The sequence below is a fragment of the Jaculus jaculus genome, chromosome 8 (genome assembly GCF_020740685.1).
Source record: "Jaculus jaculus isolate mJacJac1 chromosome 8, mJacJac1.mat.Y.cur, whole genome shotgun sequence".
Classification (NCBI taxonomy): Eukaryota; Metazoa; Chordata; class Mammalia; order Rodentia; family Dipodidae; genus Jaculus; species Jaculus jaculus.
In genome coordinates this window covers 128587535-128714891 of record NC_059109.1, presented here as the reverse complement: position 1 = coordinate 128714891, position 127357 = coordinate 128587535, and the positions used below count along the sequence as shown (strand labels likewise).

The 127357-nt window shown below is 48.0% G+C and overlaps 2 protein-coding genes, 2 long non-coding RNA genes and 3 other non-coding genes across 7 annotated transcripts in view; 1 reads left to right on the top strand and 6 right to left on the bottom strand.

Annotated features, from left to right (window-relative positions):
• LOC123462824 overlaps nt 1–9569 on the bottom strand; it is an 11676-nt gene extending 2107 nt beyond the window's left edge. The window contains exon 1 of the long non-coding RNA XR_006638550.1: nt 9449–9569. This is a non-coding gene — a long non-coding RNA (uncharacterized LOC123462824). The remainder of the gene's footprint in view (nt 1–9448) is intronic.
• Nucleotides 9570–42266: 32697 nt separating this feature from the next.
• LOC123462819 lies at nt 42267–45432 on the bottom strand. The gene is made up of 5 exons (XR_006638543.1): nt 45217–45432; nt 44788–44882; nt 43219–43275; nt 42912–42979; nt 42267–42505 (listed from the first exon to the last, which is right to left on the bottom strand). It is a non-coding gene; the product is annotated as an uncharacterized LOC123462819 (long non-coding RNA).
• On the bottom strand, nt 43060–43151 carry LOC123463248. The gene has a single exon (XR_006638836.1). It is a non-coding gene; the product is annotated as a small nucleolar SNORD12/SNORD106 (small nucleolar RNA).
• On the bottom strand, nt 43353–43442 carry LOC123463250. The gene has a single exon (XR_006638838.1). It is a non-coding gene; the product is annotated as a small nucleolar SNORD12/SNORD106 (small nucleolar RNA).
• On the bottom strand, nt 44951–45042 carry LOC123463249. Its single transcript, XR_006638837.1, has one exon. It is a non-coding gene; the product is annotated as a small nucleolar SNORD12/SNORD106 (small nucleolar RNA).
• Nucleotides 45433–45759: 327 nt separating the features above from the next.
• On the top strand, nt 45760–83781 carry Znfx1 (zinc finger NFX1-type containing 1). Its single transcript, XM_004663876.2, has 14 exons — nt 45760–45874; nt 49143–49255; nt 54899–56710; nt 59236–59367; nt 61678–61829; nt 63576–63725; nt 68277–68391; nt 70152–70393; nt 70893–71032; nt 71504–71658; nt 72427–72572; nt 76151–76261; nt 79222–79317; nt 80394–83781. Exons 2-14 carry the CDS (start codon nt 49195–49197, stop codon nt 82830–82832), a joined length of 5751 nt encoding a protein of 1916 aa, XP_004663933.2. The 5' UTR covers nt 45760–45874; nt 49143–49194; the 3' UTR covers nt 82833–83781.
• Nucleotides 83782–85644: 1863 nt separating this feature from the next.
• Nucleotides 85645–109019, bottom strand: Ddx27 (DEAD-box helicase 27). The gene is made up of 21 exons (XM_045157587.1): nt 108888–109019; nt 106605–106751; nt 106104–106163; nt 105510–105669; nt 104853–104899; nt 104671–104757; nt 102696–102801; nt 101613–101786; nt 99742–99892; nt 97690–97789; nt 97430–97571; nt 95936–96089; nt 93146–93227; nt 92874–93051; nt 91622–91728; nt 91338–91440; nt 88452–88546; nt 88242–88365; nt 87749–87836; nt 85873–85947; nt 85645–85767 (listed from the first exon to the last, which is right to left on the bottom strand). Exons 1-21 carry the CDS (start codon nt 108978–108980, stop codon nt 85752–85754), a joined length of 2289 nt encoding a protein of 762 aa, XP_045013522.1. The 5' UTR covers nt 108981–109019; the 3' UTR covers nt 85645–85751.
• Between the last annotated feature and the right edge of the window lie 18338 nt (nt 109020–127357).

Here is a 127357-nt window from a genome sequence, read left to right as displayed (position 1 = left end):
GAGTTCAATAAATGGTATGGCAAAAACAAACTTGATGGCGTTTGTCTTTTTTTTTTTTTTTTTTTTTTTTTTCCTGAAAGGGAAGGGAGGCCAGGGTGCAGGATCCCAAAGGAAGGCTGAATCTGGGAGCCTGAGGACCTGGAGGGGCTTCATGGGTGCTTTCTTCTAGAAGAGCAAGCACGTGAAAATGTAACTGGTGCCGAGTGTGGTGGCGCACGCCTTTAACCCCAGCACTCGGGAGGCAGAGGAAGGAGGATCGCTGTGAGTTCGAGGCCACCCTGAGACTACACAGTGAATTCCAGGTCAGCCTGGGATAGAGTGAGACCCTACCTCAAATAAATAAATAAATAATAATAAACTGGTTTGTCACTCCAGTATACAAGCCAGTGGCAACCTAACCCATGATCAAAGCCCCACCCTGGTCATGTGGCTCTCCAGCCTCTACCTGGGTTTTGCTTTCTCACAAAACTGAGTCATCAAAAGCCAAGTGTGTACTTCTATTTGAAAGCCCAGTAGTCATCTTTGTCAGATCTACAAGTTTCCAAAGTATGAAATGTTCATTTAAAGAACATTCACACCTCGTGGAAGAGAGTTTTTCCTTGTGAAGTGGCACTTCCTTCAGCCCCTTGTTGGTTTGTTTATTTAAAATATTTTATTTGTATTTATTAGAGAGAGAGTGGGCACAACAGGGCCTCCAACTGCTGCAAATGAACTCCAGATACATATGCCACCTTGTGCATCTGACTCATGTGGATCCTGGGGAATTGAACCTGGGTCCTTTGCTTCGTAGGCAAGTGCCTTAACCACTAAGCCATCTTTCCAGCCTGTTTGTTTTTTTTTTTCCCCCAAGGTAGGGTCTTACTCTAACTCAGGCTATGATCTGAAATCCACTCTGTAGTCCCAGGCTGTCCTGGAACTCACACCAATCCTCCTACTTCTGCCTCTCGAGTGCTGGTATTAAAGGCATGCGCCACCAAAAAAAAAAAAAAGCCAAGTGTGGTGGGGTATGGCCTGGACCCCCTGAAGACAGGACTAGTGGTAGCTCCAGGGACTGGGATACACCTCCATCGGTAGAGAAACACCTAGCGTGTATGAAGCCCTGGGTTTCATCCCCAATACCCCATTAAAAAAAAAAAAACTGGGTTTGGTAGTTGATGCCTATAATTCCAGCACTCAGAGGATGGAAGCAGAGGATCAGAAGTTTGAAATTTTCTCAGCTACATAGCAAGTTCAAGGCCAATTTGGCCTAAAGGAGACACCATCTCAAAAAAGTGGGTGGGGGGTGGCTGGAGAAATGGCTTAGCAGTTACACACTTGCCTGCAAAGCCAAAGGACAAAGGTTCAATCCCCCAAACCCACATAAGCCAGATGCACAAGGTGGCACACGCATCTGGAGTTTGTTTGCAGTAGCTGAAGGTCCTGGCATGCTCATTCTCTCTCTCAAATAAATAAATAAATATAAATATTAAAAAATATAAAGGGGGAGTTGGAGAAATGCCTCAGCAGTTAAGGCACTTACTGCAAAGCCTAATGACTTGAGTTTGACTCCCCAGTACCCACATAAAGCCAGATGCACAAAGTGGAACATTGGTCTGGGGTTTGTTTACAAAGGCTCAAGGGCCTCGTGTGCTTGCTCTCAGTCTCTCCCTCTCTCTCTCTCTCTCTCTCTCTTCTCTGCTTGCAAATAAATAAATTTTTTTGTTTGCTTTTTGAGATAGGGTCTCACTCTAGCCCAGGTTGACCTGGAATTCACTATGTAGTCTCAGGGTGGCCTTGAACTCATGGTGATCCTCCTACCTCTGCCTCCCGAGTGCTGGGATTAAGTGTGCATCACCACACTTGGGATATATATATATATACATAGCTGGGCATGATGGTACATGTCTTTGATCCCAGCACTTAGGCAGCAGAAGCAGGAGGATCACCGTGAGTTCAAGGCCATCCTGAGACTACATGGTGAATTCCAGGTCAGCCAGAACTAGAGCGAGACCCTACCTCGAAGAAAATAAAGTCAGCTGAAGGGAGGAAGGGCTTATTTTGGTTTATAGTTCCAGGAGATAGTCCCTTGTGGTGGGGAAGGCCCTTGCTGAAAGCAGAGGCAGAAAAAAAAAAAAAAATGAAAACTCGGATGAGGCTGATGGGTGTGGAGCCATGCAGACAGTACAGAGCTTTGCATTTGATGTGACATGTGATGGGAAGCCTGGGAAAGGTTCTGATGACAAAGTGACACAGCCAGAGTGGCAATTTGGCAGGACCCCTCCGGCCACTTGTGCTGAAAAGGGCCTGAAAGAGATCAAGGGCAGAAAGGCCCCTGGCTGGGGGCAGAGGGGAAGAATTAGACGCACGGCAGTGGTGTCTGCAGAGGGCTGAGGAAGGGAGAGGCCAGCTCTGTGTGGAAGGCAGAGCCCAGAGGAAGCACCGGGAGGCCGTTTCCTCCAGCGGTGTTTGTGCAGGAGAAGGTCAGGAGCGACCTGCACGCTCAGCAGTAGCAGACTCCCAATTGCCAGTTGCCGTGGACGAGAGAGACCCCAGGCAGCCCCGCGGAGGGCCCAGGAGCCTTTGTGCAGTCATCTGAGATGGACGCAACGAGGATGCCACGCGAGCACAGCGGGGGTCAGCCGTGTGTGATGACATAAAGCAAAGCCAAGCAAAATCCAGGGATCTATTTATGTGCGTTTATTTGTTTACTTATTTATTTTTTTTTCTCGAGGTAAGCCCAACAGACTGGCCTTTTTTTTTTTTTTTTTTAATGAAAGAGAACAAGAGCGAGAATGAGAAAGAGAGAATTGGCACACCAGGGTCCCCGGCCACTGTAATAGAACTCCGGATGCATCACCTTGTGCATCTGGCTTATGTGGGATCTGGGGAGTCAAATATGGGTCCTTAGGCTTCACAGGCAAGTGCCTTAACCACTAAATTATCTCACCAGCCCAGCAATTACCTCTAAAGACAGAGAATCCCAAGGTAAAAGGGGTTTTTGTTTTGGGGTTCTTTTGGGTTTTTTTGAGGTAGGGTCTCGCTCTAACGGCTGTTTGAGTTCAAGACCAGCCTGAGACTACATAGTGAATTCCAGGTCCGCCTGAGCTAGAGCAAGACCCTACCTTGAAAAATAAAATAAAAGCCAGGTTTAGTGCCGCACGCCTTTAATCCTAGCACTCGGGAGGCAGAGGTAGGAGGACCACTGTGGGTTTGAGGCCACCCTGAGACTACATGGTGAATTCCAGGTCAGCCTGGGCTAGAGTGAGACCCTACCTCGGAAAAAAAAAAAAAAAAAAGGTAAGTACAGGGCTGGAGAAATGGCTTGGCTATTAAGGCACCTACCTTCAAAGCCTAATGATCCAGGTTTGATTTCCTAGTATCCACATAAGCCAGATGCACAAAGTGGCACATGTGTCTGGAGATTGTTTGCAGTGGCTAGAGGCCCTGGCACACCCATTCTCTCTGTCTCTCTTTCTGTGGCTCTCTGCTTGAAAATAAATAAAATAAAATACTTTTTAATTCTAAGTACAGATTCACAATATGTTTGTTATGTTTGCACGCATGTGTGCATGTTACATATCATGATATGAAACATATTTCCTCCTGCAACTCACGGTTAAAAATAGCTGAGAAGAGCCGGGCATGGTGGCACACGCCTTTAATCCCAGCACTTGGGAGGCAGAGGTAGGAGGATCGCCATGAGTTCAAGGCCACCCTGAGACTCAATAGTGAATTCCAGGTCAGCCTGGGCTAGAGTGAGACCTTACCTCGAAAAAAAAAAATAGCTGAGAAATGGTCACATGAGGACAAGGAGCCCAGCTCAGTCCTTGACACATCACAGACATCTGTAAACATCTTTGTCTTTCTCTGAGCTCTTGTCAGGTCCCTGTCCATCATCTCACCTGTGCTCACATATGCACTGAAGAGAAACTCATGGTCAAAAAAAGGCCATGTTGTCATGACCGCAGAGTCACCCCTGCTGGGAATAGGAGCAGGTGTGCCAATGCCCATGGCCTGAGCTCATGGCCTGTTTAGGGACCTGCAGCTCTAGCTGGCCACATGGCCTCCAGCCACTATCTGGAGAAGCTGTGTGTCCAGAGCCAACTGGTGTCTGCAGGCATCCGAAGCTGACCAGCGTCCCTGGGAGACTCTGAGGAGCCAGGCAGGCTCCACACTTTCTCACGTGCCTGAACTTCTCTGGGTGTTTCTCTGGGTGAACTTTCTCAAACTCCTTAAGAGGCAAGAGGGAGGGGCCAGGCTTCCAAGGAAATCTGCCCTCCCATCCTGCATATAAAAAGAGCTGAAACAGGCCGGGTAGCCATGGTGGCACATGCCTTTAATCCCAGCACTCGGGAGGCACAGGTAGGAGGATAGCTGAGAGATCGAGGCCACCCTAAGACTACATAGTGAATTCCAGGTCAGCCTGGACTTGGGTGAGACTCTATCTTGAAAAACCAAAAATAATAATAATAATAATAACAATAATAAAAATTCCTGAAACAAATGATATTATGTCAGATGTATGTGGGCAATGAACCCCATTAGCTAAGAGAAATCTACTTTAGGGAACAATGGGCTTCAGATCTGCCCCAGGGGGACAGTGGCTTTGTACCTTCTATAGAGAACAGTGGTCTTTGAAGGGGTTTCAGCTGCAGCTCATCTTAGAGGCTCAGAAAATTGGAGGTCTAAAGTACTTGTGTCCAGGGCTGGAGAGATGGCTTAGCAGTTAAGGTGCTTGCCTGCAAAGCCTGCGGACCCATGTTCGGCTCTCCGGATCCCACGTAAGCCAGACGCACAAAGGTGAGGCAAGAGCAAGGTTGCACGTGCCCACTAGGTGGTACAAGTGTGTGGAGTTCAGTTACGGTGGCTGAGGACCTGGTATGCCAATTCTCTCTCTCTCTCTCGCTCTGGCTATCTCTAAAATAAAATAAAATAAAATACCTGTGTCCAAATTCTCACACCCTGTACCCTTGCTGTGAGACCTAGAGCAGTCATTTTCCCTTTCTGGATCTCATTGGTTTTCCAGTCTATCAAATAAATAATAAAATAATAGGAAAGAATGGGGCACAAAGGATGCCTAGTGCTTAGCCCAAAAATGGGCATGCAGGAAGTGCCCACTGGCAGCAGCTCACCTCTTGTTGCTATCTTTTTATTTTTATTTTTTTTAAGGTCTTGCTCTAGCCCAAGCAGGCCTGGAACTCACTATATGGTGCCTCATCCAGCCTTGTTGCTGTCTTCTGATTTGTTTGTTTGTTTGTTTTGTCTTATTCGAGTTAGGGTCTCACCCTAGCCCAGTCTGACCTGGAGCTCATTCTGTAGTTCCAGGCCAGCCTCCAACTCACAGAAATCTTCTGCCGCCCAAGTGCTGAGAATAAAGGCGTGCGCCACCACACACCTGTTGTGTTTTGGGGGGTTTTGTTTTTCGAGGTAGGGTCTCACTCTAGCTCAGGCTGACTTGGAATTCACTATGGAGTCTCAGGGTGGCCTCAAATTCACAGCAATCCTCCTACCTCTACCTCCCGGGTGCTGGGATTAAAGGAATTCCCACCATGCCCACACCTGTGTGTGTGTGTGTGTGTGTGTGTGTGTGTGTGTGTGTGTGCATGCGTGTGTGCATGCGTGTGTGTGTGTGTGTGTAATCAGTTCTCACAGTGTGCTCTGGTTGGCGTTGGACTCAAAATCCTTCCCAGTGATGAGATTACAAGCACCACATCCTGTTCATTGCTACCATCATCATTATCTCCAGTGCAACCTGGGGCATCTGAGCACCTCACAGTACCAGGGTCATAGAGAACGTAAAACCGTGCCAGCCAGCATTTACTGGGCCCCTGCTGTTCTGTGCCAGGCATTGCTCTGAGCAATATTCCATGCTCCTTTGAGGATTCAGTTGTAGCCCCAGCCGTATGAAATACACCGTGGGGCTTCATCTTCATGGGTGTCCTGATGACATTACCGTCACCAACAACCCATGAAATCTCCCTCATCCTTCCTTAACAGGCGAGGAAACACACTTGTCATCTGCCCCTGCGTAGCTAATCACCCGGGGCCTTTGGCAGCTTGAAACAATAGTAAACCTTTATTTTCTGTTTCTGGGGCTCAGGGATGTGGGAGTGTCCTCACTCTTAGGAAGCTGAGGTCAAGGTGAGGCTAGGCCTGCATTCAGCGGAGACCAGAGGAAAGGGGAAGACGGAAGCCTGTCCCTCCCTGCACGGCAGGGATGCCTTCCATGCAGCGCTGTCTTGATGCTCAATTCCCCTCTAGTCCCCATAACACGGCTGTCAACATCCACCCCCTCAGAGCGAGTGATGCAAGGACAGACCCCTAGTGGCTCTCCTCCTAATTATTTTTATTATTTATTACTTTTTTGGGGGGAGGGGCTCGAGGTAGGGTCTCACTCTAGCCCAGGCTGAGCTGGAATTCACTATGGAGTCTCAGGGCGGCCTCAGACTCACAGCGATCCTCCTACCTCTGCCTCCTGAGTGCTGGGATTAAAGGCGTGCGCCACCACTCCCAGCTTATTTATTACTTTTTTTATAAAACAGTTGTACCCTTTAGACCCCCCACACACACACACACACACCCTCCCTAGCTCCAATTCTCCAGAACTTTTTTCGCTCATTCACAATATGAGCTCTGCACCCTTTGAGACCCTGACTCCCCACCTCCTCCAGGCCTGGCGACCACCTTGCACTGTCTGCCTCTATGTCCTTGACTCCTGCGGGTGCCTCATCTGAGCGGGAGCCCACAGCGTGAGTCACTCTGTGACCGCCTTGCTGTGCTCAGCACGGTGTCTTCATGGCTCATCCTTGCTGCAGTACCTGTCAGAACACACTGCTTCTCCCTCATCCAGGTCTGGAGATCAACAAATTCCAGGCCTAGCTGAGATACTGCATCTTTGGGAAGGGCTTTCCTAACCCCGCTCCCCCTACCAACAGCTGGTTCTGGTGTTTCTTCTGACCTCCTGCAGCCCAGAGAGGCCCCACCAGCCACAGCTCTCAGGACCCCAGACTCTCATCTCTTCACTTGCATGAGCTGACTTACCCAACAGAGGCAAGAGCCAGATACCCTGGGCTCAAATCCCTGGCTCCTCTGTTGTCTAGCTGGGTGACTTAGGCAAGTTTCTCACCTCTCTGCACTTCAACCAGAACCAGTCATGGCTAGTCCCAAGGGCTGAGGTTAGGAGCCAATATGTTGTTTTCTTTTGTTTTGCTTTGTACAAGATTTTATTTTATTTACTTATGAGAGAGGGGGGGAAGGAGAGAATGAGAACGCCAGGGCCTCCAGCCACTGCAAACGAACTCCAGACACATGTGCACCACCACCTTGTGCATCTGGCTAATGTGGGTCCTGGGGAATCGAACCTGGGTCCTTAGGCTTCACAGGCAAGTGCCTTAACCACTAAGCCAACCCTCCAGGCCCAGTGTGGTATTTGTTTGTTTGTTTTTACAGAACCTTCCTAGAACTTGGTGACTGCTGATGGTCATCGCTTGCTCCTCTCTGCAGTGTGAACTCCAGGCAGTGACCACAAGCACCAGCAAAGGGGAGCCTCATGGGGGGGGGGGGGAGGCCGAGAGTGTCATCCCAATCATACCATGAAGGTTTACAGTGTGCCCTCTCTGGGGCAGACCGTAAGGACACAAAGAATGCATTTTGTACTCCTGAGGGGTTTAAATTTTCACGGGGAAGACGGCCAATGACTAAATAGACCAAAAAAAAAAAAAGCAACCGAGAGAACAGGTTGCCACTCAGCACTTTGGAGAAAATGGATCAGTTGGTGTGACGCACAGTGTCAGGGGAGGTTTGCGGGCTTCCTGGAGGTGGCAGCTATGGGTCTGGATTGACAGGAAGAAACCGGCCTTAGGAGGAGCTGGAAGAGCGGCCTTCTGGACAGAGAGCAGAGGCAAGCGTCAAGGCGCTGGTGCTGGACTTCTGGGGGGGGCGGCCAGCTTGGCCGAAGAGGAATGAATGAGGGGAAGGACGGTGGGTGGGAAAAGGAGAGGCCACAGGGGCCCGTCACACAGCCTCTTGGCAAGCTAGGAGAAAAGTCTGTGGCCCGCTTTACTTTACGCAGGAACCAGTGGTGACAGGGATCAGGCTTGCTGAGGAGTCACTGAGTCCAAGAACCCGTCATTCTGGGTTCCAGCCTCCAGCAGGAGACGGCTGCTCCTCCAAGCAGCGCTCGCTGGCACCCATCGCCATCATCCATCCTCGCCTCAGCCTCCCCCACCCCACCCCGGGCCAGTGTCAAGGCCACATTAATATAAATGAGGCCCTCCGCTGACTCAACTTCCAAATGAGTCCGGAGAGTCAAGATCTCCGTTCCAGGAAATGTGAAATTTGCGTAATGAAAATTAAAAGAGAAACTTGGAAGCCGCCACTTAAGTGCCCGTTTCCCCGGTGAGGGAGCCAGGGCCGGGCGTCTGGCAGAAGATGGATGCCGTTGCTGCTGCCAAGGGCTGCTGGGAGCCGGAGGTGCCTGGGATGTGGACACCCCCACCCCATCCCTTCTTCCCTCAGAAGCGGCGTCATGAGGGGCTGGGGAGATGGCTCAATTGGTTAAATGCTCACCATGCAAGTTTAAGGACCTGGGCTTGGGGTCCCAGCACCTTCCTCAACGCTGGGAGCAGTGGCAGAGAGTTCTGGCCAGCTAGACCAAACAGATGGAATCAATGGTTCAGTAAAAGGCCCTGTCTGAAAACCTGAAGTGGGGGCTGGAGAAGATGGCTTAGCTGTTAAGGTGTTTGCCTGCAAAGCTAAAGGACCCTGGTTCGATTCCCCAGGACCCACGTAAGCCAGATGCACAAGGGGCGCACGCATCTGGAGTTCCTTTGCAGTGGCTGGAGGCCCTGGCGTGCCCGTTCTCAATCTCTCTCTCTCTCAAATATAATTTTATATTGAAAAAAAAAACTAAAGTGGAACCGGGCATGGTGGCACACACCTTTAATACCAGCACTTGGGAGGCAGAGGTAGGAGGCTCACCATGAGTTCAAGGCCAGCCTGAGACTACATAGTGAATTCCAGAACAGCCTGGGCTATAGTAAGACCCTACCTTGAAAGAAAGAAAAAATAAATAAAAAAATAAGAGGGTTGGACAGATAGCTTAGCAGTTAAAGCACTTACCTGCGAAGCCTAAGGACACATGTTCCGGCTTTCCAGGTCCCAAGTAAGCCACAAGGTGACAGAAGCATGCAAGGTCACACATGCACACAAGATGGTACATGCATCCGCAGTTTGACTGCAGTGGCTGGAGGCCTTGGCTTGCCAATTCTGTCCCCGTCCCCAGTAAAATTAAAAAAAAAAAAAAAAAAAAAGTTAAAAAACTAAAGTGGGAAGTGATTGACAAAGTCACCCATCCACCTCTCGCCTCCACATGCAAGCGCACGCACACCGTCAGCCATCCCAAGGCTGTGTTCTCCTTTCTTGTTTTACATAGGAAGGAACTCAGGGACTGAGAGATTAAGTCACTTACCCAAGATGCCAGAGCCCAGAGTGGTCAAGCTGGGATCCAAACCCAGGCACCCTGGCTCCGCACGGCCCTCAAAACACCTCAAAGAAATGAGAACCTCCTTCCCCCACGGTGGGTGTTGAGGTTCCCTCCCTTCTGCCACCAGCCCCCCCTCCCCCCGCCCCATTATCCTCACTGCATCCCAGCCAAGTACAGACCTGCGTCTCTGGTGACGCAGGAAGCTGTAGGCTGTCCGGTTGTCATGGTGATGGCCGCCAGCCCCTGTAAACAGTCTCCAGGCTGCCAGGCCAGCTCATCTTGTCACCCTCCGGAGCGCTTGCCGGGGCCTCCCCGTGACCCCTTGCTGGACGTCAGCCCTCACATCTACCGTGGGGTCCACCTGCCGGGGAGAAAGAGGCTCGGAGGCTCGGGAGCAGAAACCCCGGGTCGCTTTCTGCCCCTTCTTGACTGTGTGACCTTCCCTCCTCCAGGACTCCAGTCTCTGTCTTTCCTTCGCAGAGAAGTCATAAGGAGTGGTTAGTCACTTTTCCTCCCTGCCTTCCTTCCACAAATTACCTTGCCATGTGCTGATGACACGGGACTGACCAAAAAGACAAGAAAGTCTGGGAAGAAGGCAGTGGAGTTGAGCATGCGCAGGTCAGGCCACTCTTCTTGGCCTGGTAGGAAAGGCCTTTCTGAGCAGGTGCCATTGAAACTGGGCCAGGATGAGAAAACAGGAATGCAAGAAGGGAGAGACAGCCAGGCAGGGTGGTGCGCACCTTTAATCTCAGCACTCTGGAGGCAGACGTAGGAGGATTACTGTGAGTTCAAGGCCAGCCTGAGACTACATAGTAAATTCCAGGTCAACCAGGGCTAGAGCAAGACCCTACCTCAAAAAAAAAAAAAAAATGACGCTCATAATTCTAGATATGAACTCTGGTGCTGCAGGTAAAGGGAGAGACGACGGTCATTTGTCAAGATGGAAAGAGATGACCTACGGCAGGTCCAGCCCGCGGCTTCAAGAGCTCCGCGCCTGAGCTTCCACACAAGACAGCAAAAGTACAGGGGCGGGAGGGATGGTTTAGTAGTTAAGGCATTTGCATGCAAAGCCAAAGGACCCAGGTTCAATTCCCCAGGACCCATGTTAGCCAGATGCATAAAGGGGCGCATGTATCTGGAGATCATTTGCAGTGGCTGGAGGCTCTGACATGCCCATTCATTCTCTCTCTCTCTCTCCCCCCCCCTTCTCTGTCAAATAGATAAATAAAAAATAAAATACTTAAAATATTTTTAAAAAAGAATAGCAAGGGGCCAGAGAGATGGCATAGTGTTTAAGGCGCTTGCCTGCAAAGCTAAAGGATCCCAGTTCCATTCTCCAGGACCCACGTAAGCCAGATGCACAAGAGGGCGCATGAGTCTGGAGTTCGTTTGCAGTGGCTGGAGGCCCTGGCGAGCCCATTCTCTCTCTGTGTCTCTCTCAAATAAATAAATAAATAAATAAAATATATTTTTTAAAAAAAGAACCGTGAGAAGAATAGCATGTTCTAGACGTTCTATAATGTCAGTGAGTTTAGTGCTCGCAGTCCTAAAAGAGCTTGCTATTACCACCGTCTCTTTTCCATGGGTGGAGAAGGAAAAAGTGGGGAGGGGGAAGAAAGAAGGAGGGAAAGAGAAGTACAAAAAAATTAAAGGAAAGGAAAGAAGGAAGGAGAAAGAAAGGAAAAGGAAAGATAAGGGGCCGCTTGCCCACAGTCACATAATGCTGCCTGGGCAAGCTGAGGACATCCCTGGCTTCAAAGTCCACCATCCCAACCACTGGCTACGCTCTGCGATGACAAAGGAGATTTGTCCAGGGACAGTGGATGTGCCTTGGGTGGCATCAGCCCAGTCCACTGTGGCGCCCTGTGAACAAACACACTCACTCGTGCAAGACACTCAGGTTTGCCTAAACTAAACAAGCTGCGTCATTCTATGAACTCTGGTTTTAAGGTGTCACTCAGCTGGGCGCCATGGCTCACATCCACGATCCAGCACCCGGGAGGCTGAAGCAGGAGGATTGCCTCAAGTTCAAGGTAAGACTGGTCTACATTGTGAGTTCTGGACCAGCCTGGGTTACAGAGCAATACCATGTGTAAAAATGAGAAAAATAAAAATAAAAAAGAGCCGACGCGGTGGCACACACCTTTAATCCCAGCACTCGGGAGACAGAGGTAGAATTGCCGTGAGTCTAAGGCCACATAGTGAATTCCTAGGTCAGGCCTGGGCTAGAGCGAGACCCAAACTCAAAATGCCAAAAATAAATAAATAAAAAACAGAAAGAAAAACCACCTCTTTTGGCTTTTCTGCTCTACCCTCTTTTTACTTTGTCTCCCCTTTATCTCTCTATCATTCCTTCCCCCACCTAGTGTGTGTACCCTTTCTCTCTTCTCGCACTTTCTAAGTATATTGTATATTTTATTTGTTTATTTGAAAGAGAAAGAAACAGACAGAGAGAGAGAGCGAATGGTGGCACCAGGGATTCTAGCCACTGCAAACCAACTCCAGATGCATGCACCACTCTGTGCATCAGGCTTTATGTGGGTACTGGGGAATTGAACCCACGCCTTTAACCACTGAGCTATTCCCTGAGCCCTCCTCTCTCACTCTCTTTTTCTCTCTCTCAACTTTTCTCCCTTCCCTGCTTCCCTCTCTTCCCCCATTACAATAAAACCTTAGAACCCTACCCCCTTCCCTCCCTCCCAAAAAAAACTAACTTAAATAGTCACGAGCCAGACATGGTGGTGTCCATCTTTAAACCCAGCCCTCAGGAGGCTGAGGTAAAAGGAGAATCACCTTGGGCTCAAGACCAGCCAACCTTGGCTACAGAGTGAGTTCCAGGTCAGCCTGGGCTAAAGTAAGACCCTTCCTCCAATAAATAAATAAAAGTAAAATAAAATAAAAGTCACCACAGGCCTCACCATGGAGGTGGGCACTTGAACCTCACCCTTGCACCCTTAGATGCTATGAAGAGTCTCAGAGTCGAGAAGCTGGATGCTTTGCTGTGGAATCTGAGACTCTGTTCAGAGCATCAGCCCATGGTTGGGGGTCATGGAAATCGGGGCTGGGGGACAGAGGTCAGCTGGTTACTGCCAACACTGGAGGGTGCCAACCTGAGGTGGCAGGGGCGAGGGAGGAGCAGCTGGGGGAAGAAGAAAAGGGAGGAAGGGCGGCAAGGCTGCTTCCCGAGCCAGGCTGAGCTCAGGTGTCTGCCAAGACCGCCTGGAATCTGGGGAAGCTGCCGCACCCCAGAGAAGGGCCCATGGCATTTCTCAACCATGGTGCCAAACGCCCGGGCTTGGCTCCTCTCCGGCGGTCCAATTACTAAATGCAGCCACATTCTTGAGAAATGTCTTGTTTCTTATGTAATGCCGCAGCGACAAACGCAGAACAGATGGTGCGGTGACGGGCTCCTGAGAGTCGATGAGGAGTGGGTCTTTCACAATGCACACATGGGCATTCAGACAAGGTCCCGCCGGCCAAAGGCTCTACCAGGACTCCAGCTGGACAGGCCACTTGAGGGGCTGGCCTCGCCCACCACCTTTCCCAGCCTGGCTGTGACATGGATGACTGGGGCCTGTTCATGGCGTAGATCGGGTCAAGTTGACTGGGAGTGTGGGTCAGGACATACTTCCCAGAGCCCTTCCACGTCTCTCTGCACAAAGCTCAGAAAGCAGACCTCCATCTTTCAAACTTTCATGTCGTCTTCAAGGAAGCAGACCTCAGTCGTTGCCTCTCATGGGGAAGAAGCAGGTTAGTCACAAACTGTCAGCTGCTCCCAGCCAGCTAGTCCACCCCCACCCCCCAACACCCCAGCCTTCCTTCCTCAGTGTTCCGGAATGAGATCATACCATTTGCAGGCAATTATAGATGAAGAATGCTGGGGGGGGGTGTCCCTTCTCAGAGCCCTTCCTTCCATCACAAGCTATACCCTGCCCCTGCAGGATGGGTGGAGACAAGAGGCTGGCTGTAGATCCCAGGCCAGTAGATCCCAGGCCCGTCCCAGGGTCCAGGAAGCCCTTGCATTCCCACATCCCAGCTCTGGTGTGACACACTAGGATTCTGGGCTGTTGGCAAAAGGCAGCTTTGACTTCAGAGCTGGATGACCCCTTAGAGACCAGATCGGCCCTGTTCAGATGGGGAAACTGAGGCTCGGAGAAGTGATGAGATCTTATCAAGATCACACATCAAGCCGGGGATGGTGGCGCACACCTTTAATCCCAGCACTTGGGAGGCAGAGGTAGGAGGATCACTGTGAGTTCGAGGCCACCCTGAGACTACATAGTGAATTCCAGGTCAGCCTGAACTAGAGTGAGACCCTACCTGGGGGAGGGGGCCGGGGGGGAAGAATCACATATCAAACTGATGACAGAGGCAGTTGGGTGGTCTATGGCTCCCTCCACAGATCCATGAAGGCACTAACAGAAACTTGCCCAGCCCCCAATCCTGTTGCTTCTAATACCAGCAACCCCAGTCTTCCTTGAGTCCAAGTAGCCCTGAGAGCTCCTCGTCACCTCTAAAGATGCACATGTGACCCAGTCCTGCCCAATCAGAACGGTCCATCCCTCCACTGCGTCAGGTAGATGGTCCAGAATGCCCCAGCGGCTGGGGCTGGGGTCACTGAAAATGAGGCACCCTGCATTTTCTCAGCTGGGAAGCAAAGCCCAGAGCTGCTGGCAGCCTCCTCTGTCACAGCGGAAGCGCACGGCCAGAAGAACATGAGCAGAAGCTTCTTCAAGTGATCCTGCCATTCCCTGAAGGCAGCCCCACCCTGACATGAGTCAATGCAGGCCCCTTCTGCTGAAGCCAGTTGAATTCTGCCGCTCAGCCCCCCTCCAAAAGCCAGTTAATGCAAATAGTTGAGGACTTTACGTGTGGAGTGACACCTCTTCCATCCCAGAAGATTCAGCACACTCAAGAGGTGGCACCCACAATAAGTGTCCTGTTTCCAAGTACCTGAGAGATGGCCCCTAGCCACTCTGTCCCCACCACAGCCTCTGCCAGCCCCTGGGTGAGGCATCTGGGTCCAGCTTAAACCCAGATCCGTCCAGCATTACCATCCCATGACTTTCCTGGGTCTCATTGTTATTTATTATTCATTTGGGTTTTGGGGGTGTTTGGGTGTGTGTGCAGACGCATGTGCCCTGTCTGTGCACAGGCGGGCAGAGGCCAGAGACCCTCCTCTTTAGCTCTTCTACAGTTTGAGCTCTTCTGTGGCTGTTTCGGAGTCGCTCAGTGAACCTGGAGCTGCCGTTCTCAGTCAGACTGGAGCTCCAGGAATTCCGTCTCCACCCCTCCACACAGGAATGGGATCCTAGGCATGTGTGTCCATGCCCTGCTTGTGATGGGGATTAAACTTGGGACCTCTTGGGTCCTCTCAGCCCTCGGGCTTGTATTTCAAGTGCTCTTACCCACTGAGCCATCTCCCCAGCCTTGGTTTTTGTTAATGCATGTGTTTATTTGCACACGTGCGTGCATGCATGTAAAAGTTGGCCAGGACCTCTTGTCACTGCAAATGAATACCAGATACTTGTGCTGCATATATATATATATATATATATATATATATATATATATATATATATATATATATTTTATTTATTTATTTATTACAAGAGGGGAGAGAGAGAATGGGCACAGCAGGATCTGTAGCCACTGCAAACAAACTTCAGATGCATGCAGCACCATGTTTATCTGGTTTCTGTAGGTCCTGGGGAATCAAACCTAGGTCCATAGGCTTTGCAGGCAAGTGCCTTAACTGCTAAGTTGTCTCTCTGGCCCACATTCCTTTCTTTTTTTAATATTATTTATTTGCAAGGAGGAGAGAGACAGAGAGAGAAAGAAAGAGAGAAAATGGGTTCACCAGGGCCTCTTGACACTGCAAACGTACTCCAGATGCATGCACCACATCTGGCTTTATGTGGGTACTGGGGAATCAAACCTGGATCTGCAGGCTTTGCAAGAAAGCACCTTAACCACTGAGCCATCTCTCCAGCCCAGCGTTGCCACTGTTTGCATCTGGTTTATGTGGGTGGCTTGGGAACTGAACCCAGGCCAGCAGGCTTTAAAGCATCTTCTCTTCATTGTTCTGAGACATGTAAATATGTGTGTGTGTGTGTGTGTGTGTGTGAGAGAGAGAGAGAGAGAGAGAGAGAGAGAGAATAATTTATTTGAGAGAACAAGAAGAGGGGGAAGAAAATGGGCACTCCAGGGCCTCCAGCCACTGCGAATGAACTCCAGACACATACACCACCTTGTGCATCTGGCTTATGTGGGTACTGGGAACCCAAACCTGGGTCCTTAGGCTTCACAGGCAAGCACCTTAACTACTAAGCTATATCTCTAGCCCCTATTGGGTTTTTTATTTCCCACTTATTTATTTATTTATTTCACAGAGAGGGAGAGAAAGAATGGATGCATCAGGGCCTCCAGCTACTGCAAACTCGAGATGCATGTGCCACCTTGTGAGTCTGACTTATGTGGGTACTGGGGAATCAAACTTGGGTTCCTTGGCTTTGCAGGTAAACACCTTAACTGCTAAGCCATCTCTCCAACCCTACTTTTTTTTTAAAGACGGGGTCTCATGGAGCCCAGGCTGACCTCAAACTCCCTGTGGAGCAGAAGATGACCTTGAACTCCTGATCTTCCTTCCTCCACCTCCAGAGTGCTGGGATAACAGGCATGCACCACCACAGCCAGTTTATGCTGTGCTGGGGATGAAACCTGGGCCTACATGTGCACCAGGAAATCACTCTACCCTCTTAGCCACACCCCCAGTCCATATTTTGTTTGTTTGTTTGTGGTAGGGTTTCGCTCTAGCCCAGGCTGACCTGGAATTCCCTATGTAGTCTCAGGCTAGCCTTGAACTCATGGCGATCCTCTTACCTCTGCCTCCTGAGTGCTGGGATTAAAGGCATGCGCCACCGCGCCTGGCTCCCATATTTTGTTTTTGTTCTGTTTTGGTTTTGTTTTTTTCAACATTTATTTATTTTTTATTCATTTATTTATTTATTTATTTACTTATTTTTTTTTAATTTTTATTAGCATTTTCCATGATTATAAAAAAAATCCCATGTTAATTCCCTCCCTCCACCCCACACTCTCTCCTTTGAAATTCCATTCTCCATCATATTATCTCCCCATAACATTTATTTATTTATTTATTTACTTACTTACTTATTTATTTATTTATTTGAGAGAGAGAGACAGATAGGGAGAGAATGGGCACCCCAAGGCCTCCAATGACTGCAAATGAAATCCAGACACATGCGCCACCTCATGCATCTAGCTTATATGGATACTGGGGAATCAAACCTGGGTCCTTGAGCTTTGTAGGCAAGCACCTTAACTATTAAGCCATTACTCCGGCTCCATGTTTTGTTTTATTTTGAAAGAGGACCTCATGTAGCCCAGGCTAGCATCAAACTCAATATGTAGCCAAGAAGGTCCTTGAACTCCTGATCCTTCTGCCCGGAATTCCACCACACCCAGCTTCATTGGCATCCTCAGTGTGGGAGAGGGGGGATCATCCGCTCTGGAGGCTGCTCACGGGGATGAAAAACCCGCACCACGACTTAAGGACCACAACAGTGGCACTTACAAGGGATCCTGAGGGAACTCTGTCTGCTCCAGACGCTGACACCATCCCCAGGCGCCTGGAGTCTGCCTAAGAAAATCCGCACACATAACGCAGGTCCTGGGTAGGGACAGATGAGACAGTTCCCTGCCGCGTGCTGCTCTGTCCCTGAACAGTGCCAGCCCCTCACACTGGCACATGCACGCTCACCCAGTGACTCACAAGCCCAGAGCGGACACAGCCATGCCTTCTAGAAGCATGCGGGCAAGAAGGATCAAATAGCAGTAACGCGAGCCAGCTCTGCCCGGGGCCAAGGACAGCTGGACGTGCCCCTCGCCAGCCTCCTGAGCTGCCCGATTGAACCCCACTTCCCAGAACTCCTGGAATGGGGCTTGGTAGAGACTCAGGACAGGCTGTTCAGTAGGTGACCCCGGAGTGGGCCCAGGCGTGGGACTGAGACCCTGATAAGTTCCCAGGAAGTTTCACACACCACCGGGGGCCAGTTATACAACATGGCTAGAATCGGTAAATCCATACAAACAGAAAAGGATCGGTTATGGCTTAGGGCTACAGGGGTCAAAGGACTGAGGGGTGACTGTTCATAGGGACAGAGCTTCCTTTGGAGGAGAAAAAACACCTTTAATCCCAGCACTTGTGAGGCAGAGGTAAGAGGATCGCCGTGAGTTCGAGGCCACCCTGAGACTCCATAGTGAATTCCAGGTCAGCCTGAGCTAGAGTGAGACCCTACCTCAAAAAAACAACAAAAAAAAGGTAAAATAAAATAGGGTGGTAGTTGTAGCGTTGGTTGAATACTGAAAAGGACTGAGCAGTGTACTTTAGCGCATGAACGGTATGTTGTGTGTATCATAGCCAAGCACGGCTGTGACAAAACACAATGTCCCAGAGGTCGATGCCTTTTGGCCTCTGTGGCTTCTCCAAGTCATCTCAGAGCCTCTACTGGGCCCAGCAGGTCCTTGCTAGCCAGCCTCTACCAATAGAAGAGACTCCGTGCTCAGCATCCTGCCCAGCCAGCAGCACCTGGCTGGTTTTGTATGGTTTCCACTGGATTTTGTGCTGTTTTGTTTTTTTCCTCTTTTGAGATAGGGTCTCATGTAGCCCAGGTTGGTAGTGGACTGCTGCTGTGTAGCCAAGGACGACCTGGCACTTCCGATCATCCTGCCTCCAGCTCTTAAGGGCAAGGATTGTAGGTGCATGCCAGTACACAAGGCTTATGGGGGGCTTACCTGTTAGGCAAGCACTCTAAGTCCCAGCCCCTCCGATTACACTTCCGTGGTCGTACGCATTCACGTGTCTCCCATCCAAGCACAAACCAGACCCAACCTTGCTTAGCTTCTGAGATCAGATGAGACCGGTATTCAGGGTGCTGAGGCCATAGACGGCATGTACAACTCTATAAAAAGACCAACACCCAGCCTGATGTGGGGGCTCTCAGCTACAATTTTGGCACTCAGGAGGCTGAGGGAGGAGGATTGCTGTGAGTTCAAGGACAGCCTGAGACTACATAGTGAACTTCAAGTTAGCCTGGGCTAGAGTAAGACCCTACCTTGAAAAACCAAAAAAAAAAAAAAAAAAAAAAGTAAAGAAATAAACGCCAACACTAATGGCGGTTTCCACCCTTCCAGATTCTATGGTCTTCTGAACAAATTACACATGTATTTCAGAGTAAGTTTCTTTTTGAAATAAATTTACTGGGCTGGAGAAATGGCTTAGCGGTTAAGGCACTTGCCTGTGAAATCTAAGGACCCAAGTTCAATTCCCCAGGACCCATGTAAGCCAGATGCACAAGGTGGCACATGTTTCTGGGGTTCCTTTGCAGAGGCTAGAGGCACAGTGTACCCATTCTCTCCCTCTCTTTCTCTCTAAAAATAATTTTTTTATTTTTTATTTTTTATTTATTTGTTAGAGACAGAGAAAGGGAGGAGACAGAGAGAGATCGAGACAGAAGATGAATGCACAGGCCCTCCAGCCCCTGCAAACGAACTCCAGATGCATGTGCCACTTTGTGCATATAGTTTACATGGGACCTGGAGAATCGAATCTGGGTCCTTAGGCTTTGCAGGCAAGTGCCTTAACCATTAAGCCATCTCTCCAGCCCTAAAAATAAATTTTAAAAGTAAAAAATGTCTATAAATTTGCTGGACATGGTGGCACATGCCTTTAATCCCAGCACTTGGGAGGCAGAGGTAGGAGGATTGTCGTGAGTTCAAGGCCACCCTGAGACTACATAGTGAATTCTAGTGAATTCCAGGTCAGCCCGGACTAGAGTGAAACCCTACCTCGATAAAACAAAAAAAAAAATATATATATATATATATATGTATGTATATATGTGTGTGTGTGTATATATATAATAACATAATAAATTTATATATATACACATATATACATATATAATATATATAATATATATATAATATATATATATAATATATATATATAATATATATATATATATGAATTTATTAAGGGCAGGCAGTCACATTCAAAGGAGGAAAAAGGAGAAGAGACACATTTAGGAGACAAGACTTGGGGAAGCAGGTCAGAGAGGAGATGGCTGTGGGCAGGTGGACACAGAGCTGCCTTCGACCAGCGTAAGGACAAGTTCCCTGCTTTGGTCTCAGCACTGCGGACTTCTCCCTCCTCTCTTGGCCCACAGGGGCCCCCACTCAAGGTCTGCCCCTTCCAGGGATGCTGGACACCAGACGTAGATGAAGGCAAGGCTGTGTACCGCAGGGCAGGAGCACCGCCCATCCCCAAGGTGCACCAGCCTCTCCCAGGTCCCCCGGCACCAGAGCTGGCCAGCCACTCACCACCACAACTGCCGGCTCCTGCAGGACGTGGGGCTAGCTCAGTCACAGGGTGACATCTGAGTGACCTTTGCTTTCATGGGCTCCTCCTCCTGTGCCTCATTACTGCATGGTATAAAGATCAGCACAGGGCTGGAGAGATGACTTAGAGGTTAAGGCATTTGTCTGCAAAGCCTAAGGACCCATGTTCCACTCTCCAGATCCCACATAAGCCAGACACACAAGGTGACGCAAGCACACAAGGTCACACATGCCCACAAGGGGGCGCATGCATCTGGAGTTCAATTGCAGTGGCCAGGAGGCCCTGGAATGCCAATTCTCTCTCTCTTTCTCTCCCTCTCTCTTTCTCTCTCCCTCTCTCTCTCTCTCTCAAAAAGAAAATACCAGCCGTAATCCCAACACTGAGGCGGCAGAGGCAGGATGACAGCACTCACTGGCCAGCGAGTCTAGCCTAACTGGTGAGCTCCAGACCACTGAGAGCTCCTGCCTCAAAGAAGGTGAGCAGTGTTCCTGAGGGATGACACCCACGGTGGTCCTCTGGTCTCTAAACCTTTGTTCACACATTTGTGCCCCCCCCATACACACGTATAACACAGATGCACACCAATAAAATAAGCCAACAAAAGTAAAAAAAATATGGCTGGGACGTAACTCAGTGGTAGATGATGTTGTGTGTGATCATGTGTGAGGCTCCCAGTACCAAAAAAGTACATGTAACGGGGCTGGAGAGATGGCTTGGTGGTTAATAGGCTTGCCTGAAAAGCCCAAAGACCCAGGTTTGATTCCCCAGTACCCACAAAAGACAGATGCATAAGGTGACGCATGTGTATGGACTCTGTTTGCAGTGGCTAGAGGACCTGGTGCACCCATTCTCTCTCTTTCTCTCACTCAAATAAATAAATAAAATATTAAAAAAAAAAAACTTGGACTGAAGGGATGGCTTAGCAGTTAAGGCATTTGCCTGCAAAGCCAAAGGACCCAGGGTCTATTCCCTAGGACCCACATTAGCCAGATGCACAAGAGGATACATGAGTCTGTAGTTCATTTTCAGAGGCCCTGGAGCTCCCATTCTCTCTCTCCCTCTCTCTCTCCCTCCCTCTGTCTCTGTGTCAAATAAATAAATAAAAATAAAAATATTTTTTAAAATACTTGAAGAAGAAGGAAAAAGAAGAAGAAGGAGGAGGGGGCTGGAGAGATTACTTAGTGGTTACAACACTTGCCTGCAAAGCCAAAGGATCCAGGTTCAATTCCCCAGGACTCACGAAAGCCAGATACACAAGGTGTTGCATGCATCTGGAGTTCTTTTCCAGTGCCTGGAGGCCCTGGCACACTCGCTTGCTCCCTCTCTCTCTCCCTCTCTCTCTCTCTCTCTCTCTCTCTCTCTCTCTCTCTCTCTCTCCTCTCTCCCCTTCTTTCAACTAAATAAAAAAATAATAATAAATATTAAAAAGAAGAAGAGCCAGGCGTGGTGGCGCACGCCTTTAATCCCAGCACTTGGGAGGCAGAGGTAGGAGGATCACTGTGAGTTTGAGGCCACCCTGAGACCATATAGTGAATTCTAGATCAGCCTGAGCTAGAGTGAGACCCTACCTCGAAAAAAAACAACAAGAAGAAGGAGGAGGAGGAGGAGGAGGAAGAGCAGCAAATCCAGTGAGTGCCAGCTCTGTGTCACTGCGCCAGTCTTCCAAGCCTGGCACGTGGCGCACTGGAAGACCGTCCCATGGCAGCGTCTCAGGTTGTCGTTATTATCACTACCATCATCAGTGTATAAGATGGAATGAGGGGCTGGAGAGATGGCTTAGTGGTTAAGCGTTTGCCTGCGAAGCCTAAGGACCCCGGCTCGAGGCTCGGTTCCCCAGGTCCCACGTTAGCCAGATGCACAAGGGGGCGCACGCGTCTGGAGTTCGTTTGCAGAGGCTGGAAGCCCTGGCGCGCCCATTCTCTCTCTCTCCCTCTATCTGTCTTTCTCTCTGTGTCTGTCGCTCTCAAATAAATAAATAAATAATCTTAAAAAAAAAAAAAAAAGATGGAATGAGGTCATACATGGTGTCACACACTTCTCATCCCAGAACTCAGAAGGGTGAAACAATAGGATTTCCAGTTCAAGGCCAGCCAGGGCTACATCGCAAGACTTGTCTCAAAACCAAAGCCAGGGGGGCTGGAGAGATGGCTTAGTGGTTAAGTGCTTGCCTGTGAAGCCTAAGGACCTTTGTTCGAGGCTCGATTCCCCAGGACCCACGTTAGCCAGATGCACAAGGGGGCACACGTGTCTGGAGTTCGTTTGCAGTGACTGGAGGCCCTGGCGCGCCCATTCTCTCTCTCTCTCTCTATCTGCCTCTTTCTCTCTCTGTCGCTCTCAACTAACTAAATAAAAAAATGAAGAAAAATAAAAAACAAAGCCAGGGCTGTAAAAACGACTCAGCTGTTTAGGTGCTGCTTGTACAAACATGAGGGTCTGCGTCCACCCAGGCTTGAGTCTCCAGATCCCACATAAAGCAGCTGGGCCATGCATACCTGTAACCACAGTCCCATACCGGAGCAGAGACCTGAGAATCAACGGAGCCCCATAAACTCCAGAAACAGTAAAGAGACTCTGGTTCAAAAACAAGACTGAAGCCGGGCGTGGTGGCGCACGCCTTTAACCCCAACACTTGGGAGGCAGAGGTAGGAGGATCGCCATGAGTGTTTGAGGCCACTGTGAGACTACAGAGTGAATTCCAGGTCAGCCTAGGATAGAGAGTGAGACCCTACTTTGAAAAACCAAAAAATAAAATAAAGTTTTTAACAAAAGCAGCACTGGAGTGGGACATGCGAAGTTCCACTCTGGCCACCATAGGGGAGAGAGACACACACCCCCGCCACCACCACAGGTGAGCAGATAAGGCCTTTCCAGAGCGCATACCTGTACATACACTCCACATTACACATATGTACACACGCAAAGAAAAATAAAACAAGGAGTGAGTTCCCTTGTCTTGGAAGACCTGAATGAGGAGACGAGTAACATTCCTACTAGGCGCCAGCACACAGTAGGTAAGTGGCTCAAGCAGTCACCTTCAACCTTTCTAAAGTCCCCTTGTGACATGCTAATCCCACTCAGGGCTGTGCCCTATGCATGCCCCCACTTTACCAGCTGCCCTTAGGAAGAACTCAGCCAATCCCAATCCAGCCAATGCCTCAGTCCTCTCTGATCCTCGGCCCTTCCTGGTGAGCTTACGCCAGCAGACCTTCCGCCACCTGTTCCCCACGCCTGCCTGGCACCCACAACCCAGGTGCCTCTCTCTGGCATGGCCCTAGCCCTGATTTCTGATCCTTCCTGCCCTGGTGGAAGTGGGGATGCCTGCCACTCCCATCACAGCCTCTCCAAAGGCCAGATCCACATCCCACAGTATCACATCCAAAAAGAGAAATTTGGGATTCAATTCTTCAGAGTCTTGGAGCTAAAAAGGCTCATTATCCAAAGATGGGAGAACACACTGAGGTAGGAGGATCGCTGTGAGTTCAAGGCCACCCTGAGACTACATAGTGAATTCCAGGTCAGCCTGGGCTAGAGTGAGACCTTGCCTCAAAAAAAAATAAGCCACACTAGTTGAATCTCAGGAATAAGGCAGGTGAGTGGAAAATTGGCTGAAGGGACCCTGGCAGTGAGGATGTCCTGTGGTGTGACACTATTTTCTGACATTTGCTTTTTAGGTCCCTACTGTGTGCCAGGCTGATCATACCCATCAGGTCTCATTTTCACAAAGTAGGGATCATTATTCTACAGGTTTCCAACAATAGCAGGTGCCTCCCTGCTGATTCCTTCTAGAGCAGGTGCTGTGCAAAGGGTCTGGTTCTTCACCCACCCTGTGTGGTGGGACTCGAGGCTGGGTGGAGTACTTGTGGCCCCAATCACCAGGCTGGAAATGGCTGGAGGTAGAATCAAAACCCAGCTCCATTGATGCAGACCCAACCCTGCTGTCTCGCTCCTCGGTGCCTCCCCGCCACTCGCCTTCACTGCTGGCAGCAGGGTGGTCTGATGAAAGGAAGGAAGGGCTGGAGAGATGGCTCAGCATTTAAGGCACTTGCCTGCAAAACCTAACAACCCGAGTTCAATTCCCCAGTACCCACATAAAGCCAGATGCACAAAGTGGCGCATGCATCTGGAGTCAGTTTGCAGTGGCTGGAGGCCCATATTCTCTCTCTCTCTCTCTCTCCTTGCAAATAAATAATAAATAAATAAATAGAGCTGGATGTGGTGGCGCACACCTTTAATCCCAGCACTTGGGAGGCAGAGGCAGGATAATTGCCTTGAGTTCAGAGCCACCCTGAGACTACTGAGTGAATTCCAGATCAGCCTGGGCTAGGGCAAAGCCCTACCTTGAAAAATCTAAATAAATAAGTGGAAGGAAACCAATACCTTTAGGCAAGCTGGATATCCAAAATGAATCCCAGAGAAGCCATACCTTCCTCCAAGTCTAACTGTCCCTGGACGGGGCAAGCTCAGCCCACAGAATTGGGCTCAACTACCCTGACTCCAGGGGTCTGAGAGGCTAACGTTCAACTATCATTCCCTATTAGGCACGTAGCTCATTAGGCAGAGCGCTAGCCTAGCATGCGCAAGGCCCTGGGTTCCATCCCCACCACCAAGGTTTAGTCTCCCAACTTTGTCCGCAAAACGGTGGCAGTGAGCAGCGCCCCCTGCTGGGCAGAGCCGCTGGCCAAGGCTGCGCGGTGAGCGCGAGGGGATGCTGCCCCCTGGTGGCCGCATCCCGCGGGCAGCGCGAGCAGGGTCAGGTTGCTCCCAGGAATGGTCCCAAACCTGCCCTCTCCCTCGGGCTCTGCCCCGCTGAGCCGCCCCAGCAACTCCTCCTCGGCAACCTCTTCTCTGCCCCTTCTGAATGATTTGGGGGGACTTCCCTGTGAAGCCTCTGGGTGCCTGACTCCAGCTCCACACCTGCCACCCGAGCAGACCAATCAGATCCCCTTACCTTCCTAGCCACGGTGATTGGCTCAGGGATGCGCCGCGATGCAAGCTGGGCTAATCAAGGTCTCCCTGCAAATGAACCGCTTGAGAGGGAAGCCAGCACATAAAGGATGAGAAGGGGGTCGAGGGGGGAGGGGAGAAGAGAGAGAGGGGCAAAGGGGTGGAGAGAGAGAGAGAGAGAAGCATTCCCAACCACGTTAAGGGTATTCTTGGCTCCAGGCATTTTTTTTCTTTGTTTATTTATTGACTTATTTTGGTTTTCTGAGGTTGGGTTTCACTGTAGCCCAGGCTGACCTGGAATTCACTCTGTAGTCTCAGGGTGGCCTCGAACTCACAGGGATCCGCCTACCTCTGCCTCCCGAGTGCTGGGATGAAAGGCGTGCGCCACCACGCCCGGCTTCTTTGTTTATTTTTATTTGTGTATTTGAGAGTGACAGGGAGAGAAAGAGGGAGAGAGAAAGAGAATGGGCGCGCAAGGGCCTCCAGCCACTGCGAACGAACTCCAGATGCGTGCACCCCTTGTGCATCTGGCTAACGTGGGTCCTGGGGAATCAAGCCTCGAACTGGGGTTCTAGACTTCACAGGCAAGCACTTAACTGCTAAGCTATCTTTCCAGCCCGGCCCCAGCCATTCTTGAAGCCACAGGATTTCTAAGTGCCCTTCCATTCACATAAACAAGTAATTCTTGGGGCCACCTCAACTGAGTTACTGCCGCTTGAAATAAAAGAAGCCAGGCACGGTGGTGCACATTTGCAAACCCAGCCCTCCAAAGGCTGGGGACAGGAGGATTGCTGTGAGTTCAAGGCCAGCCTGGGCTACAGAGTGAGACCCTGTCTCAAAACAAACAGGGCTGGAGAGATGGGTTAGCAATCAAGGTTCTTACCTACAAAGCCTAAGGACCCAGTTTCAATTCCCTAGTACCTACGTAAGCCAGATACACAAGGTAGCACATGCATTTGGAATTCCTTTGTAGTGGCTAGAGGCCCTGGTGCACCTACTCTATCCCTTTTCCCTCCCCCACCTTTCCCTCTCTCTTAAATAAATAAATTAAGAATTTAAAAAAAATACACACATCTGACTATGCATGTCTCTCTGGCCACCTCCACTGCCCCTGCCTTAGCTGAGAACTTGTCTGCTGAAGTATATTAATGCAGGCCATTGGCCTGGGCTCCCCTAGCAAGTGACATTCATCTTGTCTATCCTGCTTCTTGCTGCTCTGCCTCCAGCCAGTCTTGCAGTCCACCTATCACAGGGCCCTGGAGCCAGCACCCTGGTCCAAGCCATCTTCATCTCTCTCGTGCCTGGACCCTGGCTCTTGGCTCCTCATTGCTCTGCCCAGATGCAGTAGGCAGGCTCCCACTCCAGGGCTTCTGCATGTGCCCTCTACAATCTGCTTGCCAGATGGCACCCAAAGGCACTCACAGAGCCCTGTAACTATTCAGATAAAGAAGAAGGGACATCTGACATCTTCCTCTGTCCTGCATGGACCTGCAAACTCATCTGCAGATACAAACACACACCACACACACACACACACACACATACAACACCACACATACTACATATGCACAAAGGTTGAAACTTCTTGGGCAGGAGAGATGGCTTAGCAGCTAAGGCGCTTGTCTGCGAAGTCTAAGGACACATGTTCAATTCTCCAAATCTCACATAAGCCAGATGCACAAGGTGAAAATAGCGGCTGGAGTTCAATTGCAGAGGCTAGAGGCCCTAGCATGTCAATTCTCTTCTCTCTCTCTCTCTCTCTCTCTGGAGGTCCTGGGCCGCCCATTCTCCCTCCCTGTCTATTTCTCTCCTCTCTCTCTATCTCTATCTCTCTCTCTGAAATAAATAAATTTAATTTTAAAAAAGAATTGCATGGTTGCATGTGTGTTTTTGAGTGGGGCCACATGTATGTGGGCCAGTCACTTGTGTGCTGTGGAAGCCAAGGGTGGATGTCTGGTGTCTTCCTCAGTTTCTCTCCACTTTAATTTTTTTTCATATTTTATTTATTAAAGAGAAGGCACTGGAGAGATGGCTTAGTGGTTAAGGCACTTACTTGCTAAGCCTAGGGTCCCAGGTTCAATTCCCCAGTACTCACATGAGCCAGATGGACAAGGTGGTGCATGCATCTGGAGTTTGTTTGCAGTGGCTAGAGGACCTGGCATGCCCATTCTCTCTCTTTATCTGCCTCTTTCTCCCCAGCGCCCCCCCTCACACACACACACATAAACATAAATAAATAATTTTAAAAGATAAATAAAAATAGGACTGGAGTCAGCACTCGGGAGGCAGAGATAGGAGGATCGTCATGCCAGGCCACCCTGAAACTCCATAGTGAATTCCAGGTCAGCCTGAGCTAGAGTGAGACCCTACCTTGAAAATGAAAAATAAAAATAAAAATAGGGCTGGAGAGATGGCTTAGCAGTTAAGGCATTTGCCTGCAAAGCCAAAGGAGCCAGGTTTGATTCCCCAGGACCCACATAAACCAGATGCACAGAGTGGTGCGTTCATCTGGCATTTGCAGTGGCTGGATGCCCTGGCATGCCCATTCTTTTCCTCTCCCTCTCTTTCTAATAAATAAAATTAAAATAAATAAATAAATAATGAAATAGAGAGAATCTGGATGTGGTGGTGCATGCCTTTAATCCCAGCACTTGGGAGACAGAGTTAGGAGGATTGCTGTGAGTTCAAAGCCTGCCTAAGACTACAGAATGAGTTCCAGGTCATCCTGAGCTAGAGGGAGACCCTGCCTGGAAAAAAAAAAAAAAAAAAGTAAACCCCATCTCTTGCTTTCAAACTGGTCCCCACACCCACACCGCCTCACTGAACATTTACCCAGGTCTGTTCTCAAGACCATGTCTTGGTGCAACTCAGGCAACGCAGTCAAAGAAAACAAAGAGAAGACAGCACTTAGAGGCTTTTTATTTTATTTATTTATTTATATATTTATTTGAGAGAAAGAGAGAGAGAGAAAAAAAAGGCAGATAGAAAGGGAGAATGGGCATGCCAGGGCCTCTAGCCACTGCAAAGGAACTCCAGATACATGTGCCACCTTGTGCATCTGGCTTCCGTAGGTCCTGGGGAATTGAACCAGGGTCCTTAGGCTTCTCAGGCAAGCACCATAACCACTAAGCCATTTCCCCAGCCCAGCACTTAGAGGCTTTGAATCCCAGCACCCCCAGCTCTTCATAGACCAGAGCCGCTAGGGATGCTGATAACATCGAGTGACTGCAGGCATGGGACAGACCATGAGAAAGTGCCACTGAGGCCTGGCCTGCTGGTTCCCTTCCTGGGGCCTCCACTGCCCTGCTGTGGCAAGAGAGTGCCAGTGGTGGTGGGGTTTTTTTGTTGTTTTGTTTTGTTGTTTTCATTTTCCTTTTTCAAGGTAGGATCTCGCTTTAGCCCAGGCTATCCTGGAACTCACTATGTAGTCTCGGGTTGGCCTTGAACTCACAGCAATCCTTCTACCTCTGCCTCCTGAATGCTGGGCTTCAAGGCATGCACCACCACAGCTGGATCATATTTTTAAAACATTTTTGTTACTATTTATTTATTTATTTTCAAGCACAAGAGAGAAATAGAAGGAGAGAAAGAGAATGGGCATGCCCAGACCCTCAGCTGTTGCAAATGAACTCCAGGTGCATGCACCACTTTGTGCATCTGGCTTTAAGTTGGTACTGGAGAATCGAATCTGAGTCCTCAAGCTTTGCCAGGTGCTCAGGCTTTGCAGGCAAGGGCCTTACTGCTGAGCCATCTCTCCAGCTCCCACAGTCAGTGCATTTTTTTTATATTTATTTTTATTTTTATTTTTAAATTTATTTGAGAGCGACAGACACAGAGAGAAAGACAGATAGAGGGAGAGAGAGAGAATGGGCGTGCCAGGGCTTCCAGCCTCTGCAAACGAACTCCAGACGCGTGCGCCCCCTTGTGCATCTGGATAACGTGGGACCTGGGGAACCGAGCCTCGAACCGGGGTCCTTAGGCTTCACAGGCAAGTGCTTAGCCACTAAGCCATCTCTCCAGCCCAGTCAGTGCATTTTATGAGGTTCTTCATAAAGGTAGATTAAAGAACTCCCATGACAGTCTTTCCCCTGACAATCAGCCTGGATGGAAGAATTTTTTTATAAAATATTTCCTTTTGTAGGGAGCTGGGGAGATGGTTTAGTGGTTAAAGCACATGCCTGCAAAGCCTAAGGACCCAAGTTCAACCCCCCAGAACCCACATGAGCTAGATACACATGGTATCACATGCATCTGGAGCTTGTTTGCAGTGGCTGGAGGCTCTGGTGAACCCATTCTCTAGCTCTTCCCTCTCTCTCTCTAATAAATAAATAAACATTTTTTTTTAATTTTTTGAGGTAGGGTCTCATACTCCCATAAGTTGAAAGTTAGCAATAAATTTTTCTTTTTCTTTTTTTCTCACTGTAGCCCAGGCTGACCTGGAATTCACTATGTAGTCTCAGGGTAGCCTTGAACTCTTGGTGTTCCTCCTACCTCTGCCTCACAAGTGCTAGGATTAAAGGTGTGCGCCACCATACCTGGCAATATTTTTTTATTTTTTATTTTATTTATTTTTTTACTCATTCACAAGTGTGTGCATGTGTGTATGGGTGTGCCAGAGTCTCCTGCTGCTCCAAGTGAACTCCAGGCACACACAGTACTTTTACATCTGGCTTTACACAGGCGCTGGGTCATCACACCTAGGCTGGCAGGCTTTGCAAGCAAGCACCTTGAACTTCTGAACCATCTTTCCATCTCCTGCTTAGTTTTGAGGAAGGGTTTCATAGCAGGTAGAACTGCCCTTGAACTTTCTATGTAGTCCAGGCTGGCTTTGAATTCATGGTGAGCCTCACACCTCAGCCTCCATAGTGCCCAGATTATAAACACGAGCCACTGTGCCCAGTACATGCCAGCAACATACATGTATATATTTTTATTTATTCATTTATTTTTGGTTTTTCGAGGTAGGGACTCACTCTAGCCCAGGCTGACGTGGAATTCACTATGTAGTCTCAGGATGGCTTCGAACTCATGGTGATCCTCCTACTTCTGCCTCCCGAGTGCTGGGATTAAAGGCGTGCGCCACCACGCCGGGCTGCAAGCAATATTTTTTTAAAACTTTATTTATTATTTATTTATTTGAGAGAGAGAGAAAGAGGCAGAGAAAGGGAGAAAGAGAATGGGCACACCAGGGCCTCCAGCCATAGCAAATGAACTCCAGATGCATGCGCTACCTTGTGTATGTGGCTTATGTGGGTCCTGGAGAATCCAACCAAGGTCCTTTGGCTTTGCAGGCAAATGCCTTAATCTCTCCAGCCCCTGCCAGCACTAGTTTTATAAGCATAGGAAAGGAAAAAAAGGGCAGAAAGGTACAGGAGATGCAAGATGATACTCTAAGTGGACAAAGTCCTTGTGAGTTGGAGCAAAAATCAATAGTAAATATCTAAATCAGAATAATCAACAAATGGCCACATGAGTGCTTGTTAAGTCCTCTGAAAGTAACAACCAGAAGATATGGCTGCAAAAGGTCAGAGGTGAAGCCGGGCATGGTGGCGCACACCTTTAATCCCAGCACTCAGGAGGCAGAGGCAGGATGATCACCAGGAGTTCAAGACCACCCTGAGACTACATCATGAGCTCCAGGTTAGCCTGGACTACAGCGAGACCCTACCTCGAAAAACAAAACAAAAATAAGGTCATAAATGGTTGCCATGACAATGAAGCATCAGAAGACACTCAGCCTTCCAATAAGAGACTTTGAGTGTGAAAGTACAAAGATTTTTTTTTTTTAACAATTCAATAGTGGAAACTAACAAGGTTGATTTTTCATTTGAGCAGAATTGAGTAGGATGTGAAAAGCGAGACTTTGAGCACAAAGTTGGCCAGCCTGTACATCAAGTCGAGGGCCCTGGAGGAGGGTTTGTCAGTACTGTGCAAACGCAGGTGCCTTTCCACTCAGGAATCCTTTCAGACAGAAGCACGCATGTGCAGGAGACTATGCCTGCAGGTGTCCCTCATACACCCACGTGTTCTGAATGCTAGGTCCCCAGCTGGCGGCAATTTGAGAACTGGAGGCTTGCTGGAGGAGGTGTGTTATTGGGAGTGGGCTTAGGGCTGTTGTAGCCAAGCCCACCCCTGCCAGTGTTCAGCTCACTCTCCTGCTGCAGCGTTCCACCTGCTGTGACAGAGGTGACGACGTCCAGCTTCTGCTCATGCCATCCTTTCCCCTGACATCATGGGGCTTCCCCTCCAATCCAGCCAAAATGAATCCTTTCCCCCACAAGCTGCTTTTGGTTGGGTGTTTGTGCCAGCAAGGAGGAGCATAACTGCCTCCGTGTCAGTTCCCATCACTGTGACGAAGGGAGAAAAGAACTGGAGGGAGGGAGGGTTTCAGCGGCTCCAGTCCGTTATGGTGGAAGGCGTGTGGGAGCCACAAAAAAGAAAGACACCGGAAGGAGCCTGAGCCAAGGTCTGTCTCTCCAGAGTACATCTCAGAGGCTGGCATCCGGTGTCTTCTTTAATCTCTCTCCACCTTATTTTTTGGGAACCAGGTCTCACTCTGAACCTGGAGCTCACTGAGTTGGTCACACTAGCTGGCCAGCGAGCCAGAGGGAGCCTCCTTTCTCTGCCTCCTTAACTCTGAGATTTCATGGCACATGCCATGCACCCAGGTTTCATGTGGGCACCGGGATTCAGACTCAGGTCTTCATGCTTGTGCAACAAGCACTTGACCCCGTGATTCACCCCCCCCCCTCCAAGCCCCCAGAATTCAGTCTTAAACCAGAAATGTATTATGGTCTCTCACGGCCCTGTGGTTAACAACGTCCAGCAGTGTGGTACCCGCCCACACCCGAAGTCTGTCTCTGTGGGAAAGCCAGGGCAGTTGACATGTTGCAAGGCCAGACTGGCTCCCAAATGGCCTCTTCATTTCCACATCTGTGTCTTCACTGAGACGCTTAGTCAGGGGCTGCAGGCAGAAGCACCCCCACAAAGAAGTGGGGCTCCATCAACCCCTGCCTAAATGCCACTTTCTCTCTGAAAAAGGGAACCGCTCCAGGCTGTCAGCAGATCCACACCAACACATCGAATGTTCTAGAAGGTAGTAGGAGACAGAGCTGGAGCACCGAGCCATGGGTACAAAAAGCTATGCTATCACCAGAGCCTTGGCTCGAGCTGACCTGTTCTGGCAGACAGCAGGGGCTGGGGGCCGATCTGCAAGCCAGGAGCTGGGAAGACACTTAATGGACCATCCCTTCCCCAGTCCAAAAGAGGACAACGAACTCCAGGCCTGGAGGCAGTGAGAACAAAAAAAAAGCTAACTTATGTGATATGATGAATTCTCTTCTTCTGACACCACGACCACATAAATGCATTAAAAATAGCATTCGGGGGCTGGAGAGATGGCTTAGCGGTTATGCGCTTGCCTGTGAAGCCTAAGGACCCCGGTTCGAGGCTCGGTTCCCCAGGTCCCACGTTAGCCAGATGCACAAGGGGGCGCACGCGTCTGGAGTTCGTTTGCAGCAGCTGGAGGCCCTGGCGCGCCCATTCTCTCTCTCTCTCTCTCTCTCTCTCTCTCTCTGTCACTCTCAAATAAATAAATTAAAACAAACAAAAATTTTTCTAAAAAATAGCATTTGGTATGTCTATAAAGAACTATTATGCCAGATGTGGTGGCACACACTTTTAATCTCAGCACTCGGAAGGCTGAAGTAGGAGGATGGCCATGAATTTGAGGCCAGCCTGGACTACAGAGTGAGTTCCAGGCCAGCCTGGGCTAGACTGAGACCCTGCTTTGAAAAGCGAGGTGGGGCAGGGGAGGCTGGAGAGATGGCTCAGCAGTTAAAGGCACTTGCTTGCAAAGCCTAACAGCCTGGGTTCAATTTCCCAGCATACACATAAAGCCAAATGCAGCACGTGATATATGCATCTGGAAATTGTTTAAGAAGTTCTAGTGCACCCATTCTCTCTCTCTCTAAAATAAAACATAAGTACATAAATATTTTTATATATATATATTTTTTGTTTTTTTCCGAGGTAGGGTCTCACTATATCCCAGGCTGACCTGGAATTCACTCTGTAGTCTCAGAGTGGCCTTGAACTCACAGCAATCCTCCTACCTCTGCCTCCCGAGTGCTAGGATTAAAGGCGTGTGCCACCATGCCAGGCTATTTTTATATTGTCATGTCGTTTTTTAGCTTTCAGGTTTAATTAAGCTTAGAACAAGTTATAGTAAAATTATAATTAAATCTTGTGAAAATGCTTCAACATTATATTGCAGCCATTTTCAGGAACCTTAATGACCTCAGTTGTCAGTTTTTTCTAAAACACATTCAGATAAGCAGATTAATTGGCTATAAATATGTTTACTTAAAGAGAGACAGAGAGAATGGGCACACCAGTGCCTCCAGCTGCTGCAAATGAACTCCAAATGCATGGGCCCCCTTGTGCGTCTGGCTTACGTGGGTCCTGGGGAATCAAACCTGGGTCCTTTGGCTTTGCAGGCAAGCTCCTTAACTGCTAAGCCATTCCTCCAGCCCCCATATAAATATAAATATTTATATATTTACAAAACATATATATTTTTTCTTTAAGAAGAAAAGAAAAAAGAACTGTAGCTCATTACCTCACACATGGCTTTCTGGTTAAACTGCTTGCAAGCATGTTTTACTTACAAGTACATACAGTCCTTATCCCCAGGGCTCCACGCAGCGATGTTCAGGAGCTCTGTCACATGCCCTGAATCTGACCACGTCATCCTGCCAAACAAAGACCCCTCCTCCTGGATATGAGCCAAGGGTCCCAAAGTCAGTTCTCACCTCAGACAATGACATATGTGCTCAGAACAAGGACGAATTACACCTTATGTCTGCATCCCCCGCCGACTGAGGCTGCTTGCCAGGAAAGTAATGGAATCATTGATCTCTGCCAGGGCAGGGCCCTCTCCCTGCCAGCTTCTCTCTGTGTAATGACCTGCTCCCAGCTGCAGCTGTCTCCACCGTGTCTGCCACACACCTCTGGACTGGCCCCTGGCTGCTTCAGAGAGATGGCTTTGAGGCAAGCGAGCTGAGCCCGGGCAGGACTCCTGAGTCCTTCTTTGATGAGGAAGGAGGTCTGAGGTTCAGATAAACATGGCCTTCCTGGCATGTCATGGGACTGGGGACAGATGGAGCTTTGGTTGGTGTGGTTGCCTGGGTGTGACTGTCTGTCTTTCTAACCTCTTTGAACGTTGCAGGAGGTGCCTGTCACTCAGCCAGCCCCGTGACAGCAGCAGGTGGTTTCCAGGAGGATGCCGGGAAATGGCTCAGTCAGGATGAGCATTGTGATGCAATCATGAAGACTCAATTCCCTATTAGCAGCTTCGTATAGGCACACACGACAGCAGCCCCAGTCCGGTGAGGAGCAGAGAGCAATCACTGGGGCTTCACGGCTCTGTCTGACTGGAAACAGCAACCCCAGGTTCAGGAGAGACCTCGTCTCAAAGAAATAAAGTGGAAGAGCAATGGAGGAGGACACCGATCCTGGCAGTTTGAATGTACGGACCCCATAGACTCAGGTGTTTTATTAAACTTGAGTTTGTAAAGCCGGGCATGGTGGCACACGCATTTAATCCCAGCACTTGGGAGGCAAGAGGTAGGAGGATTGCTGTGAGTTTGGGGCCACCCTGAGACTACATAGTGAATTCCAGGTCAGCTGGTCTAAAGCAAGACCCTTACCTACCTCAAAAAAAAAAAAAAAAAAAAAGAATAGGTTGATATTGTATATATGTAAGTACAATGATTGAGATGGGGAGGTAATATGATGGAGAATGGAATTTCAAAGGGGAAAGTGTCAGGGGAGGAGGGAAGGAATTACCATGGGATATATTTTTATAATCTTGGAAAATGTTAATAAAAATTTAAAAAATTTTAAATTAAAAATAAATAAATAAATAAAAGAGTTTGCAGCTCCAGCCCCTAGCAGGCCGACTCCTGCTACAGGGGGCGGGTCACTGGGGGCAGATCTGAATTCCAGCCCAAAGGTTTCAGAGAGGTCTTGAACTCTCCCTCTGCTTGCTTGTGGCGTTGGCTGTTTGGCCGTGTCACTGCTCAGATCTGTGAAAGGAAACCAGCTTCTTCTTCATTGATGGAACCTCCCCTGGGTCTGTGAGCTTGAAATAAATCCCTTCTTCCTGTAAATCTATGTCTGGTTTGGATGTTCATCCCAGCAAAGTGGAGCTGACTATAGCACTTGGGAGGCAGAGGTAGGAGGATCACCATGAGTTCAAGGCCACCCTGAGACTCCATAGTGAATTCCAGGTAAGCCTGGGCTAGAGTGAGACCCTACATCAAAAAAATAAAAAAAGAAGAAGGAGAAGAGAAAGAGGAGGAGGAGGAAGAAGCTGAAAAGATAGCTTAGTGATTAAGGCACTTGCCTGCAAAACCAAAGGACCCGAACTCAATTCCACAGGAGCCACATAAGCCAGATGCCCAAGGTGGCACATACATCTGGAGTTCATTTGCAGCAGCTGGAGGCCCTGGTACACCCATTCTCTCTATATATATCTGCCTCTTTCTCTCTCTCTCTCTTTTTTTTTTTTTTTTTTTTTTTTTTTTATTTTAAAGGTAGGGTCTTGCTCTAGCCCAGAGCTGACCTGCAATTCACTATGGAGTCTCAGGGTGGCCTTGAACTCATGGTGATCCTCCTACCTCTGCCTCCCGAGTGCTGGGATTAAAGGCGTGTGCCGCCATGCCCAGCTCTTAAAATAATTTTTAAAATATTTTACTTATTTATTTGAGAGAGAGAGAGAAAGAGAATGAGCATGCTAGGGTATACAGCCACTGCAAATGAACTCCAGATGAGTGTCCCACCTTGTGCATCTGGCTTACATGGATCCTGGGGAATTTAACCTAGGTCCTTTGGCTTTGCAGGCAAGGGCCTTAACTGCTAAGCCGTCTCTCCAGCCCTTTTTTGTTTTTTTTGAGGTAGGATCTCACTGTAGTCCAGGCTGACCTGGAATTCATTATGTAATTTCAGGGTGGCTGCGAACTCACAGCAATCCTTCCATCCCTGCCTCCCGAGTGCTGGCATTAAAGGCATGTGCCACCACGCCTGGCTTTTTAAAAAATTTATTATTGTTTATTTATTTTGGTGCTTGTTTTGTTTTGTTTTGTTTTGTTTTGTTTTCGAGGTAGGATCTCACTCTAGCTCAGGCTGACCTGGAATTCAAAATGTAGTCTCCTCAGGGTGGCCTTGAACTCATGGCGATCCTCCTACCACTGCTTCCCCAACCCCAGTGCTAGGACTAAAAGTGTGTGCCACCATGCCCAGCTTAAGGAAATCTTTAAAATTGCCACTAAAACCCAAAAAAGAATAGGGCTAGTAGAGATGGCTCAGTGGGTAAAGTGCTTACTGCAAAAGTGTGAGGACCTGAGTTCAGATCCCCACAACCCGCAGAAAGCCAGACCCAGTAGAACCTGTGATACTGACACCCCACGGTGAGACAGGAAGTAGAAAACAATCCCAGAAGCTCCTGGGACTGCTGGCCTGGCGTAGGCAGCAGTGAAGAGAGACCTTGTCTCAAACATGGCGGAAGGCAAGAACTGACAGCCCAGGCTGTTCTCTGACCTCCATATGTGCACCATGGCATACATATGCTCACATTCATACACAAGCAAACATTAAGGTGTGGTGGTGCACACCTTTAATCCCAGCACTGGGAGGCAGAGGTAGTTGGATCGCCGAGAGTTTGAGGCCACCCTGAGACTCCATAGTGAATTCCAGGTCAGCTTGGGCTAGAGTGAGACCCCATCTCAAAAAAAAAGGGGGGGGTGGCTGGAGAGATGGCTTAGCAGTTAAGGCATTTGTCATTGAGGCCTGAGGACCCAGGTTCAACTCCCCAGTACCCACATAAGCCAGATGCACAAGGGGGTACATGCATCTGGAGCTTGTTTGCAGTGGCTGAAGGCCCTGGCACGCCCATTCTCTCTTTCTCTCAAATAAATTAATTAATTAAATATATTAAAGAAAAAAGATATAATCATAAGGGGTTATATTCAGGATGGCCTCGAACTCATGGCAATCCTACCTTTGTCTCCCGAGTGCTGGGATTAAAGGTGTGTGCCACCACACCTGGCTACCCCAGAACTTTTTAATTCAGGAGGACTGGAGTGCAGCCCAATGACTTGTACTTTTTTTTGGGGGGGGGGCAGCCTGGAACTCACAGTGATCCTCCTACCTCAGCCTCCCAAGTGTGGGGATTCAAGGTGTGAGCCACCATACCTGGCATGACTTGTTCTTGTAACAACTTTCTTAGGTGACCCAGGAGTCTAGTTTTGCTTCTGGCCTTAAGGCTACTGGCTAGAGCCAAACGCAGCCATTGTATTCTGCTTGGTTGAGGCTTGAACACATGATGTTTGTCTACTTAGAAGTAAGGTTAATACACATGCACACATATGTGGATTTTCTGGGCCTTCCTATGAGCTGCATCTACCAATAAATAGTGGCATGAAATCACATTATTAACAATTATATAAGGCTGGAGAGATGAGGTTAGTGGCTAAGGCACTTGCCTGCGAAGCCTAAGGACCCAGGTTAGATTCCTCAGTACTCACATAAGCCAGATGCACAATGTGGCGCATGCATCTGGAAGTCACTTAAAGTGACTGGAGACCCTGGTGCACCCATTCTCTCACTCTCAAAATAAATAATTTTTAAAATGAAAATAAGATTATAAGACATCGCCTATGGACACTGCACACAGACACCCTCTAGCCAGTTTTCCCATGTACCTCATTGGCCAGGATAAGGTTGTATGACTTCACTTCAAGAGGGGCTGGGAAGGTTTGTGGCATCCACCTCTAACATGCATGAGGGTTGGTCTTCTGCACTAAGAACACAGGTAGGAAAAACAGCCATGGTAGGATCTAGCAGTATCTACCACAAAGGAATATTGTGTCTTTAAAATATTTTTTTTTTAAAGATTTATTTATTTATTTATTTATTTGAGAGCGACAGACACAGAGAGAAAGACAGATAGAGGAAGAGAGAGAATGGGCACGCCAGGGCTTCCAGCCACTGCAAACGAACTCCAGACACGTGTGCCCCCTTGTGCATCTGGCTAACGTGGGACCTGGGGAACTGAGCCTCAAACCGGGGTCCTTAGGCTTCACAGGCAAGCGCTTAACCGCTAAGCCATCTCTCCAGCCCTTTAAAATATTTTTATTCGTTTATTTAAGAGAGACAGAGAAAGGGATAGACAGACAGATTGACAGGTGGAGTGACTACAGGCAAGCCAGGGCCTCCTGCCACTGCAAACGAACTCCAAACGCAGGCACCACCTTGTTCATTTGTTCAGGGTTTTTTGCTTTGTCGTGTTTTGTTTTGAATCAGGGTCTCACTCCAGCCGAGGCTGACCTGGAACTCACTCTGTAAGCTCAGGCTGGCCTCACAGCAATCCCCCTGCCTCAGCCTCTCTCTCTGGTACTCCAGGTATAAGCTACTATACCAGGGTTCAGACCAGTCTTAATAGCCATGTTCGCCTGAATCTCCAAGACCTCACAGTGCCTGACACTACCTACACAAAACCATCATAATAGGAGGAAAAGAGCATGACATCAAAATGAAGGGGACTGATTGCGATGGGGAGAATGGAGTTTCAAAGGGGAAAGTGGGGGGAAGGAGGGTATTACCAGGGGATTTTTTTTTATAATCACAGGAAGTTAATTTTAAAAAAATTTTTTGAAAAGAAAAAAAAAAAGGGCTGGAGAGATGGCTTAGCGGTTAAGCACTTGACTGTGAAGCTTAAGGACCCCAGTTTGAGGTTTGATTCCCCAGGACCCATGTTAGCCAGCTGCACAAGGGGGCGCACAAGTCTGGAGTTCATTTGCAGTGGCTGGAGGCCCTGGCGCGCCCATTCTCTCTCTCTCTCTCTGTCGCTCTCAAATAAATAAATAAAAACTTTAACAAAAGAAAAAAAGGGGCCCTCCAGGAGCCCGAGCAGCCTGCGAGTTCACACCGGCCTTTTCTCTAGCCTCAGCCCGCGCGCTGCCATCGCCGTCATGCTGGGCGCCACTCTCTGTCTGCACCGCAGCAGCAGCAGCAGCGGGCCGAGGGATCCCCCAAGACTTCCTGAACCCCACTTGGGCTTCCAGCTCTGCCGCCGCCGTCCAGTCAGCTCGCTGCTATGCTCGTGGGCGACATGAGACAGACGAGGAGTTTGATGCACGCTGGGTGACGAACTTCAACAAGCCAGACATAAACGCCTGGGAATTACGTGAAAGAATGAAAACACTGGTCAGCTATGACCTGGTTCCAGAGCCCAAGATCCTTGATGCTGCTCGGCGTGCTTGGAGACCGTTAAATGATTTTGCTAGTGCAGTTCGCATTTTTAAGAGGTTGTTAAGGACAACGCAGGTCCTCATAAGGAGATCTACTCCTATGTCATCCAGACCAAGTATCTCCACTCCATAGGAACAGGGCCTTAACAAAGTGTAATCTTCCTCCATGGACTTCTCAAGGATTTACTGGTATTGCTACTTGATTATAAACAGTGACCTAGAAATGTTGCATTTGAACAAATTTTCCTTTGAGTATCAAGCCATGTAATAGTAACTTGGACTTTAATAAAAGGGAAATGAGTTTGGACTGAAAAAAAAAAAAGGAAAGGAAAAAAAAAAGAATGGCCATGTTCAAGAAAGGAGACAAGGCAGCGAGGAATGAAGTCTTTTGCCTAAAATCACATAACTAGAACAGTGTACATTTTTATAAATGGGAGTGTCTTTGTCAGTTCATACCTGAGCGGGACTTTGGACTAGATCCAGAGACAAGCAATATGCTGATCTAGCCTCCTTCCTGGTGCCTTTGAGTGTGCCCTCCTCTTAAATAACAATTCTGTTTTAAAAGACAAAGCTAACTCAGGAGACAAGAAAGCGTCAACGTCACTGTGTGGGTAGCCATTATTAAGAAGCAAGGGCCCAGGTGTGGTGGCACACGTCTTTAATCTCAGCACTCTGGAGAAAGAAATAGTAGGATCACTGTGAGTTGAGGTCATCCTGAGATTACAGGGTGAATTCCAGGTCAGCCTGGGCTAGAGTGAGACCCTACCCTGAGAAACTAAAAATAAAAAAAAATAAAAATAAACTTTTTAATGCAGCAATGGAGCCAGGTGTGGTGACACACACCTTTAATTCCAGCACTTGGGAGGCAGAGGTAGGGAGGATCACCTTGAGTTCAAGGCCACTCTGAGACTACATAGTGAATTCCAGGTCAGCCTGGGCTAGGATGAGACTCTACCTCAAATAAATAAATAAATACAAAAAAAAATAAAATAAAAAGGCACCAGCAGCAGCAATGGATGCCAGCTGTGATCAAGGGGAATTTCCCAGCTGCTCTTGGACGCCGCCCAACCCAAATGCATCCAGGAGTGCTTGGACACATATAGGCGATTCCTGCCAAATGTCTGGCTGGCTCCACCAGTCAATGGTGGAAGTTCAGGGGGAGCCTGGTGCTAACTCTCTATGTGGCTAATTTTCCAGCTCAATTCTCGTCTCTGGCAAGGAAAGAATGGAAAGTTGAATCCCCATGGAGATGAGAAGAAAATCCTCCAAGCAAAGTAACATGCTTTATATTTGTAAAGAATCATCTCTCAGAGACTAGAGAGTCGCACAGCAGTTAAAGGCACTACTTGCTAAGCCTGCCAGGCTAGGTCCACCCCTTCAGCACTTACATAAACCCAGACAGGAATTCACTTATAGTGGCAAGAGAACCTAGCATGCCCTATACACACATACACAAGTATTTATTTACTGGAGAAAGGCATATTGAGAATGGGTGTGCCAGGGCCTCCAACCACTGCAAACAAACTGGATGCATCAACACTTATGTGGGTCCTGAGGAATCAAACCTCAGTTCTTTGGCTTTGAAGGCAGGTGCTGTAACCACTAAGCCATCTCTCTAGCCCACAATAAATTTCATCTAAATGGGACATGGTGGCACATGCCTTTAATCCCAGCACCTGGGAGGCAGAAATAGGATTGCTATGAATTTGGGCCACCCTGAGACTACATAGTGAAACCCTGCCTCGGAAAAAAAATTGGCTTGAGTTTTACCTTCATACTCCACTGAGTCTAAGTCTGGTAAGGCTTTCTGAGGAAGGGAATTCAGTATGTAGTCTCCCAGGGCCTTCAGCCACTACAAATAACTCTAGATGCATGGGGAATGAAGCCTGGGTCCTTGCCTTTGCAGACCAATGGCTTAACAGCTAAACCATCTGTCCAGTCTTTTAAAAATAATTTTTTTGAGGTAGGGTCTCACTCTAGGCCACGCTAACCTGTAATTCACTCTGTAGTCTCAGGGTGGCCTCAAACTCACAGCGATCCTACCTCTACCATCGGGAACACCTGGCTGGACTTTGCCTCTGACATGACTTCCATGGCCCTATGCACTTCTTTCTGGCCACTCTGCTGGGTTCTCCTAGTATGGACTGTCAGCAAGGGATACTCCCCAAGACACAGGCTTCACCCTGCTGGGTTCCTCAGGCTATCTTTCTCCATTCAAGGCTGTAGGCTTTGTAGAGTGCTCCACCCAAGTCTTGTGGCTCAGATCACTGCTCCATGTGGTGTCTAGAGATTCAACTTCCCAATACCCACAGATGCAAAATGTGGCACAGGCATCTAGCATTAATTTGCAGTGGCCAAAGGCCCTGAGATACCTCACAAAAAACGTGCAAAAAAAAAACAACGCATGGGGCATGGTAGGAACCACCCTGACACTACAGACTAACCCTAGAAACCAAAAACAGCTAGTGATGAACTTTTCTCATCACCCCCAGAACACTGAACATTGTTTACATTGTGTTATTGCAAATAATCTGTGGAGATTTAAGACAGGCTATAGCCAAGGGGCCCTTTCCCCAATGTGGTCACACTGAACCAACTTTTTCTTGCTCTTTCTTTAATTGGTATCTTGAGAATAGCCCGAGATGAATAAACACTCAGGCTGGGCTTGGTGGTACAAACCTAGAATCCCAGCATTCAGGAGGCTGAGGCAGGAAAATCACTAATTACAGCAATTTGGGGTACATAGCAAAACCCTAGCAAAAAAAAAAAAAAAAAAGATGGCTCAGCAGGTGCTTCATTGTACAGCCTCCAAGTCCAGGTTTGAGTCCTCAGTGCCCATATAAAGCCAGATGCAAGACCTATTAAGGTGCTTGCCTGCAAAGCCAAAGGACCCAGGTTCAATTCCCCGGGACCCACATAACCCAGATGGACAAGGTTACACATGTCTGCAGTGGCTGGAGGCCCTGGTGTACCCATTCTCTCCTAGAGGGCAAATGGTGCATGGTCCTACAGTTTCTAGCTTAGAACTTTAAGGGCAAGCACTGAATGCATAGGGACACCCGACAGGATGTGACAGTTGCTCCCCACATCCCCAGGACAGCAAATGACCAATAAAAAACAGGACTCTTGATTGAATTTTACTTTATTAAGCTACGAAGATGGAAATTCATTACTGCTTTCCTTACACAACTGGAGTTTGCACCTGGGAGCTACCTCACTCCTAAGCCTAGAAAAACCAAAAAACTGACAGCATGTTCAAAACAGACAGCCTAGAACTGCACATGGTTGAAGTGTGAATACACACAATCTTGTGGAAGTGATTCAGCAAGAAAACAGGCCTTGTACTCCACAGCTGAGATACACCTAAAAGGAAAAACAGTGGATCACAACTAGTGTCCTGGTCCCATCTTACACCCTTCCAGGGAGCATCCTGTCTCATGTGCTCGAAGTACCAGGCTAAGGAGTGGCTGATAAACAGAGCACCCCAGACACCTATACTGCTTTGACCTGGAATTTGTCAAGTACGCTAGACTCTGACGGGCCCGGTGTCTCTGCCTCTCAGTGCTAGGATTACAAGCACCAAGATCCCTGTTTATACAAACATCCTGAAGGCATATTATTTGCCCAGGCAAAGGAATTTCCCTGAACGTACAAAACTTATGGTCAACGTGAGCCAGGACAAGGACTTAAAACCTCCCCTCTGGTTTAGTACAAGCTGGAATTGACGTTTCAGGTGAAATATTCCCAACAACCAGAAAACAACCCCCACCTGTGTTGCAGGTCAAAGGAAGAGAAGCCGGGCACAGAGGCGCTGGTATCCAAAGCTCTGCTACAGACCTGTAGAAAGTGAACAGATAAGGCCAAAAAATAAGTTTAAAAAACCAGCAAGCCTAAGCCAAGGATAAATTACTTCTGTGGCCAATGCATCAGACAAAACTGGCTATTAGTTTAATTAGATCAACAGGGTCGATCTGATGGGGAAAAAAGCTAAGTCATCAGATGCACTAGCTTGAGTCCTAGAACAACCTTAACACCTTGCCAAACCCTATGCTGACCAGACAAAGAGAATCACTTACCCATCTTCTCATGAGGAACCCATCCTTGCTGGAGCCTCACATCAACCAGCAGCAAACCTGAAATGAAAATACAGGAAGACAAGCTCCCATTAGCTGGATGGCCAAGGGGGATGCACAACAGAATGGCTACTGGGGTTGGCATGTCAGTTAAACTGGCTTAGAGAAAGTGAGATCAACATGGTCGATCTGTTGGGGAAAAAAGTTTAGTCATCATACATGCCAGTAGGAAGCTTGAGCTGAAACCACAAGCCAGGAAGCTGGTTAGATGCCTTGAAGGGCATTACAGCCTCCTTCCAACACCAAGGACCCTATGAGACTGCTCTGGAGCAATGTGATGACATCTTGTATTGGAAGGTCATTAGCTATCTAAATCAAGATCCAAAGTCCTAAACCTTGTGATAATGCTGCCTACCTAGCAGGAGGCTTTAGGCCTATAACCTGGAAATCACTTCTAGGCTCGCTTACCCTGTATTGTCCTTTTACTCAGAACTAAAGCCTGTCCAAATCCCACTGAAGGGGGATGGTAGCAGTATCATTAGGGCGCCAAATGGACATTTCAGAAACAAGTCTCCATCCGGACATTGGACACCTGGCAACCACTCTTGCCTTCAGAGCACACGTTCTAACTGAAGAGGCCAGCACAGAAAACATCCACTGAATAGCACCTGGTCAATCCTACTTAGGTAAGGTCTCACTCTAGCCCAGGCCTGCCTGGAACACGGTCTCAACTCTGCTGCCTCAGGCTCTTGTACTAGGATTACAAGAATGTTTATACATAGTAAGAAGCCTAAGCCAGGTGTGGTAGCACACACCTCTAATTGTAGCACTTGGGAGGCAGAGAGGTGGGATAACCGTGGGTTGAAGGCCACGCTGAGACTACATAGTTAATTCCAAGGTTAGCCCAGACTAGAGTTGAGACCCTATCTAGGAAAAAAAAGCCTAAACTTAATGCACCCAGTTGGAACAAGCCAGGTCTAACTAGGAAAAACTAGTTACACAGTTAAGAATAAGGCTTAAGACAGACGCATAGAGTGGTACATGCGTTCGGTGCGCCCAGTCTTTCTCCAATAAAGTTTTTTTTTAAGCTAACACATTACACATTCACTTGTTAACTTAAACAATAAAGAAATTCGCCAGACATGGTGGCGCACGCCTTTAATCCCAGCACTTGGGAGGCAGAGGTAGGAGGAACACGAGTTCCAGGCCACCCTTAGACTACATTGTGAATTCCAGGTCAGCCTGAGCTCGACTGTGACTACCTCAGGAAAAAAAAAAACTCATGGAATCCCAAGCTGCACCAACTACAATTACAACATTAAACAGCATTTCTAAAATAACCATCTTCTTTGACCTGGGCTTACACAAAACCCGGAGCAGTATCTCCCAGTGCCTAAGAGATGTTCAATAACCTCGTGGGTAGGAACAGCACCTGCGCCGCACGCTCGAGTCCCTGCCCAAGAAAAGAAACCGAGCCCCCACTAACGTTATTTGAGGCCCCATTTTCCTATCCAACTAAGAGGCTCTTTGAAAGCGCTGTCTCCTGCAAGAGCCCAAGAGGCAAACTCTTACCCAGAGGTTAGGAGGTCGAAGAGTACATGTCTTCTAGTTTCCTTGGAGGCCCACGGGTGACCTTCATCCGTCCTGTACTGCAGGAGCGCATCAACCTGCAAAACAGAGGGTTCAACCTTCATCTTCCCATGGTCGTAACCTAACCGGGTAAGAGCCTTCTGGGGCTGGTGTATCAGGACTAACTGGCAACAAGTGTTCTGAGATCAGCACTGTCGATCGGATGGGGAAAAAAGTACAGTCATCATTCACACCAGCCGCGTGCTTCCCAGGCCCACCCGGAAGAAACCGGATCTTTCCGCCTAAACTCGCTCTCCCCACGGTCGGCGTCGGAGGAACATCGGGGAGGGACCAGCGTCGACCGCAGACGGAGGTAAAAGCCAGGTAAAGGATGACCAACGGCGGAGAAAAGAAAATCACACAAGGCCTCACCTCGCCGCAGACGACGCGTGGTTCCAGCAGCAGGGACCCATTTCGGAAGCACGAGCCAGCCGCGCTCAGGAGCGAAAGACTGAAGGAGCGCGCCGACCTCCCTTATATAGCCCAAGGCGCCCCTGTGCGCCTGCGCACTGGGCCCCTTCCGGCCGCGGCGCCCCTTGGGAAATGTAGTCCCTTAAGCCTCCGGGCCCAACGCGCTCTTATAGTTGTCCACACCAGGTCTAGTCCGTCCCCGGGCGCACCTGGCCACTCGGGCCGCTCCGCCTCGCCGTCATGTCGCGCTTCCCACTCACCAAATCGCCCGCCGGGCGGCTGGGGCCCGACGCTGCCTTGGCTACGGTACGCCCGGCCCCCCGGGTGCTCGCGGGAAGCCCAGGCGACTCCACCCTTCCGCCCAGCGCAGGCGAGCCCGGCCCCCTCGCTGGCGCCCGAGGCACCCGCCTCTTCCTCCTCGGTTTCCTCCTCCTCCTCCTCCTCCTCCGGCTTCTCCTCCAGGCCGCCCACCCGGCTCCTCGCCCCGCCCAGGGCCTGCGGGAAAGGAAACCGAAAGTGCGCGGCACCGGGCGGGGCCGGCCACTAGCCAGGGCCACAGCCTCAGCCCAGCAGAGGCCGCGCCCCGGGCGGCGGCGACAGGACGCGCCGGAGTCGGTCGGTGAGTGGCCTCCGCCCTGTCCCGCACCTGCTCCTGCCCACCCTCCCGCGCCTGCCATCCCCGCCTTGCCAGTCCCCGGAGTCCCAGCACCTGGTCACGTCCTGAGTCCCTGGCCCCTCTCTGCGCCCCCTCCTGTAACCCTGAGTCCTTATCCCACTCCTATCAATGCCCCCATCATCCCTAGAGTCCTTGTCCTTCCCCCTCCTCAACAACCCCATCACTCCCTAATTACTTCCAACTCCCCCGTCACCGGAGTCCTTCTCCCCCTCCCCATCTGCGCCCCCATCACCTCCAGAGTCTCCATCCCCTCCTCTCAGTGTATCTGTCACCCTCAGAGTCACTGTCTCCTCTCCACAACAACCTCATCACCCCCCCATGTCTCCTTTCCACAGTGTTCTGCCTGTCACCCTTGAGTCCTTATTTTCACCCTATCAATACCTCCATCATTTCGAGTCAGTGTCCCCCCACTCCCTGTCCTCTCCCCTTGATGCCCCTTCTCACCCCGACTCACTGACCCTTACCTCCCAAGCCCCCAGCACTCCCTCCCTGTAGCAGTCAGCTTCAGTTGCTGGTTCGACTTCCAAACCAGGCACAGTTGTGGAGGAAGGGATTTATTGTTACAGATAGAGGAAGAAGCTGGCCCACTTTTTCGGGTCCACACACAGAGAGAAACACCACCACCAATACACAAGCAAGCTACACACTCAAGGAACCCCAGGCAGGGCTCAAGCACTCTGCCTGCCTTTAGACTGGAATTCTCCAAACATTTCTCAGGGCTGGACCCTAGGGCCCACCCACACTGACACCTCCTCCAGCCAGGTGGCTGGAGATCTGAGTTATAAACTCCTGGACGTATTGGGAGATATCCATTCAAATTACCACACTCCCCTCTTCTCAGCTCACCTGTTACCCCTCAGCACCGTCACTCTGCCTCAAGTGCCCATGTCACCTCAGCACCCTGTCACCTCCTCAGCCCCTGGTAGCTTCTTCAGCATTCCCACCTGTCAGCTCATGTGGCTTTCAGTTACACTCTCTCCCCAGCCGTGCCCCTGTGTGGCCCGTGTCCTCACCACCTCCATGTCTCCCACTCATGCCACCCCTGCACACGCGTCCTGCTACACCCCCCCTCACTTGCCTCTGGCCTCTTTCATCTCATTCTCCCCTCCACATTAGCAAAGCACTCTAGACTCCCCTCCTTATTCAAGTTCCCCGAACTGAACTCTGTCTCACTGTCATCCTCTTGAAGCCCCCAGACCTCTCCAGCTCTTCCCTGACCCCGTAATTGTTAGAACTCGGATTGATCAGGATGATATGAGGAACATAAGGGAGGAAGGGAGCCAACCTCAGCAGCACAGACTTTATTGGAGTATACGGAGGGGCAGCCTTCTCTGGTGGAAAATGAGAATGGCGCTACCCCCCCACCCCCCCCAACCCTGTGAGTATTGGGGAATTCAAGGAGTTAGGCTTCAGGATAGCCCAAAGTGGGGAAAATGGGGTTAGAGTTAAACAAACTTTAGGTTTTCTCTATCCACTGTTTACTTTTCTTTGGGAGTGAATAATGGAAAGACAGAGCCTCTTCTCCCCCTTCCCCCTCCCCCAAGTAGGGTCTCACTCCAGCCCTGGCTGACCTGGAATTCACTATGTAGTCTCAGAGTGACCTCAAATTCACAGCCATCCTCCTACCTCTGTCTCCCCAAATTCTGGGATTAAAGGTGTGTGACATCACGCCCTGCTCCCTCTAAAACAAACAAATAAACAAAACCCTATTTTATTTTCATTTACTTTAGAGAGAAAGAGGCAGGGAGAGAATGGGCACACCAGGGCCTCTAGCCACAGCAAATGAACTCCAGATGCATGCACCACCCTGTGCATCTGGCTTACGTGGGTCCTGGGGAATCGAACCTGGGTTCTTTAGCTTTGCAGGCAAATACCTTAACCACTAAGCCATCCCTCCAGCCCCCTCCCTTCTGTTTTTTTCTCCTTCCTATTTTTTAATGCTCCCAAATTTCTCACATTGTATTTTATTTAGTATTTTTCAAAAACATGAAAAGCCCCTCCCCCAGATAATTAAAAAATCAAAAGTAAATATTGAACCCACACCATGAGAGCAGGGTTTGGTAGAATGCGGGAGAGCACTCCACAGAACTGTTCCCGGAGGGAAGAAAAGGAACTCCTTTCTCTGGTGAGGATAAAAGCTGCCTCTTGTATAATGCCAAATCTGTTCACAGTTTCCAACTATGAATATTTTAAAACTCAGTGAGGACAGCCTCAAGAATCCCTGTGATGGGTACTGAGTCACCTGCCCCCCCCCCAGCACACATGATATGTGTGAGTTATATCAAGAAGTTCCCTTAAAGGGGCTGCCTCTTACCCAGCGCTACAAATCACCAAGATAGAAGAGAGAGGAAGGAATTCAAACACTTGCTGATATCGAGCTGGTTCCCCTGTGATTGAAACAGGGCTCCTTTGTCTTGACTCACTAGAACAGAGAGTGGGCCAACTCACTGGCTGAGTTCCAAAGAGCAGGGTAAGGAATACCTTGCTCACTCATTTTCAGAACATAGGAGACTCCAATACAAATGCAGGGTGAGCACATAGGGAGTTCTGCTTGATTTTGGTTTTTGATTTTGGGTGTTTTTTTTTTGGAACAGTCACATGTAACCCAGGCTAGTCTAGAACTTCTGATTCTTCTGCCTCTGCCTCCCAAGTGCTAGGATGTCTGGCATATGCCCCACTACTGGCTAGGACATGACTTTAGATTTTTTAAAAAAATACACTCCTTTTGCCTTGGCAATAATACTTGTCTATTTTATTAGAAAGGAAACTGAAACTTGCAGCTAAGTAAATGAAAGCATAAACCAAAGCAAGTTTTGTTTTATTTTGTTTTTTTTTGGGGGGGGGGTTTCTGCTGTAGGGTTTCACTCTAACCCAGGCTGACCTGGAATTCACTATGTAGTCTCAGGGTGACCTCAAACTGATGGTGATCCTTCTACCTCTGCCTCCCGCCTGGCTCCAAACAGTAGTTTTGGAATGATGACCCTCCTTCTGCCTGGAGTTAGAGCCCTTGGGATCACCTAAATTGTAAGCTTAATGTTTTCTATCACAACTGGTTACCACAAAAGTGGATCACTTGTGCTCATGATTCAAATCTACATTTAACTCTTAGTTAAGGAATCATTAAAGTGTGAAGGCAGAAAGCCTGGCTCCGTTGCGCCCGTATTTGCCAAAGATGCAGTGTCAGCAGTACTGACAATCTCAGCCTGTACAGTTGCAGGTCACTGAACATTACATGAACGTGGAAGAAGTCTGGTGACCCCAACATGGAGGGTTGTAGACCTCGCCCGGAGGCTTGGCCCAGGAATTCCCATGCCAACCACAGAGGTAAGCAAGCTTTCCTACTAATGAAAAGGAAATTGTAGATGATAAGAGAAGGAAATTCACCTTGTGAATGAGAAGGCTCCCTTGAGATTGCCGGCATCTTTCACATCAAGAATAACTCTGGGGCTGGAGAGATGGCTTGGCGGTTAAGCGCTTGCCTGTGAAGCCTAAGGACCCCAGTTCGATGCTTGATTCCCCAGGACCCACGTTAGCCAGATGCACAAGGGGGCGCATGTGTCTGGAGTTCGTTTGCAGCGGCTGGAGGCCCTGGTGTGCCCATTCCCTGTCACTTTTAAATAAATAAATAAAAAATAAACAAATTTTTTTACAAAAAGAATGACTCTGGAGAGATGACTTATCAGCTAGGGCAGTTGCCTGTGAAGCCAAAGGACCCAGGTTCGATTCCCCAGGGCCCACTTAGGCCAGATACACAAGGTGGCTCATGCATCCAGAGTCCGTTTGCAATGGCTGGAGACCCTGGCACGCCCATATTCATTCCCTCCCTCCCTCTCTTTCTCTCTGCGCATCTTTTTCGCTCTCTCAAAAACAAATAAAAAAAGAATGACTAATTACTTAGATACAGCATGAATAACTTGAAATACAGCTGTTTGCTTGTCCTAGGAGTATAGCTTCTAGAGACTGGAGAGATGGTTCATGCCTATAGTCCTAGCCCTGGGAGGCTGAGGTAGGAGGATGACAATGAGTTCAAAGCCAGTCTGGGCTACCAGATCTGCTTGGGCTTTTAGAGTGAGACCCTGCCTTTTTGTTTGTTTGTTTTGTTTTTTGTTTTTCGAAGTAGGGTTTCACTCTAGCTTATGCCGACCTGGAATTCACGATGTAGTCTCAGAGTGGCCTCAAACTCATGGCAGTCCTCCTAAATGCTAGGATTAAAGGCATGCTCCACCATGCCCTGCTCTTTTGTTTGTTTGTTTTAAGTAAAATTTGCTTTCTGTCTCTCAAATAAGTAAATAAAACATATTTTTAAAAAAGAAGCTGGTGGAAAGAAGTGACAGAGGAGTGCTCAGCGCTGCAGTATCTCTATCACACCTCCCAAGGCTCAGGGTCTATTGTGGAAGAGGTGTCAGAAAGAATATAAGAGCCTAAGGAAGGGTAGGACTCCTTGCAACATGCGCCCCCCCAGACACAAAATGGCCTGGATATCCATGACCTCACAGTGTCTGACACAACCTATACAAGACCATCATAATAGGAGGAAAAGATCATGTCATCAAAATAAAAGAGGGACTGATTGAGGGGGGGAGGGGATATGATGGAGAGTGGAGTTTCAAAGGGGAAAGTGGGGGGAGGGAGGGAATTACCATGGGATATTGTTTACAATCATGGAAGTTGTTAATAATAAAAAAGAAAAAAGAAAGAAGCCAGGCTTGGTGGTGCACACCTTTAATCCCTTACCTACTGAGCCACCTCCTGAGCCAGGCATTGCTGTGTTTGCTCAGAACTCGCTAGCTTAAAGCCACCCATGAATTCCTGCTCCTATCTCAAGCTTTCTGTCTCATTCAGGTTTTGGCTGTGGAGCAAATAAGAAAGAACTGTAGGATTTTGTTTCATGGGCTGTGTGAATGTTGGGAAAAGAATGAGAAAGTATCCAATTTTTGTTTCTTCCAAGAAATGTTATCTTTCAATCAGACAAAGATATCAACAGGACTTCTGGGGCTCTACCCCTCCAGTCCTCCTGGTGGTGGGAGTGCCTCCTCTTTCTTTCTCTTAATCTAATAAAGTCTCTCTAAACCTTTAAAAAGGCATGGTGACTCAAACCTGTAATCCCAGCACTTGGGAAGCCTTTATTGTGAGTTCATGGTTGGGTTGGGCTACAGAGTGAATTCTAGATCATCCTGAGCTATAGTGAGACTGCCTCCAAGAAAGAAAGAAAAAGAGAGAGGAGGGAAAAAGGAAAGAGAGAGAAAGAGGCCAGCCATGGTGGCACACGCCTTTAATCCCAGCACTTGGGTGGCAGAGGCAGGAGGATCTCTGTGAGTTTAAGGCCACCCTGAGACTATATAGTGAATTCCAGGTCAGCCTGGGCTAGAGTGAGACCCTACTTCAGGGAGAAAAAGAAAGAAAGAAAGAAAGAAAGAAAGAAAGAAAGAAAGAAAGAAAGAAAGGAAGGAAGGAAGGAAGGAAGGAAGGAAGGAAGGAAGGAAGGAAGGAAGGAAGGAAGGAAGAAAGAGGGAAGGGGGGGGAGGGGGAGGGAAAGGAAAGGAAAGGAAAGGAAAGGAAAGGAAAAAGAGAAGAGAAGAGAAGAGAAGAGAAGAGAAGAGAAGAGAAGAGAAGAGAAGAGAAGAGAAGAGAAGAGGAGCGGGAAGGAGGGGGAGGGGGAAGAGAGAAAGAGCTGGGTGTGATAGCACACACCTTCAATCCCAGCACAAGGGAGGCAGAGGTAGGAGTATCACCATGAGTTTAGATTACATAGTGGATTTCAGGTCAGCTTGGGCTAGAGCAAAGAAAAAAGTGGGGGGAGAAGGAAAGACAAATCAGGGTTTCTGATAGCGCAGGAATTTCAAAGCAAACACAAAATAACAGTTGTGCAAATGTAGATTTCAGTTACACAACACTTACATTTTATCAAATACTCATTTATGTTGTCCCCTTAACCATCTCTAGCCAGGCATAGTGGCCCACACCTGTGATCTCAGCACTTGAGATGCTGAGGTAGGTAGGTCACAAATTCAAGCCCACATAGTGAGACACTGTTTTCCCCCTTAAAAAAAATTAAAATTTCTCTGTAATGTACAAGAGTATATATATATATATATATTTTTCATTTCAAAGCTATCCTTGGTTACAAAATAAGCCTGTATCAAGAAGGAAAAAAAAAATGTGTCTAAGTATATTTAACAGCTGGTATGCTGAAATGGTCTCATCACCCCGAGTAGTGTGTGCGTGCGTAGAGTCTGTAAATTTCCACATTGCTGTTCTAAGTGGAGTCAGTTCCAACATCAGTTTTAGAAGAAAGGAAAGTGAAACGAGCTGGACTTTGGTCCTGCTGGAATGCAAGACCAGTCAAGGAAGGGCACTTTGGCTTCTTTTCAGGGTGGATGCCCAGAGTACTGTGTTCTCAACATCCCTTCCCTCGCCCCTCGCTTCCTGTGTGAGTGTTGGGAATTGAGTTCAAGGCAGGTGTTCTCAATGCTACAGAAAGGAGGAAACTTAAGTTTCGTTTTTCAGTTTCCTGAATGAATTGAGATTTTTTTTCTCAGTTTCCTACAACAAAACTTGCTATCCAGGGTTGGTGAGATGGCTCTCAGCGGTTAAGGCACTTGACTACAAAGGCTGAGGACCCAGGTTTGATTCTCAAGTACCCATTCAAGCCAGATGCACTAGGTGCCGCACGCATCTGGAGTTTGTTTGCAGTGGCTAGAGGCCCTGCCCATTCTTTGTGTCTCTCTCTCTATCTATTTATCTATCTATCTATCTATCTGTCTGTCTGTCTCAAATAAATAAAAAGTTTAAAAACTTGATATCTATGTTTCTGTTTTCTCCACTGAAAAAAAATCTTGATAAAGTAAGCTCTGCCTTCCAGTTTCCCATTCACGCTGTGTTTGCTGATGCCAGGCAGAGGTCAGGGAAGTGCTTTCCACATAGTTTTATTCTGTTTCATGGCTCTGTGGCCTGTGATAATTATTTCACAAAACCAGTATTCCCAAGGAAATAGTACTCCTGCTGCTAATGTGAACAGAGACATAGCTGTCATGGGTCATTTGATAAACATTTTTAAAAAATATTTTTATTGGATAGGTTGATATTGTATATATGTAAGTACAATGATCGAGATGGATAAATATTATATAATATTTATATAATATGATGGAGAATGGAATTTCAAAGGGGAAAGTGTGGGGGGGGGGAGGGAATTACCATGGGATATTTTTTTATAATCATGGAAAATGCTAATAAAAATTTTAAAAATATTTTTATTGGGCTGAAGAGATGGCTTAGCGTTAGCCACGTTAGCCAGATGCACCAGGGGGCACACATGTCTGGAGTTTGTTTGCAGTGGCTGGAGGCCCTGGTGCATCCATTCTCTCTCTCTCTCTCTCTGCCTCTTTCTCTCCCTTTCGCACTCAAATAAGTAAGAATAAACAACAAAAAGAATAAAATAAAAATATTTTTATTTATTTGAGAGAGAGAGATCCAGAAATAGGCAGGTAGAGAGAGAGAGAATGGGCACGCCAGGGCCTCCAGCCACTGCAAACAAACTCAGATGTGTGCCCCCTTGTACATCTGGCTTATGTGGGTCCTAGGGAGTCAAACCTGGCTCCTTTGGCTTTGCAGGCAGGTGCCTTAACCTCTAAGCCATCTCTCCAGCCCCCATGATAAACATTTTTTGTTTGTTTGTTTTGTTTTTCAAGGTAGAATCTTGCTGTAGCACAGGCTGACTTGGAAGTCACTATGTAGTCAGGCTGGCCTTGAACTCACAGCTATCCCCCTACCTTGGCCTCCCAAGTGCTGGGATTAAAGGCATGCACTACAAAGCCCAGCTGATAAACATTTTAAAAATATTTTACTTATTTATGAGAGAGAAAGGTGGGGAGAGAATGGGCATGGCAGGGCCTCTAGCCACTGCACACATGTGCCAACATGTGCATCTGGCTTATGTGGGCACTGGGGAATTGAACCTGCTTCCTTAGGCTTCTCAGGCAAATGCCTTAACCACTGAGCCCTCTCTCCAGTCTTGATAAACATTTTTGTGTTAGAATAATTTAATTTTCCTTATTTATTTGTCTCTACATTAGAAACATATATATATATATATATATACACACATATACATATACATATATATGTATGTATGTATGTATATATGTTATGACAACCACCTGGCATTTATAAGCATTTTATCTACAGCAGCCCAGATACTGAAACTTAAATTATACAAGGTTACCCACTAAGGAAGTGGCCAAACCAACATCCTCCTCAGTTCTGTTTATCCTTGAAACTCATGTTCTGACTAGTGTTTGGTACAGGCAAGAGACTAGAACTAGAAAGTGAATCTTTTCAACCTTCTGAAACCTAAGTCCTAGCTTGTGAGGTTAAGATACTGAAGGTGTTTATCCTTTCACATGACATAGCCAGTCAACAAATGTTTGTCTTCCCTGTTGCATCCTATAAGAAGCCATTATTTTCATAATACAGCAGCTACATATAATTTTTTTTTAAAGGCAGGGTCTCTCCTGGAATTCACTATGTAGTCTCAGGCTGTCCTTAAACTCGCAGTGATCCTCCTACCTCTGCCTCCCAAGTGCTGGGATTAAAGACGTGCACCACCACACCTGGCTAACAGTAATGTGTTTTTTTTTTCTTCTTTGTGGTGTTGGGGTGGAACTCAGGACCTCATGCTTTCTGGCCAGTTGTTTGACCACTGAGCTACACCTTGCCGCTCAGGCTGGCCTTGAACTCGAATCCTGCTGCCTGAGCCTCCTTAGTGCTGGGATCACAGGCATGAGTCGTCATCTCTGGCTCCCCAGCTGTCTCTTGTTTAGTATAGGCCTCTTGGCAGGAAGCCTTTCTGCCTCACAGTAAACCTGAGCTGTTTCCTTGTCTTGGGAAGGGAAGCTTACTCCCTGTTGGCTTACTGGACTTCCTCACTTGGATTCTGCACTCACCCAATATTCCCACTGTGTTTAGGAGCTGGAGATGGAGAATTACCACCAAGACCTAGAAATCCAGCCAATAATCCACCAGCCACTGCACTCCAAGGCAGAGCTGACCCTCCCAGGAGGCAGCCTAGGGCCAACAACCATCCTGGTCATCACCGGCAAAGGGAGGAGAGATTTAGGGCCATGGGCAGGAACCCACATCAGGGAAGAAGGAGCCATGAGGGACATAGTGGTGAGGAAGCTAGAAACCAAAGACCCAGTCAGGAGAATGACGGCCGATGGAGAAACGTCAACCTCCAGGAGGGAAGGAATCACAGAGCACCATGGTCTGGTGAGAACTTCCAGCAGTGGCGGGCCTCACCCCAGAAGCCTTCAGAGCAGCCACCGCAGGTGAAGAAACTGGGCTACAAGTTTCTAGAAAGTCTGCTGCAGAAAGAGCCCTCTGAGGTGGTCATCACCCTTGCCACAAGTGAGGGGCTAAAAGAGCTCCTTTCCCACTCCTCCATGAAACCCAGCTTCATTGAACTCATCTGCCAGGTTCTTCAGAAGGCATGTAGCTCCAGAATGCACCGCCAGAGCATTCAGCATGTACTGGGCGTACTGAAAAACTCCAAGTTCCTCAAAGTCTGCCTACCTGCTTATGTGGTGGGAACGATTACCCAACCCACCCGTGACATTCGAAACCAGTATCCCCAACACATAGGCAATATCATCTTCCTCCTCCAGGAGCTCGTCAGCGTCTTCCCCGCCAGCTCTGTGCAGGAAACTTCCATGCTCATCTCGCTCCTTCCAACTTCTTTGAACACTCTGAGAGCTTCTGGGGTTGACATCAAGGAGGAGATGGAGAAGAACCTGGAAGAGGTGCAGACTCTCATTGAATACCTGCAGGAAAAGAGGCGAGAGGGCACTTTGCGAGCGGACACCTGTACTCTAGTGCCTCCTGGGGCCAAAGGCCAGATCGAGAACTACCGGACCATGCCCATCTATCCTACCTACAATGAAGTGCACTTGGATCAAAGGCCCTTCCTTCGCCCCAACATCATTTCTGGAAAATACGAGAGCACTGCTGTCTACCTGGACACTCACTTTCGACTTCTGCGAGAAGACTTTGTCAGACCCCTGCGGGAGGGCATTTTGGAACTTCTCCAGAACTTTGAGGACCAGTGTCTGAGGAAGAGAAAGTTCGATGACATCCGAATCTACTTTGACACTAGGATTATCACCCCCATGTGCTCACCATCAGGCATTGTCTACAAGGTTCAGTTTGACACAAAACCACTGAAGTTCGTTCGCTGGCAGAATTCCAAGCGACTGCTGTATGGGTCGTTGGTATGCATGTCTAAGGACAACTTTGAGACATTTCTTTTCGCGACTGTTTCAAACCGGGAGCTTGAAGATCTCTGCAAAGGAATTGTCCAGCTGTCCTTCAATGAGCAGAGCCAGCAGCTGCTAGCAGAGGTCCAGCCCTCAGACTCCTTCCTCATGGTGGAGACCACGGCGTACTTTGAAGCCTACAGGCATGTCCTGGAAGGACTCCAGGAAGTTGAAGAGGGAGACATCCCCTTCCAACAGAATATCGTGGAATGCAACTCCCATGTGAAGAGGCCACATTACTTGATATTTGGTGGCAGATATGATTTCACCCCCTTAACAAAGACTCCCTCCGCTGCTGCGGATTCTCCAAAGAATGCTAAAGTCTTGCAGCGTCCTACAGTTAATGTCTTAGATTTTAGCCATTGGCCCTCAAAGGAAGCCCTGAAACTGGACGACTCCCAGATGGAAGCCTTGCAGTTTGCTCTCACAAGGGAACTGGCTATTATCCAAGGACCTCCTGGAACAGGTAAGATGGAACTTCTAGAGCCTTTGCTCTCGATGTCTAGAATGTCTCCTTTAGAAACATTTCCCTAAAATGGATGCATGTGTTGTTGACAAAGAATCCACTCATGGTGATTGCCCAGTAGGCATCTTAGTTATGCATAGATAGAAGAGATCTTAAGGGGGTTAAATTCAGGGAGATGTGTCCTCGTGGCTCTGCCATAGGATATATTTGTTTAATTTTGTACTATTGCAAATTAAGTAGTATCAGGGTTGGCGAGATGGCTAAGCAGTTAAAGGCACTTGCTTACAAAGCCTGCGGGCCTGGGTTCAGTCCCTCAGCACCCATGTAAAGACAGACTCAGTGGCTGGAGAGATGGTTTAACAGATGAGTTTCTTGCCTGCCGTGCATAAGTACCCAGGTTCAATTCCCCAGTACCCACACACAGCTAGATGCAGAGGGGCACATGCCTCTGGAGTTGGTTTGCAGTGGCAAGAGACCTTGATACACCCATTTCTCTCTCTCTTTCTGTCTCTTTGCCTCTTTCTCTCATAAACAAATAATTTAAAAATAAAAAGCAGTGACATATGCATCAGGGGTCTGGTTTGTAGAACAAGAGACCCTGATGTGTGCATGTACTTGCACACACAAATGGATGGATGGATGGAAGATAGATAATAGATAAATTTTTGTTTATTTGTTTTTTTGTTTTTTTTTAGCTTTGTTTTTCGAAATAGGGTCTGACTCTACCCCAGGCTGACCTGGAATTCACTATGTAGTCTTAGGGTGGCCTCAAACTCACAGTGATCTTCCTCTGCTTCCCAAGTGCTGGGATTAAAGGCATGTATCACCATGCCCAGCAAAATTTTCAAATACATAGTATCAGCCCAGCATGATAGCACATATCTTTTGTTTTGTTTTGTTTGTTTTTCTAGGTAGGGTCTCACTCTAGCCCAGGCTGACCTGGAATTCACTATGTAGTCTCTGGGTGGCCTTAAACTCACAGCGATCCTCCTACCTCTGCCTCCCCAGTGCTGGGATTAAAGGGGTGCGCCACCACGCCCAGTTCAACACATGCCTTTAATCCCAGAATTGGGGAGGCAGAGGTAGGAGAATCACTGTGAGTTTGAGTCTAGTCTTGGACTACAGGGTATTAGGTCAGCCTGGGCTACAGTGAGACTCTACCTTGAAAAAACATTTTTTTTAAATTTATGTGCAAGAGGCACCAAAGCCTCTTACCACTGCAGATGAACTCCAGGTGCATCTGGCTTTATTTGGATACTTGGGGAATCGAAGCTGGGTGTCATACTTTGTAAGTAAGTACCTTTAACCACTGAGGCATCTCCCCAGCCCAAGCATTTTCTCCCTCTTTCCCTCCCTCCTTCTCTCTCTCTTTCTTTCTCAGGGTGGCCTTGAACTCGTGGCGATCCTCCTACCTCTGCCTCCTGAGTGCTGGGATTAAAGGTGTGTGCCACCATGCCCAGCTCTTTCTCATTTTTAAATATTTTATTTATTTATTTATTTATTAGAGAGAGCGAGGAAGGGAGGGAGGGAGAATGTGAGTACCAGGGCCTCTAACCACTGCAAAGGAACTCCAGATGCACATACCACCATGTGCATCTGATGTATATGGTTTCTGGGAAGTCCAACCTAGGTCATTAGGCTTCACAGGCAAGCACCTTAACTGCTAAGCCACCTCTCCAGCCTTTTCCACCTGCCCCCCTGAATTAGGGTCTTACTGCACCTCAGGCTGTCCTTGAACTCACAGCAATCCTCTTCCCTCTACCTCACAAGTGCTGGGACCAAAGGTGTATGCCACATGCTCAGCAAGAATATTTTTAAATGGACAATGGGGGCTGGGGAAATGGCTTAGCCATTAAAGCGCTTGCCTGCAAAGCCAAAGAAGCTCGGTTCAATTCCCCAGGATCCATATAAGCCAGACACATAAGGTGGTGCATGCGTCTGGAGTTCGTTTGCAGTGGCTAGAGACCCTGGTGTGCCCATTCTCTCCCTCTCTCTCTCTCTCAAATAAATAAATAAAAATTAAAAAAAAATAAAATTAAATACATAAATAAATGGACAATGGAGTATCCTGTAAGTTGTTTAAAATATTGCGTCTGGGGCTGGAGAGATGGCTTAGCAGTTAAGCGCTTGCCTGTGAAGCCTAAGGATCCCGGTTCGAGGCTCGATTCCTCAGGTCCCACATTAGCCAGATGCACATGAGGGTGCAAGTGTCTGGAGTTCATTTGCAGGGGCTGGAGGCCCTGGCATGCCTATTCTCTCTCTCTTCTCTCCCTATCTGCCTCTTTCTCTGTCTGTCACTATCAAATAAATAAAAATAAAACAAAAATAAAAATAAAAAATAAAAACATTGCATCTGTTTGCCCTATCTGTAAATATACTTCAGATAAATAAATTCAGGAAGAAGCTGGGCAGGGGTTCATGTCTTTAATCCCAATACTCTGGAGGCTGATGTAAGAGGAGATTGTCTTGAATTCAAGCTGAAAAAAAATGTCTAATTTTTTAACATCTCTTTTCTTACTTTCTAGGCAAAACCTATGTGGGTCTGAAAATTGTTCAGGCCCTTCTGACCAACAAGTCTGTCTGGCAAGTTAATAACCAGAAGTTTCCCATCTTGGTTGTGTGTTACACTAATCATGCTTTGGACCAGTTTCTAGAAGGTAATGTCTTTAGGCTGGAAACACAGCTCACAGTCAAGTATTTCCCTAGCATGCACCAAGCCCTGGGTTTGATGCTCAGCATTGCCACAAAAGTATCTTCTGTATCAAGACGTTTATGGATAATGCCAGCAAGTTTAGTATTGGTTGCTCTTTGAATAAAGTCTGTGGTCCTTACCATGGCCTGCGCAGCTGCCCCTGCCCCTGCGGTCCACCTCTTCATTTTCCACACCTGCACCCAGTACAGCCAGTTTCCTCCTGGTCCTTGCATTTTCTTTTGCTGTGGCCCCTCTGTTCCCTGCCTGGAATGTGGTTTCTTTCTCAGCTCAAGGCAGCTCTAGCCTGGTTGATGCCGATTCACACCTCAGGTCTCCCTGTGAGTTTCTCAGAGGACTTGCCCTGTTGCCCCCAACATGTGTCCTTTCTCCTTTTGCTTTATTAATCATGTGTGTCTACTGTACACTTAAAACGCAAGAGCTGGTCAAGATTTCCTACTGAATTTGCAGATCCTGACAAAACATACATACTAGTCACTCAAAAAAATACTAATTAAGCCGGGCCTTTAATCCCAGCACTTGGACGCAGTGGTAGGAGGTTACATGAGTTCAAGGCCACCCTGAGACTATATACTGAATTCCAGGACAGCCTGAGCTAGAGCAAGACCCTACCTTAGAAACAGCAACAACAAAATACTAATTACACCAAGCATGGTGACGCATGCCTTTAATGCCAGCACTCAGAAGGCAGAGTGGGGAGGCTCACCATGAATTTCAGGCCAGCCTGAGACTACATAGTGAGTTCCAGGTCAGCCTAGGCTACAGTGAGACCCTCCCTCAAAAAAACAAAAAAATACAAAATGCATTAATGAGTAATAAAACACGTGATTTCCCTTTTGTTTGGATTATTGCTTTCCTTATCCTCTGTTCACCTCCATAAGTCTTGTTTATGCTTAGCACGTCAGTTTCAGTAGTGGAGCCTCAAGGATAGATCACACGCGGATTAGGTCAGATCTTCAGCTGTGCAAGTACAGCATCGAGTGCTTGCAACAGGCACTCTTTTTTTTTTTTTTTGGTTTTTCTTTTGGTTTTTCGAGGTTGGGTTTCACTTTGGTCCAGGCTGACCTGGAATTAACTATGTAGTCTCAGGGTGGCCTTGAACTCACGGTGATCCTCCACCTCTGCCTCCCGAGTGCTGGGATTAAAGGTGTGCGCCACCATCCCCGGCTGCAACAGGCACTCTTACTGCTGTCTTCTCTGCTAGGATGTGGGACAGGAAAGCAGAACCAACAACTGCATGTTGTAACTAACTGCTGTATCTTCAATACCTGGCACATGCCTACAACATCAGGAAACTTCTCCCTTGTGCACTGAGCTCACATTTTCTGAGGGCTTGCTTTGTGCAAGACCCTCGTGGGAGATTTTACTAACCATACATACTGTAGCCACCCCAGGAGTTTTGACAGTGTGCAGAGGTGTGGCTTAGTAGGTAAAATGCTTGTCTAGCACATAGGAAATCCTGGGTAACACCCTATAACTGCATATAACCAGGCCTGTTAGTACCTACCTGTTCAGGAGCAACACACATTCAAGGCCATCTTCAGCTACATAGTTAGTTCAGGTCCACAGAAAACCTTTCTCAAAAAGGAAGGAGAAAAAAAAAAAACAGTTATTACTACCCTCAAACCCTAGATGAGCCCCTAGTTCAGCATCTTGCCCATGTCATCCAGCAACAGGTGTTGGAGCTGTTTTTTTTTTTCTTTTCATTTTTTGTTCATTTTTACTTATGTATTTGAGATTGACAGAGAGAGAAAGAGGCAGAGAGAGAGAATAGGTGCACCAGGGCTTCCAGCCACTGCAAATGAACTCCAGACACGTGCACCCCCTTGTGCATTTGGCTAAGGTGGGTCCTGGAGAATCAAACCTCGAACCGGGGTCCTTAGGCTTCACAGGCAAGCACTTAACCGCTAAGCCATTGGAGTTTTCTTATTTATTTATTTAATTTTTTTTTTTTTTCCCAAGGCAGGATCTTGCTCTAGCCTAGGCTGACCTGGAATTCACTTTGTAGTCTCAAGGTAGCCTTGGACTCATGGCAGTTCTCCTACCTCTGCCTCCCAAGTGCTGGGATTAAGGGCTGGCGTCACCGCACCCTGCTCCATGTCGGAACTCTGTGCTAACCTCTCCCACACTGCAGGATAGCACTCTCACCCGTATGTTTCCCGTAAGCGCAGTTTGTTTCTGGGGCATCCCAATGACACAACTGCCACCCAAGGAACCCCAAAGGGGCTCATCCTCAGTGCTCCCTTCTGCTCCACAGGCATTTACAGGAGTCTCCATGGTGTGGGCATCGTGCGGGTTGGTGGGAGGAGCAACAGTGAAGTCCTGAGGCAGTTCACCCTGAGGGAGCTGAGGAACAACCGGGAATTCCGCCGGGACCTCTCCATGAACCTCCGAAGGGCCTACATGAATGTAAGTCCTAGCTGAGGGCCCTGTCACAAGATAGCAGTGGCTTTATGGTCAGCAACCTGGGGAGACATAGAGGCCCCTCAAAGCTCTGATGAAGCTCCCTGCTTCCTTCCAGCATTTCATTCTGCTGTTGTCTTGGTGTGACCTGTACTGTCTTAACCAAACACAGGAAGGATGAAATTGCTCTCCTAGGACCTTCAGTCTGCTCCCCTAAAACACGCACACTAAACACTGCAACTGCAGCCCCCTGATGGGGGACTTGTTGTTGTTTTGAGGTAGGGTCTCGCTCTAGCTCAGGCTAACCTGGAATTCACTATATAGTCTAGTCTCAGGCTAGCCTTGAGCTCATGGCAATCCTACCTCTGCCACCCAAATGCTGGAATTAAAAGCACACATGGGCCGGGCGTGGTGGCGCATGCCTTTAATCCCAGCACTCGGGAGGCAGAGGTAGGAGGATCGTTGAGAGTTCAAGGCTACTCTGAGATTACAGAGTAAATTCCAGGTCAGCCTGAGCTAGAGTGAGACCCTACCTTAAAAAAAAAAAAATAAAGCACACATGGTAGGCTAGAGAAATGGCTTAGCAGTTAAGGCACTTGCTTGTGAAGCCTAAGGACCCAGGTTTGTTTCTCCAGGTCCCACATAAGCCAGATGCACATGGTGGTGCATGCATCTGGAGTTCATTTGCTGTGGCTGTGGCCCTGGCGCGCCCATCCTTTCTCTCTCCCTCCCACCCCTCTGTCTCTAATAAATAGATAAAAATAAATGCTAAAAAAAAAAAAAAAAACAGATGGCTTTTAAATTTATTTATTTTTATTATTATTATTTGTGGGGGGGGTTCGAGGTAGGGTCTCACTGTAGCCCAGGCTAACCTGGAATTCACTCTGTATTCTCTGGGTGGCCTCAAACTCACAGCAATCCTCCTACCTCCACCTCCTGAGTGCTGGGACTAAAGGCATGCAACACCATGCCCAGCAGTTTTTTTTTAAGGCAGGAATGGTAGCTCATGCCTTTATTTTATTTATTTATTGGGGGGAGGGAGAGGCAGAGAGAAAGAATGAGCATGTCAGGGCCTCCAGACACTGCAAACAAACTCCAGACACGCGCGCCTCCTTGTGCATCTGGCTTATGTGGGTCCTGGGGAATCAAACCAGGGTCCTTAGGCTTCGCAGACAAATGCCTTAACCACTAAGCCATTTCCCCAGCCCCAAATGTTTTTTATTTGAGAGAGAGAAGAGGCACACCCAGGCCTCCAGCCACTGCAAGTGAACTCCAGAAGTGCTACTTTGTGCACTTGGTGTACGTGGACAGTGGCGTATTGAGCCTGGGTCCTTGGGCGTCACCGGCCAGTGCCTTAACTGCTACGCCATTTCTTCAGCCCTCCCCTCCCCTTCGCAAATAAATAAAAATATTTTAAAAAATAATAAAATGTGGGGAAATCTGAGTTCTCATTATCAAGGGAAAAAGAGCAGCTACTGTGGGGTTTGAAGTTCCAGCTACAGTGTCTGTGGCCTGCTCTTGTAGTGTTGCCATTGTTTTCTCTTACTGGTTCGTGAGGTGTCATGTGCACTTACTGGGTCTAAATTCTTTGATTTCACAAGCAAATATGGGTCTTGGGAAGTTGGTTTGCCAACTGGTGTGTTCGTTTACTCTTTCTTGCTTTTCCTTACTGCACCCTTTTCTCTTGGGCAGAGCTTGTCTTCAGGGGACAATGATATTTCTTCAGTTCCTATTTCCTTCTGTTCTTGGCAGATTGTAACAGAGATGAAGGCGTCAGGGGAAGGGCTTCGCATAGGGGCCAAGACCCTGGAATGTACCATGCAAGGTGTCCTTCGGGAACAGTTTCTGCAGAAGTACATCTCCCCTCGGCACTGGGACAGCCTGACAAATGGACCAATGCAGGTAAGGCTGGTTGGAGCGGGCTCCCAGGCCTATCAATACTAACTGTCCAGAGCTGGAGAAACAACTTAGCAGTTAAAACGCTTGCCTGTGAAGCCTAAGGACCAAGTTCCATTCCCCAGTACCCATGTAAGCCTGTGACACCTGTGTCTGGAGTTCATTTGCAATTGTTAGAGGCCTTGCTGTGCCTATTTTCATTCATTCTCTCTCTCTCTCTCTCTCTCTCTCTCTCTCTCTCTCTCTCTCTCTCTGTCTGTCTCTCTCTCTCTGCCTTTTTATTTATTTATTTATTTTGGTTTGTCAAGGTAGGGTCTCACTGTAGCCCAGGCTGACCTGGAATTCACTATGTAGTCTCAGAGTGGCCTCATACTCACGGCAATCCTCCTACCTGTGCCTCCTGAGTGCTGGGATTAAAGGTGTGCACCACCACGCCCAGCTTCTCTGCCTCTTTTAAAAAGAGAGAGAAGGAAGGAAGGAGGGAGGTAGGGAAGGAGGGAAAGAAGAAAGGAAGGAAGGAAGGAAAGAAAGAAAAAAAACATCCAGAGTCAGAGCTGTTGTGCTCTGATGCTGCCCAAGAGTGAAAACACCTTTCCTGGTAGGATGCAGTTGAGGCCTGGTCAGGAGCAAGACTGTGACCAGCCAGGAGGGCTTGCTCTCTGGCTTGGCTTATAGTTATGTGTATGTCTTCCTTACAAACTGGGCATGAAAGTTACATTAAGTTGGGGTTGGGGATATAGCTTGGTAGTAAAGCACTTACCTATAAGGCTCTAGGTTTGGGCCCCAGTACCAGAAAAGGGGAGGGTCCTGGAGAAATGGCTTAGCAGTTAAGGTGCTTGCCTGTGAAGCCTGACACCCTGGTTTCAGTTCTCCAGTAGCCACAAAAAGCCAGATGCACAAAGGGAACATGCAGTGGCCGCAAGCTCTAGAGTGCCCCTTCTCTCTTTCTCTCCCTCCTCTCTGCATGCAAATAAGTGAATAAAGAAATAAAATATTTTAAAAAGAAAGAAAGGGCTGGAGCGATGGCTTGGTGGTTAAGGCATTTGCCTACAAAACCAACGGACCCAGGTTTGATTCCCTAGGACCCACATAAGCCAGATGCTCAACATGGTACATGCGCCTGGACTTTGTTTGCAGTGGTTAGATGCCCTGGCATGCCCATTCTCCCTCTCTCTCTCTCCTCTCTGCCTTTTTCTGTTTCTCAAATAAATAAAAATATTTTAAATATTTTGTTTTTATTTATTTATTTGACAGAGAGAGCGCATGTGCACACAAGCGAGTGGGCGCAGCAGGGCCTCCAGCCACTGCCGAGAAGACCAGACGCATGCGTCCCCTTGTGCATCTGGCTAACTTGGGTCCTTTGACTTTGCAGGCAAACGCCTTAACCACTAAGCCATCCTTCCAGTCCAGTTAAAATATTTTAAAAAGAAAGAAAAAAGAGATAGAGGGAAGTGGTAACTTTAAGTTAAAAGAATGAAATTGTTACTATTTATAAATTTGTCTTGCAAAGAAAAATTGGTAGTTTTTTTGAGCATGGTGGCCCATGCCTGTAACCGTAGTCACAGTAGCACATGCCTGTAACCCTAGCCCCAAGTAAGCAAAGAGAGAATTTTCTGCAAGTTCAAGTTGACCTAGTCTACATGGCAAGTTCCAGGCCAGTTGTAACTACATAGCAAATCATTGTCTCAAAAAACATCCATGTGTGAGCCACGCCTTTAATCCCAGCACTTGGGAGGCAGAGGTAGGAGGATTGCCATGAGTTCAAGGCCACCCTGAGACTCCATAGTGAATTCCAGGTCTGCCTGGGCTAGAGTGAGACCCTACTTCGAAAAAACAAAAACAAACAAACAAAAAACAAACCAGATCCCAGCACTCGGGAGGCAGAGGTAAGAGGATCACTGTGAGTTCGAGGCCACCCTGAGACTACATAGTGAATCCCAGGTCAGCCTGGACTAGAATGAGATCTTACCTCACAAAGCCAAAACAAGGCTGGAGAGATGGCTTAGCAGTTAAGCGCTTGCCTGTGAAGCCTAAGGACCCCGGTTCGAGGCTCAATTCCCCAGGACCCACGTTAGCCAGATGCACAAGGGGGCACACGCATCTGGAGTTCGTTTGCTGTGGCTGGAGGCCCTGGCACGCCCATTCTCTCTCTTATCTGCCTCTTTCTCTGTGTCACTTTCAAATAAATAAATAAAAATAAACAAAAAATATTTTAAATAAAAAGCCAAAACAGCACAAAACAAAGTAGTGAGTGTATCTGTGATCCTAACACTCTTGCGTAATGGGAGGTTGAGCTAATAGCTCTGGTGAGGAAAACTTGTATCAAAGGATGGTGTAGGTGCTGAGAACATAGCTCAGCATATGTGAGGCTATTAAGAAGGAGGGGGCCTGGGGAGATGGCTTAGTAGTTAAGGTGCTTGCCTGCGAAGCCTGAGGACCCAGGTTCAATTCTCCAGTACCCAACATAAGCCAGATGCACAAGGTGGCACATGCGTCTGGAGTGGCTGGAGGCCCTGGTGTGCTCATTCTCCCCCCACCCCCAGTAAATAAATAAGTAAAAAAAAAATATTTATATTTAAAAAGGAAGGGGACTGGACAGACAGTTCAGCAGTTAAGGCACTTATTTGCAAACTCTTAAGGCTTGGGTTCAATTCCCTAGTATCCATGTAAAGCCAGATACAAAAAGTGGCATGTGCATCTGGAGTTCATTTGTAGCAGTAAGAGGCTGTAGAATGCCAATTCTCTGTCTCTTTTTTTTTTTTTTCAAGGTGGCGGGGGGAATAGGGGTTCACTCTAGCCCAGGCCATCCTGGAACTCACTCTGTAGTGATCCTCCTACCTCTGCCTCCCAAGTGTTGAGATCAGTCCATTCTCTCTTACTCTGCTTATAAATAAATAATTAAAAAGGAGTGTAGCACAAAAAACTCAAGGCTGTCCTCCAACATCAGATGAGTGTCAAAGTGAATTTTTAAAAAATCCAGGCCAACAATAGTTTGTTTTTGTTTTTGTATTTTGGGGTTTTTGTTTGTTTGTTTGCTTGCTTGCTTGCTTGCTTTTTCTAGGCAGGGTCTCATTCTAGTCCAGGCTGACCTGGAGCTCATTCTGTAGCCCAGGTTGGCCTTGAGCTCATGGTGATCTTCCTACCACAGCCTCCCAAGTGCTAGGATTAAAGATGTGTGCCACCAATGCTGAGTGAAATGTCTTCTTGTGTGCTCTCTGTGTTTGGGTTCAGAAGGGTTTGTTTAGGTAGCCCAGGATGGTCTTCAGTTCACTATATAGCTCAGTCTGGTCATGAACCTGAGGCAATCCTCCTGCCTCAACTTCCCAGTGCTAAGCCTGCAGGCATGTGCTACCATGCAAGTGTTACTTGTTTGTTTGGGAGACTGATGATAGTGGTTTTGTTGTTGTTGTTTATTTGTTTTTGTTTTTTTCCAAGTAGGGTCTCACTGTGTAGTCTCAAGGTGGCCTCAAACTCACAATGATCCTCCTGCCTCTCTCCCCCAAGTGTTGGGATTAAAGGCATGTGCCATCATGCCTGGCATTTCTTTCTGTTTTGGTTTTTTGAGGTCGGGTTTCACTCTAGCCCAGGCTGACCTGGAACTCACTCACTGTAGCTTCTGGTTAGCCTCAAGCTCTCAGCAATCCTCCTACCTCACCCTCCTGAGTGCCTGGATTAAAGACATGCACCACCATGCCAAGCTGGATTATAGTGATTTTGAGGCAGGATCTCAAAAGTTTGCACACAGACTAGCCCTGAATTTGCTCCTAATTCTCCTGCTTCCCAAGTGCTGGGATTCCAGACCTACATCACCACACCTGGCAGCCTATTGAAGGTTTTGGGTTTTAGTTTTCCTATGCTGAGAACAGAGTCTAGGATTTTATATATGCTGGGTATACACTCTGCTGTGGACTATCCCTCCAGCTCCCCCCCCCCACAAATTACTTTTTAAAAATATTTATTTATTTATTTGAGAGAGAGAAAGATAGAATGGGTGTGCCAGGGCTTCCAGCCACTACAAACAAACTCCAGATGCATGTACCACCTTGTGCATCTGGCTTACATGAGTACTGGGGAAATGAACTGAGGTCCTTTGGCTTTGCAAGCAAGCGCCTTAACTGCTAAGCCATCTCTCCTGCCCCCACAAATTACTTTTGGTCCTTTGAGAGCCTGCCTTCATACTGGGTTGTCATAGAATCCTCATGATGTGGGACGGGAAGATGGCTCAGTATTTAAAGTCACTTGTTTGCAAAGCCTATTGGTCCATGTTCAATTCCCCAGCCACCAACATAAGGCTAAAAATAAAATGTGTCACAAACTCTGTTCATTTGTAGTAGCACAAACACAAATAAATAAGAATTCCTAAAAATTCTTTTGATTGCTGGGTGTGGTGGTGCATGCCTGTAATCCCAGCACGTGGGAGACAGAGTTAGGAGGATGGCCATGAGTTCGGGACCACCCTGAGACTACAAAGTGAATTCCAGGTCAGCCTGGGCTAGGGTGAGACCCTTACCTTGAAAGAAAAAAAAAAAATCTCCTGATTGATGATTTTTCTCACAGGAGATGGAATGGACCACCTTCCAGTTTGGGAAGTATTCTATGATGCTCGAATGGCTGGGTCTGGGTGTCGGTTCTTTCGTTCAGAACACTGCTTCAGTAGAACCTGAGAATACAGGTAAGGAGTGTGGGTCAGCCAAGAAGCATGTCTTCAGTTGGACTTAAATGTCACGTCAGCATAAAGACAGCTTAACAGGGCATAAATGACAGACTTTGAGCAGACACATCACAGAATATGGAATACCACTTTTCAGTAGATACATGGAAAGTGCCCATTAAAAACTAGTGACGTTTACTGCCACACCACCCTGAACGCACTCAGTCTTGTCATGCACAAGCAGGAGGGCCTGATTTCATCCTGATTTTTGATTCCCCAGCACCCAAGGAAATAGCTTGGCATGGCCATGCACACCTGTAACCCAGTCCAGTGGGGAGAAGAGACCAGAGAACCCCTGGTGCTTCTTGTGACTTAAAATGGTAGCTCTGGGTTCATTGAGAGATTCTGCCTCAAAGAAACATCCAGCTGTGTGTTAGAGAACACCCAACAGTCCCCTCTGGCCTCTGCACGTGTGTACTCATCTGCACATTTATGTGCATTCAACACACACACACACACACACACACACTAAAAGGCATAAAGGCATTCATTCAGAGGCTGGGGAGATGGCTCAGTGGTTAAAGGCACCTGCTCCACAAGCCTGTTGACTAGATGTAACAGGAAGTGTCTGTAACCCTAGCATGCCTACAGAATGAGAGAATCCCAAAGCTCATGGGCTAGCCAGTCTTGCCTTCCTAGTGTCAAATGATGAGAGAGAATGTCTCCAACAAGGTGGAAGAGGAAGGAGAGGAGCAATACCCTGAGCTTGTCCTTGACCCTCGCACATGTACACACGAGCACACAAATTTGTCTGTGTGTGTTTTCTAGATAGGGTCTCACTGTAGCCCAGGCTAACCTGTAACTCTCTCTGTAGTTCCAGGCTGGCCTCAAACTCAGCAATCCTTTTATATTTGGCTTCCCATTGCTGGGATTAAAGGCATGCCCCTCTATACCTGGCACATATAATTTTTTGTTTTGTTTTGTTTTTTTTGAGGTACAGTTTCACTCTAGCTCAGGCTGACCTAGAATTCACTATGTAGGCTCAGGGTGGCCTCAAGCTCATGGTGATCCTCTGCCTCCCAAGTGTTGGGATTAAAGGTGTGTGCCACCATGCTTAGCCACATACAATTTTTCTTTTTTTTTTTGACAGAAAGAGGGTGAGAGAGAGAAAGGGTGTGCCAGGGCCTCCAGCCACTATAAACAAACCCCAGACACATGCACCACCTTGTGCATCTGGCTAACGTGGGTCCTGGGGAATCAAACCTGGGTCCTTTGGCTTTGCAGGAAAGCCTCTTAACTGCTAAGCTATCCCTCCAACCCCCACATACAATTTTTTTTTTAAGGGCATTTATGAGCCATGCTTAGTGGTAAATGCCTTTAATCCCAGGCAGAGATAGGAGGATTGCTGTGAGTTTGAGGCCAGCCTAAGACTATATAGTGAGTTCAAGATCAGCCTGAGCTAGAGTGAGAGTGTACCACAAAATAACAACAACAACAAAAAAAAAAACCAAAAAGCATTCATATAATTTTGTGTGTGTATGTGTGCTTGGATTAAAGGCATACACCACCACACCCGGTTTCCTATGATTTTTAATATGTAAAATGTGTAACAAGCAAGTACATAAGAAACTTCCAGTTTCCCTTGTTCCTCCCAGTTTCCCTTCTCAGAGGCTACTATTTAACCCCCATGAGAGTCTTCCTGGGTCTCAGTCTGGAGGTGCCCTCTTTCATCCCTTGGCTTCAAGGATATCCAGCCTGTCCCACCTGCTTTTTCCTATCAGCCCAGGCAGAGGAGTTAGAAGGGGAAGACGGGGAGGAGTCGCTCATTGATATCGCAGAGGAGGCTGACCTGATTCAAGCTGACCGGGTCATTGAGGAAGAAGAAGTGATGAGGCCCCAGCGACGGAAGAAGGACGAGAAAGGGGCAGACAAGGAGTTGGCCAAAATGCTTTTGGCCATGACGCTAGACCAGAATAGCCCTGAGCCTGCAGCTGGACAGGAGCAAGCAACTGAAAAGTGGGAGGTAAATTCACCTCCCCTGCAACCTCCCACTGGATGGAAGGCAGGAGCTCAGACGCTACTAGCAGGTGACATGGGCTTCTGCTGCTGGAAGAGCCCACGTGTCCTAGCCACTCCTGTGCCCGCTTCTGTTACTTCACTCCTTATAATTGGCTAAGGTACCCATTTTGCACCTACCCTGGTAGATAGAGTATGTGGGTGGGCATAAAAATACCGGCTATTCAGAGGGTCCCCGACAAGAACTGGCAATGTTGGTGAGCAGCAGGGAGTGGGCGTGGAGTCATTCCGTTGGGACTCATTTGAGCTGCAGGTCTGTGACTACGCTTGTAGAGGGAGAATGTCAAAGAGTAATGCAGGAGTCCCCCTTTACTCACCCGGAGTGAGGCACTCAGTGTTTATCAAAGGCGGCACCCCTTTGGCTTAGGTGCCAGGGCCCCTGCTGTGGGCTTCAGTAGGGGTGACCTCTGCTCACACACCACCTTGCCTGGTATTGATGTCCACAGATCCAGCGCAGCCGGAGAAAGAAAATGAGAAATAAAATGAAGAATGAACTTCGCAAACTGAACACAATGACTGAAGCCGAGGCCAATGAGATCCAAGATGTCTGGCAGCTGGACCTCAATTCTCGCTGGCAGCTGTATCGGTACAGTGTCCAAGGCTGGCCTGTCTCTGTCATTTTCAAGTGGAATTTCTTTTCCCAGAACGGGTCAAATGGCAGGGCCTCATATAGCTCAACTGGGGGACACACATTTTATCTGAAGAGTAACAACCACTGGGAGGTTTTCATAACAAAAATAGAATAGGCTCACGTCTGCCTTACCTACTCCCTCCTCACCACCTGCACGTCCTGTGTTCTCCCCTTCTCTCCTCACATACGAGTCCTTCCCTCTCTCCTCGTGACCCTGCCCATCTGTGTAATTCCTGCTCTCCTCGTGACTTTCGCTCCCTTCTTTCTGTCCTCATAACTCAGCATAGCTTTTGCTGAGCACCTTGGTTTCTTGGTTTCTGCCTCTGGGTCTCTCACTTTCCTCCTCAGGTGTTTAGGGTTCATCTCACACACTGGCACACTTTTCTCAGAGGACATGGCTTCCTTTCCCTATTCTTGGTTCTCCAGACTGTGGTTGCAGATGTACCAGGCAGACACGCGCCAGAGGATTCTCCAGTATGAGTGCCAGTACCGCACATCAGCTAAGAAAATGGCTGAGCTGAGACTCCAGGAAGACCTGTGTATCCTCAAAGATGCCCAGGTCATAGGAATGACAACCACAGGTAAGAAAGGGTGGGGAGCCGGGCATGGTGGTACACGCTTTTAATCCCAACACTCAGGAGGCAGAGGTAGGAGGATCACGATGAGTTTGAAGCCACCCTGAGACTACAGAGTGAATTTCAGGTCAGCCTGAGCTAGAGTGAGACCCCACCTCAAAAAAACAAAAAAAGAAAAAAGAAAAGAAGTGAGGAAATAATCTGCTACAGCCAATGCCACCTTCAGTGTACAGAGTGGACCCTACCAGGAAACGGGAGCAGCATTAGTAGATTAAAGGAAAACACCATGACAGGCTATTGAAAGCACGGGCCAGAGAGATGGCTTAGCAGTTAAGTGCTTACCCATGAAGCCTAAGGACCCTGGTTCGAGGCTCGATTCCCCAGGACCCACGTTAGCCAGATGCACAAGGGGGCGCACGTGTCTGGAGTTTGTTTGCAGTGGCTGGAGGCCCTGGGACGCCCTTTCTCTCTCTCTGTCTCCCCCTCCCTCTTTCTCTATCTGTAGCTCTCAAGTAAATTTTTTTAAAAAGCTATTGAAAGCAGCCCATATTTTGGGAACGTTTGGTAAAGTTCTCCCACTTGCTGCTGAGCTTAAATCCCACATCAGTGCGGCTCAGAACCACCCAGTGCTTAATCCTGCCACACAGTCACCCCAGCTCTGACCATGAGAACTTAGTTGTCACCAACAAATTTCAGGAAGAGCACAAAAGGGTGGCTCTATGGGTCTTATGCCTTGGCTCAGAGGAGCCCCTCTCTCTCCTTTCCCAACTCCAGGAGCTGCCAAATACCGCCAGATCCTGCAAGAGGTGAGGCCTGTGATTGTCATCGTGGAAGAGGCTGCAGAAGTTCTCGAGGCTCACACTATTGCCACCTTGAGCAAAGCCTGCCAGCACCTCATTCTGATTGGGGACCACCAGCAGGTAAAACAGGACTCCTGGGGGATGGGCTGGTTCTTGGGGAGGGACAGACAGGAAGACCATGGCCTCTGTTCAGCAGTTACAAACATGCTCATCGGTGATGCTGGTGATTGCTTTTCTTCCACCTCTTTACCTCCCGTGTTGTCTCTGCTTCCTTCTCCCTAACCCCACTGCTAAGGGTCAGACCCAGATGCGTACATGCTGGGCAAGCACTCTACCACTGAGCAACTCTTCCAGCCCTGGGTTTTTTGTTTTTTGGTTTTTTTTTTTTTTTGGTTTTACAAGGTAGGGTCTTGCTCTAGCCCAGGCTGATTTGGAATTCACTATGTAGTCTCAGGGTGGCCTTGAACTCACGGCAATCCTCCTACTTTTGCCTCCCCAGTGCTGGGATTAAAGGCGTGCACCACCACGCCAGGCTCCTCCAGCACTTTCCTATATCACATGAGAGAAGGTGTTGCTATATAATTCTATGTAATTCAGGCTGGCCTCATGATTATGATCCTTCTGTCCTGGCCTCCTAAGTGGCTGGGAATACAGACTTGAGCCATCATGCTCAGCTTCACCAGACCTTTGAAATGGACAGTTATAACAGAAGTGCCTTGGTCTTCCTGCTTCCACCCACTAGTCCATCCTCAACACAGGGACTTAAAGTGCATGGGGAGATGCCCTGTGGGTAAGACCACGCACTGAACAAGCATCAAGATCTGACTTTAGTCCCCAGCACCCAAGTAAAAAGCCATGCCTGGAGCCCCAGCGTGACTGGGCACTGGAGCTCCCTAGTCAGTAGAAGCGAGGTGGAAGAGTGATGGAGGAGGGTGCCCAGCTTCCTCCTCCTGCTTTGGCACATGTGTATACACACGTGCACACACACCCAAGAGACAAAAACAAAACAATGAACTGGCCAGGTGTGGTGGGGTACACTTACACTTCTAGCTCTAACCCTAGCCAAGGTCAGACTGAACTGCACAGTGAGACCTATCTCAAACCCAGTAAGTCAGATCACATCACTCACCAGTTTAAAGCCCGCCAATGGATTCTTACTGTACTTAAGATTTTTTAATGAATGTTTATTTGCAAGCAGAAAGAGAGAATGAGTGTTGGTATGCCAGGGCCTCTTATCGCTGTAAATGAACTCCAGATGCATGTTCCACTTGTGCATCTGACTTTACATGGGTACTGGAGAATCGAACCTGGGCCAGCAGGCTTTGCAAGCAAGGTGTCTCTCCCTAGGCGTTACATTATTATCAGTAATCAAGTTGTATTTTTTTTGTTGTTTGTTTTTTGAGGTAGGGTCTCACTCTAGCCCAGGGTAACCTGGAATCTACTATGTAGTCTTAGGGTGGCCTCGAACTCACAATGATCCTCCTACCTCTGCCTCCTGAGTACTGGGATTAAAGGCGTGCGCCACCATACCCAGCCAGTAATCAACCTTTTGACTTTGTGAGACAGGGTCTCATGTAGCCCACGCATGTTCATGAACTCATGATCCTCCTGCCCAACCACCCGTGTGCTGGGATTACAGGCCTGAGCCACCACACCTGACCTAAATCAGGCTCCCTAAAGTGGTGTGCAGCCAGAGCTTCATAGCATGACCCCGCTCTCAAAACAAAGCTAAAGTGGCCCACAAAGGCCAGTAAGACTGGGTGTTGGCTGTTTCCTCTGACCTCCTTCTTTGGCTCAGTGTCCCCACGCCAGCCCTCCTGCTCCTTGTCATGGCTTTCTTTTCAGATGGTTGATGACTGGCAGCCTCCTCCACTGCTGCTGCCACACCAGTGTCAGTGCTCAGGCCTAGCTAAAGGCTCCCTGTCACATCATCCTTGGTGTTTCCTAGTCCTTGTCACTGTTAACCCTGAACTGTCAACATCTAGATTAGTGCTTAGCACATAGTCATGCAGGAGTTTTGGATTCAGGAGGAGTCTCCCAGGATTTATGAACCCCAAGTCTTGGGTTCTATCCTACCTTTAACAAAGAATTGATAAAGACTGACTCAAGAAGAATAAATTATGAATTACTAAATTTATTTAGGGAGAAATCACAAATTGTGTGGCTTAGGAAACACACTCTCATGTGGAAATACTGCATTGTTTTTAAGGTTCATCTAAGAGAAATTGAGGTTTTGGGGGAAAAGCTGGAGTAGAGCTGTAAGCATATGGACTTAAGAGACACTGAGGCTATTAAAGAGAGATTGGGTAAAGCTGCAAGCACATGGACTTAAGACCCTGAGGCTGTTGAAGAGAGATGGGTAGAGCTGCTGGCATGTGGAAAGTAGAATCTAGGTGCTTGTGAAGGGAAACTTGGGAAGAACCTGTATGGCATCATCGGTCATGTGTTTTTAGAGAAGTTAAGAGAACAAATGGTGAGGCTCGAGGAAAAAGGAGAGCGCAGACGTCAAAGTAGAGACCAGGAGATTCAGAGGAGAAATGAGTAACGAAGAGAGTGACACTCGTGGTTATGCCAAGTATAAAGAAATTACTCGGGTAGCAAGGCTAGCATTGATGAGCGTGCCCACGAGGTAGTTCCAGAGCAAAGAAAAGCACACACATGGTAGGTTCAGAAACCAGGTAATCAGAGAAAGAAGTTACCCCAAACTATAAAGCAGAGACAAGCAGAAAAGCCATCCAAACCAAGAAACAGTTTCTTGCTCTTTTCCCCCAACCCTTCCTGGCTAAGTGAGCCAGAGCTGGACTCATGCATGTCGTTGCGGCCTGAAATGGAGAGAGGTAGGCAGGACAGGACGAGCAGAGCTGGGCTGGGCTGAGTGGAGCAGGGTGGAGGCCGCCACAGCAAGACAGCACCATTTGTAGGCAAGGGGAAGGCCCAGTTGGTTCGTAGAGGAGGATGGATACAAGAGCCAGCCCATTTGGGCCGTCTATACAAGTAGTGCTCTAGACTGGTGGAGGGTGGGTGCTGTGGATCAGTCGTGATCAAACAGGAATCCCATTTCTGTCAAGAGTTCCATTCTGGTTTTCTCTGTGGGCCTCAATCTCTAAGTTAAACTACCTTAAAAATAAAAATAAAAAACACCTTGCGTTGGCAGGCATCCCAACACTGGAGGCAGAGGTAGAAGGGTCCCTGTGAGTTCCGAGGCCACCCTGAGACTCCATAGTGAATTCCAGGTCGGCCTGGGCTGAAGTGAGACCCTACCTGGGAGAGGGGGGACAAAAACTAACTTTCTCCTATCCTCCTCCAATGGGTACCTGAAAAATACTTGTTGGCTGGATGGCTAGATAAAAAAAAAACCATGTTTTCAATCAAGAATCTTCAGCTTGGGCTGGAGAGATGGCTTAGCGGTTAAGCGCTTGCCTGTGAAGCCTAAGGACCCCGGTTCGAGGCTCGGTTCCCCAGGTCCCACGTTAGCCAGATGCACAAGGGGGCGCACGCGTCTGGAGTTCGTTTGCAGAGGCTGGAAGCCCTGGCATGCCCATTCTCTCTCTCCCTCTATTTGTCTTTCTCCCTGTGTCTGTCACTCTCAAATAAATAAATAAAAAATGAACAACAACAACAAAAAAATTTAAAAAAGCACTGAGGCTTTTTTAAAAGAAAAAAAAAAAAAGAATCTTCAGCTTTATTTCTCTTTTCAGCTACGCCCCAGTGCCAATGTGTATGATTTGGCTAAGAACTTCAACCTTGAGGTGTCCCTTTTTGAACGGCTGGTGAAAGTAAATATTCCATTTGTCCGTCTGAATTACCAGGTAAGAAGCTGGTTCTCTTATTACCAAATACCTAGGAGGTTTCTAAGGGGCCTGCCAACTACCAGCAAGAAAGGTGTCATTAAAAACCTGCCTTATGGGCTGGAGGGAAGGCTTAGCAGTTAAGGTGTTTGCCTGCAAAGCCAGAGGATCCCGATTTGACTCTCCAGGAACCAGATGCACAAGGGTGTGCATGTATCTGGTGTTCGTTTACAGTTGCTGAAGGTCCTGGGGTGCCCATTCTCCCCCTCCACCTCTTTCTCTCTCTCAAATAAATAAAAAATAAATTGGGGGGAAAAAAATCCCTGCCTTAAAAAAGCCGGGCGTGGTGGCGCACGCCTTTAATCCCAGCACTCAGGAGGCAGAGGTAGGAGGATTGCTATGAGTTCAAGGCCACCCTGAGATGACAGAGTTAATTCCAGGTCAGCCTGGACCAGAGTGAGACCCTACCTCGAAAAACCAAAAAAAAAAAAAAAAAAAAATCCCTGCCTTATGGGCTAGAGAGATGGCTTAGCGGTTAAGCGCTTGCCTGTGAAGTCTAACGACCCCGGTTCGAGGCTTGATTTCCCAGGACTCAGGTAACCAGGACCAGATGCACAAGGTGGTGCATACGCCTGGAGTTTGTTTGCACTGGCTGGAGGCCCTGGTGCACCCATTCTGTCTGTATGTCACTCTAAAATAAATAAAGGGCTGGAGAGATGGCTTATCAGTTAAGTGCTTGCCTGTGAAGCCTAAGGACCCTGGTTCAAGGCTCGGTTTCCCAGGACCCACGTTAGACAGATGCACAAGGGGGCGCATGCATCTGGAGTTCATTTGCAGTGGCTGGAAGCCCTGGTGCGCCCATTCTCAATCTCTCTTTCTGTCTCTTTTTCTCTCTCTCTCTGTCACTCTCAAATAAATTAATAAAAAATGAACAAAAAAATTTAAAAAAATAAATAAAAATAAACAAAAATAAAAGTAAAAAATAAAACCCTGCCTTATCAACCTTTAATCCCAAGCTAAGAGAGGAGGATCACTGTTAGTTCCAGGTCAATGTGGCAAGAGTGAGACCCTACCTTGAAAAAACCCTGCCTTCGATCTGGGTGTGGCAGTGCATGCCTTTAATCCCAGCATTTGGGAGGCTGAGGTAGTAGGGTTGTTGTGAGTTCAAGGATACCCTGAGACTACAGATTGAATTCTAGGCCAGTCTGGGCTAGAGAAAGACCCTACCTTGAAAAACCAGAAAGGGCTGGAGAGATGGCTTAGTGGTTAAGGTGTTTGCCTGCAAAGCCAAAGGACCTCGGTTTGATTCCCCAGGACCCATGTAAGCCAGATGCACAAGGTAGTGCACATAGTTCATTTACAGTGGCTGGAGGCCCTGGTGTGCTACTCTCTCCTCTCTCTCTCAAATAAAATAAAAATATTGGGAAAAAATATATATATATATAAGAAAAGCTGGGGGAAAAAGAAAACCTGCCTTGGGCTGAAGCGATGGCTCAGCATTTAAGGCACTTGCCTGCAAAGCCTAATGACCCTAGTTCGAGTCCCCAGTACCCACATAAAGGCAGATGCACAAAGTGGTGCATGGATCTGGAGTTTGTTTGCAACAGCTAGAGGTCCTGGCATGCCCATTCTCATTCTCTCTCTCTTTGCTTGCAAATAAATAAGTAAAAATATTCTTTTTTTTTTTAATTTTAATTTTTATTTATTTATTTATTTGAGAGCGACAGACACAGAGAGAAAGACAGATAGAGGGAGAGAGAGAGAATGGGCGCGCCAGGGCTTCCAGCCTCTGCAAACGAACTCCAGACGCGTGCGCCCCATTGTGCATCTGGCTAACGTGGGACCTGGGGAACCGAGCCTCGAACCGGGGTCCTTAGGCTTCACAGGCAAGCGCTTAACTGCTAAGCCATCTCTCCAGCCCAAAATATTCTTTTAAAAAAGAAAAAGCCAGGTGTGGTGGCACACACCTAATTTAATCTCAGCACTTGGGAGGCAGAGGTAGGAGAGTCAGCTGGAATTCCAGGTCACCCTGAGCTAGAGTGAGACCCTACCTCGGAAAAAAATAAAAAGAAGAAAGAAAAAAAGAAAAAGCTGGGCTGGAGGGATGGCTTAATGGTTAAGGCACTAGCTTACAAACCTAAGGGACTCAGGTTCGATTCCACAGGACCCATGTAAGCCAGATTCACAAGGTAGCCCATGCTTCTGGAGTTTGTTTGCAGCAGCTGAAGGCTATGACACTCCCATTCTCTGACTCTTTCTCTGTCTCTCTCAAATATAAATATAATATATTATAATATAAAAAGAAAGAAATGGGCGGGCCAGGCGTGGTAGTGCTCACTTTTGGTCCCAGCACTCGGGAGGCTAAGGTAGGAGGATCGCCATGAGTTCGAGGCCACCCTGAGACTCCACATCAGCCTAGACTAGAGCAAAACCTAAAAGAAAAAGAAAAACAACAAAAAAAGAACCTACCTTAGTACTGAAAGGGCCCTGTAGTTATTTTGCTTTGAAGTACCCAAGATGACCCTGTGTGGGCCTGTGGAAGGATGAAGGAGCTGTTTATGCATCTGTTATCGTAAATGGTACTTCTCCAGGTGTTCATCCTTTTAATCTTGCGGGTCTGTGAGCGCAGGTGTAGGTGCCGCAGCTCACGCGTGGAGGTCGGAGGACAGTCTCAGGTGCGAGTCCTGCCTTCGCCCTGTCTGAGACAGGAGCACTGCTTGCTGCTGTGTTCGCCAGGCAGGTTGGCGGCCGGCAGGCTTCCAAGGAGCCTCCCGTGCGCTTCCGTCCATCCCACCATGGGTGCAGTAGTCACAGGTGCCAACCCTGTTGCGTCCAGCTGCACGTGGGTTCTGGGGCTCCAGGTTCAGGTCCTCACACTTGCACAGCAAGCTCTACTCAGCCATCTACTCAGCCCCCGGCAACAAGGCCTTTGGAGGAATTCTCCTCTTGCCCTTTACTGCTAACAGTGCCTGTTGTTTCAGCATCGCATGCGCCCTGAAATTGCACGTCTCTTGACACCCCACATATACCAGGACCTGGAGAATCATCCCTCTGTTCTCAAGTACGAGAAGATTAAGGTGAGTCCTTCCTGCTGCCCTGTCTCTCTCTTCGCCCCTTCATAACTGAGGACCTTCAGCAGTTGAATGGTAAGGTCTTCCCTGCAGGGAGAATTGGGGCTTCTGCCCCACCCACCACAGTTCAGAGGTATGGGTGAGGAGTGGCCCAGCAGAGGCCTTGGCACTTTAGCTGAGTGGGTGAGGAGTGGTCCAGTGGAGGACTGGGCACCTTAACTGCTCCATCATCAAATCTGCTGGCCTTGAATTCAGCGATTTTCCTACCTCAGCTTCCCAAGTGCTGGGATTAAAAACATGTCACACCCAGCTGTATCTTATTTATTTATTTATATTTTATTTTTTTGATTTTTCAAGGTAGGCTCTTGCTCTGGTCCAGGCTGACCTGGAACTCCCTATGCAGTCTCAGGGTGGCCTTGATCTTGCAGCGATCCACCTACCTCTGCCTCCTGAGTGCTGGGATTAAAGGCATGTGCCACCACGCCCAGCTATTTTATTTATTTTTAAGCAGGGTCTCACTGTAGCCTACGCTGGCCTTTAACTCACAGTGATCCTACTTCAGTCTCCCAAATGCCAGGGTTAAAGGTGTATGGCACCATACCAAGCTTGAAGAAAAAAAAAAACAACTTTTTTTTTTTTTTTTTTTGGTTTTTTTGAGGTAAGGGTCTTCCTCTAGTCCAGGCTGGCCTGGAATTCACTATGTAATCTCAGGGTGGCCTCGAACTCATGGCGATCCTCCTACCTTAGCCTCCCGAGTGCTGGGACTGAAAAGGTGTCCGCCACCATGCCCTGCTTTCTGGCTAATATTTTTTAAAATAATTAGGCAAGCATTCTTTGACTATTTTATAATTTGCTATGGCCCTGAGACAAGGAACTAACTTTAGAATGAGATTGTGCAACGGAGAGCCCCAAAGCCTGCCAGCATCTCTCTGTGGAGCAGGACGAGAAAACAAGTGTCAAAGCTCAGCGGCAAACACTCGCATGGCTTGTGTGAGCTCCTGGGTTCATTCTCCAGCATTGGAAAATCAAGGACAAGGGCCACAAGGAGACTTCTAATGTGTTCCTTACTGTCTTGCTTCCAGGGGGTCTCTTCCAACCTTTTCTTTGTGGAGCATAGCTTTCCTGAGCAGGAGATCCAAGAAGGCAGAAGCCATCAGAACTGGCATGAGGCTCACTTTTTGGTGGAGCTGTGCAAGTACTTCCTGTGCCAGGAGTACCTGCCCTCCCAGATCACCATTCTCACCACCTACACTGGGCAGCTCTTCTGCCTGCGCAAACTCATGCCTGCCAAGACGTTCGCTGGCATCAAGGTCCATGTCGTGGACAAGTACCAAGGGGAAGAAAATGACATTATCCTCCTCTCGTTGGTGCGGAGCAACCAGGAGGGCAAGATGGGCTTCCTCCAAATACCCAACCGCATCTGTGTGGCCTTGTCCCGAGCCAAAAAGGGGATGTACTGCATTGGCAACATGCAGATGCTGGCCAGGGAGCCCTTGTGGAGCAAGATCATGCACACCCTGCGGGAGAACGAGCAGCTAGGCCCATCGCTGCGCCTGTGCTGCCAGAACCACCCCGACACCCACACCTCGGTGTCCACAGCTTCAGACTTCCAAAAAGTGCCCGAAGGAGGCTGCAGTCTGCCCTGTGAATTCCGACTGGGCTGTGGACACGTCTGCACCCGTGCCTGCCACCCCTATGACTCCTCACACAAGGAGTTCCAGTGCATGAAGCCATGCCAGAAGGTCATCTGCCAGGACGGGCACCGGTGCCCACTAGTTTGCTTCCAGGAGTGCCAGCCTTGTCAGGTAAAGGTGCCCAAAACTATTCTCCTGTGTGGCCACAAACAGATGGTTCCTTGTTCAAAGCCAGAGTCAGAGTTCTGCTGCCAGGAGCCTTGCCCCAAGGTGTTGAGATGTGGCCATAGATGCAGCAATCCATGTGGTGATTTCTGTGTGCGTTTGTGCTCAGAAAAGGTCACCGTGAAACTCAAATGTGGACATAGCCAGCAGGTGAAATGTTGTAATGTGGAAGACATCAAATATGGCCTGCCAGTCAAGTGTACCACCAAGTGTGATGCCATCTTGGAATGTGGTCACCCTTGCCCGGGCTCCTGCCATAGCTGCTTTGAAGGGCGCTTTCATGAGCGGTGTCAGCAGCCCTGCAAGTGCCTGCTCATCTGCGCACACAAGTGCCAGGAGCCATGCACTGGTGAGTGCCCGCCCTGCCAGCGAATGTGCCAGAACCGCTGTGTGCACAGCCAGTGCAAGAAGAAATGTGGGCAGCCGTGCAGCCCCTGTGTGGAGCCCTGTGTCTGGCGCTGCCAGCACTACCAGTGCACCAGACTCTGCTCTGAGCCCTGCAACCGACCCGCATGCTACGTGCCTTGTACTAAGCTGCTGGGCTGCGGCCACCCTTGCATTGGTCTGTGTGGGGAGCCCTGCCCCAGGAAGTGCCGTGTGTGCCATCAAGACGAGGTCACCCAGATCTTCTTTGGCTCCGAGGATGAGCCCGATGCCCGCTTCGTGCAGCTGGAGGACTGCAGCCACATCTTTGAGGTACAAGCCTTGGACCGCTACATGAACGATCAGGACGACAAAGTCGCCATCAGGCTGAAGGTCTGTCCTGTCTGTCAAGTGCCCATCCGCAAGAACCTGAGGTACGGGACCATCATCAAACGGCGGCTGGAAGAAATAGAAGTCGTCAAGAGCAGGATCCAGGGCTGTGCTGAGGAACTGGCAGCCAGCCAGGAGCAACTTAAGGCTCTGCTGGAGAGTAAGCATGTCTTCCAGGAGCAGCTAAGTGTCAACTTCCAGATGCTGAGTGAGAAGCTGGCCCAGAAAAACCTGTCAGTGAAGGACCTGGGCCTTGTTGAGAACTGCATCCACTTCTATGACCACTTGGCCAACTTGTACGAATCCCTGAAAAAGGTGCATGTCTCAGAGCAGGAAAGAGTGCGCGCTCGGCTAGAGCAGGTCTACAAGTGGCTGGCCAAGAAGCGCCTGAGCTTCTCCAGCCAGGAACGGAGTGACCTCCAGCAGGAAATCCAGAGGCTCACGTACCTGGTGAACCTTCTGACCCGTTGCAGGATGGCGGAGGGGAAGGTTAGAGGGGGTGTAGCCGAAGAGGTCTCTAGCATCCGGGATATTCTTGAGGGAACGTGTAAATTCACCCAGGAAGATGAACAACTTGTGCAGAAAAAGTTGGATGCTCTGAAAACCACCCTTCCCTGCTCTGGCCTGGGCATCTCCGAGGAAGAGCGAGTACAGATTGTCAATGCCTTGGGTCTTAGTCGTGGCCACTGGTTCAAGTGCCCCAATGGCCACATCTATGTGATTAGTGAATGTGGGGGAGCTATGGAGAGGGCCACTTGTCCCGACTGTCAGGAGGTGATCGGTGGGGAGAATCACACTCTGGAGAGCAGCAACCAGCTTGCTTCTGAGATGGACGGAGCCCAGCACCCTGCCTGGTCCGATACAGCCAACAACCTGATGAACTTTGAGGAGCTCCGGAGGATGATCTAGAAAGATGGCACACCACTGCCTTTAACCTCGGCCCACATTGCTGGGGACGTTCCTTGTGGAGGAACTGGTTTATTAGTGCCCTTTAGTCTTTGCACCTGCTCAAGGATCCACTTTTAGGGTTTGCCCACACTTGATTCTAAGTTTACCCCTGCGCTAGAGTAAGCACTTTACCTCCAAAGCTGCGATCAGATTCTAGGATCTTGCCTCCTCTCTTGTGGCAAGCTCATGGCTCGTTCCCTGGAGCGTCTGGACACTCCCCACCCCACCCCCCCCCACTACCACCTAGGGGAACCTGGATCTGGGTTTGGTCAGTTGCTTCTGCAGCGCTCCCAGGGCAGTCTGAGCTCAGGAAGCTGGCTGGTTCTTATCTCCAGGCTTCCTCTTGCCAACTAGCTTTTGTTGTAACAAACAGTGGTCCAGAAATGTTGTAGGAAGTGCTCTTCCTTCCTTCTTGCCCTTCCTCCATTCCTTCCTTCCTAGGAGCACAAAAACCCCTACCACCCTCCCCCTCAGGCCTCTGCCTCCAGGAGACGGAGGTATGTGACACACTTCAACTCACCCTAACCCAGTCACAGTCACTGGAGTAGGAAAAGCATACTGTCCACACAGGGGCTTCCGCAGCGGGCCCTGCTCAGTGACCCCTGTACCTGTTCCTGGGACTTGCACTGGGACGATGGGAAAGGCTGACACAGCACCGTGCTGCCACGTTCAGTGCAAGCAGCAAACGGTCAGCCTGCCTGGGCAGGGTCAGCATGCCAGCAGCTCCCGTGGGCCCCAGCCCCACCCTGCCACCTGCAGCCCGTGTCCAGTGTTCCTTAGAGCAGACTTAGCATCTCAGGTCCTTTCTAATGTTGGCCAGAAAAGCCCCTTTCCTATGTATGCATTTCCTGTTTTGTCTTTACTATGCACTTTTAGCCTTTAAAGCCAGTTAATAAAATCAACAAGGGAGGCCTGTGGTGGGTTCTTTATTTTTTTTAGAATCTATCTTATTTCTTTTTCTCAATTTTTATTAACATTTTTATAAAAAGTATCCCATGGCTGTGGTGGGTTCTTAATACTCCATGTTGAGGACCAGAGCCAGGGCCAAACATGCTGGGCAAGTACTTTACTTCCGAGCCTATGGCCAGCTGAGGAGGTGTCTGTACTTTCAGCAGCTGCTTGAGATAAGGACAAGTCAGGGGAGGTTCCACTGCTGCCCACAGTGAAACCATGCTTTTGTTTGTCAAGGTAAGGTCTCTGAAGTCCCTGGCTGGCCTCAAACTCCTAACAATCTGCAATCCTACCTCTGCCTACTAAATGGTGAGGATACGCCCAGCCCCCATGTAACTGTTGAGTCATTTTTATCCATGGTGAAATTTTTCAGCCTACAGGAATGGACATTTAAAATGTTTCCTTCTGTCTGCTTCATGAGTTTTCCCAGAGACAATCTGGGTTCTGCACTTAGCAATTTTAGTTTAATGACCTACTTGGGGCCCTCACTGCTAAATGGCATATACTGGTTCTGGACCATGCTCCCAACATGTCGTTGAGCCTTTGTTTTCTGAAGAGGTCCCTATGTTGGTTAGCATTTCTTTGAACATTTTAGTGCCCAAAGTACTTGTTCCTCGATAACTGTCAGAATTTACAAGTTTGGGGCTGAGGAGATGGCTCAGTGGTTAAAGGTGCTTGCTTGGAAAATCTGCCAGCAGAGTTCGACTCCCTTGTACTCACATAAGGCCACATGTACAAAATGACACATGCATCTGGAGTTTGCTTGTAGTGACAGGAGGCCCTGGTGTGCTCATCCTCTGACTTCTCTCAAATAAGAATTCACAAATTTGAGCCGGGCGTGGTGGCACACGCCTTTAATCCCAGCACTCGGGAGGCAGAGGTAGGAGGACTTCTGTAAGTTCAAGACCACCCTGAGACTACATAGTGAATTCCAGGTCAACCTGAGCTGGAGACCCTACCTTGGAAAAACAAAAAAGAATTTACAGGTTTATTACTCCCTAAAATTATGCAGGACATAAAGTTCTATTTCCCAGAGAAAGCTCCACTGCTTTCATCTAAGGCCCAAACAATGGCAACACCGTACAGAACAAGAGCTGGCTGCCACGGCAGGGCTCACCAATGGGGGTCTGGACTCCACTGCCGGCAGCACCACGGCAGTGAGATAAGAGGTCTGGGCTCAGGTACATGCTGGTGTCCAGCTGTGGAAACTTAAGTCTTTCAAATGTGTTTCTATCAACATGGGGACAACAGGAAGTGCGCAGAGGTATGCATGGATTAGCACCAAATAGCTGTCCATGCTAAATCAACTAGCACAAGTTCCTCTACACCAGACCCACCACAGACCCGAGCATGCATTCCAGGTGCTTATGACAGCACCTAGCTAGAAGACTTGGGACAGATCTGCCTTTAAAAGGGTGCGCGCCTTTAATCCCAGCACTCAGGAGGCAGAGGTAGGATCACTGTGAGTTCGAGGCCACCCTGAGACTGCATAGTGAATTCCAGATCAGCCTGAGCTAGAGTGAGACCCTACCTCAAAAAAAGGCCTGGCATGGTGACACATGCCTTTAATGCCAGGACTCAGAAGGCAAAGGTAAGAGATTACCGTGAGTTTGAGACTAGTGTGGGACTACATAGTGAATTCCTGATCAGCCTGGGATAGGAGGAGACCCTACCTCAAAAAAGCAAACCTAAAAGCTATGTGTGGTGGTCAGACCTTTAATCCCAGCACTAGGATGCTGAGGTAGGAGGATAGCAGTGAGTTGGAATAGCCTGGGCTAGAGCAAGACCCTGCCTTGAATGAAAGAAAAACATACAAATTATGTTCTTTTTCAATAATTATTTTTTTAACAAGCAGAAGACAGACCAAATAGATGACTTCCCACAGGGAAGGGATTAAGCTGCCCCGTGGGCCTCTTCAGGCCACCTCCGCTACTTCCTCTTGTACCTGTGAGGAGAAGGGCAGTGGTAAGACCAGAACGAGGGCACTGCAGCTCTTGTTTGCTCTCCAGCCCACGGGCACCACCTCTGCCCTCCAAAGATGCAACATCACCTGGACTTTGACTTAAAGTTTCCTCCTCTTCTCTGGCGGGACAGACCCAACTGTTTCCTTTCTTCAAAGGACGGGCTGTGAAAGGCAAAGGGGGCCGTGAGAGGCTGTAGGGTCACGGGTGATGTCACCCCTGCGCTGTACAGAAGAGCAGCATCAGCGGCTACGCAGGTCTCAGTGCCGGGCTCTGGGACAGACTGGTACAGGACATGCATTTTGGGAAAATCACAGCAGGCTTTTTCTTGGTTTGTGTGATGGCCAATCTTTATTTTTAGTTTTGGCTTTTAGAGGTAGGGTTTCTCTGTAGTCTCAGGGTGGCCTCACACGGCGATCCTCCTACCTCTGTCTCCTGAGTGCTGGGATTAAAGGCGTGCACCACCACGCCCCGCTGGCTATGTGATGGTCAATGTTGACTGACAGCTTGCCTGGACTGGGAGAGTCTTCACTTAGAAAAAACACCTGCGGCTGGGCATGGTGGCACAGCCCTTCAATCTCAGCACTAGGGAGTCAGGGGCAGGAGAACTACTGTGAGTTTGAGGCCAGCTTGAGACTACATAATGAACTTCACATCAGCCTGGGCTAGAGTGAGACCCTACTGAGAAAAAAAAGCCAGGCATGGTGATGCACACCTTTAGTCTCAGCACTTGGGAAGCACAGGTAGGATGATTGCTGTGTGTTTAAGACTACCATAAACTCACTCAGGTTGGCTAGACACCCTACCTCCAAACAAAAGAAAACAAAAAAGCCTATGGAACATGATGGCACCATCTCTCCAGCCCAGGCTGACCTGGAATTCACTATGGAATCTCAGGGTGGCCGCAAACTCACAGAGATCCTACTACCTCTGCCTCAGGGGTGCTGGGATTAAAGGAATGTGCCACCATACCCAGCTAAAAATGTTTGAGAGAGAGAACATTTCTGTGTATATCTGAGGGTATTTCCAGAGGACTACGGCAGGAAAACCTGCCCTGCATGTGGGCAGCCCCACTGCACAGGCTGGGGCCTGAGTGGAATAAAAGAGGAAGAAAGCCACCTAGCGCTGCATTCTCTCTCTGCTCTCTGGCAGCAGTGATGTAAGCTGCTGCTCCCCCACATCCTCCCTGCCTTGATGGACTGAAAGTGAATCTTCTACCCTCAAGTTGTTCGTGTCAGCTTTTTTTGGGGGGGGGAGGGTTCACGGTAGGGTTTTGCTCTAGCCCAGGCTGACCTGGAATTCACTGAGTAGTCCTAGGCTGGCCTTGAACTCACAGCAATCTTCCTATCTCTGCCTCCCCAGTGCTGGAATTAAAGGCATGCATTACCACGCCCTGCTCGTGCCAGCTGTTTTGTCACAGTGACACAGGGTCTAACTCAGATCATATACACAGGAAGTGCAGTCTATAGGCCCCTCGGCAGCATGAGCTGGGGAAGTGACAGACAAGACAGGATCCTGTTTGAGGATTCAGAGAACTACCTGAGAGACTAGCCTTGTCAGTCTCCTGAAAGCGGTACTTGTCTACTCAAATATGGCCCATGTCACCCAAGCAGGAGAGGGGCGCCACTAACCTCCCCCGCTGTCAACCTGGGAGCACAACAGGGTTTAGCAGGGCAGAGTTGCCCCAGTCAACACATTCCAAAGTTTGAGATGAGCAAGAACTGTGAGCAAGAAGCCAAAGTTGGCCAGGCGTGGTGGCGCATGCCTATAATCCCAGCACTTGGGAGGCAGAGGTAGGAGGATCACCGTGAGTTCAAGGCCATCCTGAGACTCCATAGTGAATTCCAGGTCAGCCTGGGCTAGAGTGAAACCCTACCTTGAAAAACCAAAAAAAAAAAAAAAAAGCAGCCAAAGTTCAGAGTCTCCTCCATAATGCCAAGGACGTTGTGACCATGCCAACCATACCCAGCTCGGTACTGCTTCAAGGCCTTCTTGCTGGTGTTGGTGAGTTCCTCGTCAAATACAGATGTCTTCCTCTGTTTCTGCTTCTTAGCTGTGCACAGGGAAAATGGATTAGGTGTGGTCTCATGTCTTTGGCCCCTAACACTCAGGAAATGACTGCGTGTTCACCAGGTGGCCTGGCAGACACTCCTCACCAGCTTCAGAGTGGCAGCCTAGCTCTTCCCAGCTACACCAGGCTAATAAAAGGACAGCTGTACATACTGGCATATACCACTGGCATTATCCTACCTTCTTCTCTTTTCTTTGGTTTTTCTAGGTGGGTCTTGCTCTAACCCAGGCTGACCTAGAATTTACTATGTACTCTCAGGTGGCCTTGAACTCATGGTGATTCTCCTACCCCTGCCTCACGAGTGCTGGGTTTAAGGCGTGCGCCACCAAACCCAGCCCAGCAAACTTTCTAACATAAACATAAACAGGTTCAGGAAGGGCTGCAAACCGGGTCCTGACGCTGGTTCCTCATCCGGCATTGCCCGGGCTCGCTTTGCTCTGCGGTTCCTCTTAGCCATGCGCTCTGCAAACATCTGTGCTTTGAGGATTTCAAATTGGGACCTCTCCTCTGCCTGGGGGAGAGAGAGGGGTGAGTATGAACAGGAAGGTGCTCTGATCCACACCTGGTGGACCAAACTCCAGAGAGAAGAGTACTCACAGTCATCTCTCCCTTTTTCTTGGCATCCTTCATAAACTTCTTCCTTTTCTTCTTTCCTCTTAAGGCCAAGTCAAACTCCTGCAAAGCCTTGGCAACTGGAATAAGAAGAAAGTGTAAGCTGGGCGTGGTGGCGCACGCCTTTAATCCCAGCACTCGGGAGGCAGAGGTAGGAGGATCACCGTGCGTTCAAGGCCACCCTGAGACTACAGAGTTAATTCCAGGTCAGCCTGGACCAGAGTGAGACCCTACCTCGAAAAAGAAAAAAAAAAAAAAAAAAAAAAGAAGAAAGTGTGATTTTCCAAGACCTTTTGTTGTTGTTGCTTGTTTTTCAAGGTGGTCTCTCACTCTAGCCCAGGCTGACCTGGAATTCACTATGTAATTTCAGGATGGCCTCGAACTCATGGAGATTCTCCTACCTCTGCCTCCCAAGTTCTGGGATTAAATGCATGCACTACCATTGCTTGGCTAACCATTTTATTTTTTTTGTTGTGTTTTCTTCGAGGTAGGATCTCACTCTAGTTCATGCTGGAACTCACTCTATAGTCTCAGGCTGGCCTTGAACTCACAGCAACCCTCCTACCTCTGCCTCATAAGTGCTTGGATTAAAGGCATATGCCACCATTGGCCTCAAATTCACATCACAGTGAGTTCAGGGCCAGTCTGGGACTACAGTGAGTTCCAGGTCAGCCTGGACTACACTGAGACCCTACCTCAAAATAAATTAATTAATTAAAAATGAAACTCCAGTACCCATGTACAACCAAGCCCATGTGACACACTCTCAATCCCAACACGCCTACGAGTAACAGGAGGTGGAGTCGGGAATCCCAGAGCTCCAGGCCAGGCACTCGAGCAGAGAGACAGACAGCAGAGCCTGTCTCAGCCAACGTGCAAGGAGGGACAACACCCCTAGTTATCCTCTTACCCCTCTTGTGCACCTAAGCACATGTGCACACATTAACACACATTTGAAATGAAAAGAACAATCACTTCTCCTTTGGGGATCACCTCACTAAACAGTGGCTCCTTTTCCATGACTTCCCTTAAAGCACTCATTATCTACGGATCCCTACATGACAGGAGGGTTTTACCTCTGCTACTGAATCCTTCCCACTAACATACCTTCTTCTAATGTTGAAATTCAAGAGTTTGCTCTATCAAATTTAGGTCATATTTCTGACTACTGGTACAATTTGTATAAAGGTAATTTTGAAATATCTTTCAAAATAAGAAACATACATATCATTCAATATACACTTCCATTTTTAAGAATTTATCTTCCGATTTATGGCTCTTAATTATAAAAGGGCACAGGTAGCGGGTGTGGTGGCACACGCTTTTAATCCCAACACTTGGAAGGCAGAAGTAGGAGGATTGTTGTAAATTCCAGGTCACTCTGAGACTACACAGTGAATTGCAGGTCAGCCTGGACTAAAGCAAAACCCTACCTTGAAAAACCAAAAAGAAAAAAGAAAAAAAAAAGGCTGGGGGTGGGGGCGGCACATGTACAAGGTCATCTACAACATCCTGTCTAAAATGTAAAAAACGTGGGCTGGGGCTGGAGAGATAGATGGCTTAGCAGTTAAGCAGCTGGCCTGTAAGGCCTAAGGACCCAGGTTCAATTCCCTGGCACCCACATAAGCCAGATGCACAGGGTGGTGCATGTGTCTGGAGTTTGTTTGCAGTGACTAGAAGCCCTAAAGTGCCCATTCTCTCTATGTGCCTCTTCCTCCCTCCCTCCCTCTGTCTCAAATAAATAAATATAAAGAACTCAGTGGAGGACAAATTAAATAAACTATAATGTACCCTTATCTAGTAAGCACAGGGCCTAGGTTAGCAACTGGGCCATCAGGCTTTGCAAGCACACACCTTTAACCACTGAGTCCTCTCTCCAGCCCTCCATTTTATTTTTGGAAACAAAATCTCAGCAATTCAGCAAGACTAGCTGCCAGCAAGTGCTAGAGATACTCTTGTCTCTGCCTCTTCAGCACTGGATTAAATGGGGGTGTCAGCACACCCAGCTTTTTCTATTGGCATGCTAGGACCCAAACTAAAGTCCTTATGTTTACCTGGCCAGTGCTTTACCCACTGGGCCATCTCTCTCTCTCTCTTTAATTTTTTTGAGAGAAGAAGAGACAGAAAGAAAAAAGTAATACAGATAGATGGAGGGGAGAGAATGGTTGTACCAGGTCCTCTAGCCACTGCAAACAAACTCCAGATGTATGTGCCACCTTGCACATCTGGCTTATATGGGTTCTAGGGAATCACAACTGGGTTCTTAGGCTTCTTTGCAGGCAAGCGCCTTAACCACTAAGCCATCTCTCCAGCCCTTTTTTTGGTTTTTGATTTTAATATCTTTAATTTTTTAATTTTTTTTAAATGTTATTTATTTGAGAAAGAGAAAATGGGTACACCAGGGCCTCTAGCCACTGCAAAGGAGCTCCAGATACATGCACCACTTTGTGTACCTGGCTTTACATGCGCACTGGTGAATTAAACTTTAGGCTTTGCAGGAAGTGCCCAACTGCTAAGAAAAATCTAGCCCGATCATGAACTTAATTTTTAATTTAATTTATTTTATTTAATTATTTGAGAGAAAGAGGCAGAGAGAGAGACAGAATGGGTGTGCCATACCCACCAGCCACTGCAAATGAACTCCAGATGCATGAGACCCCTTGTGTATCTGGCTGATGTGGGTCCTGGAGAATCAAACTGAGATCCTTTGGCTTTGCAGGCAAATGCCATCTCTCCAGCAACCCGCCCCCCACCCCCGCCATCATGAACTTTTAATCCTTCTGTTTCTCTACCTCTCAAGTACCTGTCCCGAGTACTTATGCACCATGCCCAATTATATGTTTGGCTTTTTGAGAAACATCCCTGTCTTACTTTTTTCTTTCTTCCTTTCTTCTCTGGTCTGGAACCAGCTCCTCTCAGGCTCTTGGTTTGCTGCCTCCTTTCCTTTCTCCAACAGTCGTTTTGCAGTGTTGATCTGCGGGGACAGCAAGATGTCTTCTATGAAGGCTGTGTTCCCTAATCTACACAATGACCTGCAGGCGGCCACTGCAAGTGCTGTTGCCAGGTAAACACCTCCAAGGATGGATCGCAGGACCCTGCGGCCTTCACTGCTATCATGGGGGGTGGGGGGACGACCTCCCACAGCCTGGTCTCACCTGGGCTTCCGAATGCTGCATCTCTTTCTCTTCCACCTCCAGCTGCAGCACTGCATATACATCCTTCTCCATCTTCTCAATCTTGTCTCGGAATTTAAGGATAACATCTACAGGCAAAGAACGAAAAGCATTTAAAATAAGGGAAATGATGGGAAATGGCTTAGCGGTTAAGGTGTTTGCCTGCGAAGCCTAGGGACCCTGGTTCGATTCCCCAAGACCCACATAAGCCAGATGCATTTTTACCCTGTCTCCAAACAAAAAGTCGAAGGCTTGACCAGCCCCCCAAATTTTCCTCTATCTCCACATGTGCACTATGGCACACCTACACCCTGCCTGAACACATACAAAGACTCTTAACAAAATTTTCAGCAATAAGTACATGTTATTGTTGGGCAGGGTGGCGCACACTTTTAATCCCAGCACTCAGGAGGCAGAGGTAGGGGGATAACCATAAATTCAAGGCCATCCTGAGATGACACAGCAAATTCCAGGTCAGCCTGGGCTAGAGCGAAACCCTACCTTGAAAAGCCCCCAAAAAGAATCAAAGCAACAAAAAAAGAGTGAAAGTCCTCCCTACTTTTGCCTCCCAGTAGGAAAGAGAGGCTAAGGGGAAAACTGGCCACAAGATCATCTCTAAAACTTCCCCTCACAAGATACCTATGAAGCACTCAAGAGGCAGAGGTAGGAGGATCACCATGAGTTCAAGGCCACCCTGAAACTACAGAGTGAATTCCAGGTCAGCCTGAGCTAGAGTGAGATTCTACCTCAAAAAAACCAAAAGCAGGGCTGGAGAGATGGCTTAGCAGTTAAGCGCTCGCCTGTGAAGCCTAAAGACCCCGGTTCGAGGCTTGATTCCCCAGGACTCACGTTAGCCAGATGCACAAGGGGGCACATGTGTCTGGAGTTCATTTGCAGTGGCTGGAAGCCCTGGCTTGCCCATTCTCTCCCTCTCTCTCTCTCTCATTCTCTATCACTCTCAAATACGTAAAAATAAACAAAAAATTTTTTTAAAAAGACACCTATGAGCTGGACTCTGCACTTACAATCCATTCATCATTCATCACTTTTATGGACAAAGAAGCTGCATGGACCCCTGGGAGGCAAGGTGAGGCCTGTTCCAGAACTCCACCAGGGAGGCAGGGAACCGGGACTCAAGCTGGCCTGCCACTTGATCACCGCTCTTAGGGTCATCCTCCACCCCTGCCCTGCCACTTGGATGCCCACCAGGGATGCTTCAGCTGTGCCTGCTTACCTTGGGGAAGAATCCGGGCCTTCACCGGGGCCTTGGCAGCCTTCACAATTTCCTTCAGCATTTTCCGCTCCTCTTCTCCCACCAAAGACACGGAGCGCCCAGCCCTGCCAGCACGAGCTGTTCGCCCCACCCGATGCACATAGTGTTTGATGGTGTTGGGCATGGTGAAGTTGATGACCTAGGTCAGAACTAAGCACCAGTCAAGAGCTATGGGCAGGCACAAGGAGGCAGAATGACTTCCACCAAGAGCAAGGGAGACAGGACTTGCTCACCGTTTTGACTCCCTCAATGTCAAGTCCACGGGCTGCCACATCTGTGGCCACCAGGATATCAATTTGTTCATCCTTAAAGCGCCTACAAAGTCATACACACACACACACACACAAAAAAAAAAAAAAAAAATTATTCAGGCACCCATCCCAGGCCAACACAGCTCCCCAGAAACGAGGCAGCAGAGAAGGGCAGGGTGTGAGTCACCATAAACCCTCATGGAATGAAGCACAGTATGATCAATATGGCAGGCATCTGTTCTTATTTTACTCTATGAAGAGAGGTGGTGCAAGGGGGAAGAAGCTGGGAATGGCACCCAGGGCCTTGTGCATGCATATTAGGCAGGACTTGAGCCTCAAGCTGTACCCACAACCTGTGGGGATAGATTCTGAACATCAGCGAAACATTCACAGTAATTCTCATCCAAAGGAACACTTAGGGAAATGTAGTGTGATGTATGCTGTGCTCAGCATTCAGTTCAGCCCTGCCGTACAGACACCTCCTTGTGTTGACCAAGGGCAGCAGCAGCGGGGAGTTCTACTCTGTCACTGTCCTGTGAGAGTTCTCACAGAAGTCCCAGCCCCGAGCCTGGCAAAGGAGATGCTCAAGGAAGGGTGCTGGCCTGCAGTCTCTTAGTCGCTGGACACCTCTGAAAGCAGCAGGCGCAGAATATGGTCTTTCTTGTCTACCTCAGTTTCCTGCTGTGGCTCCCCCCAGCAGTTCCCATGTGAGATGCCAGGAAAATCTTAATGCACCCAAGAAGCAACATTATAGTGCTCAGATTAAAACAACAGTTTTAGCCGGGCATGGTGGCACACACCTTTAGTCCCAGCACACAAGAGACAGAGGTAGGAGGATCGCTGTGAGTTCAAGGCCATCCTGACACTACACAGTAAATTTCAGGTCAGCCTGACTAGAGTGAAACCCTACTTCAAAAAAAATTAAATAAATAAAAATAAATCAATAAATAAAAACAAAAAAAATAAAGAGTTTCAGCTGGGCATGGTGATTTATGCATTTAATCTCAGCCTGAGACTTATTCCAGGTCAGCCTGGGCTACAGCAAGACCCTACCTTGGAAAAGCAGGGGGAGGTGGTGGTTAGCAAAATCAAGAGTTTTAGAGGCTGAGGAGGTGGTTCATTGGTTAAAGGCACTTGCTTACATAGTTTGCTGGGTTGTGTTCAATTCCCTAGGACCCACACAAAGCAAGACACACAAAGTGACACATACATCTGGAATTTACTTGCAATAACAAGAGGCCTTGGTGCACCCATAGCCCTCTCTCTCAAATAAAATATGTGTACATTATGTGCTGTTTGGGGGAAGTTTGTTTTTCAAGGTGGAGTCTAACTCCGGCCCCAGGCTGACCTAGTACTCACCCTGCAGTCACAGGCCGGCCTGAAAGTCACAGCAGTCTTCCTACTTCAGTTTCCCAAGAGCTGGGATGCCAGCATGTCCAGCTCAAGTATATATTTTGCTTTTTAAAAATATTTTAATTTTATTTATTTATTTGAGAAAGAGAAAAAATAGCCACTGCAAACAAACTCCAGATGCATGCACTACCTTGTGCTTCTGGCTTATATGGGTCCTGGGGAATCAAACCTAGGTCCTTTGGATTTTGTAGGCAAGCGCCTTAACTGCTAAGCCATCTCTCCAGCCCTCTCTTTTGTTTTTGGTTTTTGCAGTAGGCTCTCACTCTAGCCCAGGCTGACCTGGAATCCATGTGTGTCTCAGGGTGGCCTTGAACTCACGGTGATCTTCCTACCTCTGCCTTCCAAATGCTGATATTAAAGGTGTGTATCATCATACATGGCTCAAATATATTTTTGTTGTTATTGTTGTTTTTTGTTTTTCGAGGTAGGGTCTCGCTAGCTCAGACTGAACTGGAATTCACTATGTAGTCTCAGGGTGACCTTGAATTCACAGCAATCCTCCTTCCTCTGCCTCCCGAGTGCTGGGATTAAAGGCGTGCACCACCATGCCCAGCTTCAAATGTATTTTTTAATTTTTTTATTTTTTTATTTTTATTTTTTTGGTTTTTCGAGGTAGGGTCTCACTCTGGCTCAGGCTGACCTGGAATTCACTATGTAGTCTCAGGGTGGCCTTGAACTCTCGAAGATCCTCCTACCTCTGCCTCCCGAGTGCTGGTATTAAAGGCATGCGCCACCACGCCCGGCTTTTATTTCCTTTTTTTTTTTTTATTTTTTGTTTATTTTAATATTTGAGAGTGACAGACAGAGAGAGAAAGAGGCAGAGAGAGAGAGAGGTAAGTGGGCGCGCCAGGGCTTCTAGCCACTGCAAACGAACTCCAGATGCGTGCGCCCCCTTGTGCATCTGGCTAACGTGGGTCCTGGGGAATCGAGCCTTGAACCTGGGTCCTTAGGCTTCACAGGCAAGCGCTTAACCACTAAGCCATCTCTCCAGCCCTTTTATTTCTATTTTTGAGAGAGGCAGATAAGAGAGAAGGAGAGAGAGAGAGAATGGACGCACCAGGGCCTTCAGCCACTGCAAACAAACTCCAGATGCATGTACCACCTTGTGCATCCAGTTTACATGGGTACTGGGGAATTAAACCTACCTCAAATAGAGAGTTTTGATAAACTGGATCTTGGTCAGTGATCCTTCTGCTTCAGTCTTACCCTAAGCAGCTCAGACTACAAGCCCAGTGGTAAACATTGTGCTATCTGCATCTCTTGCTACGACTCCAACATAACCCACAGAGTCCCATTTGCCCTCATCAAATGAGGAGAACCCAAGGAGGTGGGGGAACCCTCACCCCACCCTGGCATTACCGGAGGGCCTCCAGCCGCTGCGTCTGTGACAGGTTGCCATGGAGCTCACCCACCTGCAGCCCCAGCAGCCCCAGCAGGATGTGCATGCGATGGGCCTGCTTCTTGGTCTGGGTGAACAGCATCACGTGGTCACGGAAGGTTCTCGTCAGCAGAGCTGGCAGAGGGAAGCATGAGTCAGCACTGGGCAGAGAGACCCTGTCCTTGCCCTGGGGAACTCATGTGCCCAAAGCAGACAGTGAAGTCATTCCTGTCATGGAGGGGAGAGGACGGGGAGACGACACTGTAACCAGCCCCTCCCGGAGACCCAGGCCAGATGACTAGCACACCATGCACAGGAAGACTGGGGAAAGAGTCCCCGCAGGAGGAGAGACATATATGGGCTGGAGAGATGGCTTAGTGGTGAAGGCACTTGCCTGCAAAGCCAAAGGACCAAGGGTCAATTCCCTAAGACCCACATAAACCAGATGCACAAGGTGGCACATACATCAAGATTGTATGCAGTGGCTAGAGTCTCTGGTGCGCCCATTCTCCCCGCCACAGCCCCATCAAATAAACAAATAAATAAATGAAACTTTTTCTAAAAAAGAACAAGTGTGGTGAGGTGAAAAGGCACAGGTAGACAAAGGCAGTCTGAGCCACGTACACCCTCCACAGCTGAGGACTCCAGGCAGGAAGGAGTCAGTGCCCAGAGGTCCTGAGAACTCCCAACAGAGTAGACATCACTGTGGGGTGTTAAATGAATGAATGACCACAGCAATGCTCTTTTGTAAAGAAATGACCAGTGCTGGGCATGGTGGCATGCGCTTTTAATCCCAGTACTCGGGAGGCAGAGGTAGAGGATCACCATGACTTTGAGGCCACACTGAGACTACACAGTGAATTCCAGGTCAGCCTGCATCAGAGGGAAACTCTACCTTGAAAAACTAAAATAAACAAATAAAATAAAAAAGAAATGACTAACAGAGTGAAAGCTAAATAACCAAGGGGGGCTGGAGAGATAGGTTAGCAGTTAAGTGCTTGCCTGTGAAGCCTAAGGACCCTGGTTCGAGGCTCAAGTCCCCAGGACCCACATTAGCCAGATGCACAAGGGGGCGCATGCATCTGGAATTCGTCTCAGTGGCTGGAAGCCCTGGTGCACCCATTCTCTCTCTCTCTCTCTCTGCCTCTTTCTCTGTCGCTCTCAAATAAATAAATAAAAATAAACCAAAAAAATTTAAAAATAAATAAATAAATAAATAACCAAGGGCCAAGTGCAAGCCGAAAGAGTAAGTATGAGGGGTCAGCATCTATACTAATGAACAAATGAACCAGAGAGAGTTCATGGCAAATGGCTGCGAGCTCAGGAGAACAGAGGCAGTAAGAGTGAGGAGTCATGGAGAAAGTGACAGGCAGGGTGCCTCCCAGGGCTACGAGAGAATGAAGGATGCAGGACGGCAAAGATGGAGCGCTTCAGTGTGGACACCCAGCCTGCCCCATCCAGCCCAGAGCATTCACCTGCCACAATGGCCTCCCGGTCCCCTTCCCGGTTTGGCCGGATCCGTATGAACTCTTGCCGCAGGAAAGGAGCCACATCTGTATTGCTGTTCACAAATATCCGGACAGGATTCTTCAGGGAGACTGAAGCCAGATCCTTCACCTGCCGGGGACAGAGCCAGAGCTACTCAGCTCCGCACGTGGCCAGCCACAGGGCTCACGAGGCAAGCCCTGAAGCCCTGAAGGCCGGCGAGGGTCTCTGCATCCCCTGCCACGCCTACTTCTTCTGTCATGGTCGCCGAGAAGAGCATGGTCTGGCGGTGGTGGGAGCACATTCGGATGATCTCTTTCATCTGCTCCTCGAAGTACTCATCCAACATCCTGGGGGAGACAGGGGGGGCATGTCCCAAGAGGGCCACAGAGGACCACACCGCCCAAGTCTGTGTGTATGCGTACCCATGTGTAGATTCTTTTTTTTTTTTTTTTTTGGTTTTTCAAGGTGGGGTCTCACTCTAGCCCCCACTGACCTGAAATCTGAAATTCACTATGTAGTGTCAGGGTGGCTTTGAACTCCCAAAATCCTACTTCTGCCAACTGACTACTGGGATTAAAGGCATGTGCCACCATGCCCGGCCTTGTTTTATCTTAAAATGACCCCTGCTGCTAGCTTCACTGCTTCACTAAGATTCTTCAGGAATGCTCACAGTGTCATTTTATTTTTCCTGTCTTTTTCTTTTAAATATTTTTCTTTTTTAATATCTTATTTATTTGAGAGACAATGGGCACATCAGGGCCTCCAGCCATGACAAACTTCAGATGAACGTTCCATCTTGTACACCTGGCTTACGTGAGCACTGGGGAATTGAACCTGAGTTCTTGGGCTTTACAAGCAAGCACCTTAACCTCTAAGCCATCTCTCCAGCTCTATTTTAAATATTTTTATTTGTGAGAGAGAATTATTATTTGCCAGCTGAGTGAGAGAAAGAGAAAGAATGTGAGAATATGAGTGTGCCAGGGCCTCTTGTCACTGCAAATGAAGCAAATGCCTGGACCACTTTTATGCATATGGGTAGGTACTAGGGAATTAAACCCAGGCAGGTAGGCTTTGCAAGCACCTTTAACCACTGAGCCATATTTGCAGCCCTTGCCTTTCTTTTTTTCTTTTTCTTTTTGGTTTTTTTAAGGTAGGGTCTTGGGTCTCACTCTAGCCAAGGGTAACCTGGAACTCACTATGTAGTATCAGGATGGGTTTGAACTCATGGCGATCCTCCTACCTCTCCCTCCCAAATGCTAGGATTAAAGTTGTGATCCATCACACCTGGTTTCTTTTTTTTTTTTTTTTTTTTTGGTTTTCTGAGGTATCTCACTCTAGCCCAGGCTGACATGGAATTCACACCGTAGTTTCAGGGTGGCCTCAAACACATCAATCCTACCTCTGCCTCCCCAGAACTGGGAATAAAGGTGTGCACCACTATGCCCAGCTCTTTTATTTTTAAAGTGTTTATTTTTATTCATTTATTTGAGAAAGAAAGTGATAGGTAGGTAGAGAAATAGAGAGCAGCCAGATGTGGCACATGCCTTTAAACCCAGCAGGACTGGACAGATGGTTTAGCAGTTAAGGTGCTTGCATGGGAAAACTAAGGACCCAGATTTCATTCCTCAGTACCCACGAAAGCCAGATGCACAGGGTTTGGAGTTCATATGCAGTGGCTGGAGGCCCTGGAATGCCATTCACTCTCTATCTGCTTCTTCTCTCTCTCTCTGAAATAAATAAAATTTAAAAAAAAAAATAGGCTATGCATGGTGTCACATGCCTTTAATCCCAGTACTCAGGAGGCAGAAATAGGAGGATTGCCATGAGTTCAAGACCACCCTGAGACTATACAGTAAATTCTAGGTCAGGCTGGGCTAGAGCAAGACCCTACCTTGAAAAACAGAGAGGTGGGGGAGAGGGAAAGGAAATTATTTGCAAGGAGAGAGAATGCACATGCCAGGGCTTCCCTGGAACTCATTCTGTAGTTTCAGGCTGGTCTTGAACTCACAATGATCCTCCTACCCCTGCCTCCTGAGTGTGCCATCATGGTGGGTAACCAAGACTGGGCTGGAACTGACTATAATATCCAAGTTGGACTCAAAATCCCAGCAATCCTCCTCCCACAGACTTTAAAAGTAAAGGGATTACAAGTATGCAGCACCATGCCCAGCATGACCTCTCCTACCCAAGCCTCTTACCACAGGAAAACCTTGGCTAAACCTAGACAAAGGCCCAATGTGGACAGCGAGACAGCAGTGGTTGCAGCTCAAGAGTCCCGGACCCCACACTGCAAGCATACCTGTCGGCCTCATCCAGGATGAGCACCTCAATGCTGCTCAGGTGGAAGGAAGGACAGTTGTGGAGATGGTCTATGAGACGACCAGGGGTGGCAATGAGGATATCTGGTGCAGCCCGAAGAGCTGCTTCCTGAGACTTCACATCCAATCCGCCTGCAAAGAGAAGAGCCCAACAGGTGGCCGGCTCAGTCAGTCAGTCACTGATGTTGACTGAACACTTGCTACCTGCCTGAGGCTCATGCCAGATATAGAGCTAATAGCTGAGAAGTAGACAGAGGCCTCACCCATATGATTTTCTAGCACAGTGGGAAACATAGATTATTTTGTTATGCTTGAGCTGAGCAGGAAAACTCAAAAAAGCACTTCAGAATAGACTGGCTGACACTGGAGGACTGGGAAGAGCAGCTATGAAAACTGATAATGTCTTACAACAAAAAAATCACATATTTTTTGTTTTGTTTGGTTTTTCAAAGTAGGGTCTCACTCTAGTCCAGGCTGACCTGGAACTCACTCTGTAGTCCCAGGCTGGTCTTGAATTCACAGTGATCCTCAAACCTCTGCCTCCCAGGTACTGGGATTAGAGCGTACACCACCACAGTCAGCAAAAATCACTTTCGACCCTGAATTACAAGGAGGGCAAAATGCATACTAGACAGTGAGAGACCGCACCAGGCAAAGTATGCCCAAACTAAAAGCTGATTCATTCATTATCCACACTAGGCAGAAAGTACCCTGGAAAGGGGTTCTCCTCACTGAAACCAGCTCTCTGCAAGAACCCTACGACGACCACACTGAGCTGCTCCAGAGTCCCTCCCATGACCCCCGACTAGCACAGGGACCCTGGAGACTGCAAGACACCTGGAGATGCAGCCACCCCTCTTCCGCACAGCGCACAGACCAGCAATGTGAAGGACCGACCAACCCAGCCAGCTATGAGCCCGCAGTGTACCCACAAGGGAACCAGAATCACAGCTCCACCTAAGTGAGACAGAAACTGGCCCCAGAAGAAAGTCTGGAGCTGGGCATAGCAGTTCACGCCTTTAATCCAAGTACTCAGGAAGCAGAGATAAGAGAACTGCTGTGAGTTCAAGGCCAATCTGAGACTACAGAGTGAGTTCCAGGTCATCCTGGGCCAGACTGAGACACCACCTTGAAAGAAACAGGGCTGGGGAGATGGTTTAGCAGTTAAGGCACTTGCCTGCAAAGCCAAAGGACCCCAGTTTAATTCCCCGGGACCCACATAAGCCAGATGCACAAGGGACGCATGTGTCTGGAGTACGTTTGCAGTGGCAAGTCCCTGAAGTGCATATTCATATTCCCTCCCCCCCCCCTCTGTGCTTTTTTTTTCTTTCTCTCTCAAATAAATAAAATTTTGAAGGATGAAATTTTGTGTATGTGGTAATGGGAATTCAACCTAGGGACTCACATGTTAGACAGGAGCTCTTCCACTGAGCTATATTCCCAGCCCTGATATTTTACTTTTCAAGGTTAAGTCTTTGGACTGGGATTCAGCTTGGTGTTTTTGCCTAGCATGCACAAGGCCCTGGGTTCAACTACAAAGAGAGAGACTAAGTTTTGCTGGTCATGGTGGCTCACACCTGTAATTCCAGCACCCAGGAGAGTGAGGTAGGATGACTGCTGTGAGTTCAAAGCCAGCCTGGACTACAGTGTCAGACCCTGGCTCAAAAAATGGGGAAAAAAAAAAAAAGTCTTAATGAAATCTCTTCCTCCATCCTTACAATGTACCAAGAAATCAATTAACAAAAGTCTTTCCTAACACCTGTGACCTGTGGAGGTTGGGGGAGGGACACACACCTTTCCCCTATCCACCATGTGATGTCTCCCAGTAGCCCTCACCCAGCCAGAAACTCACCCACAGCTAGGCAGGTGGTGATGTTGCAGAACTGGGCCAGCTGCTTGGTGACCGTGTGCACCTGAATGCCCAGCTCTCGGGTGGGAACCAGCACCAGCACACGGGTGACTGGGGCCTGGCGGGGTTTGTAGATCAGACGCTCCAAGACTGGCAGAGCAAAGGCTGCAGTTTTTCCTGCAGGGAGGCAGTAGAAAGCAGAGAAAAGGGACTCAGTGCTTGCCAAGCTTAGGCTTTTGGTGTGGAGGGGTTGGTTGTTTTTGTGATACAGGGTGTTACCTAAGATGACCTGAGGTCTCACCTTAGCCCAGTTCTGAGTACTGGAATCAAAGGTGTGTGCCACCACATCCAGCTCTATAAACTTTTTCTGTAATTCAAAAAGCTTATTTTGCCAGGTGTAGTGGCACACACCTTTAATCCCAGCACTCAAAGGCAGAGGTAGGAGGACTGCTATGAGTTTGAGGCTACCCTGAGACTGGGCTACAGTGAGACCCTACCTCAAAAAAAAAAAAAAAAAAGCTTATTTAGTCCGGGTGTCCTAGCACTCAGGAGGCAAAGGAGAATAGCTGTGAGTTCAAGGCCACCCAGAGACTCCATAGTGAATTCCAGGTCAGCCTGGGATAGAGTGAGACCCTACCTTGAAAAAACAAAACAAAACAAAAACAAGTTACTGGCACAGGTCTTTAATCCCGGCACTGGGGAGGCAGAGGTAGAAGGATTACCGTGAGTTCGAGGCCACCTTGAGATGACATAGTGAATTACAGATCAGCCTGAGCCAGAGTGGGAACTTAGCTTGGAAAACAACAAACAGGGCTAGAGAGATGGCTTAGTGGTTAAGGTGCTTGCCTACAAAGCCAAAAGAACCCAAGTTTGATTACCCAGGACCCACGTAAGCCAGATGCACAAGGTGACACATGTGTCTGTAGTTCATTTGCAGTGGCTGGAGGCCCTGGCATGTCCATTCTCTCTTTCAAATAAATAAATAAATAATTTTTTTTAAGAAGTTGACCAAAAAAGCTTATTTAGCAAACTGGTAAATTAACCTAGAGCCCTAGCGTGCTGTGACACTTCCACCCATCCTGTCACCTGTCCCAGTGGCTGCACAGGCGCAGATGTCCTTCCCCAGCAGACCCACAGGAATGCACGCCTTCTGGATGGGAGTGGGCTGCTTGAAGCCCATGGCTGTAATGGCCTGAAGAGGGAAGATACAGACAAGGTACATGGGGGTGGGTGGGATTCCAGACAAAAGGGAAGTACTGACCCGCCCAGACACTTATTCACAACCATACAAGAAGTGCCTGCCTACCCTAGGCACTGCAGTGCACTGAGGAAGCAGCAGGAAACAACAGACAGATATGAAAACCCTGCCCCGGGGAATCTTCCAATCTGTAGTACAGATAAATGCTGTGACCAAAAGGGATGGCCATGGCCAGGTAAGGATTTTCAGGGAAGGTCCCACTGAAGAGGAAAGGGGTGACAGAGTATCCCAATGCAATTCTGAGTTCTTCCAAGCAGAAGAAACAGCAGGTACACAGCCCCAAAGAAGATGATGCTGGCCTGTCTGACCGCCAGCAAGGCCAATGTGAACAAATGCTAACATTGTCACCAGAGTGACCAGAAGGGCAGAGCTGTGTTAAGTGAACACGAGGACTTTGACTTTTATCCCAAATGAAATGGGAACCATAAGAGCTCAAATACGGCCATGACGGAATTTCTCTCAGGCTTCTTGAGCTCAGCCAGGTGCAGTGGCTCACACCTATTATCTCAGTACTCAGGAGACTGAAGCAGAAGTACTGCCATAAATTCAAGGCCAGCCAAGCCTACAGAGTGAGTTCTAGGTCAGCCTGGGCTACAATGAGACTCTCAAAAAAAAAAAAAAAACAAGGCTGAGGGAAATTGCTCAGTGGTTACAGTAGTTATGGTTAAAAGTGCCTGATTGTAAAGCCTAACGCCCTGGGTTCAATTCCCAAGTACCCATGTAAAAGTCAGATGCACAAAGTAGGGCATGCATCTAGAGTTCAGTTGCAGTGGCAAGAAGCCCTTGAATGCACATTCATTCTCCCTCTCTCTCCGTATCTCTCAGCTTGTAAATATGTAAATAAAATATTTTAAAAACTAAAAGCACAAAAAAAGGAGACTTCCGAGTGGACAACAGTGTTGCTGGAGGCCAAGAGTTATGCAGGAAGCCCAGTTGGGGGTACTGCTAGAATCAGTCCATTCTAGCTGGGGATGGTAAGCTCAATAGTTGAGTGGTGCAGGCAGGAGGGCCAGGAGTCCAAGACTAGCTTCTGCTATGGAGCAAGTTTGAAATCAGCCTGAGCTACATGAGACCCATCTCAAAAAATTTAAATTAGGGGCCAGAAAGATGGCTTAGCACTTAAGGCACATGCCTGCAAAGCCTAAGGGCCCAGGGTCGATTCTACAGGTCCCACGTAAGCCAGATGCACATGGTGGTGCATGCATCTGGAGTTCATTTACAGTGGCTAAAAGCCCTGGTGTGCCTAATCCCTCTCTGTCTCTTTCTGTTTCTAACAAATAAATTTAAAAAATAAAAATCAGGCTGGGCGTGGTGGCACACGCCTTTAATCCCAGCACTTGGGAGGCAAAGGTAGGAGGACTGCCAAGAGCCTGAGGTCAGCCTGGGCTAGAGTGAGACCCTATCTCGAAAAACAAGCAAATAAATAAATATATTTAAAATATTTTTAATTAAATTAAGTGACAGAAAACCCAAAAATATTAGGAAGCAGAGGCGGGAGGATCACCATGACTTCAGGCCATCCTGAGACTACATGGTGAATATCTGGTCAGCCTAGGCTAGACAGAAACCCTAACTGAAGAAAACAAAATTGGCAGGACGTGATGGTACATGCCTTTAGTCCCAGCACTTGGGAGGCAGAGGTAGGAGGATCATTGTAAGTTCAAGGCCACCCTGAGACTACATAGTGAATTCCAGGTCAGCCTGGACTAGTGTGAGACCCTACCTCAAAAAACAAACAAATAAAACATCCTAAACAAATACACACACAAAGGATCAACTCATGTCAACAAAAGAAGCCACTACCTTCAGGAGAGGCCGTGACAGATTCATATCCTGAAAGGAGAGGTTTTCGTCATACTGAGAGGCGTCTTCAAAGAATCCTCCTGCTTCCTACAAAGACAGAGGCAGAGAGCTCAACAAAGCCCTATACGCACATACTTTCTGGCTACCACAGCAGGCTGCAGATGATCCCATGCCCAGCTCACCTGGCCCTTCTTCTTTTTCTTCTTCTTCTCCTTTACCTTGAGAGTGTCTATGGAGAAAAACACAGAGGGTGACCACAGCTCCTCACTGAGTACCTGAGCTCCCACCTCTTGGTACCATCCTCCGGCTACAGAGCCAACCTCCAAGGGGCTGCTGACCTGACCTTACGTCAAAGAGGAAGACACTGTAATTATGTGCTAAGGCAACTCCCCTAAGGCCCGAAAGGAAGTCAAACAGACAAGTATATTCCAGAGTCCAGACTCTTTCCTTCTTTCTGTTTGTTTGTTTGGTTTTTCAAGGTATGGTCTTGCTCTAGGCGAGGCTAACCTGGAATTCGGTATATAGTCTCAGGGTGGCCTAGAACTCATGATGGTTCTTGAAAACTACAACACTGATACATCAGCTCAATTTCTGCCACCAGTACTAATTCCCAACCTGAGAAAGCCCAGAAGAAGTGGGTCACCCCCAGTAGGTGAGAGCCAAAGAGGGGCCAAAAGCTCTGAAGAAGGGGAGAGATGAAAGTATGTGCAAAGTACAGGCATTTGACACATCCCAATGCCACAGACACTCCTGTGCAGAAGAACACATCAACTCCTTCAAGACCAAGGCAGAAGTGTCCCATTTCCAGCCCCAATCCTAACCCCCATCACAGCTTCTACCTGCTTTAGTGAGGACCTTCTCATCAGCAGAGGAGTAGTCGGTCTCAGAGTCGCTATCTGCAGAGCCTGCCTCCTCCTTCCCTGTTGGGTCCTCCCGCTCTGGGTCACAGTCTGCCTTGCCTTCTTTCTCCTCCAACTTCCCACCCTTGGCTTCTTTATCCTGGGGGAGGGGAGAATAAAGCAAGGGGAAATATGAACATCTGGAAACTCAAAACCTAAGAGGTAACTGGGCATGGTGGCTCATGCCTTTAGTCCCAGCACTCAGGAGGCAGAGGTAGGAAGAGAGCTGTGAGTTCAAGGCCATCCTAGGACTACAGAGGGAGTTCCAGGTTAGCCTGAGCCACAATGAGACCCCACTTTGGGGGTAAAAAAAAAAAAAAATGTCCTTGAACTGTCACACTTTCTTTTCATTCCAGTTGCCACGGCTCTGCAGGAATGGGTACTATATGGTTGGCATTGAAAGCTGAGCAACCACTACTCGAAGAGCACCTATTCCCACCACCCACTGCCCTCCACCTGGGCATGGAGAGAAAGAGCCAGGCTGGGGCAGCTCAGGAACGCCAACCACCACAAGCAGCTGGGCTCCCTTCTCACCTCAGCTTTCCTCTTCTTCCGCACTTTCTCAATCTTCTCATCTAGTGTAGTGGCTGCTCTCTACAGAGGAAACGCGTGCATAAGAAAAGAGATGAGGCGAGGTGTGTCACAGGGCCAGGTCTCTTCCTTCCAATCCTCCCCGCTATGCTGCCTGCTTTTACTGATGCTACAACGACAGGCAAGCACCGCCATGCCTGGCCATAAGCATTTTATGAGGAAAGTGGTAGGATATTTTTGATACTCCTAACTGTCACCCAGACTATAGACAAACTAGTATAGCTACAATAAATCCATTTTATACTTGGGCATTACTCAGGACTGTGGGTGACTTGTGACCACCTCTGCCCACCCCACAAACCTACACGTCCCATGTTCAAAGGCATGTCGGGGTCTGCTACCCGGGAGATGACGAGAAGATGCCATGAGGTAAGGCTGACCCAACATCCACTGCCCAACCCCAACAGCCCACTGTCTCAAACTGTCCACCGCTGTCACCCCTACCTTCCTCTTAAGCTGGCTCAAGACATCAGCCATGGCCCAGCTGCCATCATACATGCCCTCCTTCTCAGTGAAAACAAAGTCAGGGTTGAAGTCGGCACTGCGGCTCTTCTGCAAGGCCTTCTGCTTGCGGCCCAGCACAATGGGCCCCTGAAAAGAGGAGCTACAGGTGACTACACTGAGATGGAAGAACAGCAGGGAGGAAGAGGAAAGGAGGGTGCCCAGTAAGAAGGGAAATACAAGAAGCCGGGCGTAGTGGTGCACGCCTTTAATCCCAGCACTCAGGAGGCAGAGGTAGGAGGATCGCCCCGTGAGTTCAAGGCCACCCTGAAACTACATGGTGAATTCCTCAAAAAACACAAAACGAAACTAAAAAAAGGGGGGGGGAGGAATACAAAGCAAGGAGTGTGGCGTGGTGTGGGGCACTTGCCCAGCATGCCTGAGGCTCTGGATTCAATTCTAGCATCACAAAAAATTTTTTTAAAAAAAGGAAGGAAGTGCTGGAAAGATGACTTAATGGTTAAAGTGCTTGTCAGCAAAGCCAAAGGACCCAGGTTTGATTCCCCAGGACCTATGTAAAACCAGATGCACAAGGTGGCATATGCATCTGGAGTTCGTTTACCTTGGCTAGGGGCCCTGGCATGCCTTCTCATTCTCTCCCTGTCTGTCTCTCTCTCAAATAAATAAATAAATAATAAAATCCAGGTGTGGGTGGGCACGTCTTTAATCCCAGCACTCGGGAGGCAGAGGTAGGAGGATCACCATAAGTTTGAGACCACCCTGAGACTACATAGTGAATTCCAGGTCAGCCTGGCCCAGAGTGAAACCCTACCTTGTTTAAAAAAAAAAAAAAAAAAAAAGTAGAGACAGGAGGATTACAAGCTCAAAGCTGGCCTCTACTATGTAATGAGTTTGAGACCAGCCTGGGCTACATGAAATCCTTTCTCCAAAAAAAGCAAATAAATAAATGTGTGTGTGTGTGTGTGTGTGTAATGTAGTATGTGTATAGTATCCTTAAATCTCTTAGTAAGCAATACTATCTGCTAGAATATCTCTGCTTCAAGGCTCAGCTAAAGTGTCTTATTGGCAATCACCACCTGGGAAATAGCATGAGGAAAGAAATAAGACATCCTAACCCAGACACAGGTTGCGGGTCCCAGTGAACCTCTATTCTAAAATGCCTTTCAGCAGACAGGTACCAGGAGTCTGCTGTCCCATACAGTGGCAGTAAGAAAGGACATGAGGCATTTAATTGAGGTGGGAAACAGGAGACACTGGCAAAGGTCCCCGGAGTGAAGCTGTCTGTAGAAGGCAGAGAAACCACAGCTAACTAGAAACATCTAGCAAGAGTGAGGCGCAGAACAGGAAGGAAGGTCCTGAGTAGAGAAAGAAAGAACAAGGGTTTATAAGAAATGAAGCTAGAGTCATACATGCCTTTAATCCCAGCACTTGGGAGGCAGAGGTAGGAGGTTCGCCGTGAGTTCGAGGCCACCCTGAGACTACATAGTGAATTCTAGGTCAGCCTGGGCTAGAGTGAGACCCTACCTCAAGAAAAAAAGAAAGAAAGAAAAAAAAAATAGTGGGATAGGAGTGTTGTCATGATAGGGAGTGCTGACAAGACTCAGAAAGCAAGCTCCAGCGGAAATGTTTAATACGACCATCATTCCTCTGCTAAATAAAGACAACTCTAGGACGAGGACAGATCGGAGAGATGATAGAAATGAGGTAGGGCAGGTGAGGACTACAGGTGTCCAGGGGGAATGAAGGAAGACCAGTGTGGATGGACAGAGGACAGAAATCTTGACAAGACTCCTACAGCGGCCTGCAGAGCAGCGGAAAGGGTGAGAAGGGCGAAGCTGTCGAGAATGACCCGAGGCACCCGATGGGTGACTTGGTACCACAGACATGGAAGCCAGGCGCTGGGGTTTTAGAGAAGTCCGACTGCAGAGGCCGTGGGACGTACACAGGACAGTGTCAGGCAGGCGACGACAGTATGCACAGGCGAGCACTGTTTTCAGGCCACCCGTCCTAACAAGCCCGAAGCTCCCCGCGCCAAGAGTTAGCTTCGAGGCTGCGCCCCCAGCGCACATGGATGCCCGGTCCCTGCGGCTCGGTGGGCACGTGGAGGCGCGGAGGGAGTTGGCCGAGGGGCAGCTGCCGGCCAGAACACCGAGGAGGGCCGGGGGGTGGGGGGATGGGGAGTGTCCCCCGCGGTGTGGCCCTCCCCGGGGAAGCCGAGGCCTCGGGGACCCCGCGGACCCCGCGCGCGGGCCGGACGGCGCCCACCTCCTCCTCGTCGTCTCCGGAGTCAGACTCGGGCTCCGCCGGGACCTCGTCATCGTCGCCTATGGTTCCGATGAAACCCAGCTCCGACAGCATGCTGCAGCTGCGGCCTCTTCCGGAAGTGCGCGCCGCCGGCACCGCCCGCTTCCGTGACCGCGACGCGCCGCGGCGCGCAGGCCACACGTCACTTCCGCCGCCTGCCGCCTCCCCCGCAGTGCGCATGCGATGTCCTGGGGCGTGGTTTCGTGTGGCCGAGCCAAAGGGGCGGGGCCTTATTTAAATAAGAAAATTCCATTGACAGATGATTGTTGTTTTTTTTTTCATTGACAGATTTAAGAAGGAATGAGCTGTTAAAGGCTCTTGACAAAAAAAAAAAAAAGAAAAAAAGAAAAAGGGCTGGAGAGATGGCTTAGCAGTTAAGCGCTTGCCTGTGAAGCCTAAGGACCCCGGTTCGAGGCTCGGTTCCCCAGGTCCCACGTTAGCCAGATGCACAAGGGGGCACACGCGTCTGGAGTTCGTTTGCAGAGGCTGGAAGCCCTGGCGCGCCCATTCTCTCTCTCTCCCTCTATCTGTCTTTCTTTCTGTGTCTGTCGCTCTTAAATAAATAAAAATTAAAATTAAAAAAAACAGGCGTGGTGTCGCACGCCTTTAATCCCAGCAGAGGTAGGAGGGTCGCCGTGAGTTCGAGGCCACCCTGTGAATTCCAGGTCAGCGTAGATACTGAGGAACTGAACCAGCTTAACCGCTGACCATCTCTCCAGCCCTACCTTTTAAGTTTTTGGCATAGGATCTGTATGTTATGTGCCAGGGGAGCCTGGAGAGATGCCTCAGCAGTTAAGGCACTTACCTGCAAATCCTAACAACCCTGGTTTGATTCACCAGTACCCACATAAAGCCAAATGTTACAAAGTGGCACATGCATCTGGAATTCCTCTGTAGCGGCTGGAGGCCCTGGTGCAGCCATTCTGTTTGTCTCTCTTCTCTTTGCTTGCAAATAAATAAATATATTTAAAATGTGCCAGGGACTGGGGGTGTAGCTCATTGGTAGAGCACATGCCTACCATGTGCAAGACCCTGGGCTCCATCCCCAACATCACAAAAATAAAACTAAACGCAGTATGCCAGGGGTTAAGATCAGCTTCAGACTCACCGCTCTGTTCCTTGCCAAGGCAGGCCTTTCTCTGCCTAACTTTGTATTTTGCTTTTAGCCTCCTCGCTCCTAGGACCTGCCAGCAGGGGGCGCGCACGGGAGGCTGGAGACAGGAGGACCATGGCCTTAGTGCTTGGTCCTCCTGACTTGCTGAGTGGCACTTCTCTCTGAAAGTGCCAATTGACGCCAGCTTGGAGGGTTCTTTTGTTTCGTTGTAGCACTCAACCCAGTCAGAGCCAGCAGTAGTGCAGCAGAACCATCTACCAGAGATTTGGTATGGGAGCCGCCTCTGGACTTGGAGACCTCTGCATGGCCAGCTGGCACCTCTTTCTGGGTCTCAGCTCCTGTTACACGGGACACCTAAGAAACCTCTTCTATATAAAAAAAAAAAAATTATTGAGGAGACCTTGGGATTGAGCCCAAGCCCAAGCAAGCTAAGCTAAAGATGTGCTTCAGGCCCCAGTAAACGGAAGAATTTTTTTTTAATTTTTATTAACATTTTTCATGATTATAAAATATATCCCATGGTAATTCCCTCCCTCCCCACCCCCACACTTTCCCGTTTGAAATTCCATTCTCCATCATATTACCTCCCCATTACAATCATTGTAGTTACATATATACAATATCAACCTATTAAGTATCCTCCTCCCTTCCTTTCTCCACCCTTTATGTCTCCTTTTCAACTTACTGGCCTCTGCTACTAAGTATTTTCATTCTCACGCAGAAGCCCAGTCATCTGTAGCTAGGATCCACATATGAGAGAGAACATGTGGCGCTTGGCTTTCTGGGCCTGGGTTACCTGACTTAGTATAATACTTTCCAGGTCCATCCATTTTTCTGCAAATTTCATAACTTCATTTTTCTTTACCGCTGAGTAGAACTCCATTGTATAAATGTACCACATCTTCATTATCCACTCATCTGTTGAGGGACATCTAGGCTGGTTCCATTTCCCAGCTATTATAAATTGAGCAGCAATAAACATGGTTGAGCATGTACTTCTAAGGAAATGAGATGAGTCCTTTGGATATATGCCTAGGAGCGCTATAGCTGGGTCATATGGTAGATCAATCTCTAGCTGCTTTAGGAAGAATTTTAATAATTTAATAATGGGGGGCTTGGGAGATGGCTCAACATATGAAGATGTTTGCTTGTAAAGACTGGGTTCAGGTCCCCAGCCACACATATCATCTGCTGGTGTTCTGTTCAGCAGCAAGAGGCTCTAGCAAACCCGTTCACACACATACGTATCAATTAATTAAATTTTATTAATGAGGGCTGGGGAAATGGCTTAGCGGTTAAGGCATTTGCCTGAGAAGCCTAAGGACCCCGGTTCAAGGCTCGGTTCCCCAGGACCCACGTTAGCCAGATGCATAAGGGGGCGCTCGTGCCTGGAGTTTGTTCGCAGTGGCTGGAGGCCCTGGCTTGCTCATTCCTTCTCTCTCTATCTGCCTCTTTGTCACTTTCAAATAAACAAATAAAAAACAAAAAATTAAAAAAATTAATTTAATTAATGAGCTGGAGAGATGGCTTAGCGATTAGGCGCTTGCCTGTGAAGCCTAAGGACCATGGTTCAAGGCTCGATTCCTCAGGAACCTAGTGAGCCAGATGCCCAAGGGGACGCATGCGTCTGGAGTTCCTTTCTATCTGCTTCTAGGGTTCTAGAGTTCCTTTCTATCTGCTTCCTTCTCTGTCACTCTCAAATAAATAAAAATAAAATGAAAAAATAGTTTAAAAAATTGTAATTAATGAATAAATTAAAATAATAGGGCTGGGGTCATGGCTCAGCTGTTAAAGGTGCTTTTTATTTATTTTCTTTATTTATGAAAGAGAAAGAGACAGAGGAAGAGAATGGGCTCTCCAGGGCCTCTAGCCACTGCAAAGAAACTCCAGACACATGTGCCACCATGTGCATCTGGATTAAGTGGGTGCTGGGGAATGGAACCTGGATTCCTAGGCTTAGCAGGCAAACGCCTTAACCGCTAAGCCATCTCTCCAGCCCCACAAGTGACTTTTTAATCCAGAAATAAGTGGCTATGTCTTCACACTACAAAAGTATTATCACTAGTCAGAGAAGAAATACAATATGAGTAAAAGTTGTGGGACTAGCTAGGCATGGTGGGGTGCACCTGTAATCCCAGCCCTGAGGAGTTCCAGGTCAGCCTATGCCAGTGAGACCCTATCTCAAAACAAACAAACAAACAAACAAACAAACACCAGGTCAGACTGGGCTAGAGTGAGACCCTACCTCAAAAAAACAAACAAACAAAAAAAGCAACAACAAAAGCAAACAAAAAATTTACTAGAAGCTCCTACAATGTTTTAAAAATGCATCTGCTCTCAGAAGAATTTATACATTTTTTTTTTGAGGTAGGGTCTCACTCTAGCCCAGGCTGACCTGGAATTCACAATGTAGTCTCAGGGTAGCCTTGAACTCACAGTAATCCATCTACCTCTGCCTCCCAAGCGCTGGGATTAAAGGCATGTGCCACCACTCCCGGCTTCTGTTTCTTTTTTTTTAAGGAACATTTCTCCACCAAACCAAAAAAAAAAAAAAATTCTCTTTTTTTTAATATTTTATTTTTCTTTATTTATTTGAAAGAGTGAGAAATAGGCAGGGGGAGGGAGGGAGAGAGAGAGAGAGAGAGAGGGAGAGAATGAGTGTTCCAGGGCCTCCAGCCACTGCCAACAAACTCCAGATGCCCCCTTGTGCATCTAGCTTACATGGGTACTGGGGAGTCGAACCTGGGTCCTTTGGCTTTGTAGGCAAGCACCTTAACCACTAAGCCATTTCTCCAGCCCCAAATTCTCTTTTTAAAATTTTATTTATTTAATTGCAAGGAGAAAGAGAGAGAGAGAGAGAGAGAGAGAATGGGCATGCCAGGGCCTCTAGCTGCTGCAAACTCAAGTTGCGTGAGACAATGTGGCTTTACATGAGCACTGGGCAATAGAACACAGGTCGTCAGGCTTCGCAGACAAGCACTTGAACTGCTGGAACATCTCCCCAGCCCCCCAAATTGTCTTTTTGTTGTTGTTGTTGCTTTTTTAAAGTTGGGTCTCTCTGTAGCCCAGGCTGACCTGGAATTCACTATGTAGTCTCAGGGTGGCCTCGAACTCACATCAATCCTCCTACCTCTGCCTCCCGAGGGCTGGGATTAAAGATGTGCGCCACCACGCCAGAATTTTATTTATTTATTTATTTTGATTTTTTGGTTTTTTTCACTCTGGTTCAGGCTGACCTGGAATTAGCTAGGTAGTCTCAGGGTGGCCTTGAACTCACAGCAATCCTCCTACCTCTGCCTCCCGAGTGCTGGTATCAAAGACGTTCACCACCACGCCCAGCTCGATTTATGTATTTTCATGTAGGGTCTCACTCCATACTAGGCCAGAATTTACTCTATAGTCAGGTTGGCCTCGAACTCACAGTGATCCTCCTACCTCTGCCTCCTGAGTACTGGGATTAAAGGCGTGCACCACGATGCCCAGCAAAATAAAAAATTTTTAATTTGGTTGCATGTGTGCATGGGGGAACTCCCCAAGGTCTCTTGCTGCTGCAAACAAACACCAGATGCATGCACCCCTTTTTGCATCTGGCTTTACATGAGTTCAAGATCATTCTTGGCAGCGCGTGGCCGCAGCCTGGGCTACAGCAAGACCCTACCTTGAAAAAGCAAAGGTTGGTGGATCACCATGACTTCGAGGCCACCCTGAGACTACCTAGCGAATTCCAGGTCAGCCTGAGCTAGAGTGAAACCCTACCTAGAAAAACCAAAACCAAACCAAAAAAAAAAAAAAAATCATTCTTGACTGTATGAGATATTGTCTCAACAAAAACAGGAAAAGGCAGTATCCAACTTTTTAATCTTAGAGTCATAGCCCTTAAGGGGATAGTGCTCAGTAATTAGTGGTGAGCAGTATTATGCTAATGAGGCATGGCATCAAGTCCAAAGATCAATTTGTTAACATAATTATTTTCACTAAAGCTACAACAATTTCTTTGAGACAGGTTCTTATTACATAGTTCTGGCTAGCCTAGAACCTCTATGTAGACCAGGCTGGTCTTGAACCCACGGTGATCTTCCTGCTCTACCTCCTGAGTATTTGAATTACAAATGTGAGTCACTACATCCAGTTTACAAATAGTTGTTGAAGTCCCAGTTTGTTCCAGGTTCTGTCATAGGTACGAGCTACATGGCTATCTCATTTCAGCTGCTCCTCCCCAGAGCCAACCATGCCCAGGAATTAAAAGTGTAACCTGGGGGCTGGAGGGATGCCTTAGCGGTTAAGGTGTTTGCCTGCGAAGCCAAAGGAGCCAGGTTCAATTCCCCAGGACCCATGTTAGCCAGATGCACAAGGGGGCTCAAGCAGCTGCAGTTCGTTTGTAATGGCTGGAGGCCCTGGTGTGCCCATTCTCTCATTCTCTCTTCCTCTTTCTCTGTCAAGTAAATAAATAAATAAGAATAAAAATATTTTTTTTAAGGTGTAACCTGGGCCGGACATGGTGGTACACGCCTTTAATACCAGCACTCGGGAGGCACAGGTAGGAGGATTGTCATGAGTTCAAGGCCACCCTGAGACTACATAGTGAATTCCAGGTCATCGTGGACTAGACGAAGATACTACCTTGAAAAAACAAAAACAAAACAAAACAAAAAGTGTAACCTGGTCTGGAGAGATGGCTCAGTGGTAAGGAAAGGAAGAGAGAGGCATACTTAGTAGGATGGTATTGTACATATGTTAAGTAGAAGAATAGATTAAATGGGGGTGAAAAGGCCCAAATATAAGGGTATAAATATTAAGAGAAGTGCTTACTGGGCAGTTTGATAAGCATAGTATATACATTTTTCCAGACATCAGCAGATGTTACACCCCTAGGGTTCATGACTACCCCTGTTTTAAGTTTTCACTGTCAGGGATGTGTTTCCCCCCATGGAGCGGGCCTCCAGTCCAATTGGAGGGCAGTTGGTTTCCACCATGACAGACATGCCACTATTGCACACGTTGGCTCATTTGGCCTGGCTGGCCAATTATAAGGTTTGCAGTGTCCACTGTTGAGTACCTTCACTGGTGGTATCTCTTTCTCCCATTGAACTACATGTAGAATGGCTTCTTCCAGCTTTCTGTCAGCTGGTCTACAGGGAGGAGGTTATCAGCTCAGTTCCAACAGGATTTCTCAATGGCCTTGCAGCCCAAATCATATCCATATATTAATGCTACTCTCACTTTTGGTAGAGAATCTTCTCTTTTCAGATGGCAGTGACCTTGGGATGACTCAGAAGGCATCATGGTGCTGGAAAGAAGTGACAGGAGGGCTGGAGAAATGGCTTAGTGGTTAAGCACTTGCCTGTGAAGCCTAAGGACCCCGATTCAAGGCTCGATTCCCCAGGACCTATGTTTGCCAGATGCACAAGGGGACACACTAGAGTCTAGAGTTCGTTTGCAGTGGCTGGAGGCCCTGGCACGCCCAATTCCTCTCTGTCTCTGTCTCTCTCCCTCTCTCTCTCTCTCTCTTTCTCTGCCTTTCTCTGTCTATCATTTTCAAATAAATAAATAAATAAAGGAAGTGACAGGAGTGTTCAGTACTTCAATATCTCGATCACACCTTCCAAGGCTCAGGGTCCATTGCGGAAGAGGTGGTGGAAAGAATGTAAGAACCAAAGGAAGGGTAGGACTCCTTACAACGTATTCCCCCCAGATACAAAATGGCCTGGATATCCATGACCTCACAGTGCCTGACACTACCTACAAAAGACCATCATAATAGGAGGAAAAGATCATGACATCAAAATAAATGCAAGACTGATTGAGAGGGGGAGGGGATATGATGGAGAATGAAGTTTCAAAGGGGAAAATGGGGGGAGGGAGGGCATTACCATGGGATTAAAACAATTTTTTTTTAATTTTTATTTATTTCTTTGTGAGTGACAGAAAGAGAGAGAAGGAGGCAGAGAGAGAGAGATAATGGGTGCACCAGGGCTTCCAGCCATTGCAAATGAACCCCAGATGCAAGTGACCCCTTGTGCATCTGGCTAACATGGGCTCTGGGGAATGGAGCCTCGAACCAGGGTCCTTAGGCTTCACAGGCAAGCACTTAACCACTAAACCATCTCTCCAGTCCAACCATGGGATACCTTTTATAATCATGGAAGTTGTTAGTTAAAAAAATTGAAAAGAAAAAACAAACAAAAAAAAACTAAAAAAAAAAAAGGATGGAGGGCTGGAGAGATGGCTCAGAGGTTAGTGCACTTCCCTGCAAAACTTAAGGCCCTGGGTTTGATTTCCCAGTACCCATGTAAAGCCAGGTGCACAAGGAGGCACATGTGCCTGCAGTTCATTTGCAGTGGCTGGAGACCCTGGTGTGCCCATTCTCTGTCCTCTCTCTCTGACTTTTTCTCTCACAAATAAAGAAAGAAAAATATTAATAGAAATAAGTAAAAGAGAAACTAACCGGGCGTGGTGGCGCATGCCTTTAGTCCCAGCACTGGGGAGGCAGAGGTAGGAGGATCTCCATGAGTTCGAGGCCACCTTGAGACTACATAGTGAATTCCAGGTCAGCCTGGACCAGAGAAAGGCCCTATCTCAAAAAACCAAAAAATAAATAAATATGTATATAAAGAAAAAGAAACTGATTGAGGGGGGAAATGATGGAGAATGGAGTTTCAAAGGGGAAAGTGGGGGGAGGGATGGCATTACCATGGGATATTGTTTATAATCATGGAAGTTGTTAATAAAACAATTAATTAATTATAAAAAAGAAGTTGGATAGGACTAACACCCCAAGGTTGTTCTCTGACCCCACACTCACGTCATGGCACACGTGCTAATATACACATATATATTATATACATACACTCATAAATAAGAAAATATGAAGGTGGCTTGGCTACAGAATGAGTTCTGGGTTATTCTGGGCTAGAGTGAGACCCTATATCAAAATTAAATTTGGGCTGGAAAGACAGCTTAGTGGTTAAGGCAATTGCCTGTGAAGTCTAAGGACCCAGGTTCAATCCCACCGTACACACATAAGCTAGATGCGCATGGTGGTGCATGAGTCTGGAGTTCGTTTGCAGTGGCTAGAGGCTCTAGTGTGCTTCTCTCTCTCTTAAATAAATAAATAAATAATAAATAAATAAATATCTTTTAAAAATTAAATTAAAATTAAAGAAAAAGCAATAAAAAGAGGTCATTCTTTCATCCAACAATGCCCTCTGCAGTTAATAACCACCTCAGTGGCCCCCACACCTTTTTCAGTCTGTATTCATGCTTTCTTGGTTCTTGCTATTAAAGATTTTATCATCGTCGTCATTGTTTGAAGCAGGATCTCGGTGTAGCCCAGGCTGACCTGGAGCTAACTCTATATATAGCCAAGCCTGGTGATCTACCTAAACCTCCTGAGAACTGGCTTTCCAAAAAGAACTTTTGAGGCCAGATGTGGTGGTTCACACCTTTAGTCCTAGCTCTTTGGAGGCAAAGGTAGGAAGATCGCCATGAATTCAAGGCCAGCTTGAGATAGCATAGTGAAATCCAGGTCAGCCTGGGCCAGAGGGAGACCCTACCTAGGAAAAAAAGACTATTTTCTTTCTTTCCGTCTTCTTTTTCCTTTTTTCTTTTTTGGTTTTTCAAGGTAGGGTCTCCCTCTAGCTCAGGCTGACCTGGAATTCACTCTGTAGTCTCAAGGTGCCCTTGAACTCACAGTGATCCTTCTACCTCTGCCTCCCAAGTGCTGGGATTAAAGGCGTGCGCCACCACGCCCGGCCCCCAACTCTTTACATGTATATATAAGTTTTGGATTTTTGAGGTAGGTTCTCACTGTAGCCCAGGCTGACCTAGAATTAACTATGTAGTCTTAGGGTGGCCTTGGGCTCATGGTGATCCTCCTACCTCTGTCTCCCAAGTGCTGAAAATATATTTTTTGTTTATTTATTTATTTGAGACCGAGAGAGATAGAGAGGCAGATAGGGATTGGGCTTGCCAGCACCTTCAGTAGCTGCAAACAAACGCCACACACATATGCCACCTTGTGCATCTGACTTATGTGGGTCCTAGGGAATCAAACCTGGGTCCTTTGGCTTTGCAGGCAAGCATCTTAACTGCTAAGCTATCTCTCCAGCACTCTTCTTTTTTTTTTTTTAATTTTTATTTATTTATTTTTGTTTTTTCAAGGTAGGGTTTCACTCTAGTCCAGGCTGACCTGGAATTCACTATGTCTCAGGGTGTCCTGAAACTCAAGGCGATCCTCCTACCTCTGACTCCCAAATGCTGGGATTAAAGGTGTGCGCCACAATGCCCACTTTTAAAAAATTTTTATGAGAGAGGGAGAGAGAAAGAATTGGTGTACCAGAGCATCCAGCCACTGGAATTGAACTCCAGACATGCGTGTCACCTTGTGAGTCTGGTTTACATAGGATCTGGGGAGTCAAACATGGGGCCTTAGGCTTTGCAGGCAAGCACCTTAACTGCTAAGCCACCTCTCCAGCACCCTTACATGTTCAAAGTTGCACTTCACACAAGGTGGTGCATGTGTAACTGGAGTTCTAGTACAGTAGCTGGAGGCACAGGCATGCCAGTTCTGCCAGTCTGTCTCTCTCTCTCTCCCAATATCTCATAAAAAAAAATGCCAGTCTTAGCATGGCGTGGTGGCACACACCTTTAATCCCAGTCCTCGGGAGGCAGAGGTAGGAGGATCACCATGAGTTCAAGGCCATCCTGAGACTACAGAGTTAATTCCAGGTCAGCCTGGACCAGAGTGAGACTCTACCTCAAAAAACCAAAAAAAAAAAAAAAAAAATGCCAGTCTGTGCCAGGCGTGGTGGCACACGTCTTTAATCCCAGCCCTCAGGAGGCAGAGGTAGGAGGATCTCTGTGAGTTTGAGGCCACTCTGAGAGGACATAGTGAATTCCAGGTCATCCTGAGCTAGAGTGAGACCCTACCTAGAAAAGCAAAAAAAAAAAATAAATAAAAAAGCCAGTCTGTTGGGCTTGCCTCAAAAACTTTGCTAACTTAGAGAGAGAGGGAGAAACAGAGTGAGAGTATGGGCATGCCAGGGCCTCCTGCCACTGCAAACACACTCCAGACATATGGGCTTTTACCTGGAATAGCAGTTAGCTTTACGTTGTTGGGATGAACTTCCAAATCGGGCACAAATTATGGGAGGAAGGGATTTTGAGAAGTTTACCAATCTAAGGGAATTTCCATAATGGCGAAAGAAGCTGGCCCCCTTTCACAGGCCCATGCACAGAGAAAAGTCACCACCTACACCATAAGCAAGCGCACACTAGGAACCCAGGCAGAGCTCCAACACTCTGTATATCTTTAGTTGGTATTTCAGATCCGCCCCCAAACCTTAGGGCTGGACCTAGTATCCACCCACAGTGACACCAAGTTACAAACTTAAGTAAAACTAAACTGCCAGGCATGATGGCTCATGCCTTTAATCCCAGCACTCGGGAGGCAGAGGTAGGAGGATTACTGTGAGTTCAAGACCACCCTGAAACTACATAGTTAATTCCAGGTCAGCCTAGGCCAAAATGAGACCCTTGAAAAACCAAAAAAAAAAAAAAAGTAGAATTAAGGATGGAGAGATGACTTTGCATTAGCTAAGGTGCTTGCTGGCAAACCAAAAGACCCAGGTTCAATTCCCCAGTATCCACATAAAGCCAGATGCACAATGTGGTGCATGCGTCTGGAGTTCATTTGCAGTGGCTAGAGGCCCTCGTGTGCCCATTTTATTTTCTGTTTTTTCGAGGTAGGGTCTCACTCTCGCCCAGACTGACCTGAAATTCACTTTGTTAAAGTTGGCCGCAAATTCATGGCAATCCTCCTTCCTCTGCCTCCCAAGTACGGGAGATAAAGGTATGTGCCACCACACCCGGCTCTCTCTCTCTCTCTCTTAAGTCAATAAAATAAGTAAATACATATATATATATTTTAAAGAGCCGGTCATGGTGGTGCATACCTTTAATCCCAACACTCAGGAGGCAGAGGTAGGAGGAATGCCAAGAGTTTGAGGGTACCCTGAGACTCCATAGTGAATTCCAGGTCAACCTGAGCTAGAGTGAGACTCTACTTCAAAAAAAAAAAGGCTGGGAAATGGCTTAGCAGTTAAGGCATGTGCCTGTGAAGCCTAAGGACCAGGGTTCGATTCCCTAGGACCCACATAAACCATATGCACCGGGGGCGTATGCATCTGAAGTTCATTTGCAGTGGCTGGATGCCCTGGCACGCCCATTCTGTCTTTCTTTCAGCCTCTTCCTCTCTCTCTCTCAAATAAATAAATAAATAAAATATTAAAAAGAAAAACTTTTAGCGCATGCCTTTAATCTCAGCACCCGGGAGGCAGAGGTAGCAGCATCGCTGTGAGTTCGAGACCACCCTGAGAGTACATAGTGAATTCCAGCCAGCCTGAGCTAGAGTGAGACCCTACCTCAAAAAAACAAAACAAAACAAATTTAAAAGAAAGAAAGAAAAGTAAAGAAATAGAATTAACCAGGTGCAGTAGTGTACACCTGTGATCCTGTACTCAGGAAATGGAGATAAGATCAGTAGTTCAAGGCTATCTTCAGCAATAGCTAGTTTGAGGCCAGCATGAGACTCTGCCTTAATAACAAAACTAACCAACCAACAAAAAATGGAATCAGAACAGCGTTCCTAAGAAAAACATACGTATAGGTTACCTGTTTTTAATCTATTAAGAGAAAATTTTCAGGGTTGGAGAAATGGTTTAACAGTTAAGGCACTTGCCTGCAAAGCTAAAGGACCCAAGTTCGATTCCCCAGGACCCATGTAAGCCAGGGGGCACATGCATCTGGAATTTGTTTGCAGTGGCTAAAGGCCCTGGTGTGCCCATTCTCTCTCCCTTCTGTCTCTCTCTCAAATAAATATTTGTTTTTGTTTTTTAATTTGAAAGCCGGGCATGGTGGCACATGCCTTTAATCTCAGCACTCAGGAGGCAGAGGTAGGAGGATCGCCAAGAGTTTGAGGCCACCCTGAGACTACATAGTGAATTCCAGGTCAGCCTGAGCTAGAGTGAGACCCTACCTCAAAATAAATAAATAATACTAATAAAAAAAGAATTTTTTCATTTCTTTCTGGGATTTCATCACACAACTGGAGACAAAAACACAGCCCACTCTGTGTAGCCCATTTGTGGAACAGATGGACCCCACAGGGAGTAGGCAGAAAACAAGTTTATTCCGAGACGTGAAGTTTATTATTTGTTCTTTGCATGTTCAGTCTGTCTTGTGAAGGCAGTCCTCCACACCCCGAGTGAAGTCTCTGTCAGTCACTGCCAGGCTCTATACTCTCTCCATCACTTGACCCTTCCGGCAGTCTTAGTTGAGCTATTTAAAAGTTACTCCAGGGGGCTGGAGAGATGGCTTAGCAGTTAAGGCATTTGCCTGCAAAGCCAAAGGACTCAGGTTCTATTCCCCAGGACCCATGGTAGCCAGATGCACAAGGGGGCGCATGCATCTGGAGTTCATTTGCAGTGGCTGGAGGCCCTGGAGCACCCATTCTCTCTCTCTCTCTCAAATAAATAAATAAAAATAAGGTTTTAAAAGTTACTCTGACTTTTGGCTAAGATGGCAACGCAGGAACCACACCAAACAGCCTACGGGAGAAAAAGAAAAAAAACAACAACATACACTCTTCTACTAAAAAGTTAAGGTGTATAAGAAATTATCAGGACTGGAGAGAGGGCTTAGCAGTTAAGATGTTTGCCTTCAAAGCCAAAGGACCTCGGTTCGATTCCCAAGGACCCACTTAAGCCAGATGCACAAGGGGCGCATGCATATGGAGTTTGTTTGCAGTGGCTGGAGGGCCTGGAGTGCCCATTCTCTCTCTCATAAATAAACAAATAAATAAATAAAGTTTTTTGTTTTTTTTTTTTTAAATTATCAACCACAGCAGAGAAGTAGGAGAGATGGAGTGTCTAGAGACCACAGAAGCAGGCAGAAGCGGCTCCAGCAGCGGCAGTACCAGGTCTGCACAGCCGCCAGGAAAAACCGGGTGAGGGTATTTTCCACTCTCACTGGCCTCCTCACAAACTCAAGAAACATGATGGAAGGACACAGGGACCAGCGGACTGACTGGTGAGGAAGAGGACGGTGAAGACCAGCAGGAGAGCTTCAGCCACCATCCACAGCCTCCCCTCCCCACACTGCCAGGGCAAACACCAGAGACCTGGGGAACGGAGCTCACCTCCACAGACCCCCGCACAGGCGATCAAAGCAGTGGCCCCCCAACCCAGCCAGCCCACAGTGCAGCAAAGAGGGGCCCAAGCAGGTGTGCAGCGTGATTGAGACCAAAGCCATCCCGAAGTTGACTGGGATTACAGCAGGCCAGTACCCGCCATAAAAGCCTGGTATATAGGCTTGCACCGGAAGCGCTAATTGCACCATCCATGTTAGGGTAAATTATATGTTAAATCTGATGTATGCTCAGATTAGCATTCTTAAACAAGCTATATTTTGGGTTTGTCATTTGTTGCTTCCTGATTTATAGTGCCTTTGTCTCCTCCTCTGTCGCCCATTGGGGAAGGGTCTCACTCGGTCACAAGCTGACCTTGGAATCCTCTGCAGACCAGAAATCACAGCCTCATAGTTGACAGAATTAAGGATGTAGGGTAACACACATTACTACTTTTCATTAAATGTGTATATTGTTTAGTTAAATTTTAGAATTTGCCTGTAGTTTGTTCCACTCAGCCTACTAGAACAGTCTCATAGCAGGCAAGCCCAACACCTAGGGTTACTTTTGTGGTTACTCTGAGAGTCTTTTAAATTTTTATTATTTATTTATTTATTTGAGAGAGAGAGAGAGAATGAGCATGTCAGGGGCTCCAGCCACTGTAAACAAATTCCAGACACGTGTGCCCCCTTGTGAATCTGGCTTACATGGGTCCTGGAGAATCAAACTGAGGTCCTTTGTCTTTGCAGGCAAGTGCCTTAACCGCTAAGCCATCTCTCCAGCCCCACTCTTTTTTTTTTTTTAATTTTTCGAGGTAGGGTCTCACTCTGGAGGCAGAGACAGGAAGATTGCCGTGAGTTCGAGGCCACCCTGAGACTCCATAGTGAATTCCAGGTCAGCCTGAGCTAGAGTGAGACCCTACCTTGGAAAACAAAAAACAAAAGAAAACAAACAAACAAACAAACAAAAAGCCTATGGCAGGGGAGGTCATGACAGGGGTAAAAAGCCTGCTCTTGTCTGGATAAATGCATATATTACTCTCACCAAATTGTCCTGAAAGCACTACACTTAGTGTTCATACTCATATATTAATGCTACTCTCACTTCTAGTTAGAGAAGCTTCTCTTTTCAGATGGCGATGACCACTGGGATGACCCAAGAGCCAGAGCAGTGCTGAGAAGAAGGGACAGAGCAGTGTCCAGCACTGAAACATCTCACACCCATCATGGCTCAGGGTCTATTGCAGAAGAGGTGGCAGAAAGAATGTAAGAGCCAAAGGAAGGGTACCACTCCTTACATTCAACTCTCCAGACAGAATTTGGCCTCTATATCCAAGACCTTGCAGTGCCTAGCAATACTACACAAGACCCTCATAATAGGAGAAAAGGATGATGACATCAAATTAAAAGAGAGACTAATGGAGAGAGGGAGGGGATATGATGGAGAGCAGAGTTATGAAGGGAAAAGTAGGGGAGGGAAATACCATGGTTTGTTGTCTGTAAGTATAGAAGTTGTCAATAAAAATATGTATATTAAAAAAAATTAAATTAAAAAAGTTACTCTTGTGGATGTGGTGGTACACCCCTTTAATCTCAGCACTTGGAAGGCTGAGGTACGAGAACTGCTGTGAGTTTGAGGCCAGCCAGAGCTACATAGTGAGTTCCACATCAGCTTGGGCAAAAGCAAGCCCCTACCTTGAAAAACCAATAAATAAATAAATAAATACGGTTATTACTAGGCATAAATGGCTGAATGTTGACAAATATTTCCTTTAAATTTTTTTTGTTTATTTTTATTTATTTGTTTGGGAACAACAGACAGACAGAGAGAGAAAGAGGCAGAGAGAGAGAGAGAGAGAGAGAGAGAGAGAGAATGGGCACATCAGGGCCTCCAGCCACTGCCACCAAACTCCAGATGCATGTGCCCCCTTGTGCATCTGGCTTACATAGGTCCTAGGGAATCAAGCTTCGAACCTGGATCCTTAGGCTTCACAGGCAAGCACTTAACAACTAAGCCATCTCTCCAGCCCCAAATATTTCCTTTTTAATATCTTATTTTTACTTATTAGAGAGAAAGAGAGAGAGAGAATGGGCATGCCAGGGCCTTTAGCCACTGCAAACAAACTCAGGATGTACCACCATGTACACCTGGCTTATCTGGGTGCTGGGGAATCAAACCTGGGTCCTTAGGTTTCACAGGCAATTGCCTTAACTTCTAAGCCATCTCTATAGCCCCCAAATATTTCTTTTTGTGGGGAGGTTTCAAGGTACGTTCTCACTCTAGCCCAGGCTAACCTGAAATTCATTCTGTAGTCTCAGGGTGGCCTTGAAGTCATGTCAATTCACCTACCTCTGCCTCCCAAGTGCTGGGATAAAGGCGTGTGCCACCACGCCCAGCATTTTTTTTTTTTTTTAAGGGTCTGTACCCATATTTACTCATTCTTCTAAAAAACACCGCAGGCTGAGCACACTGATGATCTGTCCTCCATTGCAGTGGACCTAAGTCCCTCCCCATCGTTACTCAGAAATGTATGAAAACCTACCATGGGGATGAGGGCATGTCATCCACTTGCCCTTCGGGGGACCTCTTGTGACAATGTTAACAATCACTACACATTTCCTGGAGCTCTGGCATCGAGGACTAACATTTCCTGGAATTCCTGCTTCCAGAGTCTTCTGGCCATGAAGTGCCTCATGGGTACAACCTCTTGGCAGGCTTTCCACAAAGGAGATTGAGTCCTTTCTGTTTGGATGTGTCCAGAGACAGATGCCTCACTCATGGCCTTCCCAAGCAAGACAGAAAAGGCAATGTCCCCCCAAAGTGTCATGGAACTCATGGTCCCCTATACAACCCCATAAATCCAACCAGCACACTCAACACATACACACACAGAAACAAAAGTCCGCTTCTTCTGAAACATCTGGCATGACCCTCCGGCCACAAAGACAGGGTTGAGCTCCAGCAACACAGCCCAGATCAGGGAGGCCTGGAAGGACCGAGTCAAGACAGGCCAGAGGGCTGGAGAGGTGGCTTAGTGGTTAAGGCGCTTGCCTGCGAAGCCCAAGGACCCAGGTTCACATTCCCAGAAGCCACATAAGCCAGATGCACAAGGTGCCACCATGTTTTGATTCACTGTAGTAATAGTCAAAACTTTCAGATTTGGGCTGGAGAGATGGTTTAGCTTAAGGTTAAGCGCTTGCCTGTGAAGCCTAAGGACCCCAGTTCGAGGCTCACTTCCCCAGGACCCACATAAGCCAGGTGCACAAGGGGGCGCATGCATCTGGAGTTCGTTTGCAGTGGCTGGAGGCCCTGACACACCCATTCTCTGTCTCTCTCTGTCTGCCTCTCTCTGTCGCTCTCAAACAAATAAAAATTTTAAAAAAACTCAGATTTGAGCTGGGTATGGAACACTCAGGAGGCTGAGGTAGGAGGATCACATGAGTTCAAGGCCACCCTGAGACTACACAGTGAATTCCATGTCAGCCTGGGCTAGATTGAGACCTCAAAAGAGCAAACAACAAAAAAAAACTTTCAGATTTGGACTGGGATTGCTGCTCAGTGGGCAGAGTGTTTGCCTAGCATGCAGGAAGTTCTGAATTCAATTCCCAACACTGCATAAACCAGATGTGGTGGAGACCGGAGGATCATAAGTTCAAGGTCAACCTCAGCTACATGAGTTTAAAAGGCTAATCTGACCTACATGGACCCTGCCTCAAAAGCAAACAGGGTTGGAGAAATGGCTCAGCTGTTGCTTGCTTACCAAGCTTTACCAACATATTTTGATTTCCCATTCATAAAGCCAAATACACAAAGTGCCTCTGGAGTTGGTTAGCAGTAGCAACAGGCCTTGGCGCACCCATGTTCTCTCTCTCTTAATTAAATAAATAATAAATCATATATTTCAACAAACATGGGGTTGGGGAGATGGCTCAGCAGTTAAAGGTACTTGTTTGTAAAGCCTGTTGGCCAGGATTTCCTTGGATCCCACGTAAAGCCAGAGGCACAATGTGACTCATGCATCTGGAGTTCATTTGTAGTGGCATGTCTCCCTTTTGGGTCAGTGCAAATGCTAGCTTTCTCAAATAAAAATAATAAAAACAAGCCAGGCATGGTGGAGAATGCTTTTAATCCCAGCACTTGGGAAGCAGAGGTAAAGGACTGCTGAGAGTTCAAGGCCACTCTGAGATTACATAGTGAATTCCAGATCAGCCTGAGCTACAGTGAGACCCTGCCTTAAAAAACCAAAGGGAAAAATAAAAAAGGAGGCCAGGCATGGTGGCACACACCTTTGATCTCAGCACTTAGGAGGCAGAGGTAGGAGGACTGTGGTGAGTTTGAGGCCAGCCTGAGACAACATAGTGAATTCCAGGTCTGCCTAGGTTACAGTGAAACCCTACCTCAAAAAAAAAAAAAAAAAAAAAAAAAAGTGTGTGGGGGGGTGGGTGCTGAAGAGATGGCTTAGCAGTTAAGGTTCTTGCCTGCAAAACCAAAGGACCCAGGTTTGATTCCCCAGGACCCACATAAGCCAGATGCACAAGGTGGCACATGCATCTGGAGTTTGTTTACAATGGCTAGAAGCCCTGGTAGGCCCACTCTCTATCTGCCTGTCTCACACACATAAATAAATTTCTTTAAAAAGAAAGAAAATGATAAAAACAAATACAGCAAAACAAGCTTCCAAATTTGCTTAAGGTTGAATCATTTCCCCTTCTGTCATTTAAGCTTGAGGGAAGAGAAGGCAGGTTGCTTCTCTGTTTCTCTGCATGGGCCTTCCCAGTCTTCTTTCCTCTCGCGTTTGTCCCTGGCTCCTCCAGGACAGAGGACGCAGTGAGGACAGGGAGAAAAAGGAAGCGAGGTCCGGCGAGCTTGCCCGATGCTCTCTGAGGACTCCGACTCCCAGGAGCTTGTGCCCTTGCTCTGATAAATTATAGCACTTCTCCCTCCTTCTTCAGCCTGTGCACATTTGTCCTCCGACTGAGGTCACCTCTTCACGTGGACAAACGTCTGGAGACATTGGGGCTGGTGTCCTCCTGCTGGGTGTAAGGCTCTGAGATGCGCCCTGCACCCTGGCTCCATTTCTCTCAGCTGGCAGAGGACCAGCCAGTCTCTTCACACTCAGCAGTAGGGTGGGCC

Bases quoted from the DNA above. Each gene is read 5' to 3' on its own strand.
- Znfx1 (XM_004663876.2), top strand. From the start codon at position 49,195: ATGGAGGGTTGTAGACCTCGCCCGGAGGCTTGGCCCAGGAATTCCCAT. The intron at 56,711-59,235 runs GTAAGATGGAAC...CTTACTTTCTAG, and splicing joins CCAAGGACCTCCTGGAACAG to GCAAAACCTATGTGGGTCTG. The intron at 71,033-71,503 runs GTACAGTGTCCA...TTGGTTCTCCAG, and splicing joins TCTCGCTGGCAGCTGTATCG to ACTGTGGTTGCAGATGTACC.
- Ddx27 (XM_045157587.1), bottom strand. From the start codon at position 108,980: ATGCTGTCGGAGCTGGGTTTCATCGGAACCATAGGCGACGATGACGAG. The intron at 106,164-106,604 runs GTAGGGGTGACA...TTTCCTCTGTAG, and splicing joins TGAGCCAGCTTAAGAGGAAG to AGAGCAGCCACTACACTAGA. The intron at 91,729-92,873 runs GTAAGCAGGCAC...CTTTGCCTGTAG, and splicing joins GGCCCGGATTCTTCCCCAAG to ATGTTATCCTTAAATTCCGA.